At 44.5% G+C, this 144,179-nt stretch overlaps 3 protein-coding genes across 8 annotated transcripts; all 3 read right to left on the bottom strand.

The window, feature by feature from the left end:
• Positions 1-16,816: 16,816 nt before the first annotated feature.
• Positions 16,817-24,797, bottom strand: drd5a (dopamine receptor D5a). 3 transcript variants are annotated; one of them, XM_070864475.1, is made up of 2 exons: positions 24,784-24,797; positions 16,817-18,074 (listed from the first exon to the last, which is right to left on the bottom strand). In XM_070864475.1, the coding sequence occupies exon 2, from the start codon at positions 17,885-17,887 to the stop codon at positions 16,817-16,819; it is 1,071 nt and encodes a 356-aa protein (XP_070720576.1). In that variant the 5' UTR covers positions 17,888-18,074; positions 24,784-24,797. The 3 variants fall into 3 exon arrangements, with proteins under 3 accessions (XP_070720576.1, XP_070720566.1, XP_070720557.1); XM_070864465.1 differs by lacking the exon at positions 24,784-24,797 and adding an exon at positions 24,261-24,295; XM_070864456.1 differs by lacking the exon at positions 24,784-24,797 and having other exon boundaries at positions 16,817-18,109.
• A 53,889-nt stretch (positions 24,798-78,686) lies between these two features.
• On the bottom strand, positions 78,687-112,569 carry otop1 (otopetrin 1). The gene is made up of 6 exons (XM_070862242.1): positions 112,209-112,569; positions 111,501-111,637; positions 111,354-111,412; positions 107,728-107,858; positions 88,263-89,245; positions 78,687-78,857 (listed from the first exon to the last, which is right to left on the bottom strand). The coding sequence occupies exons 1-6, from the start codon at positions 112,567-112,569 to the stop codon at positions 78,687-78,689; spliced, it is 1,842 nt and encodes a 613-aa protein (XP_070718343.1).
• tmem128 (transmembrane protein 128) lies at positions 112,521-142,974 on the bottom strand. 4 transcript variants are annotated; one of them, XM_070871398.1, is made up of 5 exons: positions 142,853-142,974; positions 140,526-140,667; positions 135,974-136,135; positions 122,688-122,797; positions 112,521-112,595 (listed from the first exon to the last, which is right to left on the bottom strand). In XM_070871398.1, the coding sequence occupies exons 1-4, from the start codon at positions 142,950-142,952 to the stop codon at positions 122,698-122,700; spliced, it is 504 nt and encodes a 167-aa protein (XP_070727499.1). In that variant the 5' UTR covers positions 142,953-142,974; the 3' UTR covers positions 112,521-112,595; positions 122,688-122,697. The 4 variants fall into 4 exon arrangements, with proteins under 4 accessions (XP_070727499.1, XP_070727498.1, XP_070727500.1 ...); XM_070871397.1 differs by lacking the exon at positions 112,521-112,595 and adding an exon at positions 119,669-121,153; XM_070871399.1 differs by lacking the exon at positions 112,521-112,595 and adding an exon at positions 121,409-121,491.
• Positions 142,975-144,179: the final 1,205 nt, after the last annotated feature.

The following is a 144,179-nucleotide window of genomic DNA, read 5'->3' as shown; positions in this document are numbered from 1 at the left end:
CAAGGCGTCTCAGCTCGGCGACATAACTCACCACTTCCTGACCTTCAGAGCTTTTGTAGGTGTAGAACCAGCACCTTGCCATCAGAACGCTTTCCTTCGGGTTCAAATGCTCTCGGACCAGTGTGCACAAATTGTCATACGATTTTTCCGTGGGTTTCGCTGGAGTGAGCAGATTCTTCATGAGGCTATATGATGGTGCCGCACAGACGGTGAGGAGGATCGCCCTTCATTTGGCAGCGCTCTCTTTCCCATCTAGCTCGTTGGCCACGAAGTATTGGTCGAGTCGCTCCACAAAAGTTTCCCAATCATCTCCCTCCGAAAATTTCTCCAGGATACCCACTGTTCTCTGCATCTTTGGGTTCACTATCTCTACCTCGTCGCCAGTTGTTGTGTATGGAGAAAGAGTCAGACTGAACACTGTGAGCTCAATGTAAAGTGTGACCTTAGTCTTTTATTGCAGGTTTCCAGAGTGCCTCTCCAACCTGTGAAGCCTCCTTAAATACCTGTGCTCCCAAGAGATTATGGGATCCCTTGGGACTCCGGGGAATGAGTCCTCTGGTGGCTGTACAGAGTAAATATAAGTCCACATATATAACATCTTCCTCTTCCCTCTGCGATCAGATGCTGTAAATCTGAAATGACAGCATAAAATGCTAGAAATACTCAGGTCAGGCAGCATCTTGGCCTGAAACGTGAACTCTGTTTCTCTCTCTGTGGATGTTGCCTGATCTGCTGAGTATTTGCAGCATTTTCTGTCTTCTCAGAGACCTTCCTTTACCATCCTTGCAAATGACCCTGCACACTTAAAAACTTTTAACATGTATTGCACAAAGCCACTACTTCAGTAAAATGTTTTAAAAAGACGAAAAGCTTAAATGCAAACTTACCTGACAGAGGTGTGCGTCCCTTTAAGAGATGTTGACAGCGCCTCTGTGAGGCTGTTTGCACTTTGGGTTTAGCTGGCATGCTTAGGACCCAGCGCTGAACTTACCGACTGGTGTTACCACTCCCTCATTTCAGGGCGATACTTTGTAATGGCATTGCTGCCGGGCGTGGAAAGACAGAGGACACCACGTGACCTGCCAGCAACTGCCAAAAGTGTGGCAGCTACCATCTTTGCGCCATTTTTTGCCAGTAACAAGTGACATTAAGCCCCCGACCATTTAGAAACATAGAAACATAGAAATATAGAAATTTACAGCGCAGAAGAGGCCATTCCGGCCCATCGTGTCCGCGCCGGTCGACAAAGAGCTACATGGCCCTTGGTCAGCAGCCCTAAAGGTTACATACAAACCTATGAACAATGACAGAAAGGCAAAGAGCACCCAGCCCACCCAATCCGCCTCATCACAACTGCAACAACCCTTATACTAAAATATTCTACACTCCATCCCAACCAAAGCCATGTGATCTCCTGGAAGAGGCAAAAACCAGATAAAAACCCAGGCCAATTTAGGGAGAAAAAGATCTGGGAAAATTCCTCTCCGACCTATCCAGGTGATCAAAACTAGTCCAGGAGATCATCCTGGCCGTATTTTATTCCCTGCAGTACTTACCATTATATCAGGTCTAATCCCAATTACCAGCTCTAGGTCCATAACCCTGCAGGTTACTACACTTTAAGTGCCCATCCAACCATCTCTTAAAAGTGGTGAGGGTTTCTGCATCCACCACTCTTCCAGGCAGCGAGTTCCAGATCCCACAACCCTCTGCGTAAAGAAGCCCCCTCTCAAATCCCCTCTAAACCTTCCATCAACCACATTAAAACTATGCCCCCTCGTAATAGACCCCTCCACCAATGGAAATAGACCTTTACTATCCACTATGTCCAGGCCCCTCAATATTTTGTACACCTCAATGAGATCTCCTCTCAACCTCCTCTGTTCCAATGAGAACAAACCCAGCCTATCCAATCTGTCCTCATAACTAAGATTCTCCATTCCAGGCAGCATCCTTGTAAATCTCCTCTGCACCCTCTCTAGTGCAATCACGTCCTTCCTGACCAGAACTGCATACAATAATCCAGCTGTGGCCTAACCAAAGTGTTATACAATTTAAGCATAATCTCCCTGCTCTAATATTCTATGCCTTGGCCAATAAAGGCAAGCATTCTGTAACCTTCTTACCCACCTTATCCACCTGGCCTGCTACTTTCAGGGATCTGTGGACAAGCACTCCAAGGTCCCTTTGTTCATCTACTCTATTAAGTGGCCCACTGCTTAATGTGTATACCCTTTCCTTATTAGCCCTCCCACAGTGCATCGCCTCACACTTCTCTGAATTAAATTCCATTTGCCACTGCTCTGCCCACCTGAGCAGTAGATTGATATCCTCCTGCAGCCCATGACTTTTCTCTTCATTATCAACCAAACAGCCAATTTTAGTGTCATCTGCAAACTTCTTAATCATGCTCCCTATATTCAAATCTAAATCGTTGATATATACCACAAAAAGCAAGGGTCCCAGTAATGAGCCCTGTGGAACCCCATTGGAAACACCCTTCCAGTCACAAAAACATCCATAAACCATTACCCTTTGCTTCCTACCTCCAAGCCAATTTTGGATCCAACTTGCCACTTTGCTCTGTATCCCATGGGCTTTAATCTTCATGACCAGTCTACCATGTGGGACCTTACCTTTCTTTCGTGTGCCTTTCCCTATTCTAGTGTTCCTACAAAGTGCTACTCCAGTGCCTGCAGCGCAGCTGGTGGATGTTTGCTGACTGCAGATGGCCTTGCAGGATGACCTCAACAGCTCTAGGCCTAGAAGACCCGGCTGTAGACTGCACCACTTCGGCATAGGGGACAACAGTCTGGGCCGGTTGGCTGACAGGCAACTGCAATGGCACTGTCAGAGTTGCAGTGGTGGGAGTAGGAATGCTGTCACCATGAGAGAGGACAGCCGGTTCGTTCTCCATGGAGCCACTGCCACTTCCCTGGAGCGGCGTCTCAGCAATCCTCGTAATCTATTGGAGAATAGATTGCTGAACTGCTGTGACACCCTGCAAGCGCCTTACAACACTGGTAAATGCAGCCATGATGGCAGCAGTCTGAGCTTGCATGGCAGCAGGCTGAGCCTGCATGAGAGCAGTCTGAACTAGCATGGCAGCAATCTGAGCTTTCACTACAGCACTGAGATGTGTGTGGCTTTCGCTTGTGCTACAATGGAAGCTACGACATCGCCCATCACACCCAGCATCAGTGGAAGGTCCACAACTGCTCTAATCGAGTTGAAATCATGGGCTCCACCTCTGCGCAAAGCCCCGTTCAAGGTCTGAGTCGGACTCCTCCATGCACCTAAACAGTAACACGAGGTTCTCTGGCAAGCCATGGGGTACTGAAGTGATCATACTGAATGGTTGTGCATGCTCAAAGGGCCAAATGGCCTACTCCTGTACCTATTTTCTGTTTCTAAGCCTGCCATTGCACTAAGAAATTTTGTGTGCATGCCCATCACCATTCTTCTGAAGGCCACCCCATCAGAGTCCTCATCTGAGTCCTCTGCAGAAGAACTGTGTGCATCTTCATCCTCCGGGGCGCTGGCACCTGCGCTACCATTTCCCCCTGCCTTGGCTGCAGCCCACTCGTGCCCGGTGAATCACCACATACAAATCCTGCCTCAATACCTGTTACGTATGTAAACCTGTAATTACCATGTCTAACCACCAGAGGGCTTATCCCCTGGAGTCCCAAGGAATCCCACAATCCCTTGGGAGTACCTGTATATAAGGAGGCCTCACAGGCTGGAGAGGCACACTAAGATCTGCAATAAAGGACTTTGGCCACACTTACTTTGAGCTTGCAGTATCTAGTCTGACTCTTTATCCAAGACTTAACAATACCAACCTCTAAAGTTCATGCAGTGCCATTTTCTTATCTGGTGCATGGGAGTTTCAGATCAAGTGATGGTGCCTCTTCTTCTCTGTCATTCTTCTCCTCTACATCTTCATGCACAGGCTGGGCTGGTTGCAGTTCTTGGGTATCTGAAAGGTGAAAGGCACAAGGGTCGGGTTGTGAAGAGGGGAGGGGAGGAAAGCAAGATGCGCATGCTTACACCATCAGCAGCTTGTAATTGAGAAGAGATTGTGCGATGAGGAGGAAGTGGGATGTGAGAAGAAGGATTAGGTATGAGCATAAGGTTATCATCAATGCTTACAGCCTCGCCGATCACTACAGCCTCACTGATGGGCTCTCCAATTATATCCAGAAACGTCTCCTCCAGTTTGGGTCAGTTTCTGCAGCTGTGTTTGCCCCCATTTGTTAGCTCCTGCTGGTGCTGGTTGTGTGCCATCTTGGTCTGCAAGAGAAAGGGAAGTGTGTGAGTGAGTTTGGTGCAATGTGTTTGGGTGATATACCTGTCATGGTTGAATAACTAGCATTGTGCGCAAGGTGTGAGATGTGGATGTGAGACTTGCAACAATGGTAGGTGTGTGAGGGTGAGGTGAAGTTATAGGTTGTTATTGATAAAAATTGTTGATAGGTGAGCGAAGGGGTTGTGGCGCATGGAGCAGTGTGTGCAGCAATGAGGCTAGTAGTGCAGTTGGCGGGATATAGCATTTAAAGATGCATTCACTGACCTTGACCACTCGTGTGAGGTCATTACATTTCTGGCACTGGACCCAGGTCCTGGGGGAAAAACTTCAGTGGCACTGACCGTTTCAGCGATCTCCTCCAGCTGCCTTCGTATAGTCTGCCTTTAAGGCCTCCTGGCCCCCTGCGGGCAGAGGACCTGTCTCATCCTACCGACCACCTGCACCAAGGCTGCATTCGACAACCGAGGTGTCCTTTCTCTGCCCTGTCATTGCTAACTTCCCCTTTGTTTAGCTCTGCTCAGAATGAGGTGCTTTTTTCACAAATCATTTTCCCTTTAAGAAGTGTGGACACCGTTTCACTCTGCAGGCAACCTTTAAATACAGAGCAGACTTCCCACGATATTGGGTCCCCTGCCGAGCACCGAGCCAACCAACAGCCCATTTAGCGCTGAGCTCTGCATTTCAATCATGTTAATTAGCAGGCAGCACAAATTTTACTTTCAACGGATGTGGGCAGATCACACATCATGATCCCCACACCCGTTTTTGGGCCACATCGAATTTAGCCCCCACAGTGACTGAATATTGTTTTTCGTTCATGGGATGTGGGTGGCGTCACTGGCAAGGCTAGCAGTTATTGCCCATCAACAACTGAGTGGCTTGCTGGGCCATTTCAGAAGGCAATTAAGCGTCAACCACATCTTTCCCTAAAGGTCATTAGTGAACCAGATGGGTTTTTACAACAATTACGACATGGTCACCATTACTGATACTAGCTTTTTTCTTTAATTCCAGATTTATTTAATTATCAGCAGCGGGCGAGGCAGTGAGTTGAGCAGTGCTGTACACCAGGCTGTGCAGTGCTGCTGCGTTGAAAGATTCCTTCCCTCCCTTAAAGAGAAGGTGCCATCGCCGCAGGCTCTGGAAAGAAAACTGATCATGACAACAGCCGCAGTCCCCAAACAAAGTGCTGGGCTCATCGATCGCGGGCAAAGAAGACAGACAAAAAAAACTGCAAGAGAGAAGGTAAAAAAAATATATACTTACCTCGACCACATTGCCTTTAAATACAGCTCCCGAAGCACCCGGCCTTCCGATGGATGCCTCCTGCAGCTGTCGGTGTTTTTGCTTGGCGATGCTGCAGGGGGCAGACCTCAAGTTCGGGTCCGTGGCGCTACCGGGATGATGCATATGGTGATGACATCACGATCTCCAGGCGAAAGAGATCGGGGCACAATGCCGTACCACCACCACAAAACTCTCGCTGAATATGGTGGGAGTCAATGTTATTGCTGTACCTGGTCGCAACCCTGTTAGCGCCCAGTTATCCTCCCTGGAGGTGATAATGGGAGGCACTAATGAGGCCAATTTCTAGATCAAAGGTTTCATGACAGGATGTGGCAAGTGGCATTGGCCAGGGATCTTTACTAGGGCATCAGCTTTTCATCATATATATTAATGATATGAATGAATAAATAGAGGGTTGTATTTGCAAATTTGTAGATGATATTAAGTTAGGAGGCACAGTAAGTTATGTGGATGGGAGCAAGAAGTTATAAAGGAACATAGACAGACTAAGTATGTGGGCAAAACAACGGCAAATAGATTTCAATGTGAGGAAGTGTTAGGTCATAGAAACATAGAAACATAGAAAATAGGTGCAGGAGCAGGCCATTCAGCCCTTCTAGCCTGCACCGCCATTCAATGAGTTCATGGCTGAACATGAAACTTCAGTACCCCCTTCCTGCTTTCACGCCATACCCCTTGATCCCCCGAGTAGTAAGGACTTCATCTAACTCCCTTTTGAATATATTTAGTGAATTGGCCTCAACTACTTTCTGTGGTAGAGAATTCCACAGGTTCACCACTCTCTGGGTGAAGAAGTTTCTCCTCATCTCGGTCCTAAATGGCTTACCCCTTATCCTTAGACTGTGACCCCTGGTTCTGGACTTCCCCAACATTGGGAACATTCTTCCTGCATCCAACCTGTCCAAACCCGTCAGAATTTTAAACGTTTCTATGAGGTCCCCTCTCACTCTTCCGAACTCCAGTGAATACAAGCCCAGTTGATCCAGTCTTTCTTGATAGGTCAGTCCCGCCATCCCGGGAATCAGTCTGGTGAATCTTCGCTGCACTCCCTCAATAGCAAGAATGTCCTTTCTCAAGTTAGGAGACCAAAACTGTACACAATACTCCAGGTGTGGCCTCACCAAGGCCCTGTACAACTGTAGCAACACCTCCCTGCCCCTGTACTCAAATCCCCTCGCTATGAAGGCCAACATGCCATTTGCTTTCTTAACCGCCTGCTGTACCTGCATGCCAACCTTCAATGACTGATGTACCATGACACCCAGGTCTCGTTGCACCTTCCCTTTTCCTAATCTGTCACCATTCAGATAATAGTCTGTCTCTCTGTTTTTACCACCAAAGTGGATAACCTCACATTTATCCACATTATACTTCATCTGCCACGCATTTGCCCACTCACCTAACCTATCCAAGTCACTCTGCAGCCTCATAGCATCCTCCTCGCAGCTCACACTGCCACCCAACTTAGTGTCATCCGCAAATTTGGAGATACTACATTTAATCCCCTCGTCTAAATCATTAATGTACAATGTAAACAGCTGGGGCCCCAGCACAGAACCCTGCGGTACCCCACTAGTCACTGCCTGCCATTCCGAAAAGTACCCATTTACTCCTACTCTTTGCTTCCTGTCTGACAACCAGTTCTCAATCCACGTGAGCACACTACCCCTAATCCCATGTGCTTTAACTTTGCACATTAATCTCCTGTGTGGGACCTTGTCGAAAGCCTTCTGAAAGTCCAAATATACCACATCAACTGGTACTCCTTTGTCCACTTTATTGGAAATATCCTCAAAAAATTCCAGAAGATTTGTCAAGCATGATCTCCCTTTCACAAATCCATGCTGACTTGGACCTATCATGTCACCTCTTTCCAAATGCGCTGCTATGACATCCTTAATAATTGATTCCATCATTTTACCCACTACTGAGGTCAGGCTGACCGGTCTATAATTCCCTGCTTTCTCTCTCCCTCCTTTTTTAAAAAGTGGGGTTACATTGGCTACCCTCCACTCGATAGGAACTGATCCAGAGTCAATGGAATGTTGGAAAATGACTGTCAATGCATCCGCTATTTCCAAGGCCACCTCCTTAAGTACTCTGGGATGCAGTCCATCAGGCCCTGGGGATTTATCGGCCTTCAATCCCATCAATTTTCCCAACACAATTTCCCGACTAATAAAGATTTCCCTCAGTTCCTCCTCCTTACTAGACCCTCTGACCCCTTTTATATCCGGAAGGTTGTTTGTGTCCTCCTTAGTGAATACTGAACCAAAGTACTTGTTCAATTGGTCTGCCATTTCTTTGTTCCCCGTTATGACTTCCCCTGATTCTGACTGCAGGGGACCTACGTTTGTCTTTACTAACCTTTTTCTCTTTACATACCTATAGAAACTTTTGCAATCCGCCTTAATGTTCCCTGTAAGCTTCTTCTCGTACTCCATTTTCCCTGCCCTAATCAAGCCCTTTGTCCTCCTCTGCTGAGTTCTAAATTTCTCCCAGTCCCCAGGTTCGCTGCTATTTCTGGCCAATTTGTATGCCATTTCCTTGGCTTTAATACTATCCCTGATTTCCCTAGATAGCCACGGTTGAGCCACCTTCCCTTTTTTATTTTTACGCCAGACAGGAATGTACAATTGTTGTAATTCATCCATGCGGTCTCTAAATGTCTGCCATTGCCCATCCACAGTCAACCCCTTAAGTATGTGGATCTGTGAAAGAAAAATCGGAATATTTTCTTAGTGGTGACAGACTAGAAGCTGTGGAGGAACAAAGGGATTTAGATGTCCATGTACACAAATCACTAAAAACCAGTGCAAAGAGACAAGTAGTAATCAAAAAGGCTAATGGAATGTTGCCGTTATCTAAAGGTAGTTGGAATTCAAAAGTGAGGAAATAATGTTTCAGTTATATATAACTTTTACAAAGTTAAAAATACAGCGAGAGGAATGATGAATAAAAACAAATTAAATTGCCTGTCCAGCAACGTATACAACATTTGAAACAAAACGGGTGAACTAGAGGCAATAATTCATCGAGAGGCACCTGATATACAGGGGATAACTGATCAAGGCTGCATAAAGAACAGGATTTGAAGTTACATATTGCCGGGTATAGCGTATTTAGAAAGGATTCCCACCTCCCACCCCCCACACACACACACACCCAGAATCATCCACCAGGGACACTGTACATCCAATGGACATAAACCAGCTGAAAAACAAAAAGAATTAAATGGAGGAGCATTTCCTCAACTGATAGGTTTTCAAACTGTGATTCCCAGACATTAGGGAATCCACAAGGAGATTGTGGTGCATCCCAGATGTCAATAAATCTCTCTAGTTTTCAATATTTGTTGACATACTCGCATGTGGCAGAAGGGTAAGTAACCAGAGAACACAGATTTAAGGTGATTGGCAAAATAACCAGAAGCAACATGAGGAAACATATTTTTACGCAGCAATTTGTTGTGACGGATTCCGGAATGCACTGCCTGAAAGGGTGATGGAAGCAGATTCAATAGTAACTTTCAAAAGCGATTTGGATAAATACTTGAAGGGAAAAAATTTACAGGGCTATGGGAAAAGAGCAGGGGAGTAACTGGATGGCTTTTTCAAAGTGCCGGCACAGACACGATGGGCTGAATGGCCTCATAGAATCATAGATGTTTACAGCACAGAAGGAGGCCATTACAGCCTATCATGTCCATGCCGACCAGCAAGAGGCTATCTAGCCAATCCCATTTTCCAGCTCTAGGTCCGTAACCCTGCAGGTTACAGCACTTCAAGTGTACATCCAAATACTTTTTAAATGTGGCCAGGGTTTCTGCCTCTACCACCCTTTCAGGCAGTGAGTTCCAGGCCCCCACAAGCCTCTGCATGAAGAAATTTCCCCTCAAATTCCTTCTAAACCTTCTACCAATTACTTTAAATTTATGCCCCCTGGTTGTTGACCTCTCTGCTAAGGGAAATAAGCCCTTTTTCTCCACTATATCTAGGCCCCTCATCATTTTATACACCTCAATTTGGTCTCCCCTCAGCCTACTCTGTTCCAAGGAAAACAAACCCAGCCTATCCAATCTGTCCTCATAGCTAAGATTTTCCACTCCCGGCAACATCCTCATAAATCTCCAGTGCAATCACATCCTTCCTGTAATGTGGTGACCAGAACTGCACACAGTACTCCAGCTGTGGCCTAACCAGTATTTTATACAGTTCAAGCATAATTCCCCTGCTCTTGTATTATATGCCTCGGTTAATAAAGGCAAGCATTTGTGCTGTATCATTCTATGATCGGAAAGAAAGAAGGGATGATGGGATAGTTGTGCTAATTAGAGTTAACATGATAGCAATCGAAAAAAAGGACATAACTAACTTTGCCATGACACCAAAGTGGGGAGTGTAGTTAGTACAGAGGAGGACTGCGACAAAATACAGGAAGACATTAATAAACTTGAAGAATGGGTGTGTAATTGGCAAATGTATTTCAATATAATGGAATTTGCTGCCTCAGAGAGCTGTGGAAGCTGGGACATTGAATAAATTTAAGACAGAAATATACAGTTTCTTAAACGATAAGGGGTTATGAGGAGTGGGCAGGGGAGTGGACGTGAGTCCACGATCGGATCAACCATGATCGTATTGAATGGCGGAGCAGGCTCAAGGGGCCGTATGGCCTACTCCTGCTCCTATTTCTTATGTTCTTATGTTCTTATAACAGGATTTAAAATGTTTATTGCAGACATTGACAACGAGATTCAAAACCGCCTCCAGTGTGCCAGTGCAGCCTTCGGCCGCCTGAGGAAAAAAGAGTGTTTGAAGATCAGGCCCTCAAAACTGCCACCAAGCTCATGGTCTACAGGGCTGTAGTAATACACGCCCTCCTGTATGGCTCAGAGACATGGACCATGTACAGTAGACACCTCAAGTCGCTGGAGAAATACCACCAATGATGCCTCTGCAAAATCCTACAAATCCCCTGGGAGGACAGACACACCAACATTAGCGTCCTCGACCAGGCCAACATCCCCAACATTGAAGCACTGACCACACTTGAACTACTTGGAACTCCTTCACGGCAAATGAGCCAAAGGTGGGCAGAGGAAACATTACAGGGACACCCCCAAAGCCTGCCTGAAAAAGTGCAACATCCCCACTGACACCTGGGAGTCCCTGGCCAAACATCACTCTAAGTGGAGGAAGTGCATCTGGGAGGGCGCTGAGCACCTCGAGTCTCATCACCGAGAGCATGCAGAAATCAAGCGCAGGCAGCGGAAAGAGCGTGCGGCAAACCTGTCCCACCCACCCTTTCCCTCAAAGACTATCTGCCCCACCTGTGACAGGGACTGTGACTCTCGTATTGGACTGTTCAGCCACCTAAGGACTCATTTTAAGAGTGGAAGCAAGTCTTCCTCGATTCCGAGGGACTGCCTATGATGATGATGAAGTGTTTAAATTATTTTTTTTAATTTATTTTTCTGTACTTTAAAAGTCTCATGCTGATAAAAGCAGGCCTTACGCCTGCTTTTATCAGTCGTAAGAATTTGAAAGACATTCTCCGCTCACGGAGGCCATCTAGTTTCTGACAGATCGCAAGTGCTGGGTTTAGGCGCATGCCGTTTGTATACCTAAACTCGGAACTTGCGGGGACCCCACGGGTGCATGCACACCTCGTATGTGCCCGTGGGGAGCGCGATTTAAGGACCATTACTAGGTTGAGATGGAGGCTTGAGTGGAGGATAAACATGAGCATCGACCTGTTGAGGCGAATGACCTGTTCCTATACTGTAAAATTCTGTGTAATTCCACATAGCCTTGGTCAGACCTCATCTGGAGTACTGTGTTCAGTTTTAGGCACTGAACTCAAAAAAGATATAATGGGCTTAGAGAGGGTGCAGCGCTGATTCACCAGAATTATATTGGGACTAATTTTGAGGGAAGATTGTATAAACATAGCTTGTATTTCCTTAAGTTTAGAGCGTTGAGCGATTAACTAATCGAGATGTTTAAAATGATAAAAAGATTTGATTAGGGTACATACAGAGTAACTAGTTCCTCTGGTGGAGACCAAGAGGGCATGAGCTTAATATTAAAGCTGGACTATTTAGGAGTGAAATCAGGAAACAATTTTTCACACAAAGGGTAGTGGAACTTTGGAACTTGCTCCCCAAAAGACTGTGGATCAAATTGATCAAGACTGAGATCCATAGAATTTTGTTCGGTAAATTTATGAACGCATATGGAACAAAGGCAGGTAAATGGAGTTGAAGTACAGATCAGCCATGATCTCAAGGAGCTGAAATGGTCTACTTCTGTTCCTAAAGTACCGACATTCCTATGTTTTTATGTTCCTAGGATTATGAACTGGAACTAAGTGGCTAATGTGAACTATTTTATTGTATTATGATTTTTATACATTACTGTTATGTATCCATTTGAAATGGGCTTGACACTATTTAAAATATTTTCATTTAAAACTTTTAACTATCTAAGAAAGGATTTAGATGCATGTCCAAACACAGAAATAATAGTGTTCAAAATCCATAGTGCGACAAATCTTTTATTATTCTTTGTACACCGAGAAAATGTAAGTGCTGAATTGTATAAATGGACACATACAATAATGTTGAATGATACTATCAGTTACACCACTATTTTTGCAACTATTTTCATCTTATCATGTTCAAATTGATATTTACAATACCTAGACTATTACACATTAATACCCAGAAATTATGTTAAGTGATATTAGTGTACAAACATTTAACTTGTTTGTATGAAATTACTTTTTCGGTGAGGTGTTAGCCCATTTAAAATAAACGGATTATTGCTTCTGTTGAAATAATAAAGTAATTTTCTATGAATGAATTAAGCATTTTTACACTAATAATGTTCAGTGTATTTTGTAGGCTTAACAGCCATATTTCCCAATTAGGCAAAGGGTAAGGGAGAAATCACAAACTGGTAATGACGGGAGTGGTAAACTTTGCAACTGCCGTTAAAGGTCAATATAGTTTGCTGCACATGAATATGGTAAGCTCTGTTTGAAAAGGTTCCATGTAAGATAGATCTTATTACTTTTGAAATGCTCTTTCTGCTTTGTGGGTATTTGAAAATGTTTGAGAACCTGTTTATTTATTACTGATGTGGAGGACATTTTAGGTGCTTTATTGGTCTGTTTGAGACACTAAAAGTACATCTGAAACATAAATACTTTCATGTGGGTTTAGTGGATGATAATAAAGTATTCAAAAACTATTTTATTCAAGTGCCAAAGTGAAGGGATATGACCCATAGTATGGGATAGCATCACATTTGAAGAGGGTAAAAGAGAATTAGTGATTAGGTGACAACAAGCTTATAGATTGTAAGTGGAAGGGAAGGCTAAAGAAAGTAAGGAGTTCCACAGTTTTGAAATCCTGAGAAAATATTTGTTAGAGTAGGAAACTACAATGAGTTTTGATTTCAACATAATGAGGATACTGGGAGTAGGAAGAGCATGTAGTGTATCTGCAGCTTGGAAGAAACAAGAGGAGAATGTTCAGAAAAACACTGACAATAGTATCAGTAACACAAAGAGACAAGAAAGATTGAAGCGGACAGAAAGAGGTTGGAGACTAGAGATAAGAGAGGGATCACCAATCAGAGGAGAAGCCTTTACTTATATCCTGTCCAAAATGTGAGAAGTGCTTGAAGAGCCTTCCATCCCTGCCCAGTAAGGGAACAGCATTTATGTTTTTTGATGGACTTGGGTGTGTTGGAGAGTTAAGGATTATTGAAGAGGAAAATGTTTGGCACTATAATAGCTGTTCATAAGAAAGAAGTATGATAAGAAGGTAAGACATTTGTGAAGGAATTCAATAGTTCCATAAATATCTGGAATGTCAAAATATTTTTTTAAAGAAAAATAGAACCACTAACTTATATGCACTTCAAATGTTATTTTAAGCACGTTATTTTTTTTAAATTGCTGTCATTTCATTTCACAAGCTAAGAAATGATCATACTCCTTAACATCGATTTCAAAAGAATACTTATAATTTAAAATAAATATTGTGGAGTGTCCTACAATGGTTTTGGTCAATAGGGTCAAAACCTTGACTTCTTCTTTCTCTTCAGAGAAGACTTAAAAGGAAACTCTGTGCCTTTCTAAATAGAATAGCACAATAATTTATTTGAAGAAGTGACTGAGTTGCTAACTAAAATTTATGTTCTCTGTTGTTTTATGTAAATAATATATTTATTGGGGCTGAACTCGAGCACCTATGGGTGTATACAAGGTGCGCACACATCCACTACGCATGCGCTGAAATCCGGAACTTGCAATCTGTCAAAAATCCTCTTGACAGATCGTATGAATCAGAAGGAAATGGACATTCGCTGGCGGAGAGTTGGGCTATTTCATAGAATCAAAGAATCATAGAAATTTACAGCATGGAAGGAGGCCATTTCAGCCCATCGTGTCCGTGCCGGCCAACAAAGAGTTATCCAGCCTAATCCTACTTTCCAGCACTAGTTCCGTAGTCCTGTAGGTTACAGCACTTCAAGTGCACCTCTAAGTACTGTTTAAATGTGGTGAGGGTTTCTGCCTCTACCATCCTTTCAGGCAGTGAGTTCCAGACCCCCCTCAAGCCTCTGGGTGAAGAAATTTCCCCTCAAATCCCCTCTAAACCTCCCACCAATTATTTTAAATCTATGCCCATTAGTTGTTGACCTCTCTGCTAAGGGAAATAGGTCCTTCCTATCCACTCTATCTAGGTCCCTCATAATTTTATACACCTCAATAAGGTCTCTCCTCAGCATCCTCGGTTCCAAAGAAAGAAAATTCAGCCTATTCAATCTTCCCTCATAGCTAAAATTCTCCAGTCCAGGCAACATCCTCGTAAATCTCCGTGACATTCTTACGCCTGATAAAAGGCCTGCTTTTATCAGCGTAAAACTTTTAAAGGAGAGAAATATACATTTCTTCCAATAATTTAAACATTAAAAACCTGTGAAATAAGGCAAGTTCATTTTTAGACCCTGTAAAATATGTAAAAAAATAAACATTTTGTTTTAAATCATTAATTAAATTCCATTTTGATTAATTTTAAATATGTGATTTAAAAAATATATTATTTTAAGTGTAGTGTATTTTGGGGGGGTGGGTATTCCCATTCATATTTATGATGATTCCATACAAACAGAACTCACCACAAGTATGAATGCGAATACCCCTACTTTGATTTGTGGGCCAGCCACGTGATCCCAGGGGTGCTTGCAAAATGCCTGCACTCCTGGGATATGTGGGGCTCTACGCAGACCTACACATAGAGGCCCAGGACCGTAAGTCTCTGACCCTCTCCGGACCAGCAGGTAAGTTCGTAGATTTTTTTTTCAGGTCGGAGGCATCCGACCGCAATTTTTGCACCAGTATATTAGAAAGAATTGTCCTTATATTTTTTTCTTTTGATTAAGAAGTGAGCACCCCATTTATCTTTTACAGGAGATCGATGCATATTGAATGAGATGTCTAGCCCTCTTTGCTGCAATTGTTTTACTAACATATGAGAAAATCTTACTATAATAGGGAAAGAGCAGGGAAGTGGGACTAATTGGATAGCTCTGCCAAAGAGCCAAATGGCCTTCTTCTGTGCTGTATGATACTGTGATTCTATGAACAGAGATTCTTTCTTGATGTGGCACAAAATGGCAGATAGGGGGAAATGTAATGGTATTACTAACCATATTAAAATATTGTTTTAAAAATGAAACAGATATCAATATTATTCCCAGCAAGTATGCAAAGCAGTGTTCTCAACTTTTGAAAATACAGAGTAAAAATACCCACTGTGCTCATTTCTGTCACACAAGGGAACGTATGTCATAGTGTTGTGCACTGCCAGCCCACATATTTCTGTCCATTAATTTTAAAGGGCACAAAATCATGAGCTGGGAATGTATAATTTTGTAATATGCACTCTTGGCATGCAACAGGAGAGGGTGCAGTGTATAATTACAAAATATTAGATATTACCCCCATCGTATGGCTTCCTGGATGGCCCAGTTCATAAAAGTAGCATATAGCTGTGCCTTACAGACTTTAGGCAGTAAGTAACTGTGCTTGTCAGAACAGAAGATATAAGATTCAATTCCTGACCTATGCTGAGTTAGAGTGGCAGAAGAGATGACTCAATTAATCTCAGCACCCTAGACCTATTGCTCCCTCTCCTGATTGATATTTAGTGACTCTTGTTGGAAGGTATGTATGTATGAACATGGGATGAGGATGGGATTAGGCTCAGACCTTGTCCTCCTCCTCCCCATTGAATAGCCTGTACGGGCTCACACATGAGGAATGGTCACTTGGACAAGGTACTTTGAGGGCTACTGGTGCGCATCAAACCATACTGACGGTCAAAGCCTTGAGGAAGAGGAGAAAAAAAATACAAAAAGCCTGTATAGAAGATCATCAATCAAATTACATCCGATTTAGTCTAATGAATAGTTTATTGGAATAAACTTGTGAACTGATAAATATTATTGTTACAAACTGGATCGCCATCTTGCCAGTGTCCAAAGATACCTGTAATCACTAAGACATTAAAAATGAAACCTATTGGACATCATTCCGACCTGTAAATGACTTTGATGTTTAATTAGCAATTGAGTGGCACAAGTGTTAAGTTTTCCTTTATCTTGAGCAGCGGGTTTGGGTAAGGAGAGTGGGTCGGGACGGTTAAGGGCAGTGTGCCGCGAGTACAGGGAGCCCTGGACTGCGGAAAACCTTTGATGCATCAACCTCTGTGTAAAGAAATGGTCATGAGTGAAATGTAGAGGACAACGAAAACACAATAGACAATAAAAACTTGACATCAATTGCCCACGTGTCAGATAAACCAAATTACCTGTATTTGCAAAAGATTTTGTTAATTGGTTGAAACGATTTGTGAAAAGTATTTTTTTCTCCCAGTATTAAAAACGTCTCGCTTGTTTAGGGTTCACGACGGTTTTTATGGTTCCCTGCAAATTACAATCTGTCTGTCACTTGAATCTCGGGAATCTGTTCATTAAACAGTCCACAGTTGAAGTTAACAGAGTGATTTATTTTGTTGTGAGGCTGTTTGTTTTCCAATCCAACCTCTAGATCGCAATTTATTTTGGGAGGGGCGGATGGGCATGGAGTCGCCTACACGGACTCTGTTTCCTCCTGTTATTATTAATGCAAACCATTCGGGGTTAAAGGCGTGATTTTATCTAAAGTCACGTCTGCGTCGCACTCCAGCTCATAAACCGAATCTGTGGCTAGTTCGTTAGTGGCCGAGATCTGGGACATCCTGTCGAAGATCTGGTTGTCGTTGATGCAGTCCACCACGTTGGGAATCATATTGACATAAGCGGTCACGATCTCCTTGTGGAAGACTGTGTCCTGGTTGTAGGACACCAGCTCGTTGCTTATGTTGACGGTCTCCACTTGGTTGCTGGAGCAAAAGTTGCGGCAGCCCAGGAGGCTGGCGAAAGCTTTGCGAAACTCCGCGTTGAAAGCGTAGACGACCGGGTTGAGGGTGGAGTTTGCCCAACCGAACCAGACGAAAATATCGAAGGTGGTCTCGCTGACACAGGGCAATCTGGAGGCGGAGGCCCGGGAGCTCCGGTCGCAGAAAGGGACCATGCAGTTCAGGATGAAGAAGGGCAGCCAGCAGCAAACGAAAACTCCCATGATGATGGACAGGGTCTTGAGCACCTTCGTCTCCTTCGTGAAGGAGCTCTTCAGGGTGCTGTGGTGCTGAAGCTGCTGCTGCTGAGAGTCCCGTTTCCTCCGGTGGCAGCTCTGTGCATGCTCGGCGGCTCTCTCCAGCGAGGCGATCCGCCGGATCTGGATCTGAGCGATCCTGTAGATGCGGGTGTAAGTGACCAGCATGATGGCCACGGGGATGTAGAAACTGACCAGGGAGGACGAGATGGCGTAAGTCCTGTTCAGGCTGGAGTCGCAGCTCTCCGGCGGAGCCGCCGCTTCGGGCTCGGCCGTGTGCCAGTTGAGCTGTACGGGTATGAAGGATATGAGGACGGATAGTGCCCAGGTCACCCCGAGCATCACCAAAGCCAGCCGGCGGGTCATCTTGCGCTCGTAGCGGAAAGGGCTGGAGATGGCCCAGTACCTGTCCACGCTGATCACACACAGGTTGAGGATGGACGCGGTCGAGCACATGATGTCGAAAGCCACCCAAACCTTGCAGAACGCCCCGAAAGGCCAGTAAGCAGCCACCTCCGCCACCGCTTTCCAGGGCATCACCAGGACGGCCACCAAGAGGTCCGAGACCGCCAAGGACACGATGAAAATATTGGTGACTTTGCTTCGGAGGTGGCGGAACCTGACCACGGCTGCACAGACCAGAGCATTCCCGAACAACGTGAAAAGGATTAATAAGCAGAGTAGGGACCCAGTCAGGACGCGAGGCAGCAGCTCCTTCTGGGCACTTGTTGGCTCCTCGCTCAGCGTCCCGTTCGGCATCATTCCTTGCAGGGAAGTGGCGTGGAGTGGACTCCTCCGGCTCTCAGATCCGACCCTCCATGCCTGACTCACGGTCCGAGCACAATTCAAAGAGCATCCTTGAAGGAAAGCCGTTTAAAGCCCAGAGTTTGACAGCGCGCTGCCCATATCCTCTCTCCGTGCTCTTGCTGGCACATCACCGACCGACGCAGCTCACCGGGAATATATGTGTCATTTTCGTAGAGGCCAATAAAACATAAGGACATCACTCATTTTCCAGATCTCAGTCGATGCTTCATTCGATCCTTGTAAACAGGAAAGGGGGAGAGCGGGAAAGCCCCACCGTGTTAGCTTTTGGAACTAATTCACTTGATTTGAAATGTCTCTGAAAATATATTACCAAATACAACTCACGCAGAGTTCAAATCCAAAATCGCCCAGAAATTAATCGGTGTTTAAGTCAAAATAATTCAAATTCCTTCAAGGAAAACACCCCTCCCCCTCTTTCCCGGCCAACTGAAGAAGTGCCAATGTGTCCTTATTAACAAAAAGAAACCGATCACATTCCCAATTCTAGACTTTCCTTGTGCATCCGATGTCTTAACAGTGATTCCTGGTCGTGCTCAGACAGGTTAGGGTCACAGTTCACAGAAGGATCCAGTCAAATCTATCAGAATAAAATAACACACATCTCGTGCCCTTGTCGTTTATGACTGGTGCGGCATTTACCACAAGTTGCTATTATTAACTAAGCTTCTCTGCAGTGCACTTCTCTCGTCAACTACAGAGCGCAGATAACCAAACAGCGGCACTTAGAGTTGTCACACATCCTTTCAGGTTGAATCTATATAGATATAGATATAGATATATGATGCTGTACATGATTCCCTCGCCCCCTCTTATATTTTGTTTTCGGATCCGATAAGGAAGGGAGAGAATGTAGCAGGATTTAGGCAATGCACAGGAAGAGTTAGGGATTACTATTGCAAATCCGAGTCTAACGGCACTGACAGGAATTCTGGAAGCATTCGCTCGCCTTGGTTGTGAGTTGAAAAATGTGTGCAGAGTTTAACGATAGAGCTGAAGAACTAATGAAAGGAAGGGATGGTTTTGCTCTTTAATGGTCTCATAAGTCTCCTTACCTGTATGCACGTTTTTCTCTCCACGTCAGCGGCGGAAAAAAACCCCGAAACGAAAGCTAATTGTAGCGCTGTGCTACCCGAGTCCATCTTTGGCAGGGCGGGTGGGCAGAGCTAACAATGTGCGCCTAAAATGCACGCATGCGCTTAAATAAAAAAAATGTTTAAAAAATTAAGAAAGAAACACTCAGTGCGCATGCGCTGTAAAAATATCAGCACGTGTAGGGTCTGCCTGGATCACCAGTGAGAATCCATTGGTGGCAGAGGTGGATTTGTAGGTAGGAAATACAGCTTCAATCAAAAGATGGATGCAAGGAAAGGGCGCAGAGAAGGCGAAAGGGTCAGAGACGGAGAGCGGAGAAGGGGAAGCTGTAAGGGCCAAGAGATTTCTCGCGGAAGAAATTGAGCCCCTGGTAGACATAATTGAGAGTAGATGGAAGCTCTTGAAAACAAAGGGAGCTTCGGTAAAAAGAAACTTAAACCCTCTGTACTTGCAAACGTTTGGGACCAGCTTTTAGTAGAGTTTAATGCAATGTCCATTACCCCGAGAAGCGGTGCACAGCTCAAAAAGAAGTGACAGGACCTCGGACAAGTAGTGACTGTAAGTAATAATTTAAATTTAAATTTATTTATGTTTTTAAATTATATTTATATTTATGCACTGCAATAACATATGTAAATGTGATTCATGTGTGTATATGTTCAGAAGGACCCTCTCTTAAAAAGTTCAATTTTTATCTTTGCAGAAGATGGTGTCACAGATCAACCAAGAACGGTCACAAACTGGAGGAGGTCCGGCAAGTAGGCCATGGAGGAGAGGATACCTTATATGATTAAATCTTAACAGGAGAAGACCAACCATCAATGCGGAAGCTGGGCCCAGTTTCCTAAGAGAGGGTAAGCCCTGCAAATTGCACAGTCTGGTTTAGCTAAATGTTACATACTGCATGTGTTGGCTACACTTCCCCTTCCTCCCTGCTGCTAACCAAGCATCCATGTTATGATTTGCACATCAGGAGGAGACAGAAAGTGCACCTGAAGTAGAAGAAAAGCATGTTCAGGAGACCGCCATTCCAGATATTCTGTATCAGGAGAATGAAGGGCAGCAGGAAGACTTCAACAACAAGATGATTACACTGGATTTGGAAATGCTGAATCTCTTGAGGATTCCAAGCCTGTTCCTGAACGAATCCACCGACGGGACATTTCTAAGTGTGCCATCTGAGGCTGCAGCTCCCAGTGTGTCGCAGCAAGCCACACCTGCGAGATATCAGAGGAGGGTGGAAGGGAGAACTGAAGCAGAAATACAGGATGCAGAGCACATAGGATATCTCATGCGGATGAGTGGGGAGAACATCCAACAATCGAGATTGCACCTGGAGACCTTCGGTGGGGTGATGGTAGAATTAGCGGGACTGAGAGATGAAGTAGCAACACTGGCTAAAGGAATGGGTGTGGTGAGGGGAGAAATTGTGGGACTGTCATTAGAGGTGGCAAGACTTTTGGGACAGATGACAGAGGTAGTAGCAGCAATAAGGGGGCACACCCAGGCTGTCATTGCTGTCACTAACATTCTAACCCACAGACCAAAGTCAGAGGTTGATCCACAGGCTGAGGATGATTCTGAAGAGGAACCCTGACCTTCCACAATGACACATGCTAGCTCTGTCCCTGTCGTAATCGAACAGCAAGAAACGCGCCATCAGAAAGAAAACAGAAAAAACCTTGGGGTAGGGTGGACGAGGAAGCAGAAGTCTGCAACAATGGACATGCGCAGGGGTAGCGGCATCAACAGGCTCAGGAGTGGCGCACAGTGCGAAGGAAGAGGATAGATTGCTTGTTTGTTTGTTTAGTTCATTTAAAAGTTTGACACCTAATTTATTATAGTTTTTAAAGTTATTAAAGTTAAAAGATAAGTTATGTTAAGCTAAGTACAACTGTGCTGTACAAATGTTTAAAATAGTTATTTTGGACTTTTAACCTGAATCCTGCACATTATTTTTTTAATCCAGCACTATAAAATCTTTTTGGATTATGTCACGGATTCAACACGTCAAATGGCCTCATTCCTTGTAACCTATAAGTTTAAATGAAACGGGCAGGTTCCAGTACTAAGGTGTTCATGGATCCTGACTTGATCTGGGTCACTGATGCATGCAATGCAGGACCATGGTACATGAATCAGTGACCCTGAACAAGTCTAGATCCATGAACATCCTAGTACTGGAACCTGCCCCTGTTTCATTTAAACTTATAGGTTACAAGGAATGAGGCCATTCGACACGTTGACATGTTGAATCTGTGACATGTTGAAATCGGTAAGAACATCTGATTGGGAATCAAGTTGTCATTAGGCAATTCCTATTGTTAAGGAGCATATCATGCAATACTTCTGCCTATTGAGTCACTGGAGAAACAACAGCAACCAGCTTTTATATTACGCCTTTAACATTGAAAAATATCTCCGGGTGCTTCACACAGGTGTAATCAGACCAAAATAGACACCCAGCCATGAAAGGAGCTATTAGGAGGGATGACCAAAATCCTGGTCAAAGAGTTGGGGTTGGGAGGGTCTTAAAGAAGGAGAAAGAGGCAGAGAGGTTCAATGAGTAAATTCCAGAATGTGGGGCCTAGACGGTTGAATGCACAGCTGCCAATGGTGAGGCAAGGGGAGAAAAAATTTAGAGTTCTGGGGGGCATTTTCAGGCTGGAGGAGGTTAGAGTGTTAGGGCGGCAAAGGTCATGAAGGAATTTAAACATAGGGCTGAGAATTTTAAATTGGAGGCATTGGTGGACCAGGAGCCAATGTAGATCAGCGAGTACAGGGGTGATGGGTCAGTGGTGATGTGGGATAGGATATATGCAGCAGAGTTTTGGATGAGCTAAAGTTTAAGGAAGGTGGAGGATGCAAGCCCAGCTAGAAGTACAATAGAATAGTTGAGTCGGGACATGAAAAAGGCACACATTAGGGTTTCAGCAGATGGGCTAAGGCAAAAGTGGAGGTAAACTTCAATACAAGGCACTAAACATACTTATGAGGCAGATCAGACCCTTTGTAGTGGATACAAACATTTTTAAACTATTTAAATATCTCTTCAAATATATTATTGTTTATTCAGGTCCACCTAAGCATTGCAACACTATAATAAAACATTGAAAATTTAAGGGGGACTATTTAAAAACAAAATTCAATGTCCAGTCTTTAAAATAATTCACTGATCCTTTCCAATGTGCCTGGAATGTGTTGCGCTGTCTTACATGGTGGACCTGGGATAGCAGCGGGTCAAGTCGGCTGCATTGAAGAGTTTATCTGCTAAGGAAAAGGTTGGCCTGGGTATTTGCTGAAGAATGTGATGATTTTTCCTACCGTTTGTTAGAAGAAGGCTACTCTGCATTTTTGGTGATGTTCCTTGGTGTATCTTTGGCAATTTGTATCCAGTTGGAATTTCGAGGGAAAAGGCGAGTGGGGAAGATTTGTGTTTAATTTGCCTGCAGTTTTCTCAACCAAGGAGAAGCCTTAAAAGTATTTCTGCTAAATTACTTTTAAACTGCAGTTATTTGCTACAAAAACGCATGGAGGAACTTCGGGAAGGGATAGGAGCGGGCCAGCGCGATTTCTTTAAGTGTAGCTATGTTTTTTTCAAACAGTATTTAATCTGTGCGCAGTTTAAAAAATCGTTGTTGGGGAAAGTGGCCTAAATGGCCAGAAACGGCGCGTAAACAGCTTTTTACCGTACACCAGAATATATGGCGCCAAAAATTCTGGCACTGTTAGTTGGCACTGGCACCCAAACATTGGGTAAACTTTGAAATGTCCATACACGCCAGAAAAATCGCTGGATGCCAAAAAATCGGCGCCCAATCCTGGGGAAAATAGGGGCCCAAAAGCAGTATTTCCAGTAATATGAACGAAGGGCGTAAATTCGTCGTTGAAGTTACTATTTCAATTTTTGCAGCCTCACAAAGTCACGGTAGCTGTGATCAGTGCACCGAGCTCTGGCACGTACAGTACTACTCACTCCCATCTCACCCCAACAGACAGAGAGGGAACCTTGCGGGTCTGTGGTTCCTGCTCACACGCATCTCCTGGCAATGTCCCACATCTCACTCTTGAAAGCATTGGTGACCGATATGCCATGGTGCAATGAGCCTGCTCTTTAGTGGGTTTCATTACAATGAATCCTATTTATTGTCACTTGTAATCTGTCATTATTTGATATAAATGGCGATGAACAGGAAATGAAAATGGGACTTCACTGTGGCTGCACTTTTACAATGAGAATCAGTCAAGATAACCCTCTTTGTAATAAAGGCTGACATTGAGTAAGTTGCTTTATGTAGTGACTGCTCCTGCCAGTTTATGGCAATCTAGATACTGGCGTTTTAGAAGCCTGAAGAAATGAACATTTATGCACATGATAACTGAGCAGCTAACTATATAGAAACTTATATATAAATACGTGCAAAGGAATGGGGAGACCATGATGTTGTATGGAATAGCTGATTGTTGCTTTTCATCGCATTCCCTCATGAACTGTGGAGCTCTCAACACAATCAGTGACATTTGGTCATCTCCAAAATACCGATGGAGGCTATCTTAAAATTATGAGATTTATCTTTTATATTGAATATAATCGGAACATCAGACGTACATTCCATAGTATTTACAGCACAGAAACAGGCCATTCGACCCACAAATCCATGCAGGTGTTTCTGCTCCACACGAGCTTCCTCCTACCCTTCTTCATCTAACCCCACCAACACATCCCTCTATTTCTTTAATCCTCATGTGATTTTCATGCTTCACCTTAAATGCATCAATGCTAGACGCCTCAACTATTAATTCTGGTAATTAGCTCCACATTCAAACCACTCGCTGGGTAAACAAGTTTCTCCTGAATTCCCTATTGGATTTATTAGTGATTATCTTATATTTATGGCCCCTACTTCTGGCGTTCGCCACAAGCAGAAACATCTCAATGTCTACCCTATCAAACCCTTTCATAATCTTAAGGACCTCTATCAGTTCATGCCTCAGACTACTCTTTTCTAGAGTAAAGAGCCTCAGCCTGACATGCGCTTAATCTGGGCAATGAGGAAATAATAAAGGTTTGTGGCTTTGTGGATCGAAGTAACCTTGTCATGTTCTAAATTAAAGGAATCTCTTAGCAAAAATGATGCGGTAGGAGTGATAATGGATGCTAAGATAGTTTTCATAATATGTTGTCTGTAGGCTCTTGCATAAGTAGCTCTGAACTGACCAGTGGGAGATAAGCGAGCGCTCTAGACATGACTTCCACTGAGTTTCCCTTGCACATGTTGGGAATCCCCAAGTCTTTGGTTGCTGCATCCCTGAAATGATGTATTTGAGACCTGAAACTCAGCCTGATGTAATATCATGAGCGCAAACCCACATCAAAATAGTTGTAGTGTTCTGTGTTAATTCTTGAAGTGTCAGTTTGATCAGTTTGAAATGGTGTTGAACTTTACATAGGATATACAGCACAGAAATAAGCAATTCAGCCCAACCAGTCTATGCCAGCATTTATGCTCCACTTGAGTCTCCTCCCGTCTTTCCTCATCTAAATCTATCAGCGTAACCCTCTATTCCCTTCTCCATCATTTGCTTATCTAGCCTCTCCTTAAATACATTTGTATATTCGCTTCAACCACTCCCTGTGGTAGCGAGTTCCACATTCTCACCACTCTCTGGGTAAAGAAGTTTCTTCTGAATTCCCTATTTGATTTCTTGGTGACTATCTTCGCTCTTCCCCTCTCTTCCACTCTCTCTGTGTCTACTCTATCAAAATCTTTCATAATTTTAAAGGTCTCTTATTAGGTCACCCCTCAGCTTTTTTTCAAGAGAAAAGAGACCCAGCCTGTTCATCCTTTCCCGATAGGTATAACTTCACATTTCTAGTATCATCTTTTAAATCTTTTTTGCACCCTCTCCAGTGCCTCTATATCCTTTTTATAATATGTCGACCAGAATTATACACAGTACTCCAACTCTACCCTAGGTTCGATACAAGTCGAGCAAAACTGCTCTACTTTTCAATTCTATCCCTCTAGAAATAAACCCTGATGATTGGTTTGCTTTTTTATGGCCTTGTTATCCTGTGTCGCTATTTTAATGATTTGTGTATTTGTACTCCAAAATCCGTTTGCTCTTCTATCCCATTTAGATTCTTAATTTCTAAGTAATATATGACCTCTTTATTTTTCTTACCAAAATGTAATACCTCACATGTATCTGTGTTGAAATTAATTTGCCAATTATATGCCCATTCTGCAAGTTTATTAATGTCTTCTTGAAATTTGTTGTAGTCCTCCTCAGTATTGGCTATCCCCCCTCCAAAATTGGTGTCATCCGCTAATATAAAAATTGTGTTTTGGATCCCAAAGTCTACATCATTAATATAAATTGTGAACAACAGTGGTCCCAGCACGGATCCTTGTGGAACACAACTTTCCACTTTCTGCCACTCTGAATAGCTACCCTTTACCCCTACTCTCTGCTTTCTGTCTTGAAGCCAGCTAGCTATCCATTCTGCCACTTGTCCCCTGACTCCGTATTCTCTAACCTGTAATTGTGGCTGCACCATCCAGGCAAGTGGTGAATAGTCCAGAACACTCTTGCCCTCAACCTTGTACATTGCAGAGAGGTGTTGATCCAGTCAGGAAGTGAGCTACTCATCATAGAGTACCCAACCTCTACTCTGTTCTTGTAGCTACATTGTTGATATGGCTGATCCAGTTAAAATTCTAGTCAGTGGTGATTTATAGGAAATGGATGATGCGATATTCAGCTTCTTCATTCTCAGAGGAGTTTTAAGTGAAGTTGTATAGAATCAGCTAAAAGCCTTGTTCCTGACATGATGAAGGAAAGGTCCATTGACTTAGTTGAGAATGCTGCCCTCAAAAACTGCTGGAGTAATGTCGTGGGGCTGAAATAATTGGCCTACAACAATCACAACCAGATATGATGCCAGCCATGGAGGATTTTCCTCTTGACTGCCATTGCCCTCAATGTTGCTAGAGCTCCTTGGTCCCATAGTCAGTCGGATGTTACTTAAATGTCAAGAACAATTACTCTCCTTCTTCCCTGTGGCATTCAGCTTCTGTGGATTAAGACTACGACAACATATGGAGATAAGAGTTTCTGGTGGAACCTGAACTGAGCAACAACAAGCAGGCTATTGGTGAATAGGTGTAATTTGATGCCATTATTTTGTTCATGATTGGACAGATGCTGATATGGCTGCAATTGGTCTGATTAGATTTGTCTAGCTTTTGTGGTTAGGACATACCTGGGTTTATTTAATATTGTAAGTCAAATGCCAGTGTCAGAGTTGCACCAGAACAGCTTGTCATGGGGAGCTAGTTTTGCTGTGCAAGTTTTCAGCAATATTGCCAAACACAACCCTCATGTCTTGATCATCGTAAAGATGGGAGACTAACCCTGGTTCAATGGGAAACATAAAAAGGTCATGCCAGGAACAGCATCAAACATACTGTAGATTGAGTTACTTGCATGGGAGTGCAACGACGGTTCACCAGACTGATTCCTGGGATGGGGGGTTGTTCTATGAGGAGAGATTGAGTAGACTAGGCCTCTAGAATTTAGAAGAATGAGAGGTGATCTCATTGAAACATACAAAATTCTTACAGGGCTTGACAGGGTAGATGCAGGGAGGATGTTTCCTCTGACTGAAGAGTCTAGAACAAGGGGTTGCAGTCTCAATAAATGGTCTGCCATTTAGGACTGAGATGAGGTGAAACTTCTTCACTTAGAGGGTGGTGAATCTTTGGAATTCTCTACCCCCAGAGGGCTGTGGGGACATTCAAGTATATTCAAGCAACAGAGAGATAGATAGATTTTTGGATATTAAGGGAATCAAGGGATATGGGGATAGTGCAGGAAAGTGAAGTAGAGGTCAAATATCAGCCATGATCTCATTGAATGGCGGAGCAGGCTCGAGGAGCCGTATGGCTTACTCCTGCTTCTATTTCTTATGTAAGAGCAGGAGTATGAGTATGAGAGAGGATTCATTGGCAATTTTGTTGTGCGAGGCCCCTTGGAGAAGAGCGACCATAACATTGTAGAATTCTTCATTAAGATGGAGAGTGACACAGTTAATTCAGGGACCAGGGTCCTGAACTTAAAGAAAGGTAACTTCGATGGTATGAGACGTGAATTGGCTAGGATAGACTGGCGAATGATACTTAAAGGGTTGATGGTGGATAGGCAATGGCAGACATTTAAAGATCACATGGATGAACTTCAACAATTGTACATCCCTGTCTGACGTAAAAATAAAACGGGGAAGGTGACTCAACCGTGGCTAACAAGGGAAATTAGAGATAGTGTTAAATCAAAGGAAGAGGCATATAAATTGGCCAGAAAAAGCAGCAAACCTGAAGATTGGGAGAAATTTAGAATTCAGCAGAGGAGGACAAACGCTTTAATTAGGAGGGGAAAATAAAGTATGAGAGTAAGCTTGCAGGGAACATAAAAACTGACTGCAAAAGCTTCTATAGATATGTGAAGAGAAAACGATTAGTGAAGACAAATGTAAGTCAGAATCAGGTGAATTTATAAATGGGGAACAAAGAAATGGTAGACCAATTGAACAAATACTTTGGTTCTGTCTTCACTAAGGAAGACACAGATAACCTTCCGGAAATATTAGGGAACTGGGGGTTAGTGAGAAGGAGGAACTGAAGGAAATCCTTAGTCAGGAAATTATGTTAGGGAAATTGATGGGATTGAAGGCAAATAAATCCCCAGGGCCTGATAGTCTGCATCCCAGAGTACTTAAGGAAGTGGCCCAGGAAATAGTGGATGCATTGATGGTCATTTTCCAACATTCTATAGATTCTGAATCAGTTCCTATGGATTGGAGGGTAGCTAATGTAACCCACTTTTTAAGAAAGGAGGGAGAGAGAAAACAGGGAATTATTGACCAGTTAGCCTGAAATCAGTAGTGGGGAAAATGTTGGAATCAATTATTAAAGACGTAATAGCAGCGCATTTGGAAAGCAGTGACAGGATCGGTCCAAGTCAGCATGGATTTATGAAAGGGAAATCATGCTTGACAAATCTTCTACAATTTTTTGAGGATGTAACTAGTAGAGTGGACAAGGGAGAACCAGTGGATGTGGTGTATTTGGACTTTCAAAAGGCTTTTGACAAGGCCCCACACAAGAGATTAGTGTGCAAAATTAAAGCACATGGTATTGGGGGTAATGTATTGACGTGGATAGAGAACTGGTTGGCAGACAGGAAGCAAAGAGTAGGAATAAACGGGTCCTTTTCAGAATGGCGGGCAGTGACTAGTGCGGTACCGCAAAGTTCAGTGCTGGGACCCCAGCTATTTACAATATACATTAATGATTTGGACGGTGGAATTGGATGTAATATCTCCAAGTTTTTAGATGACACTAAGCTGGGTGGCAGTGTGAGCTGTGAGGATGATGCTAAGAGGCTGCAGGGTGACTTGGACAGGTTAGGTGCGTGGGCAAATGCATGGCAGATGCAGAATAATGTGGATAAATGTGAGGTGATCCACTTTGGTGGCAAAAACAGGGAGGCGGAATATTATCTGAATCGTGACAGATTAGGAAAAGGGGAGGTGCAACGAGACCTGGGTGTCATGGTTCATCAGTCATTGAAAGTTGGCATGCAGGTACAGCAGGCAGTGAAGAAGGCAAATAGTATATTGGCCTTCATAGCGAGAGGATTTGTGTATAGGAGCAGGGAGGTCTTACTGCAGTTGTACAGGGACTTAGTGAGGCCACACCTTGAATATTGTGTACAGTTTTGGTCTCCGAATCTGAGGAAGGATGTTCTTGCTATTGAAGGAGTGCAGCGAAGGTTCACCAGACTGATTCCCGGAATGGCAGGACTGACATATGAAGAAAGACTGGATTGACTAGGCTTCTATTCATTGGAATTTAGAAGAATGAGAGGGTATCTTACGGAAACATATAAAATTATGATGGGTTTGGACAGGTTAGATGCAGGAAGAATGTTCCCAATGTTGAGGAAGTCCAGAACAAGGGGTTACAGTCTAAGGATAAGGGGTAAGCCATTTAGGACCGAGATGAGGAGAAACTTTTTCACTCAGAGAATTGTGAACCTGTGGAATTCTCTACCACAGAAAGTTGTTGAGGCCAGTAGTTAGATATATTCAAAAAGGGAGTTAGATATGACCCTTACGGCTAAAGGGATCAAGGGGTATGCAGAGAAAGCAGGACTGGGGTACTGAAGTTGCATGATCAGCCATGGTCATATTGAATGGTGGTGCAGGCTCGAAGGGTTGAGTGGCCTACTTCTGCACCTTATTTCTATGTTTCTATGTTCTTATGTTAAACATCCAACGCAGTTGTCCATGGACCAAGTTAAGCTGTCGCATAACCAATGAATCAGAGTAAAGCTCTGTAGCTCTTCCAAATCTAGTCAAGAATAGTAATGGACAATCAGGAAACTGATGGCAGGAGGAGGCTCCATGACAGTGTCAGAGACTGGGCCAAAGCATTAAAAACCAACCATTGCAGACCTTACTCCAGTCACATGGAGTATTTTGGTACATTTGGGGTAATATATACTCCAGTGCGAAATGCGTGACAAAATAAGCAGCTGCCACAAGTAGCATTCACTGGGAAAGTTATGAGATGGCATCATGCAAAGGCCCGAGAAGCATGAATACGAATCGAGTTGAAGCAGGCTCTGGTGGGTAAAAGACAGTAAATTCCATTAACCCCGATTAAACAACCTTAAAGCAGCGTAGACTTAGGGAGGATCTGATTGAAGTTTATAAGATAATGAAGGGAATAGACAGTGTTCCAGCTGCCATTTTATTTTAATTAAATAGATAAGGCAGGACCAGGGGTCACAAATGTAAGTTGTATAGGGCTAGATCTAGGTTAGACGTGAGGAGGTGGTACTTTCCCAGAGAATAGTAAATCTCTGGAATAAGCTGCCATTTCGTGTGGCGGAAGCAGACTCGCTGAATTCCTTCAAGTGAAAGCTGGATTTGTTTCTGGCTGCGGCAGAGATCACCTCTTACAGAAGGTAGATGCTGCAGGGAATTCAAGGCCCGAGTGATTTCCTGGATCAGTTTCGATCGCCTAGATGGTTGGAGATAAATTACTCAGATTTCTTTTTCACTGTGACTATTTGCATTGTTTTTTCTGCGCCTGTGTCCTCTGGACTCTGCCCCCGACACCTCTCGCGCATGTGCAGACTCCTCGGACCTGAAACCAAAAAAGGAAGTGGGGCCCCGACGAGTCCACATGGAGTCTGCTGCCGCTGGATTTGCTTCCAACCTTTGCATTATTGCGGGCTTCTGTGGGAGAAAAAACATCAGAGGTAGTGGGAGAGAGAGAGAGAGAGGCGGTGGGCAGGGGGGAGCGAGACGGCGGGGGGGAGGGGGGAAAGAATGCATTGGGTGGGCGGGGGGGTGGTGAGAGACGGCAGGCAGGCGTGGGGGGTGGTGGGGAAGAGAGAGAGAGAGACCGAGCGGGTGGGTGGGACGGGGAAGAGAGAGGTGGCAGGTGGGTGGGGGGGGGGAGAGAGAGGCAGGGGGCAGTGGAGAGAGAGAGATGGCGGGGAAGAGAGAAGACGGCGGGCAGGGGCGGGAGAGAGAGAGAGACGGGTGGGTGGAGAGAGAGAGAGAGACTGGGGGGGGGGGGAAGTGCGAGACGGGGAGAGAGAGAGTCAGATGAGGGGGAAGAGAGAGAGAGATGGGGAAGCGGGACGGGGGATTGGATGGGAGAGAGGTAACTCAGGGAACTCACTTTCTTCCAACTCCCTTTATACTCGCACCTGACTTCTTGGAAAGCTCAGTCCGTGTGTTACAAGGGACATCGTTGGAGTGAATGAAATCAGGAAGTCACGACACTGTCACTATTCACTTTATATCCAATAAACTTGTTAACAATCCGTGACCCACGCACAGTGCCCCATCTATGGCAGGGGGGATGGGGTAAGGTCAGGAACTTGGGCTGGGGGGGGGGGAAATGAAACTGAGCTGGGGGTGTCAAGGACTTTGGCTGGGGGAGGCATGCACTTGGGCTGCGGTCAGGGATTTGGGAGGCTTTTGCTGGGTTTGTGGAGCTCTATCCTCTCTGTGACTGTTTGCACGGGAGTTCTGAAGTCAGAATATCTCAAATTACAATTTGTAAAGTCACTCAGAACTTGGGCTGGGCGGTTCCAATTACACACTCCAGAGAAACTTCTGGGTGTGGCTTATCCTCCAAGGGGACCAATCAGCAATCAGATCATGTGATAATGGAGAGCTAATCAGCCAGAAACACAGTGCAAATAAATGGGGGGTTTTTTCCCCCAAATTGGCCTGGGTTTTTAATCTGGTTTTTTGCCTCTCCCAGGAGATCATATGGTTTCGGGTGGGTGGAGTGTATGTGTTGTGATACACAAGGTATCGTAATTGTGTGGGACAGGCTCGATGGACCAGATGGTCTTTACCTGTCTGTCATTGTCCATATGCTCGTACTATAAACCACAAAAACAAAACTAGAACAAAGTCTGAAAACGTTTCTTAATACTGTTAATCTAACTTGGGGAAACTGATAAATTGCGGTAACTCTGATTTGCTAAAATGCAGATAGACAGCCAAGATAGTTATAGACAATTGCAGATAAAGAACTGAGGGTGTGGCCAAAACAAGATCCTATATAAACAGAAACAAAAACAAAACATACTGGAAATACGAAGTGGGTCAGTCAGCATCTGTAGAGAGAAAACAGACAGAACTCTTCTTCAGAACTTCTCCTTTTAGATTTCCAGCACGAGAAGGATTTTTTCCGTTTTATTTGTACGCGATACAAAAAAAGTGGAAATGGGTCACTGGTTGTACATAGTTATGAAATGCTCAAAGGCACATTGTGTATTGGTGACTCCCCATCACCTCCCCCCAACTCCCATTAAGCTCTCATTTTTATTTGGATTTTAATTAATGAGAAAAAAAAATTATTCTTTTCAATTTATATTGCCAACTTTAATTTGACTTTGCTCACCATGCCCATCTCAAGTATTTGGGCAGACATCCATTATACAATATCATTTCCTAACATTAATAAAGTTCTTGGCACTGCGAAAAGAATAAAGTATAATGGGCCAAAAATTGTGGTCGGCAGCGTACCACTAGAGTGCACCGCTGACCTGCAAAAAGAATACGCACCTACCTGATGGCGGTCCTCCTGCGAAAACATACGCTCTGATGCTGCAAGTAGGAGGACCGCATAATAGCCCACAGATCCCATGGACTCAATCTATGCAGAAACATACCGGGGTCATGTGGGCCTAGTCCTCCAATTCAGAAAACAGAATTTAATTTTATATCAGTTCAAAAGGGAATCCCGTAATCAGATTTAATTACAATTTACAGGATTGGAATTTAATTCCTAATTAGCTTCATTCCACCAACTTCATTAAAAATGCAATTTTGCTGATAATTATTATCAACATCATTAAAACTCTAATATTTGCAGAATCAAGAAAAAACTAATTTAATACAGTTAAACTATATGATTTCCGAGATGATAATATTTAAAACATTGCGGAGGTGTCCCCTTATTCTGATGCAAACAGGCCCTGTGTCTGTATGCATCAACTGCAACATTTCCGTACACAATTGCTAGGCAGTTGGTGGGCAAATAGCCTAACTCTGCACCAGCAATTTGTTTTTCTTGGACCATGCGGATGGCCTGTCAACTCGTACGTTGACAGACCTCACGTTCGGGATGGATTTCAATGGAGGTATGATGACATACACTGAGACAATGCCGACAAACCTACCACAAAATCTGGGACAATAATTTTTCTCACCCAGAGGACTTTGACTGAATGATTTGTGCATTGACATTGGATCATTGAGTTCTGCACTGAGCTCATTGCTTAGAGGGTGTTGTTAATGGTGAGGAAATAGCTTCAACCACTTGTGTCGTCAGTCAATCAAAACACTGCATTCTCCACAGGTATTATTGACCCGGAATTTGCAGTCAGCGGTGAAGTAAAGGCTTTTAAAAAATGTTAGAGCAAAACATAGATTGGGACTCTCACATGGAGAAAAGACGAATCTGAAATAAAGATGAACAAATTTGCAAAAAAGAAAGATTATTTTTTTTAAGTTTCTTAAAAATTGTAATTTTTATTAAAATGGATAAATTTGGCACTGTACAGAATTAAAATTAGTTTTTCAGGGCTATAACCTTTGTTTAGCAGCCAATGCAATGTTAAAACCCCAATTCCACCCAATCTCTTTGGGTCTAACATTGGGGAATTTAACAATGTAATTACTGTGGAAGAGCCAAAGTTTTCGTCAATTTCTGTGATTTGAGAGATTGCATAGGTTTCCGGCTCTTTGGGGCGGGGGAAGGAGAGCGCAGCCAGTGTCGGAGCAGTGAATGACAGACCACCACTTTCCGCATGCATCTGCGCCATATCCCAAAGTTGCGGTCAGGTTCAAAGGCGGAATAACGGGGAACGCTGTCAGTTCGTCATCATCAGGACTGCAAATCCCGGGCAATTGAATAGATATTCATGATCTTTTAGCAAAAACTAACAACGGTCAGCATAACTGAACAGCCTAGGAACTGGGCTACTTAGAAATTTCCAGGCTAGTAGAGCAAAGTCTGTTGCCTCAGTTATACTGTGTGGGCTTTTGCAACGTAGCATTAAACATACTGCACAAAATGGCCAATTTTATGGGAAGTGACAATTTGCTATTGATATCAGCAACAGAGTCATCTTAAAAAGACAGATTTGAACTGGTTTCTGCACATTACTACAGCATAATTTTAATATTAAAAAATAGGAATCGTAGGGGTTCCATTGTACCATGTTGTCTCTATCACTGTACATCTCAGTGGCAGTCAGAGGCCAGTAAGCAACAATAACAAGAACTTGTATTTATATAGCGCCTTTAAAGTAGCAACATGTCCCAAGGTACTTCAATGGAGCGAAATCAAACAAAATTTGACACCCAGCCACAAGAGGAGATATTGGAGCAGATAGGTTCGAAGGAGCGTCTTAAAGGAGGAAAAAGAGATAGGAAGGCGGAGAAATTTAGGGAGGGAATCCCAGAGCTTAGGGCCTTGGTAGTTGAAGGCATGGCCGCCAATGGTGAAGCAATTAAAATTGGGGATGCTCAAGAAGCCAGAATTGGAGGAGCGCAGATATCTGAGGGTTGTAGGGCTGGAGGAGATTTCAGAGAGAGGGAGGGGCGAGGCCAGGGAGCAATTTCAAAACAAAGATGAGAATTTTAAAATCGAGGCGTTGCTTAACCAGGAGCCAATATAGGCCAGCGAGCACAGGGGTGATGGGTGAATGGGACTTGATGCGAGTTACGACACGGGCAGCCAACTTCTGGATCACCTCAAGTTTACAAAGGGTAGAATGTTGGAGGCTGGCCAGGAGTGCATTGGAATAGTCAAATTTAAAGGTAACAAAGGCATGGATGAGGGTTTCGGCAGCAGATGAGCTGAGGCAGGGGTGGTGTTGGACTATGTTATGGAGGTTCAAATAAACGATCTCAGTGATGGCGCTGATATGTGTTCAGTAGCTCATATCGTAGCCAAATATGACAATAAGGCTGCGAACAGTCTGGTTCAGCCTCAGACAGTTACCAAGGAAAGGGATGGAGTCGGTGACCAGGGAGCGGAGTTTGTGGTGGGAACTCAAGACAGTGGCTTCGGTCTTTCCAATATTTAGTTGCAGAAAATTTCTGCACATCCAATATTGAATGTTGAACAAACAGTCTAACAATTTAGAGCAGCAGTTAGTATATAAATGTATGCCTGTTTAGGGAGAGTTCTGCCTTACCCCATTCAAAAGTGGGCATTATAGCACAATTGGCTTTTTCACCACTTTAAAAACACATCCAATTTTTGAATATACAGTTTGATGACATGCAGGCAGACAGTAAGTAACCATATGTTATGTTGATTTAGTCAGGAGACAGCCTGCCAAGAAAGACAATCCCTATCACAAATACTTGCCAAGAGGGACAGGGGCCAAAACGGGAAACGAGGCACACTTATCCTATTTCTGTTGATTTTACCGGCATGGTGGATACGGTGGCCTTTTGAGCAAAATTCCGCTCTTTGGCTTTTTTTTCCAGCAGACCGGAAGTCGTTCATAATGGGGGCAGAAGTGGAGCTGTAAGCGGAAGTTCAGAGTCTAGAGGAGCGGAAGTTGGAGGTGGGCGGAGTGGCCGCCACTGTCAGTCATCAGTGTAGCGTCATCATGGCGCCGTGTCACTACGGGTCTCCCCTTCACTTAAAAGGGAGAACCTGTGCGATTTTTAAAGTTTAGTCCACTGGGCCGCTAGAGAGGGTTTCAGCCGGGCCAGCGGCCTGGCAACCAAGAGGGGCCGAATCCAGGGGCATAATTGTCGGCCCGACATAGCAGGCGGCTGACAAAAAAAAACATGGCAGCAGCGGCTGTAGGTCCTCCCCTTTAATGGGAGTCGCACTGCTATTTTACTACATCCTCATTGCATCGGCAAAAAAAAGCAGCTTTTGGCACCGCTCGGCGGAACCAAGATTATTTTGGTGGGGAAGCATCGGCAGTGCGCATGCTCTTATGATGCACTTAGGACGGATCGGCAGCAGCGGAGCGGTAGGGGGGAGCGGATCACTGCCGGGATAGCACAGGAGTGGAATTTTCAAAATGGCAACCCTTACACAAAAAATCGGTGGCCATTCCATTTCGCAGCATGGCCGCCGATTTCTGGCAGTAACAAGCCTTAAGGGAAGGGACAGTTTCTGCCCCACAGTCTTCATCAGAACTACCAAACCTTGTTCATTCAGTCAACCTCATCAAAGATTGCACCATATCTCTGTTAATAGCAATTCGTATTGGCCGGTACCTATTGTGTTTAAATAATTATTAATAAAAATAAAGATTTTGTTACGTTTCCTGCCACAGCGAGATAAATATTAGGCCGGAATTTGCAGTCGGGATGATGCCGATTTTGTAGTGTTCACCATCATTCTGCCTTTGAAACTAACTGCAACCTCGGGATTTGGCACATGCACAGGCGCATGCGGAAATCCTGAAGTTGCGGTCTGTCATTGACAACTCTGAAAGAGGCTGCACTGTGCCGCCCGGGCCACAGAGCCAGCAATCAGCCAAATCAGGGACACTGACGGAAATTTCCGCTCTTCCAGTGAGTACGCTGTTAAATTCCCCATTAAAAGTTAGACCCAAAGGGATTAGGTGTAATTGGGGTTTTAACAGCATTATTACTGATAAAAAAAATGTTAACGTGGCTGGAAAACTAATTTTAATTTTGTGCAGTGTGAAATTTGTCCATTTGAATAAAAATTCACATATTTAAGAAACTTTAAAAAAAATGCAAAAAATTGAAAAGTTGTTCATCTTTATTTCAGGTTTGCTTTTTTCCCATGTTGACATTCACAGCAGTTTGCATAAGGGGACTCCCATTCAGCTCCATTGATTTGAATTGATGGTCAGAAAACCCAAAGTTTTCAGCATAGAGACTGTGAGATCCTTCTGCGAAGCGTACGTCGGGGCCAGCTACAAACGCCTTTGCTTCACCACTGACCGCAAATTCTAGGCAATTGACAGCAGCACAAAGATACAAAGCACTTGGACATCCACTAATTAATATTCCACATTATTGCCTGCTTTACTTATAGGAGTCCTACACTTACATATCACATAATAGAAATAAATCCTGTATGCCTTTTGTTTCGTGTAGTTCATGGATATAAATACATTTTCATGTTAAAATAAAACTTTAAGAAAGCCAATTGATAAGAAGCATGGGCCTGCCATTGGCTCTGAATTCATATCGGCATTGGTCTGTTCTAGAATGGACAGATGGATGGATATTTTGTGGTGGCACACAATTTTAGTTTACCAGTTATGTGGAAATGTATTTTTATCTAAGCTGATACCATACGGTATTTGTGTGCCATTTGATTAAAATGGAGTCCTGGCCCTTCCAGAACTTTCTGCATTTTAGCAGCCAGCTTATTATGAACAGCTAAACCTGCTGTTAGATGGCTGATGGTTATCAGACAGCTAGGAGATAAGTCATGCTGAGACAAGTAACCCCCCATGGTGCTCTCCTATTGTCTACACTACAGGAGTTCCATGTCACCCCACCCTTATCTTCTAGCCATTATCTCTTTCCTTTACCTCATCCATTTGAAGCAAACAGGTAAACTGACCAGGAAATTGGATAATCCTGATACAATACAAGACAGGTGATAGCCCATTACCTATGACTCATGGAGTAATGGCCGTTTGGCTTTCTGATAACCCTGACAAAAGGAAATATCTTGACACCATTTCAGTACCAGGATATAGTAATTAACTCTTTATCTGTATTCACTGACTGTGAGACAGAGCAATACACAGGGAGAGGCCAGAACTTGGGTTTTACTGTATAAATATCTTGTGAAGCTGTACCATTGCGGAGGTTTCATTTGGCCCTTGACTGAGTGAAACTTACCCCTTGCGAGCAAGTAAATTAAAAGGGAAACTTCCATCGGAGCTGTAAGTGTCGGAGTCATTCTTTTCGGAGGTCGAGATTTCGACAGTTATTGGAGGTTCCACCGAGATGCATACTCTCTGTTCTGTGAGTAAAACGGATACAGGCATAGTGCCTCTCCAGTGAAAGGCTTCGGTGGCCAAACAAGGTGAGCCTTTGCTCACAAGAGGTTTCTTCACTGTTGAATCGCAGATGTAATCTGTTGTCCACAGCTGAGGTACTGCATCTACAAGACTCGGCATTTAAAAGTTAAAGGTATTTTTTTTATAACCATTTCTTTCTCAGCTCGCCAGCAGAAGAGAACAGGTTCTGGGAAAAAATCTCGAGACAGCCCGGGGAAGGTTTCAGTAGGTAAGGGAGCGCTAGTCGATCGAAAAGGGTTCCAGGTTCTTATATGATAAGATTTTTATTGTTTTTAATTCGGAAGGGGTTCTTATGTGATAAGACTATTAAAAGAAAAGAAAAAAGAAAGCGCTAATAATCGATCGAAGGTTCTTATGTGATAAGATTTTTATTGTTTTTAATTCGGAAGGGGTTCTTATGTGATAAGACTATTAAAAAAAAAGAGCGCAATCGATCAAAGAGTTTGGGTACGGAACCTTAAGTTTTATCAGCTGTTATTAGGATAAGTTAAGGACTCGGTCTGTAGTGGCGTACAACGCAGACTGAGAATTTGTTTAGAGGTTATGATTTGTGTACTCACGGGAATATTGTTTGTTGTCCTTGTATTACTGTTGGTTGCAATACCTTTGTGAGTCATTGCCATTAGAGAAACGGGAAGAGTCACTAGGGAAAATTGTGATTCGGGAAAAAAAAAACCACAAGGATTGATTAAGAAAAGAAACAGTAACTGATTGATCAACTACGGTTGGTTCGTGCCAACATATCTCACACACCCAGACTGAGCCCGAATTAAGAGCCTTTTCAGGCCACGTAACGGCCAGGAGAAGTGGGCGTAGAGAACTCGGTTGGCCGAAAGGATTGTGAGATCAGAAACTGTGGAAAATCTTAAATCATCCAGAATAGGTGCCGGAGCAAGTTAAAACACCACAAAAGGCACACCAGCCTATGTCATGCTCCAGAATTGTGGTCAGTCTTCAATTGACCAAAGAAACAAAAACCAGTAAAGTGGACTAAGGGTGAAAACAGGCCATTTCCACCCGATGGTTCATTTAATTTAGAGAGAACAACGTGTCTAGAGCAATGTCTTATAAACAGAGATCCAGGTGAAAAAAAAAGGAAAGTAATAGAAAAGGCCTGGGTTCCGATTCTTCAAGCCCATGTAAAATTAATAGAGGAAGTAAATCAAATGTAAAAAAAAAAGAGAACCTGATAGTGACTTATAAAAAAAAAAAAAAAAAAATGAGGCTAGCAAAAGAAAAAGCTTTATTGAATGGAGAGAGACTTGTGAATGTCTTGTCTTTCAATGAAAGTGCGTGAATGTCTTGTCTTTGAATGAGAGTGCTTCTGTCTTTTTTCCTTGTGTCTGGAAGCCTGTTTGGAAAGGTTGTGGAACTGCCTGTTTGTTTTAGCTCCACCCACTTTTTCAAACAAAGTGAAGTTTTTTTTTAACCCTTCATAGTGTTGTCCTGTATGTGGGAAGTTTAAGACATTTTAAGTTAGAAGCGCAGGTGTGGATTTATTCGGATGAGAGGTTACGGAGCTAGGAAATGCACAAAGGATGGGTTTGTTGAGACATGGTGGTTAAAAGTTGTAATGCTTTTTTTTTTAAAAAGCCTTTGTGGGTCTCTCGAGGTGCAGGCTGGGGGAGTACACTCTCATTGTCCTTGGTGTAAAATCTTGGGTTTGGAAGCCTTTTAATAAGATTAGAAAACAAGTACTTTACATTCTGTGATCTGTGAATCACTATAAGCACAAATGAGAAGTCCGTGTAACACACAGATTTGTCCAGTTCAGAAGCCCACACAAATGGAGGTTTGTCCATGACCTACGAGCTGTGAATGAATCTACTATATTCTCACAATGCTTAAAGGATGTGGAATGAAGTATCCCGGAATGCTTTCCAGAACCTTAAGCAGTCCCTCACTTCAGCACCAGCCTTGGGATTACCAGATTACACTAAGCTATTCAACTTATTTGTGCATCACAAGTCGGGTTTTGCACAATCTGTTTTGACTCAGTTACATGGGGACAGGCATTTCAGTACCCAACTAGACCCAGTGGCACGCGGACTATCGGGATGTCTTCCTTCGTTGGCAGCAGCTTATTATGCTATGCAACAGGCTCAGACAATCAAAAATGCAGAACAAGTGGAAAATCTCCTGCGAGCCATTTAATGCCCCTTAAAACTTGCCATTATCAAATGCCAGGCACATACAGGCCAGTCGAATGAGGTGGCACTTGGGAATGCCAGAGCTGATAATGCAGCTAAGTCAGCAGCTCTGTCGAAAGGGGGGATGCAGGTGTCATTGTTCCCACTAAGGAAAAATAATTGCTCAGACCCGCCACCCACTATTAATGACGTGCTGACCTTTCAGACACAGGTCAGTACGGAGGAGGTGGTGACCTGGACGAAGGATCAATGTTATAAAAATCCAGAAGGAATATGGGTTCACCATGACGGCCGCGTGGTGGCCCCTAGATCCTTACTTCCATGGATTGCCCGATGTGTTCATACATTCACACATGCAGGCAAAGGGGGATTGGCAGATTATATTTTGGCAACTTGGTATGCACCAGGTATTTCGGCAATTGCAAAACAAATCTGTGAAAATTGTGTTACCTGTCAGACAATGAATCCGGGTAAGACGGAAAAAGTAGAATCTGCCTCCCACCCAAATCCAGTCGGGCCTTTTGTACATTTACAAATGGATTTTATTGAATTACCTATGTGTATGGGATTCAAGTATGTATTAGTTATTGTAGATGTGTTCTCTAGATGGATTGAAGCCTTTCCATGTAAAAAGGCCGATGCCACTACTGTTGCTAAATGTTTGTTAAAAGAAATTGTACCGCGCTTCGGAATCCCTGCTAAGCTTTCCAGTGATAACGGGTCACATTTCACGGGAACTGTCATAAGAGAAATGTGTAAAGCTTTACAGATTAATCAACGTTTTCATTGCAGTTATCATCCACAATCAGCTGGACTTGTTGAAAGATATAATGGAATGCTTAAAGATAAGCTGGCAAAACTATGCAATGACACTGGACTGAAATGGACAGAACTGCTGCCCTTAGCTTTGATGGTAATGCGATCTGCAACCAACAGAACAACAGGCCTGTCACCGCATGAGATAGTTATGGGACGTCCCCAACGACTACCTTTTACAGCACCATTTACTGCAAAACAGATGGACATCCACAAAATGGAGGAAAATATGTTGAATTATTGTATTGCACTAACCAAATGTATTTCCAGCTTTCATTCACAGGTAAAGGAAGCTCAAGTCAAGCCAGCGGAAGGGAAGTGTCATAACCTGGAGCCAGGGGAATTCGTTTACATCAAGATTTTTAAAAGGAAAAGCAGTCTACAGCCAAGATTCGAAGGACCATACCAGGTCCTGCTGGCGACCAATACTGCAATCAAGGTAAAGGAAAGATCAACATGGATCCACGCATCCCATTGCAAACGGGCACCCGACCAGGAGGAAGGGACGAAGGAATCAGAGGAACAGAAAAAGGAAGACTGAATAAGGAACTGTATGGACTATGGGGACTGATGGTGCTGGGCTTGACAGGGTTTTACTTCACATTATTGATTACACCAGGGGTACAGACCCACCACCGAAGGGAATTGCACGTAAACGTATTTATGGCACTGAGTCATAGGTATGCTCAAGAAAGAAACTTGTCGAGTTGCTGGATATGTTCCCATGTACCTGTCCACTCCAGGGGGGGTATTCCCCTGAGATCTGTCCCCTTTAACGAATCAGAAATGGTAGAATGGTTGACAGTGCAAAACAGGACAAAACTAACTAAGGGGCCAGAAACAAAGGAGCAAACAGAATGGAGGTCGGCAGGGTATAAACTTACAGCCTTCCAGGGATGGTACCAGCCCAATTATGATAATAACCATCAGCCTCCCTTCCTAAGCATTACTCCCAGAATAAGAAATCCTGAGGGTATAATATGCCTAGTGAGTAATGAGACAAAAGGACCAGAAATGGGACGCAGCAAGTGTTCCCAAATGATTAAATGGCAAGCCACAACTAATCCGACTGAGAGAAAGATAGCAACCGTTGGCTGGACAACGGTCCATAACAAAGCCCCAGGTGAAGGGTGGGAAGGTGAGACCACTCGAGTAGGGACAGTGCGAAAGGACCAGGAGCTGACGTCCTATAATTGCACCTACTTTATTTGTGGCCATAAAGCCTACCCATGGTTACCAGCCAACTGGACAGGGTCCTGTTACTTAGGATATGTGGTACCCCTTATCAGATCAGTAAGGACTCTAAGGGAGGCCTATGGAAGCCACAGATTTAAACGGGATTTAACGTGGCTAAACGGAATATTCAAGGTAATGGTGCCATCCTATGGAATAGCATCGACCGAATGGCAGTTACGGGAACTGGCTAACTTAGTAGAATCAGTAGCCAACGCAACTTCCCAAGCCTTTGAAGGGATAAATGACGAAATGGTAGCTATTCGAACAGTGGCTCTCCAAAATCGTATGGCCTTAGATTATCTCCTAGCCAAGGAGGGAGGGACATGCGCATTAATAGGTGAAGAATGCTGTACATATATCCCAGATAAATCAGAAGATATCGGCAGTCTAGCTGAAAACATCAGGAAAAAGGTAATAGAGTATAAACAGACAGTTGGCCAGGACGGTATCACCTTGTGGGGTTGGGCATCAGGATGGTTGGGAGCCCTGTGGAAATCTGTGGTACAGGGTTTGATCATATTCCTGCTGATAGTCTTCGCCCTGTATCTATTATTTGTCGTCATTAAGTGTTGCTGTGCCAGGGTTGGAGAAACTATGTTACCTACCGAGACCACGGCTAGAGTTATGGTAGCAACAACTGCTGAAGGCTCTTGTGTAGAAATGGAAATGGAGAGACTGTACAAGATCAGAATGGATTGAGTTGTCCTTGTGAAGGACAAAATGGGGGAATGTGGAAATGTATTTTTATCTAAGCTGATACCATACGGTATTTGTGTGCCATTTGATTAAAATGGAGTCCTGGCCCTTCCAGAACTTTCTGCATTTTAGCAGCCAGCTTATTATGAACAGCTAAACCTGCTGTTAGATGGCTGATGGTTATCAGACAGCTAGGAGATAAGTCATGCTGAGACAAGTAACCCCCCATGGTGCTCTCCTATTGTCTACACTACAGGAGTTCCATGTCACCCCACCCTTATCTTCTAGCCATTATCTCTTTCCTTTACCTCATCCATTTGAAGCAAACAGGTAAACTGACCAGGAAATTGGATAATCCTGATACAATACAAGACAGGTGATAGCCCATTACCTATGACTCATGGAGTAATGGCCGTTTGGCTTTCTGATAACCCTGACAAAAGGAAATATCTTGACACCATTTCAGTACCAGGATATAGTAATTAACTCTTTATCTGTATTCACTGACTGTGAGACAGAGCAATACACAGGGAGAGGCCAGAACTTGGGTTTTACTGTATAAATATCTTGTGAAGCTGTACCATTGCGGAGGTTTCATTTGGCCCTTGACTGAGTGAAACTTACCCCTTGCGAGCAAGTAAATTAAAAGGGAAACTTCCATCGGAGCTGTAAGTGTCGGAGTCATTCTTTTCGGAGGTCGAGATTTCGACAGTTAACAATATGTAATGCAAACATTTCATCACTGAAGTATTATCCAAATTTGCTGCAGTTGCAAATAATTTGCTAGTTTAGAGTTTTTAAGGGATAGCAATGAACTTCAGAAGATGTCTCAAATTTATTATTAATGACTAGGTTTAAATAAGAACATAAGAACTTAAGAAATAGGAGCAGGAGTAGGCCATTTGGCCCCTCGAGCCTGCTCCGCCATTCAATAAGATCATGGCTGATCTGATCATGGCCTCAACTCCACTTTCCTACCTGTTCCCCATAACCCTTGACTCCGCTACAGTTCAAAAATCTGTCTATCTCAACCTTAAATATATTCAATGACCCAGCCTCCACAGCTCTCTGGGGTAAAGAATTCCAAAGATTCACAACTATTTTCATTGTAACTGTAAATCAAATGTAAATCAAATGCCACCTTATTAAAGGGGCACTAAAACCAACAATTTAAACAAATGAAACTTTAAACGGTCAAATTAAAATTTGGTTGCCCGGGGTGATGATGCACTTCAGTCCCTCTGGCGCCCACCTCTCGCGGAAGGCCACGAGCGTACCGGTAGACACTGTGTGCTCCATCTCCAGGGACACCCTGGCTCGGATGTGTCATGTATCTAGACATGCTACTGCCTGTACTATTACATATGATGTGCACTGCAGTGGGAGACTTGTAGGTTACCTATACAGGTGGGCCAGGCCTAATATAAAAGACAGGCCACCATGTGTGATCCTCACTCTGGAGTTACATGAAATGGACTAAGATCACTGCAGTTCAAGTACAATACATTGCCTCGTGGAGTCATTATCAGAGCATCTAAAGACATAACAGGATATAACCGCAGAAGAGAGGCAGGCAGTCAGGCTGAATGACCACCTCGACCGCCCGCTGCCTGGATCGATTGATGGCCACTTTGGCCATGCCCAGGAGCAGTCCTACGAGGAGGCCTTCCGACCTGCCTGCTCCCCTCTGCACAGGGTATCCAAAGATCAGGAGTGTGGGACTAAAGTGTAACCAGAATTTGAGGAACAGCCCCTTCAAATAATAGAATAAGGGCTGCAACCTCACACATTCAACATATACATGGAACACGGACTCCTCCAGACCGCAGAAATTGCAGGCAGGAGTCCGTGAACCAACTTAAAAACTTATTGCACGTGACTGCTCCGTGCAACACCCTCCAGGCCAAGTCCCCAATAAATAAAGGGAGGACTCCCGCGCAGAGAGAACACCATTGGGGACCCCCGCCTCCTCCAGATGACAAGATGGTGCACCATGACATGTCCGGATGGCAGTAGAGGATGGAGCGTGTGCAAGAGCAGCCCGTACAGGAATCCCCTCCGCGCAGAGCTGAAAGGCGAGGAGGAGATTTCCCGGAGGAGGCTCACGTAGTGAGGCGCCAGCTCCCAAGGGAGGTTTCTGGTCTTGGCGCCGATGAGGAATTCCGTCCGGACGGGGGTCAGTTCGGACGGGATTGCCCCACGTGCTTGAACATCCTCGACACACCTAACGGAGTCAGGGCCCAGTGCTGTTTTTATGTCGATGGCATTGGCCGCGTGCCGGACGTCGGCCCAGGATAGGCGCTGTGCCAGCACGTCTGGTGCCATCTAGCCCGCTCCGCCGCCATCGAGTAGGTCCCTGACACTGGTCACCTTGCCAAACACAGCCCTCTCATCCGCCTGCCACCTAAAACCGTGGTCGTGGAGGTACGGATTCCTGAGCAGCAGCTCCCAAAGGACAGCCGCCACTCCAGACGGGGGAGAACTGCACTTGGTAGCGACTCTGTTCCAGACCCTGATGAGTTCTTGGTAAAAGACAGGCAGCCCTGCATGGCAGTCCGGATGCCTCCCAGGTTCACAAACAGGAGCTGCGTGTCATAATTGAGGCAGTACTGCTGGCAGAAGAAATATGTCACCAGCGCACATCATTGAGGAAGGGGCTCGACGTACAGGTATCTCTGCAGGGTCTGAAGTCGGAAAGTCGCTAGCTGGGTGCTCACGCACACCAACGCCTGACCACCATCCCTAAGCAGGAGACTCAGAACCGCAGCAGAGACCCAATGCTTCCTGTTGTTCCAGAAGAAGTCCACCAGCTTCTTCTGTATCTTGGTGAAAAAGGAAGGGAGAGGGGTCAAAGTGACCAACTGGCACCACAGCATAGCAGCCACCAGCTGGTTTATGACTAGCGCTCAACCCCTGTAGGACACCACTCAGAGCAGTCCTGTCCAGCGCCCTAGGCGAGCGGTGACTTTGGCCTCCAGCTCTTGTCAGTTCGCCAGCAAGGCTTTTTCGTCAGGGCCAAGGTAGACTCCCAGATAGAGGAGATGGTCCTGAACTCCTCCGGCAGGGAGTCCACCCACCACTGACCCACCAGGAGTCCGGAACATTTCGCCCAGTTGATCCTGACAGAGGATGCAGCTGAGTAAATTGTCTGGCACCCACGCATCCTCCGCAGGTCAATGGGATCCTCATCCATGAGGAGCACATCATCGGCGTAAGCTGAGAGGACAACCTCCACAACATGGCCCTTGCAGAACCAGTCCCGTCAACCTCTTCTGCAACAGGCGCAGGAAAGGCTCCGTGCATATGGCTTATAATTGGCTGGACATGGGGCATCCCTGGCGCACCCCTCTCCCAAAGCGAAGGGGCGCCGTCAAAGACCCGTTAACCTTAATCAGACACTCCGCAGCAGCATACAAAAGTCGGATCCAGGCGACAAAATGCGTCCCGAACCCGAAAGCGCAGTGTCCCGAAAAGTTACTCATGCTCCACCCTGTCGAACTCCTTCTCCTGATCTAGGAAAAGGAAAGCGACCGACACACCAGTCTCCTAGGAATGGTGGACCAGGTCCCGGACCAGATGGATGTTATCGTGGATTGTCCGGCCCGGGACCGTGTCGGACTGGTTGGGGTGGATCATGTGATCCAGCACGGTGAGCAGACATAAGCGGGGCAAAAATGTTGTAATCCATGCTGAGGAAGGAGACCGGCCGCCAGTTCTTAAGTAGGCGGAGATCGCCCTTCTTAGACAGCAGGACGATGACCCTCTAGGATGTTCCAGAACGCCCTGTGGAACTCCACGCTCAGCCCATCCAGCCCCGGGGACTTTCCCCTCGAGAGCTGGTCGAGGGCACCGGTCAGATTCGGCAAGCCAAGTGGAGCATCCAGATTTTCGGCGCCCTCCGGGCCGACCTTCGGCAGGTCCTCCCACAAAACTCTGCGCGCTTCCTCGATCCAGAGAGAATAGCCCCGTAATAGTCTCGGGCCCTGTTGCTGATGCCCTCTGAATCAGAAACCAGAGATCCGTCGTTAGCCAGCAGTGTCAAGAGCTGCTTATGGACCCCGTGTCTTTTTTCCAGCAAGTAGAAGAAGGGGGAGCCGCAGTCCAGGTCCCGGATACATGACCTCACGAACGCGCCTCAGGACCTGACGAGCTGCAGGTCCTTCAGCGTGCCCTTCTTCTCTTCGTACACTGTCCGCAGGGCCGGGTCTTTGATGACTTGACCAAGACGGGACTTCAGGTCAAGCACCTCCTTCTCCAGGTGCCTCACCCTGGCCTCCCACCTCTTGATCAAACCCTTTGCGTACTCTTGACAGAAGAGACGGACGTGAGCCTTGCCCATGTCCCACCATAACCTCAAGGAGGGGAAGGCCCCCCTGCTTCTTTTTCCAGTCAGGCCAGAACCGACGGAACAAATCTTGGATCCGCTCGGCCTCCAGCAGCAGGTTGTTAAAATGCCAGTACGTGGACCCCACCCGCGCGCGGAGCAAAGCAAGCTCCGCCAACACCAGGTGATGGTCCGAGCACGGCGCCAGCAACATAGAAGCTGCCGGAACACAGGAGACGTATGCCCAGGATATGTACAGGCGATCGATTCTGGACCTTCCTCTTCCAGGCCTCACCCAAGTGAAGGTGCTGGAGTCGGGATGGAGATTTCGTGATGGACATTTCACTAGACATCCACCAAGTCTAAGGACCCAAGTTGGTGCTTCAACTTTTCCATCGCCTTCATGCTCTGCAAGGCACTGGAGCAGTCCCTCTACTTGAGGGTGCAGTTAAAGTTCCCTCCAAGGACGGTGCAGTCGCCGACATCGATGGAGCCTAGAAGAGTGGATACTTCTTCGAAGAAGTGCCAAAGATTCACAACTCCTGAGAGAAGAAATTCCTCCTTTTCTCAGTTCTAAATGGGCGGCCCCTTATTCTGAAACTATGCGCCCTAGTTCAAGGGGGGAGCGTCAGTGGGGAGCAGCAGCAGCCAAGTTCATGGCACCGTGGGTGGCTTTGCTGCACAGGAGGGCAGGAAAAAGAGTGATATGGGATTCAATTGTAAGGGGAATAGATAGGTGTTTCTGCGGCCGCAACCGAGACTCCAGGATGGTATGTTGCCTCCCTGGTGCAAGGGTCAAGGATGTCTCGAAGCGGGTGCAGGACATTCAAAAAAGGGAGGGTGAATAGCCAGTTGTCGTGGTACATATAGGTACCAACGATATAGGTAAAAAACGGGATGAGGTCCTACAAGACGAATTTAGGGAGCTAGGAGTTAAATTAAAAAGTAGGACCTCAAAAGTAATAATCTCAGGATTGCTACCAGTGCCACATGCTAGTCAGAGTAGGAATCGCAGGATAGCTCAGATGAATACATGGCTTGAGGAGTAATGCAGAAGGGAGGGATTCAAATTCCTGGGGCATTGGAACCGGTTTTTGGGGGAGGTGAGAACAGTACAAACCGGACGGTCTGCACCTGGGCAAGACCGGAACCAATGTCCGAGGGGGAGTGTTTGCTGGTGCTGTTTGGGAGGAGTTAAACTAATATGGCAGGGGGATGGGAACCTATGCAGGGAGACAAAGGGAAATAAAATGGAGACAGAAGCAAAAGATAGAAAGGAGATGAGTAAAAGTGGAGGGCAGAGAAACCCAAGGCAAAAAACAAAAAGGGCCACTTTACAGCAAAATTCTAATGGGTCAAAGTGTGTAAAAAGACAAGCCTGAAGGCTCTGTTCCTCAATGCGAGGAGTATTCGGAATAAGGTGGACGAATATGATGTGATTGGCATCACGGAAACATGGCTCCAGGCTGACCAAGGCTGGGAACTCAACATCCAAGGGTATTCAGCATTTAGGAAGGATACACAGAAAGAAAAAGGAGGTGGGGTGGCGTTGCTGGTTAAAGAGGAAATTATTGCAATTCCTCCTCATCTCAGTTCTAAATGGGCGGCCCCTTATTCTGAAACTATGCACCCTAGCTCAAGCGGGGAGCATCAGGGGGGAGCCCGGGGACTGGGAGAAATTTAGAACTCAGCAGAGGAGGACAAAGGGTTTGATTAGGGTAGGGAAAATGGAGTACGAGAAGAAGCTTGCAAGGAACATTAAGACGGATTGCAAAAGTTTCCATAGATATGTAAAGAGAAAAAGGTTAGTAAAGACAAACGTAGGTCCCCTGCAGTCAGAATCAGGGTAAGTCATAATGGGGAACAAAGAAATGGCTGACCAATTGAACAAGTACTTTGGTTTGGTATTCGCTAAGGAGGACACAAACAACCTTCCGGATATAAAAGGGGTCAGAGGGTCTAGTAAGGAGGAACTGAGGGAAATCCTTATTAGTCGGGAAATTGTGTTGGGGAAATTGATGGGATTGAAGGCCGATAAATCCCCAGGGCCTGATGGACTGCATCCCAGAGTACTTAAGGAGGTGGCCTTGGAAATAGCGGATGCATTGACAGTCATTTTCCAACATTCCATTGACTCTGGATCAGTTCCTATCGAGTGGAGGGTAGCCAATGTAACCCCACTTTTTAAAAAAGGAGGGAGAGAGAAAACACGGAATTATCGACCGGTCAGCTTGACCTCAGTAGTGGGTAAAATGATGGAATCAATTATTAAGGATGTCATAGCAGCGCATTTGGAAAGAGGTGACATGATAGGTCCAAGTCAGCATGGATTTGTGAAAGGGAAATCATGCTTGACAAATCTTCTGGAATTTTTTGAGGATGTTTCCACTAGAGTGGACAAGGGAGAACCAGTTGATGTGGTATATTTGGACTTTCAGAAGGCTTTCGACAAGGTCCCACACAAGAGATTAATGTGCAAAGTTAAAGCACATGGGATTGGGGGTAGTGTGCTGACATGGATTGAGAACTGGTTGTCAGACAGGAAGCAAAGAGTAGGAGTAAATGGGGACTTTTCAGAATGGCAGGCAGTGACTAGTGGGGTCCCGCAAGGTTCTGTGCTGGGGCCCCAGCTGTTTACACTGTACATTAATGATTTAGACGAGGGGATTAAATGTAGTATCTCCAAATTTGCGGATGACACTAAGTTGGGTGGCAATGTGAGCTGCGAGGAGGATGCTATGAGGCTGCAGAGTGACTTGGATAGGTTAGGTGAGTGGGCAAATGCATGGCAGATGAAGTATAATGTGGATAAATGTGAGGTTATCCACTTTGGTGGTAAAAACAGAGAGACAGACTATTATCTGAATGGTGACAGATTAGGAAAAGGGGAGGTGCAACGAGACCTGGGTGTCATGGTACATCAGTCATTGAAGGTTGGTATGCAGGTACAGCAGGCGGTTAAGAAAGCAAATGGCATGTTGGCCTTCATAGCGAGGGAATTTGAGTACAGGGGCAGGGAGGTGTTGCTACAGTTGTACAGGGCCTTGGTGAGGCCACACCTGGAGTATTGTGTACAGTTTTGGTCTCCTAACTTGAGGAAGGACATTCTTGCTATTGAGGGTGTGCAGCGAAGGTTCACCAGACTGATTCCTGGGATGGCGGGACTGACCTATCAAGAAAGACTGGATCAACTGGGCTTGTATTCACTGGAGTTCAGAAGAATGAGAGGGGACCTCATAGAAACGTTTAAAATTCTGATGGGTTCAGACAGGTTCGATGCAGGAAGAATGTTCCCAATGTTGGGGAAGTCCAGAACCAGGGGTCACAGTCTAAGGATAAGGGGTAAACCATTTAGGACCGAGATGAGGAGCGTGGTGAGCCTGTGGAATTCTCTACCACAGAAAGTTGTTGAGGCCAGTTCACTAAATATATTCAAAAAGGAGTTGGATGAAGTCCTTACTACTAGAGGGAATCAAGGGGTATGGCGAGAAAGCAGGAATGGGGTACTGAAGTTGCATGTTCAGCCATGAACTCATTGAATGGCGGTGCAGGCTAGAAGAGCCGAATGGCCTACTCCTACACCTATTTTCTATGTTTCTATGTTTCTATGTAAGGAAGGACATTAGCTTGGATGATGTGGATTCGGTATGGGTGGAGCTATGGAATACCAAAGGGAAGAAACCGCTAGTGGGAGTTGTGTGCAGGCCACCGAATAGTAGTAGTGAGGTTGGGGACAGCATCAAACAAGAAATAAGGGATGTGTGCAATAAAGGTACAGCAGTAATCATGGGCGACTTTAATCTACATATAGATTGGGCTAACCTAACTGGTAGCATTGCGGTGGAGGATGATTTCCTGGAGTGCATTAGGGATGGTTTTCGAGACCAATATGTCGAAGAGAGCTGGCCATCCTAGACTGGGTGATGTGTAATGAGAAGGGACTAATTAGCAATCTTGTTGTACGAGGCTCCTTGGGGAAAAGTGACCATAATGTGGTAGAATTCTTTATTAAAATGGAGAGTGACAAAGTTAATTCAGAAACTAGGGTCCTGAACTTAAGGAAAGGTAACTTTGACGGTATGAGGTGCGAATTGGCTAGATTAGACTGGCAAATGATACTTGAAGGGTTGACGGTGGATAGGCAATGGCAAACCTTTAAAGATCACATGGAAGAACTTCAACAATTGTACATCCCTGTCAGAAGTAAAAATAAAACGGGAAAGGTGGCTCAACCGTGGCTAACAAGGGAAATTAAGGGTAGTGTTAAATCCAAGGAAGATGCATACAAATTAGCCAGAAAAAGCAGCAAACCGGAGGACAAAGGGTTTAATTAAGAAGGGGAAAATAGAGGAAGCGAGAGGAAGCTTGCCGGAAACGTAAAAACTAACTGCAATAGCTTCGATAGATATGTGAAGAGAAAAAGATTAGTGAAGACAAACATAGGTCCCTTGCATTCGGATTCGGGTGAATTTATAATGTGGAACAAAGAAATGGCAGACGAATTGAACAAGTACTTCGGTTCTGTCTTCACAAATGAAGACATAAATAACCTTCCGGATGTACTAGGGGACCGAGGGTCTAGTGAGAAGGAGGAACTGAAGGATATCCATATTAGGCGGGAAATTGTGTTCGGGAAATTGATGGGATTGAAGGCCGATAAATCCCTGGGGCCTGATAGTCTACATCCCAGAGTACTTAAGGAAGTGACCCTAGAAATAGTGGATGCATTGGTGATAATTTTCCGGCAGTCTATCGACTCTGGATCAGTTCCTATGGATTGGAGGGTTGCTAATGTAACACCACTTTTTTAAAAAGGAGGGAGAGAAAAAGGGTAATTATAGCCTGGTTAGCCTGACATCAGTAGTGGGGAAAATGTTGGAATCAATCATTAAGGATGAAATAGCAGCGCATTTGGAAAGCAGTGATAGGATCTGTCCAAGTCAGCATGGATTTATGACAGGGAAATCATGCTTGACAAATCTTCTGGAATTTTTTCAGGATGTAACTAGTAGAGTGGACAAGGGAGAACCAGTGGATGTGGTGTATTTGGACTTTCAAAAGGCTTTTGACAAGGTCCCACACAAGAGATTGGTGTGCAAAATTAAAGCACATGGTATTGGGGGTAATGTACTAACGTGGATAGAGAACTGGTTGGCAGATAGGAAGTAGAGAGTCGGGATAAACGGATGCTTTTCAGAATGGCAGGCAGTGACTCGTGGAGTGGCGCAGGGCTCAGTGCTGGGATCCGAGCTCTTTATTAATGATTTAGATGATGGAATTGAGGGTAATATCTCCAAGTTTGCTGATGACACTAAACTGGGTGGTGGTGTGAGCTGTGAGGAGGATGCTAAGAAGCTACAGGGTGACTTGGACAGGTTAGGTGAGTGGGCAAATGCATGGCAGATGCAGTATAATGTGGATAAATGTGAGGTTTTCCACTTTGGGGGCAAAAACAGGAAGGCAGAATATTATCTGAATGGCGGCAGATTAGGAAAAGAGGAGGTGCAACGAGACCTGGGTGTCATGGTTCATCAATCACTGAAAATGGGCATGCAGGTACAGCAGGCGGTGAAGAAGGCAAATGGTATGTTGGCCTTCATAGCTAGGGGATTTGAATACAGTAGCAGGGAGGTCTTACTGCAGTTGTACAAGGCCTTAATGAGGCCTCACCTGGAATGTTGTGTTCAGTTTTGGTCTCCTAATCTGAGGAAGGATGTTCTTGCTATTGAGGGAGTGCAGTGAAGGTTCACCAGACTGATTCCAGGGATGGCTGGACTGTCATATGAGGAGAGACTGGATCAACTGGGTCTTTATTCACTGGAGTTTAGAAGAATGAGAGGGGATCTCATAGAAACGTTTAAGATTCTGACGGGACTGGACAGGTTAGATGCGGGAAGAATGTTCCTGATGTTGGGGAAGTCCAGAACCAGGGGACATAGTCTTAGGATAAGGGGTAGGCCATCTAGGACTGAGATGAGGAGAAACTTCTTCACTCAGAGAGTTGTTAACCTATGGAATTCCCTGCCGCAGAGAGTTGTTGATGCCAGTTCATTGGATATATTCAAGAGGGAGTTATATATGGCCCTTACGGCTAAGGGGATCAAGGGGTATGGAAAGAAAGCAGGAAAGGGGTACTGAGGGAATGATCAACCATGATCTTATTGAATGGCGGTGCAGGCTCGAAGGGCCGAATGGCCTACTCGTGCACCTATTTTCTATGTTTCTATATTTCTAAGATTCTCTCACGAGGGGAAACATCCTCTCTGCATCAACCTTGTCAAGCCCCCTCAGAATCTTATGTTTCAATAAGATCATCTCTCATTCTTCTAAACTCCAATGAGTATAGGCCCAACCTGCTCAACCTTTCTTCATAAGACAACCCCTTCGTCTCAGGAATCAACTTTGTGAACCTTCTCTGAACAGCCTCCAATGCAAGTATATCCCTCCTTAAATAAGGAGACCAAAACTGTACGCAGTACTCCAGGCCCTGTACAGTTGTGGCAGGACCTCTCTGCTTTTATACTCCATCCCCCTTGCAATAAAGGCCAACATTCCAATTGCCTTCCTAATTACCTGCATGCTAACATTTTGTGTTTCATGTACAATGACTCTCAGATCCCTCTATAACACAACATTTTGTAGTCTCTTCCCATTTAAATAATAATTTGCTTTTTTATTCTTGCTACCAAAGTGGATAACCTCACATTTCCCACATTACACTCCATCTGCCAATGTTTTTCCCACATACTTAGCCTGTCTATATCCCTTTGCAGGTTCTTTGTGTCCTCCTCACAACTTGCTTTCCCACCTATCTTTGTATCATTAGCAAATTTGGCTACAGTGCACTTGGTCCCTTCATCCAAGTCATTAATATAGATTGTAAATAGTTCAGGCTCCAGCATTGATCCCTGTGGCACGCCACTAGTTAAAATTTACCATCCTGAAAATAACCCATTTATCCCGTCTCCCTGTTTTCTGTTAGTTAGCCAATCCTCTATCTATGCTAATATATTACCCCCAACCCCGTGAGCTCTTATCTTGTGCAGTATCCTTTTATGTGGCACTTTATCGAATGCTTTCTGGAAATCGAAATACACCAATCCACTGGTTCCCCCTTATCCTCCCTGCTTGTTACATCCTCAAAGAACTCTAGCAATTTTGTCAAACACGTATTCACTTTCATTATACCATGCTCTCTCTGCTTGATTGTATTATGATTTTCTAAATGTCCTGCCACTACTTCCTTAATAATGGACTCCAGCATTTTCCCAATGACAATGTTAGGCTAACTGGTCTATAGTTTCCTGCTTTCTGTCTCTCTCCTTTCTTGAATAGGGGCGTTATATTTGCAGTTTTCCATTCAGCTGGGACCTCTCCAGAATCCAGGGAATTTTGGTAGATTACAACCAATGCATCCACTATCTCTGCAGCCACTTCTTTTAAGATCCTAGGATGCAGGCCATCAAGTTCAGGGGACTTGTCCACCTTTAGTCCAATTAGTTTGCCTAGTACTTTTTCTCTAGTGATAGTGATTGTTTTAAGTTCCTCCCTCCCGATAGCTCCTTGATTATGTATTACTAGGATGCATTTAGTGTCTTCTGCCGTGAAGACCGCTACAAAATATTTGTTCAAAGTCTCTGCCATTTCCCTATTTCCCATTATTAATCCCCTGCCTCATTCTCGAAAGGACCACCATTACTTTAGCTACTTTCTTTCTTTTTTTATAAGAACATAAGAACATAAGAAATAGGAGCAGGAGTAGGCCATACGGCCCCTCGAGCCTGCTCCACCATTTAATACGATCTTAGCTGATCCGATCATTTATAGGATGCGTCCATTTGTACTGCCCTTGTCTCTGATTGGCTCCACAATTTCACTGCACCTTTTGCTGATTGGTCAACTTTGGAGGATAAGCCACAACCAGAATTTTCTGTGGAATGTGTCTTGGAACCACCCAGCCCAAGTTCTGACTAACTTCGGAAATTGTAACTCAATCCATTTTGACTTCAGAAGCCAGAGGATAGATCTCCCCAAATGCCAGCTGAACACCCTCACACCAGCGCAAGTGATGGGGCATTGTGTGCGGATTGTTAACAGGTTTATTGGGTATGAAGTGAATAGTGACAGTGTCGTGACTTCTGGATTGGGAGAAACTCTCTTCACTCTGATCACCCCCATGTCCCTCTCTCCACCTGGCCGCCTCTCTCCCTACCCCGGCCGCCTCTCCCCACACCGGCCGCCTCTCTCTCCACACCGGCCGCCTCTCTCCCCACACCGGCCGCATCGCTCCCCACCCTGGCCGCCTCTCTCCCCACCCCGGCCGCCTCTCTCCCCACCCCGGCCGCCTCTCTCCCCACCCCGGCCGCCTCTCTCCCCACACCGGCCGCATCGCTCCCCACCCCGGCCGCATCGCTCCCCACCCCGGCCGCATCGCTCCCCACCCCGGCCGCCTCTCTCCCCACATCGGCCGCCTCTCTCCCCACCCCGGCCGCCTCTCTCCCCACACCGGCCGCCTCTCTCCCCACATCGGCCGCCTCTCTCCCCACCCCGGCCGCCTCTCTCCCCACACCGGCCGCCTCTCTCCCCACACCGGCCGCATCGCTCCCCACCCCGGCCGCCTCTCTCCCCACCCAGGCCGCCTCTCTCCCTACCCCGGCCGCCTCTCCCCACCCCGGCCGCCTCTCTCCCCACACCGGCCGCATCGCTCCCCACCCCGGCCGCCTCTCTCCCCACACCGGCCGCCTCTCTCCCCACACCGGCCGCATCGCTCCCCACCCCGGCCGCCTCTCCCCACCCCGGCCGCCTCTCTCCCCACCCCGGCCGCCTCTCTCCCCACACCGGCCGCATCGCTCCCCACCCCGGCCGCCTCTCTCCCCACACCGGCCGCCTCTCTCCCCACACCGGCCGCCTCTCTCCCCACACCGGCCGCCTCTCTCCCCACACCGGCCGCCTCTCTCCCCGCCCCGGCCGCATCGCTCCCCACACCGGCCGCATCGCTCCCCACCCCGGCCGCCTCTCTCCCCACACCGGCCGCCTCTCTCCCCACACCGGCCGCCTCTCTCCCCACACCGGCCGCCTCTCTCCCCACCCCGGCCGCATCGCTCCCCACACCGGCCGCCTCTCTCCCCACCCCGGCCGCATCGCTCCCCACACCGGCCGCCTCTCTCCCTACCCCGGCCGCCTCTCTCCCCACCCCGGCCGCCTCTCTCCCCACACCGGCCGCCTCTCTCCATACCCCGGCCGCATCGCTCCCCACCCCGGCCGCCTCTCTCCCCACCCCGGCCGCCTCTCTCCCCACACCGGCCGCATCTCTCCCCACACCGGCCGCCTCTCTCTCCACACCGGCCGCCTCTCTCCCCACACCGGCCGCATCGCTCCCCACCCTGGCCGCCTCTCTCCCCACCCCGGCCGCCTCTCTCCCCACACCGGCCGCATCGCTCCCCACCCCGGCCGCATCGCTCCCCACCCCGGCCGCATCGCTCCCCACACCGGCCGCCTCTCTCCCCACACCGGCCGCATCGCTCCCCACCCCGGCCGCCTCTCTCCCCACCCCGGCCGCCTCTCTCCCCACACCGGCCGCCTCTCTCCCCACATCGGCCGCCTCTCTCCCCACCCCGGCCGCCTCTCTCCCCACACCGGCCGCCTCTCTCCCCACACCGGCCGCATCGCTCCCCACCCCGGCCGCCTCTCTCCCCACCCAGGCCGCCTCTCTCCCTACCCCGGCCGCCTCTCCCCACCCCGGCCGCCTCTCTCCCCACACCGGCCGCATCGCTCCCCACCCCGGCCGCCTCTCTCCCCACACCGGCCGCCTCTCTCCCCACCCCGGCCGCCTCTCTCCCCACCCCGGCCGCCTCTCTCCCCACACCGGCCGCCTCTCTCCCCACACCGGCCGCATCGCTCCCCACCCCGGCCGCCTCTCCCCACCCCGGCCGCCTCTCTCCCCACCCCGGCCGCCTCTCTCCCCACACCGGCCGCCTCTCTCCCCACACCGGCCGCCTCTCTCCCCACACCGGCCGCCTCTCTCCCCACACCGGCCGCCTCTCTCCCCGCCCCGGCCGCATCGCTCCCCACACCGGCCGCATCGCTGCCCACCCCGGCCGCCTCTCTCCCCACACCGGCCGCCTCTCTCCCCACACCGGCCGCCTCTCTCCCCACACCGGCCGCCTCTCTCCCCACCCCGGCCGCATCGCTCCCCACACCGGCCGCCTCTCTCCCCACCCCGGCCGCATCGCTCCCCACACCGGCCACCTCTCTCCCTACCCCGGCCGCCTCTCTCCCCACCCCGGCCGCCTCTCTCCCCACACCGGCCGCCTCTCTCCCCACCCCGGCCGCATCGCTCCCCACCCCGGCCGCCTCTCTCCCCACCCCGGCCGCCTCTCTCCCCACACCGGCCGCCTCTCTCCCCACATCGGCCGCCTCTCTCCCCACACCGGCCGCCTCTCTCCCCACACCGGCCGCCTCTCTCCCCACACCGGCCGCCTCTCTCCCCACCCCGGCCGCCTCTCTCCCCACCCCGGCCGCCTCTCTCCCACCCCGGCCACCTCTCTCCCACCCCGGCCGCCTCTCTCCCACTCCACCCGCCTCTCTCCCACCCCGGCCGCCTCTCTCCCACCCTGGCTGCCTCTCTCCCCACTCCAGCTGCCTCTCTCCCACTCCGGCTGCCTCTCTCCCCGCCCCGGCCGCCTCTCTCCCCGCCCCGGCCGCCTCTCTCCCCGCCCCGGCCGCCTCTCTCCCCGCCCCGGCCGCCTCTCTCCCCGCCCCGGCCGCCTCTCTCCCCGCCCCGGCCGCCTCTCTCCCCGCCCCGGCCGCCTCTCTCCCCGCCCCGGTCGCCTCTCTCCCCGGCTGGGTTCTCTCCCTGCCCAGCCGCCTCTCTCCCCGCCCAGGTTCTCTCCCTGCCCAGCCGTCTCTCTCCCACTCCGGCCGCCTCTCTCCTCAACCGGGCTCTCTGTCTCTCTCTCTCTCCCCCGGTTACACGGAGGCCTGCGGAGGATCAGAAGGCCCGGTCAGCGGTCGCTCGGAGGATCGTGGAACGTGGTCGGACTGATTGTAGGGTCCCACTTCTGGTTTGGGACCCTACTTCCGTTTCGGGCGGGAGGCATCAGGGGTGGAGTCTCGAGGGGTAAGAGGGGCTGCAGATGCAGAAGGACCAAAAAAGGACAGTACGAATAGTCACATTATTTTTTATACCTGCAGAAGCTCTTACTGTCTGTTTTTATAATTCTTGCTAATTTACTCTCATAATCTAGTTTCCTCTTTATTATTTTTTTAATTGTCCTTTGCTGGTTTCTAATAATTTCACAATCCTCTGGCCTACCACTAATCTTCGCATCATTGCATGACTTTGTTTTCAATTTGATATCATGCTTAACTTCCTTAGTTAGCCATGGATGTTTCATCCTTGTCATAAGTCTTTCTTTATCACTGGAATATATCTTTGGTGAGAGTTATGAAATATCTCCTTAAATGTCTACCACTGCTTATCTACCATCTTACCCTTTAATCTATTTTCCCAGTCCACTTTAGCCAACTCTGTCTTCATACCTTTGTAATTACCTTTATTTAAGTTCAAGAGACTGGATTGAAACCCAACTGTCTCACCCTCAAACTGAATTTGAAATTCTAACATGCTATGATCACTCCTCCCTAGAGGATCCTTTACCAATAGATCATTAATTAATCCTATCTCATTACACATTACCAAATCTGAAATAGCCTGCTCCCTAGTTGGTTCTGTTACATATTATTCTAAGAAAGCATCCCAAATACACTCTATAAATTTGTTCTCAAGGCTACCTTTGCCAATTTGATGTATCCAATCTATATGAAGATTAAAATCACCCATGATTATTGCAATACCTTTCTTACAAGCCCCCATGATTTCTTGATTTATACTCTGTTCTACAGTGTAGCTACTGTTAGGGGGCCTGTAGACCAATCCCACCAGTGACTTTTTTCCCTTATTATTTCTTATCTCCACCCAAACTGATTCTACACCTTGATCTTCTGAGCCAATATCATTTCTCACTATTGCACTGATCTAATTCTTTATTAACAGAGCTATACCACCTCCTTTTTCTTTCTGCCTATCCTTCCGAGATGTCAAATACCCCAGAATATTCAGTTCCCAGCCTTTGTCACCTTGCAACCATGTCTCTGAAATGGCTATCAGATCATACCCATTTATTTCTATTTGTGCTGTCAACTCATCTACCTTGTTACGAATGCTGCGTGCATTCAGATAAAGAGATTTTAAATTTGTCTTTTTACCATTTTTCCCTACTCTGACTGTACTTTCTGGTACATTCTTTTGTTTGTACGCTCTGAGGCCGAAATTGTCCCCACCCGAAATGGGGCGCACGCACCGCATTTGACCGTCCGATATGGATGTGGTGTTAATAAGATAGAAATTGCCCTTATTCGTGCCCGAAACAGAGCGGAGTGTTAATTCGCGATAGTTTGGGCTGCTTTCAGCGGTGTGCCTGCGGAGTGGAGTTTGCACTGTGAAATTCCCCTCCTATCCATTTGATGCAAACTATTGTGTCTGTAAGCACTCCAGTAATGACTCCATGAGGTAAAGTATTGTACTTGAACTGTGGTGACTTTAGTCCATTTATTACAGCTCCTGAGTGAGGGTACAGCATGGTGAGCTCCCTTTTATACCTGGTTACCTGTAGTGTACATGTGAAATCTAATTCTCCACCAGTTGCACTCTCTGGTGGTACAAGCATAGAGTACACAGTGTGAAGGTACATCCTGTAGTCTTATGTAACTGTACATTGAGTGTACAAGGAGTATACATACACAACGCAAATCATCATGCTAATGATGCAGCTGCTCTCTGGGTTTCTTAACGGCCAGGTTTTGCAGCTGTGTCTTGAGCTTGTCTTGACCTTTCTTTGGACAGGATGGTCGCTGCCCTGGAAGCTCAGAATGCTCTCAAGAACTCTGGGCAACAGGGCATGGAACGTCTGACTGCTGTCATCTCTGTTGGCTTCCAGAGTGTGGCTGCTGCCATGCAATCTCAGCTGGAGGCTACGCGACATCTGACTGCTGCCATTACGGCTAGGTCCACCACGGTCCACCGGGGGCCTAACGGTGCCACCCCACCCGCCGATCTGTGCTCCAGCAGCTTGGTAGGGGAGGTGGGGTGCTGCCCTGGGGAGTGGCGCTGGCTCCTCGGACCAGGATACTGATGATGCCTCCCCGGTTCACAGCAGGCCTGAGCCAAGAGCTGCCACTCCGCAATTGCTGCCAACCATGGCTTCACCCCAACTACTTCCAGCTGAAGGCGCACTGGAGGATGCAGCCCAGTCTTCAGCCGGTCCTTCCAGGGCTAGAGCTGGTCGAGGGCATCTGAGAAGGACATCTGTAGCTTCCTCTACACACACAAAGCAGCCTTCCCAAAGCCATGAGGCAGCCACAGGGGAGACACTGCAACGTACTGTAAGGATAGGTCTGCGTAAGAAGTGTAATAAGGAGTTGAACACGGGTGATAATGGATTATGTGAGTGTTTTGGAGACCCATTGTTTGGGTTTTAATAAATATTTAGTGTGAGAGGGCTCACAGGTTGGCCCATGGAAATGGCCAGATGCAGGCTTAAGTGGGCACTGACATGTGAACCGGGCAGCTGTGAGATGCTGTTGTGCTTCCCTTGCAGGGTCACAATGGCAACGCCGCCTCCTGCGTCGCTGCCTACCCACATCCTGCTCCTCCTCCTCCTCACGGGCCTCCTCCTCTTCCTCCTCCTGCACATGTGCCACTGCTGCATCATCCTCCAATGGCTGTGCCCTCAGAATGGCAACGTTGTGGAGCATGCAGCAAACCACCACAAATCTGGAGACACATTCAGGCGAGTACTGCAGCACACCCACTGAGAGGTCCAGGCAACGGAACCTCCATTTCAGAATGCTAATAGTGTGTTCGATGATGGTCTTGGTGGCCATCAGACTCTCATTGTATGTGATCTGCCCATCAGTTCTAGGGTTGCACAGAGGAGTTATGAGCCACGTGCTCAGCGTGTAGCCCTTCTCACCCAGGAGCCAGCCACAATGTTTATTGGATACCGGGTATCCACTTGCAGAATCTTGTGGTTGTGGTCACAAATGTGTTGTACATTGAGGGATAGGAAGCCCTTGTGGTTTCTGAATTGCTCTGCAGCCTGGTGGGGTGCCCTCAGAGCTAAATGGGTGCAGTCAATGATCCCCTGGACCTTGGGGAAGTGCGCAATGCGCATGAATGCAATCTGGCGCTCCAATTGCTTCTCCGTGGTCATGGGGAAGGAGATGTAGTCAGCCCTCCTCCTACACCAGCATCTGAGACGTCCCGTATCACTGTGTGGGCTGTAAACTGCGAAATGTTGCAGGTGACTGCAGTGGCAATTTGGAACGAGCCTGTGGCATAAAAGTTGAGGGCGATAGTGACTTTCAGTGCCAAGCTCAGGGCTGTCCTCACCCGTGTCTGTGGCTCCAATTCCGGCTTCAGGCAATTACAGATCTCAGTGATGACGTCCTTTCGGAATCTCAGTCTGAGCAAGCACTGATTGTTATGCTCATAATAAAGTAATGCAACTGAGTACTGTAGACAATGAGTAAGTGTGATCTTAGCTCCTTAATATAAACTCCAGAGTGCTGGTACAGCATGGGAGGCCTGCTTATATACAGTGCTCCCAAGGGATGCTGGGATCCAACAGGTAGGCCCTCTGGTGGCGGTATGATACAGGTTGCCTAGGGTTACATACATAACATCACTTCCTCCCAAAGTCAATAGTACACTTATTTACAGGGTGAGACGATCTGGGGCCTTTCGCTCCCTTGTCGATTGTCTCGGTACAAATGCAGGTGTGAGTGAGTTGGTTGGTTTTTCGCTGGGCTGCTGGGCAGCTGGCCTTGCCGGGCTGCTGGGGATGGTGAGTTCCACTTCGTGGTCAACCATGATGTCGGTTGTCACTTGTGTGTGTGTTGGAGGGTCAAAGTTGGTGGTGTCCTCTTCGGGTTGCTCGTGGCTGTCTGTGAATCGCAGTTTGGTTTGGTCCAAATGCTTTCTACAATTTAGTCCATTGTCAAGTTTTACCTGAAACACCCTACTCCCTTCTTTGGCTATGACAGTGCCAGCAAGCCATTTGGGACCATGTCCATAATTGAGTACAAATACAGGGTCATTGACTTCAATATCGCATGACAAGTTTGCGCGATCATGGTACATGCTTTGTTGATGCCGCCTGATCTCGACGTGATCATGGATGAACAAGAGAGAGCCTTGTTTTGAGCGCCCTTTTCATGAGCAGCTCGGCTGGGGGAACCCCGGTGAGCGAATGGGGTCTGGTGAGGTAGCTGAGCAGGACTCGGGACAGGCGGGTCTGCATGGAGCTTTCCGACACATGTTTCAAGCTTTGCTTGATGGTGTGGACTGGCCGTTCTGCCTGGCCGTTGGATGCGGTTTGAACGGGGCAGATGTGACTTGCTTGATCCCATTGCGGGTCATGAATTCCTTGAATTCAGCGCTGGTGAAGCACAGTCCATTGTCGCTGACAAGGACATCAGGCAGGCCAGTGCGTGGCAAACATGGCTCGTAGGCTTTCAATGGTGGCAGTGGATGTGCTTATAGACATTACACATTCAATCCATTTTGAATAAGCATCCACAACAACCAAAATCATTTTGCCTAGAAATGGGCCCACAAAGTCAACGTGGATCCTAGACCGGTTTGGAGGGCCAAGACCACAAACTTAGCGGTGCCTCTCTGGGTGCATTGCTCAGTTGAGAGCAAGTGTTGCATTGGCGCACGCATGACTCTAAGTCTGAGTCGATGCCGGGCCACCACACATGGGATCTGAATATAGCTTTCAATCATTACTATGCCTGGGTGGGTACTGTGTAGGTCGCGTATGAATGTTTCCCTGCCTTTCTAAAGCAAAACCACGCGATTGCCCCACAAAAGACAGTCCGCCTGTATGGACATTTTGTCTTTGCCCCACTGGAACGGCTTGATCTCTTCATGCATCTCTGCTGGGACGCTGGACCGGCTCCCATGGGGGACACAGTTTTTTACAAGGGACAGTAAAGGATCCTGGCTGGTCCAGGTCCTGATTTGGCAGGCCGTAATGGGTGACTTTTCGTTTTCAAATGCATCCATCACCAAGAGCAAGTCTGCGGACTGTGCCATTTGCAACCCGGTGGTGGGCAATGGTAGCTGACTGAGAGCATCAGCGCAATTCTCTGGGACTGGTCTGTGTCGGATTACATAGTTGTATGCAGACAGCGTGTGTGCCCATCTTTGGATATGGGCAGAGGCATTGGTGTTAATCCCTTTGCTCTCAGAGAATACCGATATGAGCAGCGTATGGTCAGTTTCTAGCTCAAACTTGAGACCAAACAGATACTGGTGCATTTTTTTCACCCCATAAACGCATGCCAGAGCTTCTTTTTCAATCATGCTGTAAGCCCTTTCAGCCTTGGACAAACTCTTGGACGCATAGGCGACCGGTTGCAATGTTCCCGATTCTTTAGCTTGTTGTAACACACACCGACCCCGTTTGAAGACGCATCGCAAACTAGCACTAATCGTTTACATGGGTTATACAGAACAATCAGGTTGTTGGAACATAACAGACTTCTGGCTTTCTCAAAAGCAGCCTCTTGTGATTTCCCCCATACCCAGTCACCTCCCTTGCGTAGTAGCACATGTAGGGGTTCTAGCAAGGTGCTTAGCCCATGTAGGAAATTACCGAAATAGTTGAGGAGTCTCAGGAACGACCGCAGCTCCGTCATATTCTGTGGTCTCGGCGCGTTCTTGATAGCCTCCGTCTTGGTGTCGGTGGGTCTGATGCCATCTGCTGTGATTTTTCTCCCTAAGAACTCGACCTCTGGCACCAGGAAAACACACTTCGAGCATTTCAACCTGAGTCCCACGCGATCTAGCCGACTTAGAACCTCTTCCAGGTTCTGCAACTGTTTGATGGTGACCCAACCTGTGACCTGGAAAACCACGGTGCGCGGAACTGACTTTAGCAGGCTCTCCATGTTCCTTTGGAAAATTGCCGCGGCCGTTGAATCCCAAACGGGCATCTATTGTAGATGAACAGATCTTTGTGCGTGTTGATGCAGGTGAGACCTTTCGAAGATTCCTCCAGCTCCTGCATTATGTAGGCCAAGGTCAGGTCCAACTTGGTGAACATCTTTCCTCCAGCCAGGGTCGCAAATAGGTCGTCTGCCTTGGGTAGCGGGTACTGGTCCTGTAGCGAAAAACAGTTAATCATTACTTTATAGTCCCCACAAATTTTGACCGTGTCGTCCTCTTTAAGTACCAGGACAATCGGATTGGCCCACTCGTTAAATTCCACCGGCGCGATGATGCCTTCTTGCTGAAGCCTGTCCAGCTCAATTTCCACTTTCTCTCGCATCATATATGGCACCGCCTGTGCTTTGTAGTGGATGTGTCGTATACCGGGAACCAAGTGAATCTGCACCTTCACTCCCGAGAAACTTCCAATGCCTGGCTCAAACAACAACGGGAACTTGCTCAGAACCTGGGCACATGAGGTGTCGTCGACAGATGAGAGCGCTCGGATGTCGTCCCAGTTCCAGCGGATTTTTCCCAGCCAGCTTCTGCCGAACAGTGTGGGGCTATCCCCTGGTACAATCCATAGTGGGAGTTCGTGCACTGCTCCACCATAGGAGACTTTTACTGCTGTACTGCCAATTACAGGGATCAGCTCTTTGGTGTAAGTTCTTAGCTTGGTATGAATGGGACTAAACTTGGGCCTGTGTGCCTTGTTGCACCACAGCCTGTCGAAGGCCTTTTTGCTCATGATAGACTGACTCGCACCCGTGTCCAGTTCCATGGATACTGGAATTCCGTTCAGTTCAACTTTTAACATGATCGGTGGACATTTCGTGGTGAAGGTGTGTACCCCATACACCACTGCCTCCTCGGTTCGAGTCTCTAGTTCAGCCTGATCCACCATGGATCAATTTTCCTCTGCAACGTGGGGGTTTGCAGAGTTTGCAGCTCGTCTGCACATTCGCTGGAGGTGTCCCATTGTTTCACAGCCTTTGCACGCATAGTGTTTGAAGCAGCATTGATGGGCTTGATGATCATCTCTGCAGCGCCAACAAGGTGTTAACTGCCTCGCATTAACGATTGATGGCGGACTCTGGGTCATCTGAGGTCGTGCAGCTGCCGGCGTGTACATTCTGCCATATGCATTCCTGTCTGAAAATGACGTTACTTTGTGTACAGTACTAGCCGAAACCTCTTTCTGCTGCGAAATGTGTTTGGTGTTATCGCTGGTGGACATAAATGCCTGGGCTATCGTTATGGCATTGCTCAGATTCTGTGTTTCAACAGTCAATAGTTTGCGAAGGATAACCTTATGGCCAATGCCAAGCAAAAAAAGTCTCTTAGCATTTACTCAAGGAATCCATCGAATTCGCAATGTCCTTCAAGGCGCCTCAGTTCAGCGATGCAGCTCGGCGCATCCTGGCCTTCAGACCGTTGACACGTATAGAATCGATACCTTGCCATCAAAATGCTTTCCTTCGGATTTAGGTGCTCCCGGACCAGCGTACACAATTCTTCATAGGATTTGGTTGTTGGTTTCACTGGAGCTAGAAGATTCTTCATGAGGTCTCACAGACGGTAAATAAGATCGTCCTTCGTTTGGCAGCGTTCTCACCCTCTTCCAGCTCGTTGGCCATGAAGTATTGGTTGAGTCACACCATGAAGGCCTCCCAATCGTCCCTTTCTGAGAATTTCTCCAGGATGCCAACACTTCTTTGCATTTTCGCGTGGCTATTCGTTATCTCGTCGCCAATTGTTATGCACATAATAAAGTAATGCAACTGAGTACTGTAGACAATGAGTAAGTGTGACCTTAGCTCCTTTACTTAAACTCCAGAGTGCTGGTACAGCATGGGAGGCCTGCTTAAATACAGTGCTCCCAAGGGATGCTGGGATCCCTTGGGACTCCAACAGGTAGGCCCTCTGGTGGCGGTATGATACAGGTTGCCAAGTGTTACATACATAACACTGATCATCACTCAAATCAGTGTATGCGAATTGATGGCAGAAGACCCTTCCATGATATGCCCTCTTGGCCCCACTACTGTATGTTGGGGGGGGGGGGGGGGGGGAGGTCGGCAAACCTGACTCTCCTCCTTGGGGAGGCCCTTGCTGAGGGCCTTTGTGTGGCACCTCTCGTGTTTTCCCCATCACTCACCTTCTTGGGGGAGGCCCCTGCTGAGGGCCTTCATGTGGCACTTCTCGTACTTCCCCCCTCACTCACCTCCTTGGGGGAGGCCCTTGCTGAAGGTCTTCGTGTGGCACCTCTCTTGCTAACCCTCTGTGGCCATTTTCCTGGCCCTCTCCGCTGGTCTGCAATGATGCCTGCGGCCCTTACCCGCTGCCTCTGCAGCCGTTCTCCTTCTGTGCCTCAGCAGCATGCACAATGCACAGGAGGCTTTGACCTGCAAGCACTGCCCCCATCTCAAAGGCCTCCACAAGCGCAGTCTCCTCGAAGTGGCCTCCCTGTTCTGTAGGTGGAAGGTGCCTCCAGCACTCACAAAGCAGTGTACACTGTAGCCTTGCACTGCTAGTCAAAGAACGCAAAAAAGTCACTGACACAAAATCCAATGAAATTACCAACCCTTTAAGGCACTCCGGCGGTGTGCATCAGCAACTGTGCACCAGCCGAAAAAGACCAACTCTTGCCACTGCCGAGCGGTCGGACGACTTTTGAAGGGCAATGGGGCTTCCGGCCTGAGACTTTGGCGCAGTGATGATGCACATGGAGTGCTGGCCAGCACGCCTGCGGAAGTGGGAGGGAAGAGGTGCGGTGCTGCACACCGCCGCTAAACCGCATCAGGGCAATAGCCATCTCGCTGGCCATTTAACGAGAACTCAGCGGCCACTGCACTCCACAGCATGGCCGCCGATTTGAGGTGCTAACAGCCCTTAACAAGAGAGGCAATTTCGGCCCCTCTGTCTCTTCCCATCACACTCTGGTTATCATTACCCTTATCACTACCCTGCACTATTGCCTTCTCCTTTCTCTTTGACCTTTTAAATTTCCCCTCACCTGAAACCTTCCCCCCGCCCCCCCCCCCCGACTCCACCCACCCCACTATTTAGTTTAAAGCCTTATTTACAGCCCTAGTTATTCGATTTGCCAGGACACTGGTCCCAGCACGGTTCAAGTGAAGCCCGTCGCAATGGAACAACTCCCACTTTCCCCAGTACTGATGTCAGTGCTCCGTGAATCGAAACCCATTTCTCCCACACCAATCTTTGAGCCATGCATTCATCTCTCTGATCTTATTGACCTTAAGCCAATTTGCTTGTGGCTCAGGTAGTAATCCAGAGATTATTACCTTTGTGGTTCTGCTTTTTAATTTAGCCCCTAGCTGTTCATGCTCCCTCAGCAGAATCTCTTTCTTTGTCCTACCCATGTCATTGGTACCTACATGGACCCTGACAACTGGATCTTTCCCCTTCCACTACAACTTCCTCTCCAGCCCAGAGAAGATGTCCTTAACCCTGCAATTGGTTGACAGGAATTTAAACACGTATTTGGTTTGAAATGTTTGAAACAACAAAATGTTGCTGTTACCAAGTGAAAATAAACTACAGTGGCCAACCTCCCACCTTGCACCCACCCGTAAACTTGACCTCATTCAAAGCTCTGCTGCCTGTATCCTAACTTTCACCAAGTCCCGTTCATCCATTACCTCTGTGCTCACTGACCTACATTGGCTCCTGGGCTAGCAATGCCTCGACTTTTAAAATTCTCATCCTCCTGCTTCAATCCCTCTCATCCTCCTGTTCGCCCCTCCCTATCTCTGCAACCACCTCCAGCCCTACAACTTTCCAAGATTCCTCCGCTCTTCCAATTCTGGCCACTTGAGCATTTCCGATTTTCATCGCTCCACCGGGTACCTTCAGCTGCCAAGGCCCTAAGCTCTCTAATTCCCTGCCTAAACCTCTGCCTCACCACCTCTCTTCCCTTAAACTATTCGTTAAAATCCATCTATTTGACTAAGCTTTTGGTCACCTGACCTAATATCTCCTTATGTGACTCGGTATCAAATTGTGATGCACTTCGGGACATTTTACTACATTAAAGGCACTCGATAAATGCAAGTTGTTGTTGTTACTGTTTTCACACTCCAATAGAAATATTAAAATTATGCGTTGATAATACTTTGGTAACACAAAAACAGCTTGATAATTTGCACAATTTTGAAACAAAATTCCCTGTAGGCTATAATAATCAAACAAATAAGAGTCTATTTAATTGATTCAAAAGGAAATGTGGAATAAGAGAAACTAATTCAGCCCATCAAGCCCATTACTTTTACAGAGCATATACAGTTAACTTGTTCCTATCATGGGCGCTGGGAAATCCTCCTGAAAAAGACAATCAACTCATAGGCAAAACTCCAGGACTATAAAGCTTTGTGATTTTTTTTTACCGGACATCTACTGTTAATCAAACAGAAATTGTTGTAATCCATTCTTTCGAACCTTACAACTAACATGTACAGCAGGATGCTGATGTCGTGCTGTCAGATGCAGCTCACCTAATGACTGTGGCTGAAATGGATGTTGAAAATGTTTTACCATCCAACTCGACTGAACTAAAGGAATCTGCTAACAAACATTTTCCAACTACAAGAGTTGGTTCCGTGGCAGCTGCCCTTCTCCCACACTCTTACTGACTGAATGAAAACAGTGTGGAAGCAAGCGATCGCCACCTAGCGCACTCTGACTAGGAAACCAGTTAAACCCTGCTTCATTTTATTGGGATGACTGGGCCACACCCGGAGAAATAATTGCTTCGGCTAATAGGTTTAATGTCCAACTTTAAGCAAGGAAGTTCAAACTATTTGACAATCATTTGTTTTCATTAAATCATTTGTACCTATTGTATGTTCTGACATTTAGGTTTCTCAAATAGTATTGCCATTTTTTCTGACTAAATTTGGGAGCACTGTATATGAGCAGGCCGCCCATGCTGTACGTGCACTCTGGAGTTAGAATAAAGGAACTAAGGTCACACTTACTCACGTCTACAGTACTCAGTTACATTACTTTATTATGAACATAACAACTGGCAACGAGATAACGAATTATCACGCGAAAATGCAGAGAACTGTTGGTATCCTGGAGAAATTCTCAGAAGGGGACGATTGGGAGGCCTTCGTGGAGCGACTTGACCAATACTTCATGGCCAACGAGCTGGAAGGGGACGATAACACTGCCAAACGAAGGGCGATCCTCCTCACCGTCTGCGGGGCAACAAGAATCTTCTCGCTCCGGTGAAACCAAGAGCCAAATCATATGAAAAACTGTGTACACTGGTCCGGGAGTACCTAAATCCGAAGGAGAGCGTTCTGATGGCAAGGTATCAATTTTACACATGTCAACGGTCTGAAGGCCAGGAAGTGGCGAGCTATGTCATCGAACTAAGGCGCCTTGCAGGACATTGCAAATTCGATGGATTCCTGGAGCAAATGCTAAGAGACTTTTTCATGCTTGGCATTGGCCATGAGGTTATCCTTCGCAAACTATTGACTGTTGAAACACCGAAACTGAGCAAAGGCATAACGATAGTCCAGGCACGTATGTCCACCAGCGATAACATCAAACAAATTTCATAGCATAAAAAGGTTTCGGCAAGTACTGTACGCAAAGTAACATCGTTTTCAGGGAGAAATGTACATGGCAGAATGTACACGCCTGCAGCTGGATGACCTCAGATGACCCAGAGTCCGCCATCAAGCATTAATGCGAGGCAATTGACACCTTGTTCGCGCTATGGAGGCGATCATCGAGCCCATCAATGCCACTTCAAGGACTATGCGTGCAAAGGCTGTGGAACAATGGGACACCTCCAGCGAGTGTGCAGATGAGCTGCAAACCCTGCAAACCACCACATTGCAGAGGAAGACCGATCCATGGCGGATCAAACTGAACTAGAGACTCAAACCGAGAAGGCAGATGTGTATGGGGTACACACCTTGACCACGAAATGTTCACCGATCATGTTAAAGTCGAACTGAATGGAATTCCAGTATCCATGGAACTGGACATGGGTGCGAGTCAGTCTATCATGAGCAAAATGGCCTTCAACAGGCTGTGGTGCAACAAGGCACACAAGCCCAAGCTGAGCCCTATTCACACCAAGCTGAGAACTTACACTAAAGAGCTGATCCCTGTAATTGGCAGCGCAGAAGTAAAAGTCTCTTATGATGGAGCAATGCACGAACTCCCACTTTGGATTGTAGCAGGAGATGGCCCCACAATGTTCGGCAGAAACTGGCTGGGAAAAATCCGCTGGAATTGGGACGACATCAGAGCGCTCTCGTCCGTCGCGACACCTCCTGTGCCCAGGTTCTTAGCAAGTTTCCGTCGTTATTTGAGCCAGGCATCGGAAGTTTCTCGGGGGCGAAGGTGCAGATCCACTTTATTTCCCAGTACACGACCCATCCACCACAAGGCACGGGCGGTGCCATATATGATGCGGGAGAAAGTGGAGATCGAGCTGGACAGGCTGCAACGAGAAGGCATCATCGCGCCGGTGGAGTTCAATGAGTGGGCCAGTCCGATTGTTCCGGTCCTGAAGGGCGATAGCACGGTCAGAATTTGTGGGGACTATAAAGTAACGATTAACCGTTTTTCGTTGCAGGACCAGTACCCGCTACCCAAGGCAGACGACATATTTGCGACGCTGGCAGGAGGAAAGACGTTCACCAAGTTGGACCTGACCTCTGTCTACATGATGCAGGAGCTGGTGAAATCTTCGAAAGGCTTCACCTGCATCAACACGCACAAAGGTCCGTTCATCTACAATAAATGCCCGTTTGGGATCCGATCGGCCGCGGCTATTTTTCAAAGGAACATGGAGAGCCTGCGAAAGTCAGACCCGCGCACCGTGGTTTTCCAGGATGACATATTGATCACAGATCAGGACACCATTGAACACTTGAAGAACCTGGAAGAGGTTCTAAGTCGGCATGGTCGTGTGGGACTCAGGTTGAAATGCCCGAAGTGTGTTTTCCTGGCGCCAGAGGTAGAGTTCTTCGGGAGAAGAATCGTGGCAGACGGCATCAGACCCACCGACGCCAAGACGGAAGCCATTAAGAACGCGCCTAGACCACAGAACGTGACGGAGCTGTGATCGTTCCTGGGACTCCTCAATTATTTTGGTAATTTCCTACCCAGGTTAAGCACCTTGCTAGAACCTCTACATGTGTTGCTACGTAAGGGAGATGACTGGGAATGGGGGAAATCACAACAGACTGCTTTTGAGAAATCCAGAAATCTGTTATGTTCCAACAAACTTCTTGTTCTGTATAACCCATGTAAACGTTTAGTGCTAGCTTGCGATGAGTCTTCGTATGGGGTCGGATGTGTGTTACAACAAGCAAATGAATTGGGAGCATTGCAACCGGTCGCCTATGCATCCAGAAGTTTGTCCAACGCCGAAAGGTCCTACAGCATGATTGAAAAAGAAGCTCTGGCATGCGTTTACAGAGTAAAAAAAAATGCACCAGTAACCGTTTAGTCTTAAGTTTGAATTAAAAACTGACCATAAGCTGCTCAAATTGCTATTCTCAGAGAGCAAAACGATTATTACCAATGCCTCTGCTCGCATTCAAAGATGGGCGCTCATGCTGTCCGCACATAACTATGTAATCTGTCACAGACCAGGCACAAGAACTGCGCTGATGCTCTCAGTCAGCTACCATTGTCCACCACCGGGGTGGAAATGGCACAGCCTGCAGACTTGCTCTTGGTGATGGATGCATTTGAAAACGAAAAGTCTCCAATTACGGCCCACCAGATCAGGTCCTGGACCAGCCAGGATCCTTTACTGTCCCTGGTAAAAAACTGTGCCCTCCATGGGAGCTGGTCCAGCGTCCCAGCGGAGATGCATGAAGAGATCTAGCCGTTCCAGCGGCGCAAAGACAAAATGTCTATACAGGCGGACTGTCTTTTGTGGGGCAATCACGTGGTTTTGCCTTAGAAAGGCAGGGAAAAGTTCATACGTGACCTACACAGTACCCACCCTGTTATAGTAATGATGAAAGCTATAGCCAGATTCCATGTGTGGTGGCCCGGCATCGACTCAGATTTGGAGTCATGCATGCGCCAATGCAACGCTTGCTCTCAACTGAGCAATGCACCCAGGGAGGCACCGCTAAGTTTGTGGTCATGGCCCTCCAAACCGTGGTCTCGGATCCACGTTGACTTTGCTGGCCCGTTTCTAGGAAAAATGTTTTTGGTTGTTGTGGATACTTATTCAAAATGGATTGAGTGTGTAATAATGTCTGTGAGCACGTCCACTGCCACCATCGAAAGCCTACGAGCCATCTTTGCCACACGCGGCCTGCCTGATGTCCTAGTCAGCGACAATGGGCCGTGCTTCACCAGTGCTGGATTCAAGGAACTCATGACCCGCAATGGGATCAAGCACGTCACATCTGCCCCGTTCAAGCCCGCATCCAACGGCCAGGCAGAACGGGCAGTCCAAACTATCAAGCAAAGCTTGAAATGCGTGTAAGAAGGCTCCCTGCAGACCCGCCTGTCCTGAGCCCTCCTCAGCTACCGCACCAGACCCCACTCGCTCACCGAGGTTTCCCCAGCCGAGCTGCTCATGAAAAGGGCACTCAAAACAAGGCTCTCTCTCATCCACTCTGATCTCCATGATCACGTCGAGGATAGGCGGCATCAACAAAGCATGTACCATGATCGCGCAAATTTGTCACGTGACATTGAAGTCAATGACCCTGTATTTGTACTCAACTATGTATATGATCCCAAATGGCTTGCTGGCACTGTCATAGCCAAAGAAGGGAGTAGGGTGTTTCAGGTCAAACTCGCAAATGGACTAACTTGCAGAAAGCATTGGACCAAATCAAACTGCGATTCACAGACAGCCACGAGCAACCTGAAGAGGTCACCACCAGCTTCGACCCTCCGACACACACACAAGTGGTAACCGATATCACGGTTGACCACGAAGCTGAACTCACCATCCCCAGCAGCCCAGCAAGGCCAGTTGCACAGCAGCCCAGCAAAGAACCAACCAACTCATCTACACCTGCATTTGTACCGAGACAATCGACTAGGGAGCGAAAGGCCCCAGATCGTCTCACCCTATAAATAAGTGTACTATTGACTTTGGGAGGGAGTGATGTAATATATGCAACCCTATATAACCAGTATTATACTGCCACCAGAGGGTGTACCTGCTGGAGTCCCAAGGGATCCCAGCATCCCTTGGGAGCACTGTATATAAGCAGGCCTCCTATGCTGTACATGCACTCTGGAGTTAGAATAAAAGAACTAAGGTCACACTTACTCACATCTACAGTACTCAGTTACATTACTTTATTATGAACATAACACTTTCAGTGCTTTATTTCCATTCATCAGTATTTTCTTAATGTGTTTGGAAAGGACAGATTGAGTATAAAAGCAGAGAAGTCCTGCTACAACTGTACAGGGTATTGGTGAGGCCACACCTGGAGTACTGCGTACAGTTTTGGTCTCAGTATATAAGGAAGCCAATCATAAAGATTTTTTAATTGTAAAAGTAATGCGAGTAAATGTGAATGCATTTTCTAAATGAAATACTGCTGTTATATCATCTCAGGAATTAATGGGAAGATCGCAGAGGTCAATAGTTGGGATCCGTTACAGCACCTTAAGAAGTTTTAAATTTAGACCGACCTGAGGATACCGATGTTGAATTTATATGAAGGCATTGTTTAGGTCAGCAATGAAATACTGCACAGTCCTGAGCATCCCATCATGGGAAGAATATTAAAAGGCATGGGAAGGATAGAGCAGAAACTGACTTGAATGATAGCGGAAATGGAAGGCGATAGTTATGAAGAAAAACTCGAAAAACTGATACATAAGAGGTGAAGGAGGGTCCGACTAGAGATTTGCAAAATTATGAAATTATTTTGAGAGTTGTCAAATTGTTTCTGATGTGTAACGAGGGGTGCAAATTGAGGATTATCCCGAGAATGCCCCCCCTCCCCACACACATACACACAGATTGTCATTAGGACATGTGATGCTTTACATGTGATGGAAAACCACAAATGTAATGCCCCTATTTAAAAATGGAGGCAGACAAAAAACAGGAGACTATAAACCAGTTAGCCTAACATCTGCTGTTGGGAAAATGCTGGAGTCGATTATCAAGGAAGCAGTCGCGGGGCATTTGGAAAAGCATAATTCAATTAAGCAGACTCAGCATGGTTTTACGAAAGGGAAATCATGTTTGACAAATTTGCTGGAGTTCTTTGAGGATGTAACAAGCAGGGTGGATAAGGAGAAACCAGTGGATGTGGTGTATTTGGATTTCCAGAAGGCATTCGATAAGGTGCCACATAAAAGGTTACTGCACAAGATAAAAGTTCACAGGGTTGGGGGGAATATATTAGCATGGATAGAGGATTGGCTAACTAACAGAAAACAGGGTGTCGGGATAAATGAGTCATTTTCCGGTTGGCAAACAGTAACTAGTGGGGTGCTGCAGGGATCGGTGCTGGGGCCTCAACTATTTACAATCTATATTAATGACTTAAATGAAGGGACTGATGTAATGTTGCCAAATTTGCTGATGATACAAAATGGGTGGGAAAGCAAATTGTGAGGAGGACACAAAAAATCTCCAAAGGGATATAGACAGGCTAAGTGAGTGGGCAAAATTTGGCAGATGGAGTATAAAGTGGGAAAATGAGAGGTTATCCACTTTGGCAGAAAAAATAGAAAAGCAAATTATAATTTAAATGGAAAACAATTGGAAAGTGCTGCAGTACAGAGGGACCTGCGGGTCCTTGTGCATGAAACACAAAATGTGAGCATGCAGGTACAGCAAGGAATCAGGAAGGCAAATGGAATATTGGCCTTTATTGCAAGGGGGATAGAGTATAAAAGCAGAGAAGTCCTGCTACAACTGTACAGGGTATTGGTGAGGCCACACCTAGAGTACTGCATACAGTTTTGGTCTCAATATATAAGGAAGGGTATACTTGCATTGGAGGCTGTTCAGAGAAGGTTCACTAGGTTGATTCCGGAGATGAGGGGGTTGACTTATGAAGATAAGTTGAGTTAGGTTGGGCCTATACTTATTAAAGTTCAGAAGAATGAACATTCACCTTGTCGAGCCCCTTATCAAAACATATAAGATAAAGGGCTCGACAAGGTGAATGCAGAGAGGATATTTCCACTCATAGGGGAAACTAAAACTGGGGGACATAGTCTCAGAATTAGGATCCACCCATTTGAAACTGAGATGAGGAGGCATGTCTTCTCTGAGAGTTGTAAATCTATGGAATGCTCTGCCCTAGAGAGCTATGGAGGGTGGGTCAATGAATATATTTAAGGCGGAGGTAGACATATTTTGGGGCGATAAGGGAATAAAGGGTTATGGAGAGAGGGCAGGGAAGTGGAGCCGAGTCCATGATCAGATCAGCCATGATCTTATTGAATGGCGGAGCAGGCTCGAGGGGCCAGGTGGCCTACTCCTGCTCCTATTTCTTATGTTTGCCACAAGTGTCGATTGATGCAGAGACTGTTGGGTACATTTTATAAATGTTCTCTCCTAGTGTCGAGCTTTTCCTGCTAGTACCTCATATCAAGAAATCAAGGATACATTCCCCATCATTTTCCATTCATTAATTTTAATGGATAAAGAAAATCATGTGGAGCATGTTCCAGTTTCCCAACATGAACTCTTAGCAGGCTCGAAGGGCCGAATGGCCTACTCCTGCACCTAATTTCTATGTTTCTAAGAGTATGAATTCATTGCATTTACCCTTCTAACACCATTTTGAAATTACATTTGGTAGGTATTTGGAAAGGAACTATATATAAAGATACAGGGGAAAGAGCAGGAAAATGAGGTGACAGTAAATAGCTCCAGTTGAGGAGCTAGCATCAGCACAGGTGCAATGAGCTCTATGACCTTTTATGCTGTAATTTCCATGATTCTATGTGGTTCTGTGCCTTGTTTATTAAATAGCATTGTGTAACTCTTTTGCATGCCAAGCTCATGGGTCAGAGAATAAAGGGTTTGGTGTCAAAAATCTAAAAGAATGATAGGAGATTAAAATTAAAGACCCTAAATTGCATTTCCTAACCAATGATATGGATCTAAACCTCCAGTAACAGAAGGGAATGAATTTTCCATTGAATTGCCAACAATTTTCAGGTGGTTTTGGAGAGTAAAGCTGAGTAAAATGAGGTGCTAAGGCCTTTCACCTCAAACCACTGCTAAAAAAAGTTGAATTGTTCTTTCTAAAAATTCCCCTTTAAAGCCCACCCAGAGTCTACCCCACCTTACTTAAATGGGGCTAGGAGGACATGGCTATTGTCAACAGTTCCACTCAATTTCCCCTTATTTCCATCCAAACCTACCTAACTTAAAGCCATCACTATGTAAGTAGCAGTCAAAGTAGCACAGCAGTATCTCTGAAGTAGATGTCGCATTGCAGAGGTGATGGTTCTCTGGATGTTCTGTCAGGGCTTTTGTTGCTATTTTTCATCAACTCTGTAAATAGTACAGTTTTAGATTGGGAATATGAAATTCCCATTGGGAATATCTTCATTCCTCTATTTAAAAAAAGTGGAAGCTATGCATGTGAAAGAGTCCAAATTGTAGGTAATTAGGCATTACAGAAAACATTTTTCTACGGCCCAGTTTTTTCTCTTAGCAGCAAAGGACATCCTGTACTGTTGCCTATTGGTGCGATAGATGTATGAAAAATGACTCAGTAAAGATAAAAGGTTGCTCTAATTCCCTTACCATTGTTAACCAAGAATGACTCATTCCTATAATAATCTATCTTTTAAACTATTTCTGTAAAAGATCTCTAGAAAGTGAATAATAAACTTTAGTATAATGGCAAGTAACAATCACGCCACACAAGTGCCAAGCAATGACAATCTCCAACAAGCGAGATTCTAACCACCTCCCCTTCACATTTAATGCCATTGCCATCGCCAAATTCCCCACCAACAACATCCTGGAGCTCACCATTGACCAAAAACTCAATGGACCAACTACATAAATGCTGTGGCTACTGTAGCAGGTCAGAGGTAGGGTATTCTGCAGCCAGTGACTCATCTCCAGACTCCTCAAAGCCTCTTCACCACCTACAAGGCACAAGTCTGGAATATGAGGGAATACTCTCCACTTGCTTGGATGGGTGCAGCTGTAGCAACAATCAAGAAGTTCAACATGGTCCAGAAAAAGCAGACCGATCAGCATCCCATCCATCACCTTAAACATCCAATCCCTCCACTGCAGCTCATTGTGACTACAGTGTGTATTATCTACAGGATGCACTGCAGCAACTCACCAAGGTTTCTTCAGCTGCACCTCCCAAACCTACGACCTCCACCAACCACGACAAGGGCAGCAGGTGCATGGGAATGCCATTGCCTCCAAGTTCCCCTCCAAGTCACATACCATCCTGATTTGGACATGTATCGTCATTCCTTCATTATTGCTGGGTCAAAATACTGGAATTTCCTACCTAACAGCATTTTGGGAGTATCTGCTCCATGTGGACTGCAGCAGTTCAAAAGAACTAAGTATGTGAAATAAATACTGGCCTTGCCAACAGTGTTCATATGAATTTTTAAAAAATGCTGAAGAATTAATGTAGGATTCTTAGTGTTGCAGTATAGCTAAACAGATAAGAATGTCTCATTCTTTTGCTTAAAAGATTCTCTGCAGACAAAGGACAGCTGATTCTCCTTATAACCTATCCATTACACTCTGTAATCAAGTGTAACTTTTCCATTTAAACTGTATCACTCATCTTAGTGTCATGTCTTCATCCCATTCATTTTTATTTACTGAAAGTACATTATATAGAGTAAACTATAATAAAAAGACACAGTGAATGTCATAAATGCTACATTATCATTACATCATATTGGCATCATCTTTCACATATATTCTATATTCAAGACAGATCAATAGATTTTTGGATATTAAAGGAATCAAGCAATATAGGGATAGTGCAGGAAAGTGGAGTTGAGGTTGAAGATCAGTCATGATCTTATTGAATGGTGGAGCAGGCTCGAAGGGCTTAATGGCCTACTCCTGCTCCTATTTCTTATGTCCTTAGGTTCTTATGTATATAAACTAAAATAACTTAAAAACAGCAGCTAACTTTACCCAGAATATATGGAATGAAATACATTTGTGTAAGGTATTTTGAAGCTAGCGTTATCTAAAGTAGTATTTTTTTCTGAGAACAATGTTTTCCAAAGCTGTGAACATGAACAATAACTATGAAGCTTTTTAAAGGGACCAACTGGTATTAGTCACAGCATTTACTAATATTTATCCATTAGTAACATGTCAACTGTGTCAGTTTTCATTTTCAATATGATATGGGGATTTGTATGAACTTTATAAAGACCTAGATATATAATGCAAATCCACTAAAGTAGCTTATCTTACTTATCAGCTCACAAATATGTGCTTTTTATTAAAACTACATAAAACATTAGTTAAGTTGCACAGAACACCTCAAAAAGAGATGCAGATGCATGCATACGATAGAAAATAGCAAAAGGCATTGCAAGATTTACAATTAGAATCCACGTTTCAAAGCCATAAACATTTTCTTCCAAACCATTGTCAAACTGGGGTCGCACTCCAAAAGCTGGAAGTATCCAAAACTTGAAAAAGGAAAAAAAAGAATTTAGAGTCAGGTGGATTACTAATTGCCATTAAAAGCTAGCTATTTACTCTTTAGAGTAATGCAACATACCAACATGATCAACTTTGTTTTTATAGCACAAGTCTTTTTTGACATCCAATGGACTTTGTACTAGTAGTATTGTATTTTACATCTTCTCTACGTAGCTGAATTGTTGATTACCTTATACCAGCTTTATACCTCAGCATTTGGCTCAGGGTGTTTTTGATAACCTCCACTTACGTTACAGAACTACTGGCCATAACATTGGTAAATATTAGCAAAAATATGTTTTGCATTAATTATATACTTAATGGTGGTGGGGAGAAATGACCTCAATGGTGGTGGGAAGTAAGATCAGTAAAACCTACCCTTTACCAATATAACTCAATAAGTTTATTAATGGCTTTGTTATTTCTAAAGATAATTACTGTGACAATTCAAAAGTTTTAATAGCCTATAGTTTACATTTTTACATGGAATGTTTCTGTCTTAAATGATTAATTTTACCCCTCATTGATTTATTTTAAAAAGAACTGCTAAATTACCCATGGTATTTCCCTGTCAGTCGATGAATATGAATTTTTATTTGATATAAAGGATAGTGACAGATTTGGGAAAAATACTTCAGAAACTCACTTCACAAGGTCACCTGGTGGCCAGAGCCTGTAACTACATTGTGACAGTTGACATGGCAATATTGAATGGGAGATGCTGGCATAGCAATTTGCAATAGTAAATTTTGACATAACAGCCTGATCAAGAATCATGACAACAGGAAGAAAGGTTTGTGAACAAGAAGTGCATGCCCTACAATTTTTTAAATAATACATAAATGTATCCATAATCTTTTGAGCCCAGTTAACTTTTAAATTGCTATATTCTTTATGACATAGTGTAAGTGTTCATAATGTTCAAAAGTTGAGAAAATAAAAAAACTTCAGCATAAGGAAAGTCAGGGATAAGAAATGGCCATTCAGCCCATCAAAGAGAGACCTGGGGGTATATGTGCACAAACGGTGAAGGTGACAGGACAGGTTGAGAAAGCGGTTAAAAGTGCATATGGGATCCTGGGCTTCATAAATAGAGGCATAGAGTACAAAAGCAAGGAAGTTATGATGAACTCTATTAAACACTGGTTCGGCCTCAACTGGAGCATTGTGTCCAAATCTGGGCTCCTCACTTTAGGAAGGATGTGAAGGCATTCGAAATGGTGCAGAAAAGATTTACAAGAATGGTTCCAGGGATGAGGGACATCAGTTACATGGATAGACTAGAGAAGCTGGGATTGTTCTCTTTAGAGCAGAGAAGATTGAGAGGAGATTTGATAGCGGAGTTCAAAATCATGAGGGGTTCTAAACAGAGTAGATAGAGAGAAACTGTTCCAATTGGCAGAAGGGTCGCGAACCAGAGGACACAAATTTAAGGTAATTAAAGAAAAGACTTGCATTTATACAGTGTTTTTCATGATCACTGGATGTCTCAAAGCGCTTTACAGCCAATGAAGTCCTTTTGGAGTGTAGTCATTGTTGTAATGTGAGAAACGCGACAGCCAATTTGCACACAGCAAGCTCCTACAAACAGCAATGTGATAATGACCAGATAATCTGTTTCAGTAATATTGGTTGAAGGATAACTATTGGCTAGGACACCGGGGAGAACTCCCCTACTCTTCTTCAAAATATGTCCACCTGAGAGAGTAGATGGGACCTTGGTTTAACATCTCATCCGAAAGACATTGGCAAAAGAACCAAAGGCGACATAGGGGAAAACTTTTTTATGCAGCAAGTGATTATGATGTGGAATGCACTGCCTGAAAGGATGGTGGAGGCAGATTTAATTGTGGCTTTCAAAAGGGAATTGGATATGTACCTGAAGGAAAAACAAATTGCAGGGCTATGGGGAAAGGGCGGGGAGTGGGACTAGCTGAAATGCTCGTGCAGAGAGCTGGCACAGGCTCGACGGTCAAAACTTTCTGTGCTGTAACCATTCTATGATTAGCATTTATCCTTCCAGCATATTATCTCTCCCAATCTGGCAACCAATTGTATGTTAATACCCCAATATATTGCCTCTGTTCCCTTGCTTTTGCGCTAGATTATCCAAAGTATTTATCACCCGAAACAAAGAGGTTTCCTGGTAATTGTTTCAAATTTGTGTTCACAAACTTCAATTATATACCTTAGTCCCAATTTCTTGGTAAACCTATATATGATGATTTGTGTTGACCCTATCTGTATCATTTGATATTTATATACTTCAATAAGATCCCCCTCAACTTCCTCTTTTCTAGGATATAAAGTTTCAGATTCCCTCATTTTTTCTTCTGGCTCAATCTCATTTACACCTGCGATTTGTGTTACTGTTTTTCTGTATTTATTCTAATGTAAGAATATATTTTATGTGACCGAGTGAACAAACCTGAAAACAAATTTCAAAGTGTGGTCCAGTTAGTTCATTGTAAAACCTTAGCATAACTGTAGATTTATATTCTATCCTATAATTTTATTATATATCATAGAAACATAGAAAATAGGTGCAGGAGCAGGCCATTCGGCCCTTCGAGCCTGCACCACCATTCAATATGATCATGGCTGATCATGCAACTTCAGTACCCCACTCCTGTCTTCTCTCCATAACCCCTGATCCCTTTAGCTGTAAGGGCCACTCTAACTCCCTTTTGAATATATCCAACAAACTGGACTCAACAACTTTCTGTGGTAGAGAATTCTATAGGTTCACAATTCTCTGGGTGAAAAAGTTCCTCCTCATCTTGGTCCTATATGGCTTATCTCTTATCCTTAGACTGTGACCCCTGGTTCTGGACTTCCCCAACATCGGGAACATTCTTCCTGCATCTAACCTGTCCAATCCCATCAGAATTTTATATCCTTCTATGAGATCCCCTCTCATTCTTCTAAATTCCAGTGAATATAAGCCTTGTCGATCCAGTCTTTCTTCATATGTCAGTCCTGCCAACCCGGGAATCAGTCTGGTGAACCTTCGCTGCACTTCCTCAATAGCAAGAATGTCCTTCCTCAGATTAGGGGACCAAAACTGCACACAATACTCAAGGTGTGGTCTTACCAAGGCACTGTACAACTGCAGCAAGACCTCCCTGCTCCTATACTCAAATCCTCTCCCTATGAAGGCCAACATGCCATCTGCTTTCTTTACTGCCTGCTGTACCTGTATGCCTACTTTCAATGACTGATGTACCATGACACCCAAGTCTCGTTGCACCTCCCCTTTTACTAATCTGTCACCATTCAGATAATAATCTGCCATCCTGTTTTTGCCACCAAAGTGGATAACCTCACACTTATCTACATTATACTGCATCTGCCATGCATTTGCCCACTCACCTAACCAGTCCAAGTCACCCTGCAGCCTCTTAGTATCCTCCTCACAGCTCACACTGCCACCCAGCTTAGTGTCACCTTAGCATGTTGTCAGTTTTTTTGATACTATTGTTCTATTGTCTGCACATTGAATGTGATGTGTCTACTACTACTCTCGTTCTTTTCTAAATTTCAATCTGCTAATTTAATTCCATTTATTTCATGCTTATGTCCAACTCTTTTTGATCTATATGTAAAACTTTGTATTTAACACAGTTAGATGTTACTGTTTCTCCAATTATATAAACAATCGAGCAGCTTTTGTAAGTCTTTTGTTGCACCATTTGTTTCAACTTGTCTCCTTATTTTTGTGTTCTAAACATATTAAGGAAGAAAGAAAGAAGTTGCAGTTATTTAGCACCTTTCACGACCCCAGGACATCTCAAAGTGCTTTACAGTTAATAATGCACTTTTCAAGTGTAGTCAATTTGCGAGATCTCATGAACAGCAATGAGCTAAGGACTAGATTACCTATTTTTGTGATGTTGGTTGAGGGCTAAATATTGCCCTGGACATTGTGTCTTGGGATCTTTTACATCCACCTGAGAGGGCAGACAAGGCCTCAGTTTAACGTGTCATCTGAAAGACAGCATCTCCAACAGTGCAGCATACCCTGAGGACTGCACTGAAGTGTCAGCCTAGATTTTGTGTTCAAGTCTCTGCATTGGGACTTGAACCCACAACCTTCTGACTCAGAGATGAGAGGGCTCAACTGAGCCAAGGGTGATATTTTGATCATTGATAAGTTTATAGTTGGTTTCCATATCCAGGTCATTCATGAAGATTGGAAACTACGGGCCCAAATTTCCCAGCTGCTTAGAGCAGCGTAGTTAGCCATGGTGAGCCAACTTCGTGGGGGGAAAAAATGCGCCGAAAACTTACCTGAATAATTTGGCCATTCCTGGATCCCTGTGGTCCCCTGGCGTGGCGCAGAGAAACCTGCGGGGATCGGAGCTTGGGCCACGTTTACTCAGCGCAGCTGGTGGAGGGGGGGGGTTGGGCCCAGCGTCTCCTCAAGTGCCAGCAGCAGGATGCATGTCCGTTTCAGCGTGCGTGCATGCGCAATGGAGCAGGAAGATTGGCAATCGGCCAATTAAAGGGAGAGCGTCTTCAGTGCCTCAGCAGCATTGGCAATGGACCATATATAAAGATAAGGTGTGAATAGTGATTTTTGGTGGTTGAGGGAGAGGAAAGGAATGCTGCATTCGTGGAAGAAAGGTGAAAACTGTGATTTTTCAATATTACCTGAATGTAAGTCCAATACACCAATGACGCAAGAGCGTGCAACAAGAACAAAGAATTTCCTCCATGAAGAAGTGGAGAAACTAGTCACTGTCATTGAAGACAAATGGCTGGAGCTGGATATCAGTAAGAGTGGTCTCACAAAAGTTCCACCCAAAGAAATGAGGAGACGCTGGAACCTAGTTGCAGAAGAATACTCCGCAGGGGTGAATACCGCAAGATCTGGAAGCCAGTGCAAAAAGAAATGGCAGGACATTGGTCAAGTACTGAGTGTAAATAATATCTTCATCTTTAAATGGAATTGCAATTGTAAATGTGACCATCTGCATATGTCCCACCCATCAGAAGCGCATCATGTGTGAAAAGTTATATTTTCATCTTTGCAGAAGAAATTGACCCACAACAAAAGGGAAAGACTTAGAACAGGAGGAGGGCCGCCAAATCTGCACCAACTATCACCACTGGAACAGAGGGTTGCTGCCTCACTGAGTCGCATCTGCAGAAAAAGAATCAGCTCTGCACAAGCTGGACCCACATGCGAGAGTGAGAGTGAGTCATTAAAATGCATCATCGCCCTTCAAATCAACCTGCTGACTGGCCTGCTACGCGTTAGACTACTCATGCCACCCATCCTGCCCCCTCCTGTGCTGCTAACCATTTGACTGTTCTGTTGTATTTTGCAGAAGAAGAAGATAATCCTGAACATCCTGAAGATCCACCAGAAGATCCAGGTGCGTGCGCTCCAGACCAAGGTGGGTGGGGGGTGGAGGAGCCCATGGAAATGTGTTCATGGGAGAATGCTGATCCATAGTACAGGGCATCACACTGCCAGAAACCTCCATGAGCTCCGCGGCGACATTCCATGGTTTCACACCTTCCGAGGTTGCGGGTCCCAGTGGTGTTGGTGAAATGCATGTTGGAACACCCAGTGCCCCACCATCCCAGCCTGCACCTCGCACTGGAGGGGTGCCACTAGGCAGACCCACGGCGAGGGGAAGGAGAAGCCGACTAGTCTCTCCTGAGATGCAGCCTTCATTAGATGTTAATCAGATTATATCATATGTGAGGAGACCAATGCCCTTACAAGATCACTCGTGGCAACCGTCAGTGGGGTGCGTGATGAGGTGGCGACACTGTCGGGAGAAATATCAGCACTGAGACGGGAACTGAGGGCGGGGATTTCAGAGGGTGTGCAAACGATGGCAAATACCATGAGGGAGCAAGCTGCTGCAATAAGGGCACGAAGGTCGGATATTTAAATGCCACTCCCACTTCAATCCATGCACCAGCCACCGGTGAGACCCAAGCCGGGCCCCCAACCTCCCCCACCCACCACCATCACCAACCCTATGAGGAAGTGCACTTTCCCCGAGATGTGGGTGAGGGATGTGTGCAGCCTTTCTTTGCTGTTGTTGCTGAAGTGCATTGTAAAATATCCAATAAAAGGTTTTTTGCATTAAAACTGAATCATGTTCCATTAGGACCACATAACATTTAGGAACAACTGTAAAAAGTAAAAATCCCTCACCCCTACAGTCATGCGTGTCTGCCGTCCCTAGCCCTGGCGGGAGAGATAGCCAGTGCATTCTGCAGTCGGCAAGGTAGGACTGCTCTATTTTCAGTAGCTGATTTATCTTTCATTTATTTTTGATGATGTTGTGCAGCTGTTATGCTGAAGGTGTTGTGCTGATGTTGTGAAGGTGTTTAATGCTTTAGAATCCTCTAACTCATCGTCCCCCCTCCTCTCTCCCCGCACCCCCCCCCCCACCCCATCCCCCTATCTCTGGCTACCTGCGCTGATTTCTTAAATGTAGGTAAGGTTTTTCTGTGTCTACAAAAGTGGCCATATACACTAAACTAAGTTAGTGTGGAGTAACTTTTAGCTGGCCAAATTTGCTTCATTGGCAAAAGAGGCGTAAGTGGCTGGACACGCCCCCTTTTGGCGAGAAAAAACAAAACTAGAAAAAAAAACTGACTTAAATTGGAGCAAGTTAAATGGGGAAATTTGCGATTTTTACGTTACTCCAAAAAAAGCTACTTACTCCAAAAAAAACGGGGCAACTCCTGGGGAAATTTAAGCCCTCCAAGGGTCCAGACCCAAACCCTTGTGGGATTCCACTGAACACCACAGCATGCCTGACACTTTACCTCTCACCAATACTGTTTCCTTTTTTTTAATCCAACTACTTATCCATTCACATTAATTATATTAGATTAATGCTACTTTTGATTCAATTAGACACCTTTCATGTGACATGTTGTTAAAGATTTGGTTACAGTAAAAACTGTGTGGGAGTTTTTTTTAAATTTAATTTATCTGTAACATCCTCAAAAGAGTGAAGGAGATTTGTTCGACAGGATCTTCCACTTGCAGACCGACATTGGTTGTTTTTTATTAAGAGAGGAATGAAGCGAGGGAGAGGGGGAAGGAGGAATTTGAAAGAGGTAAGAGAATCAGGGAAACCTTAATGGTGGTGAGGAGTAACAAAAGAACCTCAGTGGGGTGGGGAGAGGGGCGTTGGAAAATACCTCAGTAAGGTGATCTGAAATGTACCTCCTCAGGGGATTGGGGGGAACTACCTCAGTGGGATGATTGGCAAAGTACCTCAGTGGGGGTGTCGCCAATTTTTCAATGAATGAGGAGGTCCTAATTTTTCTAACATTGAACAGACCCTTATATTTCAAAGCCTACATATCTCCCAGTTTTATTTTTAATAATTAAAAAATATTTGGCACATTTTTTGAAACAGTGCAGAGGTTTTAATATTTAAAGTTTGACGAGCCCCTATTTTTTGAACAGAGCTGGCTATCTATATTAGCAAGATTTCTTCATTTCTGAACAGGCACTGATTTCTCCTGGTTTGTTCCGGTTATAAATAATAAAGTTATCAAAGCAGAAAGAGGTTAGGGGATCATGATGAATGACCTGAATATGGAAACTCACTATAAGCATAGTAATTACCTGTATCAAGATGTCATCGTATAAATTTTTACATTGAAACCCGTTTCACAGTGCCACCTACAGGCATAATAGATATTGCCTTTGTTTTTCTCTCCACAGATGCTGCCTGACCCGTTGAGATTTCTAGCATTCTCTGTTTTTATTTCAGATGCCAGCATCTGCAGTATTTTAATTAACTTTGGGCCTGAGTTTGGTCGGCTTACCGCCGACTAACTCGGCGGTCTTGATGTATTCTGGGCATTATCCCCTCCGAACAAGTTTAGTCAGGTCTTCACGCCGGCGGGAAGAGAAGAACGCTGGGGAGGGTCCGCTGGCGTGCGCCGGCGTACAATGCTGACAAAAGTCCTCCCGCCCGCTGAGTCCCCAGATTGGTCCGGACAGTCCTCCACTCCAGCAGCAGAAGAGACCACCGCGTGGAGGCAGGTTTTACCTGAACGGTAAGTATGAAGACCTGCAAGAAAGGGTTAGTGCACTTTTCTTTATTTCTTTTGCAGGAATTTTTGGTCAATGGGGTTCTCTGAAGGATTTCTGGTAGTTTTTTTTTATTGTTTTGAAAACATTTTATTTTTGCCGTTCCCCCCTCCTCAGCGTTACTTTCCCGAGGATTGCATTTGCCGCCCAGAATGCGACCTGCCACCCGCTGCCACCCAGAATTGGCGTGCAAGGCCTATTTTTTTCCACCAGGTGGTTTTTTCCACATTTTTACACCCAACTTCCACCCAAAGTACCATCAGGATCTTAGCAGTCCTTTCAATGGTACTTGGGCGGGACTTAAGTTGCACCAAACTCGGGCCCTTTGTTTTTCTCTCCACAGATCCTGCCTGACCTGCTGAGATTTCCAGCATTCTCTGTTTTTATTTCCGATATTGCAGGTGAATGTGAACACTTTTATATTGGGATTATCCAGAGGGCCAGGTTTGAATAGAAGTTTTCAGTGTTTTTTGATGGAATGGTAATACCCACCTACCATTTAATATTTCAACTATTATATTTCTTTAATTTCACTACCATTTTATTTCTGACAGTTCTTCTAACCTGCTCCTCTGATGGCTTCCTTATTATTACGGTACTTGAAGAATGTTTTAATATTATCCTTAACATCTTCAGCTACATTCATCTCAAATTATTCTTTTTGCACTTCTATTTCCCTTACATGTTTGGTAGTTTCTTACTTTCCTTCTTTTCCCCCTAAAGGTCTTGTGTAAAAAAAAGTCCCATTAATTCCTATTCCATTGATCTAATGGTCTACTTGGATGATCAACTTCCACTTATTCCTCTTGATTATGTCGTAACCATGAATATTTATTTTAAAAGCCTCCGACTCTTTTCCTCAACTGAGATATCGTTTGACAATACAGGTTGAACCTCCCTTAACCACCCCTTGACCAGAACCATTCCTGGCCACCGGGTAGCGCATGCACAGAACTCCGACATGAATAAATTGAAGTCCTTCCTCGCTGCCAACTCCCGCAATCGCTGGCCTGACGCCTCGATCCACTGCCCCCTCCCATGATCTCTCTGCCGCACTCACAGCCCCAAGCTAACCAGCCCCGATACCCCGTTGTTCAGTACCTGTACCATCCAATTTAACGTGACCACCCCTCGCCCAGAAAAATCCCTTATCCAGAACAGGCCAGGTCCCGAGGGTTCTGGATAAGGGAGGTTCAACCTGTATTTCGTAGTGAATGCTGCTTTAAAAAATGAATACTTTATTTTATGAATGAAAGCTGAAAGATTTTTTTTAACTGGTTCTTAAAATATATTTCTAAATCTCTCTTACCGAAATATTACACAGGAACAGAAACGCAGCAACATTCTTCAGTATTAGTCTATTTTTGTCGAGTTTGTCCCTTTCCCTGAACCTCGACAGGGGGAAGGAAGCAGCTTGTTGGGACAGAGTAGGCTGGCCGCTCCCACTGCACCCACTGCACTCGCTGCATCTGCTGCTACTGCACCCACTGCTACTGCACCCGCTGTGTCCCGGAGCGCGAGCGATGCGGCGGTCAGCTGTGCCACACATCTCTGGATCCAGATTCTTCAAGGACTTGTTCACAACGCCACAACACGAGGCTGTCATAGGGATGTCGTTGCATCCCGAAACGGCAAAGATCCCCCGGGTCCTTCCTAAATCCTCTTCGCCGTTATCGCGTTTGCGGTGAAGGGATTCGATTATGAAGATGTTTTGGATGTATTTCTCAATGATGACCAATGCGGAAAATGGTAAGCTCAGCCATGTGTAATATGGACGGGCTTCTGCAGAAATCGCCGCAACCATCGAGCACCAGCACAGGAGCCAGGAAGCACACGCCGTGCTGACCAGAAGGTAGCCATCCAGCTTTCTAGTGGGATTTTTGGAATAATCCACTGATCTTTTGTCCATTCGATAAACAACCAGGCCGGTTGTAGCTGCTGCAGACATTAAACTCAGTACTGCAATGCTGTACAAGTAAAACATAGCCACAGCGGACTTTCGATGGTCTTTTGAATGCCCCACCTGTATGCTGTACACAATAAGAATTCCTATTGTGGTTGCAAATACAGCAGCTCCCAGAACTGGACCTGGCAATATGCTGTAGTGTGCCTTAAACATGAGTTTGTGTGGTCTGTGGTCTTCCAGCTTGCGTCCGACATTCTTCCACATGATATAAAGCATGGCAGAAGCAAATACATGGTATTCAATGTTGAAAGGGTACATGTAATAGAAACCTTTGTAGAAAACAGCGCATGCATTTGTAGTACAATTGCAATTTGGTCCAGTCTTTTCTGCAAAGAAATTGAGTAAAGCATAACACAGATTATCTTTAAATAATATTTGCAAAATATCTTGGCTGCTAATGCATACCCGTTGTGTGTCATAGTCTGTTAGGATACACCTGATTTTAGACTTCACAATTACCAAATCTGGGCCTCCCAATAACCTAATACACCTGAAATTTCCTCCAGTCTAATATGCGATATCGCAGTAAGGGAATATTGAACAGTTAACTAAACATTGCATCGTAAAAACTATTTTATAGGAAAATTCACATTAACGTAGTATAATATATCATTTCATTCACTTTAATCTTTAAAACAACAGCAAATCCTGTGTTTTCAAGTAATCTATTGTTTACGTATTGGGCCAGAAACTGCTGGAAAAGAAACATCACATGGTGAACGCTGATGGCGCTCAGCTCCACCTCACTAGCACTTCTCTCGACCCTTCCACTGTCTCTAAATTGTTAGACTGCTTGTCCGACATCCATTACTAGATGAGCAGAAATTTCCTCCAACAGGGTGGATAAAGGGGAACCAGTGGATGTGGTGTATTTGGACATCCAGAAGGCATTTGACAAGGTGCCACATAAAAGGTTACTGCACAAGATAAAAGTTCACGGGGTTGGGGGTAATATATTAGCATGGATAGAGGATTGGCTAACTAACAGAAAACAGAGAGTCGGGATAAATGGTTCATTCATGGGTTGGCAACCAGTAACTAGTAGGATGCTGCAGGGAGCAGTGCTGGGACCCCAACTATTTACAATCTATATTAACAACTTGCAAGAAGGGACTGAGTGTAACGTAGCCAAGTTTGCTGATGATACAAAGATGGGAGGAAAAGCAATGTGTGAGGAGGACACAAAAAATCTGCAAAAGGACATAGACAGGCTAAGTGAGTGGACAAAAATTTGTCAGATGGAGTATAAAGTAGGAAAGTGTGAGGGCATGCACTTTGGCAGAAAAAATCAAAAGGCAAGTTATTATTTAAATGGAGAAAGATTGCAAAGTGCTGCAGTACAGCGGGACCTGGGAGTACCTGTGCATGAAACACAAAAGGATAGTATGCAGGTACAGCAAGTGATCAGGAAGGCCAATGGTCTCTTGGCCTTTATTGCAAAGGGGATGGAGTATAAAAGCAGGTTAGTCTTGCTACAGTGATATAAGGTATTGGTGAGGCCACACCTGGAATACTGAGTGCAGTTTTGGTTTCCATATTTACGAAAGGATATACTTGTTTTGGAGGCAGTTCAGAGAAGGTTCACTAGGTTGATTCCGGGGATGAGGGGGTTGACTTATGAGGAAAGGTTGAGTAGGTTGGGCCTCTACTCATTGGAATTCAGAAGAATGAGAGGTGATCTTATCGAAATGTATAAGATTATGAGGGGGCTTGACAAGGTGGATGCAGAGAGGATGTTTCCACTGAAGGGGGAGACTCGAACTAGAGGGCATGATCTTAGAATAAGGGGCCACCCATTTAAAACTGAGATGAGGAGAAATTTATTTTCTAAGAGGGTTGTAAATCTGTAGAATTTGCTGCCTCAGAGAGCTGTGGAAGCTGGGACATTGAATAAATTTAAGATAGAAATAGACAGTTTCTTAAACGATAAGGGGTTATGGGGAACAGGCGGAAAAGTGGAGCTGAGTCCATGATCAGATCAGCCATGATCGTATTGAATGGCGGAGCAGGCTTGAGGGGCCATATGGCCTACTCCTTGTTGTGTATCTGTAAAGCATGCACTCCCATGTTCTGCCACCAGGGAGCGCATCTCCTGAAGTCCCAAGGGATCCCAGCATCCCTTGGGAGCACTGTATATAAGCCGGCCCCTAAGGCCTGTTCCTCACTCTGGAGTGTCTTTTAAAGACTGAGGTCACTGTTACTTTAACCTCCCTGTGTGCAGCCTCATCTGTGTTAGGAGCACAATAACTGGCGACGAGAATACGAATCCAACGCAAAGATGCAGCAAACTGTGGGCATCCTGGAGAAGTTCTCGGAGGGTGAGGACTGGGATGCCTATGTCAAACGGCTAGACCAGTACTTTGTAGCCAACGAGCTGGACGGAGAAGGAAGCGCTGCAAAAAGGAGAACTGTCCTCCTCACAGTCTGCGGGGCACTGACTTACAGCCTCATGAAGAATCTTCTGGCTCCAGTGAAACCCACAGATAAGTCATATGAGGAGCTGTGCGCACTGGTTCGTGAGCATCTTCACCCGAGGGAGAGCGGCTGATGGCGAGGTATCAGTTCTACACTTGCCAGCGATCTGAAGGTCAGGAAGTGGCGAGCTACATCGCCGAGCTAAGGCGACTTGCAGGACAATGTGAGTTTGATGGCTACCTGGAGCAAATGCTCAGAGACTTTTTTGTACTGGGCATTGGCCATGGGACCATCCTACGAAAACTTTTGACTGTAGAGACACTGACCCTCAGTAAGGCCATTGCGATAGCACAGGCGTTTATGTCCACCAGTGATAACACCAAACAAATCTCTCAGCACACAAGTGCAAGCAATATTCATAAATTAACTGGAACTGTGTTTGCAAGCAGAAATGTACAAGGCAGAACCCACGTGTCTGCAACTGCCAGCAGGCCTTAGGTGACCCAGATGACTCCGAGTCCCCAACAAAGGATGAATGCAAGGCAATTCACACTTGTTGATGTTGTGGAGGCTTCCATTCAGCCTATTCATGCCGCTTCAAAAGGTATGTTTGCAAGAGCTGTGGAACAATGGGGCACCTCGAAAACCTGCTAACCACCACGTGGCAGAGGAAGATCGGTCCATGGTGGATCAAAGCAGTTTCGAGTCTTAGAGAGAGGAGGCAGATGCTGAAGTACACAGGGTGCACACATTTTCGACAAAATGTCCACCTATAATGCTAAATGTAAAATTGAATGGCTGCCCGTAGCCATGGAACTGGACACTGGCGCTAGCCAATCCATCATGAGTAAAAAGATGTTTGAGAGACTGTGGTGCAACAAGGCACTCAGACCAGCCATGAGCCCCATCCACACGAAACTGAGAACGTACACCAAAGAGCTTATCACCATGGTCAAGGTCACCTACGAGGGCACGGTGCACAAACTGCCACTCTGGATTGTCCCGGGCAATGGCCCCACACTGTTTGGAAGGAGCTGGCTGGGCAAAATCCGCTGGAACTGGGATGACATCCGAGCGCTATCACATGTCGATGAGGCCTCCGGTACCCAGGTTCTTAACAAATTTCCTTCCCTTTTTGAGCCAGGCATTGGAAACTTTTCCGGAGTGAAGGTGCGGATCCACTTGGTCCCAGAGGCGCGAGCGGTACCTCACATGATGAGGGAGAGAGTGGAAATCGAGCTGGACAGGCTGCAACGCGAGGGCATCATCTCCCCAGTGGAATTCAGTGAGTGGGCCAGCCCGATTGTTCCAGTACTCAAAAGTGATAGCACGGTCAGGATTTGCGGCAATTATAAAGTAACTATTAATCGTTTCTCGCTACAGGACCAATACCCACTACCTAAGGCAGACGACCTATTTGCGACGCTGGCAGGAGGAAAGACGTTCATCAAGCTCGACCTGACTTCGGCCTACATGACGCAGGAGCTGGAGGAGTCTTCGAAGGGCCTCACCTGCATCAACACGCACAAGGGACTGTTCATCTACAACAGATGCCCGTTTGGAATTTGGTCGGCTGCAGCGATCTTCCAGAGAAACATGGAGAGACGACTCAAGTCGGTACCACACACGGTGGTCTTTCAGGACGACATATTGGTCACAGGTCGGGACACCGCCGAGCACCTACAAAACCTGGAGGAGGCCCTCCAGCGATAGGATCGCGTAGGGCTGCGGCTGAAGAGGTCGAAATGCGTCTTCGTGGCAACAGAAGTGGAGATTTTGGGGAGAAAGATCGCAGCGGACAGCATTCGGCCCACAGATGCCAAGACAGAGGCTATCAGGAACACAGCCGGAACGCGGCCAGGCCACAGAACATCATGGAGCGGCGGTCGTTCCTGAGACTCCTCAACTATTTTGGTAACTTCCTACCAGGGTTAAGCACCCTTTTAGAGCCCCTATATGTGTTATTGCGCAAAGGTGAGAACTGGGTATGGGGAAAAAAAACAAATAATTGCTTTTGAGAAAGCCAGAAACATTTTATGCTCCAACAAGCTGCTTGTATTGTATAACCCGTGTAAAAGACTTGTGCTAGCATGTGACACGTCGTCGTACGGAGTCGGGTGTGTATTACAACAAGCTAATGTTGCGGGGAAGTTGCAACCTGTCGCCTATGCCTCCAGGAGCTTGTCTAAGGCCAAGAGGGCCTACAGCATGATTAAGAAAGAGGCATTAGCGTGTGTGTTCGGGGTAAAGAAAATGCATCAGTACCTGTTTGACCTCAAATTTGAGCTGAAAACCGATCACAAGCCCCTCACATCCTTGTTCGCTGAAAACAAGGCGATAAATACTAATGCCTCAGCCCGCATACAAAGGTGGGCACTTGCACTATCAGCGTATAACTATACCATCCGCCACAGGCCAGGCACCGAGAACTGTGCAGATGCTCTCAGTCGGCTACCATTGCCCACCACAGGGGTGGAAATGGCGCAGCCTGCAAACTTGTTGATGGTGGCGCAGCTCACAGACTTATTGATTGTCATGGAAGCATTTGAAAATGATAAATCACCTGTCACGGCCCGCCAGATTAGGACTTGGACCAGCCAAGATCCTCTACTGTCCCAAGTAAAAAACTGTGTACTGCATAAAAGCTGGGCCAGCATCCCCGTTGAAATGCAAGAGCCAATCAAGCCGTTCCAGCGGCAAAAGGACGAGCTGTCCATTCAGGCAGACTGCCTGTTGTGGGGTAACTGCGTAGTGCTACCCAAAAAGAGCAGGGAGACGTTCATCTCGGATCTCCACAGCATACACTCGGGTATAGCAATGATGAAAGCGATAGCCAGATCCCACGTGTGGTGGCCAGGTATCGACTCTGACTTAGAGTCCTCTGTACGGCAATGCAGCGTATGTGCTCAGTTGAGCAACGCGTCCAGAGAGGCACCACTAAGTTTGTGGTCCTGGCCCTCCAGACCATGGTCGAGGAGCCATGTCGACTATGTGGGCCCGTTTCTCGGTAAAATGTTCCTGGTGGTGGTGGATGCTTTTTCAAAATGGATTGAATGTGAAATAATGTCGGGAAGTACCGCCACTGCCACCATTGAAAGCCTGAGGGCCATGTTTGCCACCCACAGCCTGCCTGACATACTGGTCAGTGACAATGGGTCATGTTTCACCAGTGCCGAATTTAAAGAATTCATGACCCGCAATGGGATCAAACATGTCACCTCAGCCCCATTTAAACCAGCCTCCAATGGGCAGGCAGAGTAGGCAATACAAACCATCAAACAGAGCCTTAAACGAGTCACAGAAGGCTCACTCCAAACCACCTATCCCGAGTACTGCGCAGCTACCGCACGAGCAGTCCGGGGAGCGTCGAGAGAGGCGGGAGTCGAGAGAGGCAGCGGCCTATAAAAGGTTCAGCAGTCCGGGGAGCGTCGAGAGAGGCGGGAGTTGAGAGAGGCAGCGGCCTATAAAAGGCTCAGCAGTCCGGGGAGTCGAGAGAGGCAGCGGCCTATAAAAGGCTCAGCAGTCCGGGGAGTCGAGAGAGGCGGGAGTCGAGAGAGGCAGCGGCCTATAAAAGGCTCAGCAGTCCGGGGAGCGTCGAGAGAGGCGGGAGTCGAGAGAGGCAGCGGCCTATAAAAGGCTCAGCAGTCCGGGGAGTCGAGAGAGGCGGGAGTCGAGAGAGGCGGGAGTCGAGAGAGGCAGCGGCCTATAAAAGGCTCAGCAGTCCGGGGAGTCGAGAGAGGCGGGAGTCGAGAGAGGCAGCGGCCTATAAAAGGCTCAGCAGTCCGGGGAGCGTCGAGAGAGGCGGGAGTCGAGAGAGGCAGCGGCCTATAAAAGGCTCAGCAGTCCGGGGAGTCGAGAGAGGCAGGAGTCGAGAGAGGCAGCGGCCTATAAAAGGCTCAGCAGTCCGGGGAGCGTCGAGAGAGGCGGGAGTCGAGAGAGGCGTGACTTGTGCAGCTCCAGCTGAGAGAAGTCAAAAAAGAAGTAGAAAGAAATCAAAAGGTGACGTCACAGCCAACGTGGTAAGTGATTGGCTGCTGATTGGTGAGTAGTTTTTCTTTTTCTTTATTAGTCAGTAACTTTTAACATTGTTGTCGGCAATTTAAGTGTATCTAAGGGTTAAGTCATGGCAGGACAGCTCGGTCACGTGATATGCTCCTCCTGTACCATGTGGGAACACGGGGACAACACCAGTGTCCCTGACGACTACATGTGCGGGAAGTGTGTCCACCTCCGGCTACTGACGGTCCGCGTTGCGGAGTTGGAGCTGAAGGTGGATTCACTCTGGAGCATCCACGATGCTGAGAATGACGTGAGTATCACGTGTAGCGAGTTGGTCTTACCGCAGGAGAAGGGTCCACAGCCAGTGAGGGAATGGAAGACCAGCAGGAAGAGTAGTGCAAGGAAGGTAGTGCAGGTGTCCCCTGTGGTCATCCCACTGCAAAACAGATACACTGCTTTGAGTGCTGTTGAGGGGGATGACTCATCAGGAGCGGGCAGCAGCAGCCAAGTTCATGGCACCGTGGCTGGCTCTGTTGCACAGGAGGGCAGGAAAAAGAGTGGGCGAGCGATAGTGATAGGGGATTCAATTGTAAGGGGAATAGATAGGCGTTTCTGCGGCCGCAACCGAGACTCCAGGATGGTATGTTGCCTCCCTGGTGCAAGGGTCAAGGATGTCTCGGAGCGGGTGCAGGACATTCTAAAAAGGGAGGGAGAACAGCCAGTTGTCGTGGTGCACGTTGGTACCAATGACATAGGTAAAAAAAGGGATGAGTTCCTACGAAATGAATTTAAGGAGCTAGGAGCTAAATTAAAAAGTAGGACCTCAAAAGTAGTAATCTCGGGATTGCTACCAGTGCCACGTGCTAGTCAGAGTAGGAATCGCAGGATAGCTCAGATGAATACGTGGCTTGAGCAATGGTGCAGCAGGGAGGGATTCAAATTCCTGGGGCATTGGAACCGGTTCTGGGGGAGGTGGGACCAGTACAATCCGGACGGTCTGCACCTGGGCAGAATCGGAACCAATGTCCTCGGGGGAGTGTTTGCTAGTGCTGTTGGGGAGGAGTTAAACTAATATGGCAGGGGGATGGGAACCAATGCAGGGAGATAGAGGGAAACAAAAAGGAGGCAAAAACAAAAGACAGAAAGGAGATGAGGAAAAGTGGAGGGCAGAGAAACCCAAGGCAAAGAACAAAAAGGGCCATTGTACAGCAAAATTCTAAAAGGACAGAGGGTGTTAAAAAAACAAGCCTGAAGGCTTTGTGTCTTAATGCAAGGAGTATCCGCAATAAGGTGGATGAATTAACTGTGCAAATAGATGTTAACAAATATGATGTGATTGGGATTATGGAGACGTGGCTCCAGGATGATCAGGGCTGGGAACTCAACATCCAGGGGTATTCAACATTCAGGAAGGATAGAATAAAAGGAAAAGGAGGTGGGGTAGCATTGCTGGTTAAGGAGGAGATTAAGGCAATAGTTAGGAAGGACATTAGCTTGGATGATGTGGAATCTATATGGGTAGAGCTGCAGAACACCAAAGGGCAAAAAACGTTAGTGGGAATTGTGTACAGACCTCCAAACAGTAGTAGTGATGTTGGGGAGGGCATCAAACAGGAAATTAGGGGTGCGTGCAATAAAGGTGCAGCAGTTATAATGGGTGACTTTAATATGCACATAGATTGGGCTAACCAAACTGGAAGCAATACGGTGGAGGAGGATTTTCTGGAGTGCATAAGGGATGGTTTTTTAGACCAATATGTCGAGGAACCAACTAGGGGGGAGGCCATCTTAGACTGGGTGTTATGTAATGAGAGAGGATTAATTAGCAATCTCGTTGTGCGAGGCCCCTTGGGGAAGAGTGACGATAATATGGTGGAATTCTGCATTGGGATGGAGAATGAAACAGTTAATTCAGAGACCATGGTCCAGAACTTAAAGAAGGCTAACTTTGAAGGTATGAGGTGTGAATTGGCTGGGATGGATTGGCGAATGATACTTAAGGGGTTGACTGTGGATGGGCAATGGCAGACATTTAGAGGCCGCATGGATGAACTACAACAATTGTACATTCCTGTCTGGCATAAAAATAAAAAAGGGAAGGTGGCTCAACCGTGGCTATCAAGGGAAATCAGGGATAGCATTAAAGCCAAGGAAGTGGCATACAAATTGGCCAGAAATAGCAGCGAACCTGGGGACTGGGAGAAATTTAGAACTCAGCAGAGGAGGACAAAGGGTTTGATTAGGGCAGGGAAAATGGAGTATGAGAAGAAGCTTGCAGGAAACATTAAGACGGATTGCAAAAGTTTCTATAGATATGTAAAGAGAAAAAGGTTAGTAAAGACAAACGTAGGTCCGCTGCAGTCAGAATCAGGGGAAGTCATAACGGGGAACAAAGAAATGGCGGACCAATTGAACAAGTACTTTGGTTCGGTATTCACGAAGGAGGACACGAACAACCTTCCGGTTATAAAAGGGGTCGGGGGGTCTAGTAAGGAGGAGGAACTGAGGGAAATCCTTATTAGCCGGGAAATTGTGTTGGGGAAATTGATGGGATTGAAGGCCGATAAATCCCCAGGGCCTGATGGACTGCATCCCAGAGTACTTAAGGAGGTGGCCTTGGAAATAGTGGATGCGTTGACAGTCATTTTCCAACATTCCATTGACTCTGGATCAGTTCCTATGGAGTGGAGGGTAGCCAATGTAACCCCACTTTTTAAAAAAGGAGGGAGAGAGAAAACAGGGAATTATAGACCGGTCAGCCTGACATCGGTAGTGGGTAAAATGATGGAATCAATTATTAAGGATGTCATAGCAGTGCATTTGGAAAGAGGTGACATGATAGGTCCAAGTCAGCATGGATTTGTGAAAGGGAAATCATGCTTGACAAATCTTCTGGAATTTTTTGAGGATGTTTCCAGTAGAGTGGATAAGGGAGAACCAGTTGATGTGGTATATTTGGACTTTCAGAAGGCGTTCGACAAGGTCCCACACAAGAGATTGATGTGCAAAGTTAAAGCACATGGGATTGGGGGTAGTGTGCTGACATGGATTGAGAACTGGTTGTCAGACAGGAAGCAAAGAGTAGGAGTAAATGGGTACTTTTCAGAATGGCAGGCAGTGACTAGTGGGGTACCGCAAGGTTCTGTGCTGGGGCCCCAGCTGTTTACACTGTACATTAATGATTTAGATGAGGGGATTAAATGTAGTATCTCCAAATTTGCGGATGACACTAAGTTGGGTGGCAGTGTGAGCTGCGAGGAGGATGCTGTGAGGCTGCAGAGCGACTTGGATAGGTTAGGTGAGTGGGCAAATGCATGGCAGATGAAGTATAATGTGGATAAATGTGAGGTTATCCACTTTGGTGGTAAAAACAGAGAGACAGACTATTATCTGAATGGTGACAGATTAGGAAAAGGGGAGGTGCAAAGAGACCTGGGTGTCATGGTACATCAGTCATTGAAGGTTGGCATGCAGGTGCAGCAGGCGGTTAAGAAAGCAAATGGCATGTTGGCCTTCATAGCAAGGGGATTTGAGTACAGGGGCAGGGAGGTGTTGCTACAGTTGTACAGGGCATTGGTGAGGCCACACCTGGAGTATTGTGTACAGTTTTGGTCTCCTAACCTGAGGAAGGACATTCTTGCTATTGAGGGAGTGCAGCGAAGGTTCACCAGACTGATTCCCGGGATGGCGGGACTGACCTATCAAGAAAGATTGGATCAACTGGGCTTGTATTCACTGGAGTTCAGAAGAATGAGAGGGGACCTCATAGAAACATTTAAAATTCTGATGGGTTTAGAGAGGTTAGATGCAGGAAGAATGTTCCCAATGTTGGGGAAGTCCAGAACCAGAGGTCACAGTCTAAGGATAAGGGGTAAGCCATTTAGGACCGAGATGCGGAGGAACTTCTTCACCCAGAGAGTGGTGAACCTGTGGAATTCTCTACCACAGAAAGTTGTTGAGGCCAATTCACTAAATATATTCAAAAAGGAGTTAGATGAGGTCCTTACTACTAGGGGGATCAAGGGGTATGGCGAGAAAGCAGGAATGGGGTACTGAAGTTGAATGTTCAGCCATGAACTCATTGAATGGCGGTGCAGGCTAGAAGGGCCGAATGGCCTACTCCTGCACCTATTTTCTATGTTTCTATGAGACTCCACTCGCTCACAGGGGTGCCCCCGGCTGAGCTACTCATGAAAAGGATACTTAAAACCAGACTCTCGCTGGTTCACCCCAACCTGCATGATCAGGTAGAGAGCAGGCGACAGCAACAAAATGTAAACGATGGTCGCCCCACTGTGTCACGGGAAATTGATCTGAATGACCCTGTGTATGTGCTAAACTATGGACATGGTCCCAAGTGGATTGCTGGCACGGTGATAGCTAAAGAAGGGAGTAGTGTGTTTTTAGTCAAACTAGACAATGGACAAATTTGCAGAAAGCACCTGGACTAAATGAGGCTGTGGTTCACAGACTGCCCTGAATCCCCCACAGCTGACACCACCTTTTTCGAGCCCACAACACACACCCAAAAGATCAACAATACCACACCAGACCAGGAAATCGAACCCATCATGCCCAACAGCCCAGCAAGGCCAGGCTCATCCAGCAGCCCTGCAGGACCAACATCATGCCAGCCCAGCGAGGGCACAGGCAACACACCAGAACCGACATTTGTACCGAGGCGGTCCACCAGGGAAAGAAAGGCTCCCGACCGCCTCACCTTGTAAATAGTTTTCACTTTGACTTGGGGGGGAGTGATGTTGTGTATCTGTAAAGCATGCACTCCCAGGTCCCGCCACCAGGGAGCACATCCCCTGAAGTCCCAAGGGATCCCAGCATCCCTTGGAGCATTGTATATAAGCCGGCCCCTAAGGCCTGATCCTCACTCTGGAGTGTCTTATTAAAGACTGAGGTCACTGTTACTTTAACCTCCCTGTGTGCAGCCTTTTCTGTGTTAGGAACACAATACTCCTGTTCTTATTTCTTATGTTCTTATGTAAACGTTGGGAAGACCAAAGCCATTTTCTTCGGTCCCCACCACAAACTCCGTTCTCTAGCCATCAACTTTATCCCTCTCCCTAGAATCTGTCTAAGGCTGAACCAGACTGTTCACAAACTTAGCGTCATATTTGACCCTGAAATGAGCATCCGACCACATTTCCGCAACATAAGACCGCCTATTTTCACCTTCGTAACATCTCCCAACTCCGCCCCTGCCTCAGCTCATCTGCTGCTGAAACCCTTTGTTACCTCCAGACTTGACTATTCCAATACACTCTTGGCTGACCTCCCACATTCTACTCTCTGTAAACTTGAGGTCATCTAAAATTTGTCTGCCCATGTTCTAACTTGCACCAATTCCCATTCACCCATCACCCCTGTGCTCACTGACCTACATTGGCTCCTAGTTAAGCAAAGCCTTGATTTTAAAATTCTCATCCTTGTTTACAAATCCCTCCATGGCCTCGCCCCTTCCTATTTCTGTAATCTCCTCCAGCTCCACATCCCCTGAGATATCTGCACTCCCCCTCTAATTCAATCGCCTATTTCAATCACTCCACCATTTGTGGCCGTGTTTTCAGCTGCAAAGTCGCTAAGTTCTGAAATTCCTTCCCTAAACCTCTCTGCCTCTCTTTCCTCCTTTAAGACGCTCCTTAAAATCTACCAAACTTTTAGTCATCTGCCCTAATTTCTCCTTATGTGGCTCAGTGTAAAATTTTGTTTTATAACGGTCCTGTGAAGCGCCTTGGGACATTTTACTATGTTAAAGGCACTATAACAAGTTGTTCTTGTTGATGTTGATTGGAACTTTTACCTCATTGTTCACATCGCACTATATATATATTCACACCTAAATCGCTGGAATGTTGAAACAATGATGGCTGAGCAATGTCAATTTAGCATCTGGGACCTCGTGACTGTTGTGCCCAATGGTCTATCTCCTTAAATAATGAAAGAAAGGATAGAGAAAGAAACAGCGAACGACGGAAAAGGAAATAAGGTATAATAGACTCACATTAGCAACAGAAAGAAAAATAAATAGAGAGGGAAAGAGAGTGGATTGAGAGAGAGAAAAAAGAAACAGAAAGGAAAAATAAGAAACAAATTAAAAAGAACAAGCCGAAATAGAGGACATTGTAACCCAGTGAGTTTGGAAATTGGTAATGAGTGAATGGCAGTGTAGGTGTGCAAAATGTACAAATATTATTGACCCATGAACTATAGAATCAGTGGCTCCATCCATCACGATGAGAAACAATAACCACCCAGTGGCTATGTCATTACATTGCTTCAGTAGGAACATAGGAATGTCTAGACAAAGAAAAAGACCAACATCCATCTAGTTGGCCTTCCAACATCCAGGTAGTTGCATGGTACACGATAATGGAGTTGTTAACTAATCATAATAATCAATCACTGTCAAATTAGTTTACAACAGACCCAGAAATGAAATAAGGAAAACCCCAGTGGTGGAAAACTGAGAAGCATTTTCCTTCCAAGAATGCTACACTTACCACATCATGTCTCAAATTACTCAGATACTATAACCCTAAATGTTATTTTCTGAAAGAAATGTATCTAATTGTGACTAAACAGCTTTGTATCCTGAAAATTATTGCCTTCCGACACTAATCGGACTGTGAATGGCAAGACTGGCACAAAAATATTGCCAAGGCAGATAAAACGATTTTAAAAATCTCTAGTTCAATTCACTACCTGCTGGAGTGAGACTTCACAACTTCAACGTTCCCTTTCTGGGCCTCTAAGTTTGAGTGTCATGTCAGGACCTTAAAAGACATCATTAGCAGGGTCCGTATGCATTACCAGCTCTAAATGGATGCAGTGAGATTAATTCACGTTAATGTAAATCCAGCAATTTTATAACACACAATGAATTTCATTGGGAAGGCTCACAGCTAGAAGGTAACTTTTTTGGTTTTGTCAAGACTAACGGCAGAGCGGCACAAATCGTCCAGCAATTTGTGGAGAATCGTAACTCATAGCGTATCTATTCTTCACCATAAATTGCTGGATTGTTTACATACTGATAATGGTGAGTGCCATTAATGCACCATTATTTTTTCAGCAATTTCTGGTTCAGTGTTTGTTGCCAATTTGTGGATAGTTCATAAGAACATAAGAAATAGGAGCAGGAGTAGGCCATTCGGCCCCTCGAGCCTGCTCCGCCATTTAATACGATCATGGCTGATCCAATCATGGACTCAGGTCCACTTCCCTGCCCGTTCCCCATAACCCCTTATTCCCTTATCGTTTAAGAAACTGTCTATTTCTGTCTTAAATTTACTCAATGTCCCAGCTTCCACAGCTCTCTGAGGCAGTGAGTTCCGCAGATCCACAACCCTCTGAGTGAAGAAATTTCTCCTCATCTCAGTTTTAAATGGGCGGCCCCTTATTCTAAGATTTTGCCCTCTAGTTCTAGTCTCCCCTATCAGTGGAAACATCCTCTCTGCATCCACTTTGTCAAGCCCTCTCATAATCTTATACGTTTTGATAAGATCACCTCTCATTCTTCTGAATTCCAATGAGTAGAGGCCCAACCTACTCAACCTTTCCTCATAAGACAATCCCCTCATCTCCGGAATCAACCTAGTGAACCTTCTCTGAACTGCCTCCAAAGCAAGTATATCCTTTTGTAAATATGGAAACCAAAACTGCACTCAGTATTCCAGGTGTGGCCTCACCAATACCCTGTACAACTGTAGCAAGGCTTCTCTGCTTTTATACTCCAGCCCCTTTGCGATAAAGGCCAAGATTCCATTGGCCTTCCTGATCACTTGCTGTACCTGCATACTGATCTTTTGTGTTTCATGCACAAGTACCCCCAGGTCCTGCTGTACTGCAGCATTTTGCAATCTCTCTCCATTTAAATAATAACCTGCTCTTTGATTTTTTTCTGCCAAAGTGCATGACCTCACACTTTCCAACATTATACTCCATCTGCCAATTTTCTTTCCCACTCACTTAGCCTGTCTATGTCCTTTTGCAGATTTTTTGTGTTCTCCTCACACATTGCTTTTCCTCCCATCTTTGTATCATCAGCAAACTTGGCTACGTTACACTCGGTCCCTTCTTCCAAGTCATTAATATAGATTGTAAATAGTTGGGGTCCCAGCACTGATCCCTGCAGCACATTACTAGTTACTGATTGTGAACTCGAGAATGAACCATTTATCTCAACTCTCTGTTTTCTGTTTGTTAGCCAATCCTTTATCCATGCTAATATATTACCCCCAACCCCGTGAACTTTTATCTTGTGCAGTAACCTTATATGTGGCACCTTGTCAAATGCCTTGTCACCTTCTGGACATGCATCCACTGGAAGCTAGGTTCAGACTGCCCCATATTTATTACACCAGCACCCTTACAACTGCAGAGAGAGAAGACTTTAATTGCATCACACTGGGTTAGATTCCCATAGTGAAAGTCTAGTATGCTTTCCTTCCATCTCTGCAGCCCTACACTATCCCCTCAAGGTGCATCACTTAAAGATGTCCCAAAAAGCATTAGCAGTAAGAGTGACCATAGCACTGACATCTGCGGCATACAATAAGATTGTTCTGGTTGTTTGGTTGCAACAAAATTCACTGTGGGTCAATCCATTTATTTTGTCATGTATCATTTGGAGCACTTTAGGTAACACTATGCAATTAAAAATGACGAGGGGCTTTCAGTTAAATTCAATTTTAATTGTCAAATTGACTCATTCGTAGCACACTTGCTTGAGTCAGAAGGTTGTAGGTTTAAGCATCCAAGACTTGAGGACATAATCGAGGCTGACACTTCAATGCTACGCTGAGCAAGAGCTGCGTTTTCAGAGGTGCCATCATTCAGATGAAACTTTAAGCAGAGCTCTTTTAAAAATCTCAGAGCCTTTCATAGATAAATAATTTTAAAATGAATACTAAGCCAAAGAAGCAGATATTAGAAGGGGTGTCTACATTTTTTGTCAAAAAGTTGGGTTTTAAAGGGGTCTTGATAGAGAAGAGTGGTATGGAGAAGCAAAACAGTATAGAAAGGAAATTCCAGTGTGTGGAGCCAAGCCAGCTGAAGGCAGTGCTGGGTGAAGGGAGCAAGAATGCACAGGAGGATGGGTTCAGAGGAATGGAGAGTTTGGGTGGATTGTGGCACTAGCAGAGGTTATAGACATAAGAAGAGATGAGGCCATGCAGAGGTTTGAACACGAGGATGAGAATTTTAAATTTGAGGTGTTGGAATCAATTTAGGTTAGTGAGGACAGGGGTGAGGGGAGAGGGAACTTGCTGCAGAATAGCATATGGGCAGTAGAGTTTTGAATGAGCTGAAATTTATGAAGGATGAAGGATGGGAGGCTGGCCAGGTCTGGAGGTGGCAAAAGTATGGTCTGAAGGTTTCAGTGGCAGATGGGCTGAGGTTGGGCAGAGACAGGCAATGTTACAGCAGGTGGTCTTTGTAACAGAGAGAATATGGGGTCAGAAGCACAGCTTAAGGTCAACACCATCAAGAACAGATTAAATGGTCACTTACCCCATTGCTACTTATAGGACCTTGTGTGCCATTTGGCTGCTATATTTGACTTTACTTCAAAAATTAATTCATTGGCAGGGAAATGCTTTGGGACATTTCTTAGGGTGTGTTAAGCATTATATAACCAAAATCTGTTTTCATGGCATATTTACTACCATTAGATTGGAACAGACAAAATCAAAAAAGCTGCATTACCGAAATGTGGGAAATCCTTGATAAAGCAGCTTAGAGTTACTAAATAACCAGCTGTAACTACTGTTAAGGTTCATTGCACTGTATAATGAGAGTTGCTAATCTGGTATTCACTGTAATATCTTTGGGTTGGATGTTTGCCTTCACCATCTGAGGCGACAATTTGGCAGAGTAGATTGCTGCCTTTTAGAGAATCGGCCCAGCTAGCCCAGAGTTTTCTCAAAAATGTAATTCTATCAATTTAAAGCTTAGTGAGTGCATTGTGTCTCATGCTGATTTATATGAATTTGAAGTATACTAACTGGTCAGCACACTGCAACATTCTCTTTCTCCTTTTACTCTCATAATCTGACTTTTGTTTCCGACACTGAATGTACAATTTCATTACCTGACTGATGGAATTATTTTCTATTTCAGCGATTTTCTAATGATTCTGGATTCCATAATCCGTCAAATGCAAACATAGGGGTAGAATTTTGTTTTCACTGTCTGGGTGGTAATCTGACTGTGTGGATAACCTACCCATTATTGAACCCACCTGATTGTATGTTCAAGCCTAATTGATAAGAACATAAGAACATAAGAAATAGGAGCAGGAGTAGGTCATTTGGCCCCTCAAGCTTGCTCCACCATTCAATAAGATCATGGCTGATGGATCATGGACTCAGCTCCACTTCCCTGCCCGCCCCCCATCACCCTTTACTCCCTTATCATTCAAAAATCTGTCTATCTCCGCCTTAAATATATTCAATGACCCAGCCTCCACAGCTCTCTGGGGCAGAGAATTCCATAGATTTACAGCCCTCTGAGAGAAGAAATTTCTCCTCATCTCAGTTTTAAATGGGTGGCCCTTTATTCTAAGACTACGTCCCCTAGTTATAGTTTCCCCTATGAGTGGAAATATCTTCTCCACCTTGTCGAGCCCCCTCATTATCTTATAAGTTTTGATAAGATCACCTCTCATTCTTCTGAACTCCAATGTGTATAGCCCCAACTTACTCAACCTATCCTCATAAGTCAATCCCCTCATCTCCGGAATCAACCTGGTGAACCTCTCTGAACAGCCTCCAATGCAAGTATATCCTTCCTTAAATATGGAGACCAAAATTGTATGCAGTATTCCAGGTGTGACCTCACCAATACCCTGTACAGTTGTAGCAGGACTTCTCTGCCTTTATACTCTATCCCCCTTGCAATAAAGGCCAACATTCCATTTGCCTTCCTGATTCCTTGCTGTACCTGCATGCTCACGTTTTGTGTTTCATGCACAAGGACCCCCAGGTCTCTCTGAACTGTAGCACTTTGCAATTTTTCTCCATTTAAATTATAATTTGCTTTTCTATTATTTCTGCCAAAGTGGATAACCTCACATTTTCCCACATTAAACTCCATCTGCCAAATTTTGACCACTCACTTAGCCTGTCTATATCCCTTTGCAGATTTTTTGTGTCCTCCTCACAATTTGCTTTCCCACCCATCTTTGTATCATCAGCAAACTTGACTACATTACACTCGGTCCCTTCATGCAAGTCATTAATATAGATTGTAAATAGTTGAGGCCCCAACACTGATCCCTGCGGTACCCCACTAGTCACTGTTTGCCAACCGGAAAATGACCCATTTATCCCGACTCTCTGTTTTCTGTTAGTTAGCCAATCCTCTATCATGCTAATATATTACCCCCAACCCCATGAGCTTTTATCTTGTGCAGTAACCTCTTATGTGGCACCTTATCAATGCCTTCTGTAAATCCAAATACACAACCATTCACTGGTTCCCCTTTATCCACCCTGCTCGTTACATCCTCAAAGAACTCCAGCAAATGTGTCAAACATGATTTATCTTTTATAAAACCATGCTGACTCTGCTTGATTGAATCATGCTTTTCCAAATGTCCCGCTACTGCTTCCTTAATAATGGACTCCAGCATTTTCCCAATGACAGATGTTCGGCTAACTGGTCTATAGTTTGCTGCTTTTTGTCTGCCTCCTTTTTTAAATAGGGGCATTACATTTGCGGTTTTCCAATCCGCAGAATCCAGGGAATTTTGGTAGTTTACAACCAATGCATCCACTATCTCTGCTGCCACTTCTCATAAGTCCCTAGTATATAAGCCATGAGGTCCAGGGGACTTGTTTGCCTTTAGTCCCATTATTTTACCTGATACTACTTCATTAGTGATAGTGATAGTATTAAGTTCCTCACTCCCTATAGCCCCTTGATTATCCACTATTGGGATGTTTTTAGTGTCTTCTACTGTGAAGACCGATACAAAATATTTGTTCAAGTCTCTGCCATTTCCCTGTTCTCCATTATTAATTCCCCAGTCTCATCCTCCAGGGGACCAACATTTACTTTAGCCATTCTTGATGTAATTTGCAGTTAATTTAGAATACTACGTGTTATCTTGCTGGTTACAGAATTCAGATAATACCATCAACATTTTAGGATTGGTAGAATTTAGGTATCTGAGAGAATTGTCCATCATCAGATTTTTAAATATGTCAAATGGGGCTTTAGTGCCGATATACTGAAATAATCAGTTTAGATCATATACTTCACTCTAGATTATGTATTCATTAAATTGAAATACAAGCCGCTTTATAACTGGTCAAGAAATATCCTCTAATTTTCTATTTCTCCTGTACAAGTTTTTGAATTTGCTAAAATTTCTTACCCACAGTTATGTTGGCAAAGCCGAATGCTGCCAGTCGTTTTTTGTGGTCACTCAACTGATGCGTTGACTCTGCAATTACACCGTTCACCCACAAAAGAAGGTTTGTAAAGACAGCATGAATTATTCCAAATCTAAAAAGCAATAATATTGTAATGCAGACAAAAATGTACCAAATAAATTCAGACATCAAAACACATTATGAATTTTACCATGGAAAACAGTCTCCTAGAAACCACGAGTTTAAAACTTGCAAAATTTAAATAAAATAACTTATTTATACAATTAATACTATACGAAAAAGCCAAAAAGCTCCAAAAACCACAAAAAACTCAGAAAAAGCGGAAAACCCTCAAAAACCCTTAAAGACCCGAGAAACTCCAAAAAACACCGAAAAAGCCAAAAAAACTACGAAACACCCCAAAAGATCCCGAAAAACTCAGAAAAAGCCGAAAAGCTCCAAAAACCACGAAAACCTCAGAAAAAGCAGAAATCACCAACTCTGCCAAATTAGTTTCAGGAGACAATGATCTCTCTTTACAAAGATAGTTTATTTTTATATAACAGTTTATACACATGCAACATGGTTTATTGTTTAAAAAAGCAACATTGTTAAAATAAACCAGATATAATGGCTAATAAGACAGAACATGCAAGTTATTAGTTATGACTCCATCACCACTGCACCAAAATCTCTGTTAATATTTTTATGGCTAACTCCAAAATCCAATGGCAATTTCCCACAAGAGACTGCAATGATGGTCTTATATATCAGGAGATGACTTTCACCACAGACAAAATAAATTACAAAATAAGATTCTGACATCGAATGCCAAATTATGTGGAACGATATGTTACTTCTAGAAATGTTTAATTTGGGATGCCACATATAAGAAGATGGAGAATGTGGCGGAAATTCCAGATCGTTGTGTATAAAATAAAAGAACTTTGGTGTAGGAGATTATTCTAACAGACTGAGCAGGATTGGGTGGAATGTTAGTTTCACACCAAAACTATCCATTGACATTATGAAGTATTGAAAAGCCATGCAACTGTAATTTGGCTTTTTTTTTGGCAGTGATGGAGCCATTTGGTATCGAAGTAAAAGTGGCAGCATAGTGGCACTGAAAGAGTGAAATCAGTTCAGCAACATCAGTTACACGATGCAAAGTGACAAACCAGTTTGCATTGATAAAAAAACAAATCAAATATAACTGGGCTATTATACCCTCATATTGCCCTGTAATACTGGATTCACAAAGTGGAGCACATTTGCAGCCAAATTACAGGAAGACGTAAGAACCACAGAGTAGCGATAATGGGGACTTCAATTATCCTAATATAGACTGGGATAGTAATAATGTAAAGAGCAAAGAGGGGGGAAGAATTCCTGAAATGTGTACAAGAAAACTTCCTCGATCAGTGGGTTTCTAGCCCAACAAGGAAGGAAGCAGTGCTGAATCTAGTCCTAAGGAATGGGGCAAGTGAAGCATGTTTCAATGGGAGACCATTTGGGGAACAGTGATCATAATATCATCAACTTTAGAATAGTTATGGAAAAGGACAAGGTACATTCAAACATAAAAATACTAAACTAGAGGAGGCTAACTTCAGTGAGTTTAAAAGGGATCTAGTCCAGATGGATTGGAGTCAAAAATTGATAGGCAAAACAGCAATTGAACAATGGGAGGTCTTCAAAGAGGAGATGGTTGAGGTACAGATTGACATATTTCCATAAAGGAGAAAAGAAAAGCATAAAAAGCTAGAGCTCCCTGGATGACTAAAGATATAGGGTTAAAATGAGACATAAAAAGGATTCTTATGACAATTGTATGGTTCATAATACAGTAGAGAACAAGCTGAATATAGAAAGTATGGAGGATATCTAAAAAAGGGAATAAAAGGGGCAAAGAAAGAATATGAGAATAGATTAGTGGCTACCATAAGAGGGAATGTGAAAGTCTTTTATAAACAAATAAATAGTAAAGAGGTAGTCAGAGGAAGGGTAGGGCCGATTCGCGATGAAAAAGGAGATCTTGTGGAGGCAGAGAGCATGGCTGAGGTACTAACTAAATACTTTGCATCTGTCATCACTAGAGAAGAGGATGCTGCCAATGTAGCGATAGATGAGAAAGTAGCAATATAGGGTAGGATAAAAATAGATAAAGGTAATGTACTTAGAAGATTGGCAGTCCTCAAAGCAAAATTATCCAGTCCGGATGGAATGAGGGAAGTAAGTGTGGGAATTGCGGAGACTTTGACCACAATCTTCCAATCATCCCTCGATATGGCGGTGGTACCAGAGGGCTATGGGATTTCAAATGTTACACCCCTGTTTAAAAAAGGGGAGTGGGATAAATCCTGCAATGCTAGGCCAGTCAGCCTAACCTTGGTGGTTGGGAAACTTTCAGAGACAATAATCTGGGACAAAATTAATTGGCATTTGGAAATGTATGGGCTAATAAATGAAAGCCAGCACAGATTTGGTAAAGGCAAATCATTTTTGACTAACTTGATTAGAGTTCTTTGATGAAGTAATGGAGAGGGTTGATGAGAGTAATGCAGTTGATGTGTATAAATTGGTGTTCCCCAGAAGTCAGTATTAGGGCCACTGCTCTTTTTGATATATATTAATGACCCGGGCAGAAATTCAAAGTTTGCAGATTACATGAAATTCGGGAACATAGTAAACAATGAGGAGGATTGTAATAGACTTCAGGGGGACATAGACAGACTGGTAAAATGGGCAGATGAAATTTAACACAGAGAAGTGTGAAGTGATAAATTTTGGTCAGAAGAATGAAGAGAGGCAACACAAACAAAACTATACAATTTTAAAGGGGGTGCAGTAATAGGAGAGACTTGGGGATGTACACAAAGCTTTGAAGGTGGCAGGACAAGTTGATAAAGCTGTTAAAAAAGCATACAGGATCCTTGGTTTTATTAGTAGAATAGAGTAATAAAGCAAGGAAGTTAAGCTAAACCTTTATAAAACACTGGTTAGGCCTCAGCTGGATTAATGTTTCAATACTGGGCACCAAACTTTAGGAAGGATGTCAAGGCCTTATAGTGTGTGCAAAAGAGATTTACTGGAATGATACCAGGGATGAGGGAATCAGTTATGTGGAGAGATTGGAAAAGCTAGGGCTGTAGATAGAGGTGTTCAAAATCATGAATGCTTTTGATAGAGTAAATAAGGAGAAACTTTCCAGTGGCAGAAAGGTCAGTAACCAGAAGACACAGAATTTAGGTGATTGGCAAAAGAACCAGAAGCCACATGAGGAAACATTATTTTACACAGTGAGTTGTTGTGATCGGGAATGCACTGCCTGAAAGGGTGGTCAATGCTGATTCAATCGTAACTTTCAAAAGGGAATTGGATAAATACTTGAAGGGGGGAAATTACAGGGCTATGGGGAAAGAGCAGGGAAGTGGGATTAATTGGATTGCTCTACCAAGGAGCCAGCAAAGGTACCATGGGCCGAATAGCCTTCTTCTGTGCTGCATCATTCTATAATTCTAAGTCTCGAGTTTTCTGAAAGGAGGTATTTAAATATGTACACAATCGTTTAATACACAATCCAGCTGAAGAAATGTAATTCAAATTTAGAATTTGGTGCAAGTTTTACCTTTCAATAATTTGAAAAGTTTGAATGACATCCTTTGCATGAAACCAAAGGAAATATACCTGAAAATAAATTATATTTTGATAAAACACATAAAATGTACTGGCATCACTAATAATAACAAATCAAACGTCTGATACGTATACATGCCTGGGAGAGTGTGTGCACTGCATGGACCGCAGGAAAGACACCTTTGGCGGCGGTGAGGCAACTTGAATATCCAATGTAGTATCCAATTTTAAACATATCCAGAACTAAACTCAAGATGGCAAACAAGGTTAAACCACCTAGTAATGAAATGCACCAAACTTTAAGCTCGAGGGAAACACAAACTGATCTTAAAGTACCAACTACATTCATCTCACGTGACTTTAATTGCCAAATTGGCATTTTAAGGATGTCTTTATCTTCATATTGTGAGCGCTGGAAATGTGTCCCCGTTGTTTAAGTTCATATCTGACATGCTGTAAATCATTACTTTCACAAAGGTTGCGTTAACATATGCGCCGATCCCTCCTCCCTGCCCCCGACATATAATGCTAAAGTCCAATTCTTATTCGTGTGAAGATACGAATAAACACTCAGTGGCGACATTAAAACCATATATGCTGCAGTCGGATTTATCACAGACTGTAATCCTGCACATTGTTCGAGATATTAGAAAAATTCAATTTGATTCAAATTGCATCATATTAAATACAGCCACACAGGACAACTACACTGTCATTATCAAGGTATGTGTTACTGAGAATCACAAACCTTATAAACATAAGCAGTAAAAATCGTAATATGGCGCCTTCAATAAAGCATCGCAATTTCAGTCCACGTGTTCTGGGATCGCATACTTGTATACTGTACCTCTCAGCCACCTTGGTCCGGCGTGGTCATCTTTATCCATGACCAGCTCCCTCTTTCCGTGCCTTCTTAAGAAGTACCAGAGCATCCATGCCAGCTGCATCACCATGAGGGTGCTGAGGTAAGCTAAGATGTGCTCCTCTGCCACTCCGGCTCTCTGAAATGCCGCTGCCACCGTCAGCACCAGACCCAGCACAAACACGTTGATGCCGTACTGAGCGCTCAGGGTGACGGCATTTTTCAGAGAATAGGTGTCTGGTAAGGAGCAAGTGAACCTCCCGAAGCTGTGATCTTCCCCTGCCAGACACTTGCTGGAGCGCCGCTTGCTGTGACACAGAACTTCTAATCTGCATCCTTCATCCATCACCAGCTATCGATGATATGCAGAGCCTGATTTGAAAAAGAAAACAATTGTTAAACGAAACTTAATTTACAATCCCCTCCAGTTATACATTTCAGACGGATAACAATAGTCGACTTTCATTATTAATTATATATTCAATTAACATAGACATACACATTATCATCATAGGCAGTCCCTCGGAATCGAGGAAGACTTGCTTCCACTCCTGAAGTGAGTTCTTAGGTGCTGAACAGTCCAATACTAGAACCACGGTCTCTGTCACAGGTGGGACAGACAGTCATTGAGGGTAAGGGAGGGTGGGACTGGTTTGCTGCACGCTCTTTCCGCTGCCTGCGCTTGATTTCTGCTTGCACTCGGCGATGAGACTGAGGTGCTCAGCGCCATCCCGGCTACACACATAGGTAGATACAGATCGACAATGTATTTTGCTAAATACTGAAAATTCATTACATTCACAAACTTCCATATCGTTATATTTAATTCTACTTGACACTGTTCTGCGTTAGACATTTCACACAAATGCATTACTTTCCTGGCGCTAATTTGCAATGTATAAGTGAAGCTTCGATGCTGACTACAGCAGGCAATATTTGCACATTGTGTTTATAGTGTCACGGTGTTCTGCATAACCAAAAACTTTACCTAAAATCGCACACTGTAGATTCCGAAAAGCTGGAAAGTATCAAGGAGCAAGGTTCCACTATTCTGTCTGCAAACGATTTATTGACCCAATCCGAGCCTTTATATGTGTGTGTGTGTGTGTGTGAAGGCGTCATTGAGAGTCTGCAATGTGTGCAGGAGTCGGACTGACGTCCAATCCCGTTCTATTTCACGTTACCAGTCCTGTTTCGTGGGAACTAACCCAATTGACCCATCCTTCCACTTCGCTTTGTTCCTTTTAGTAGATAACCATTCATGAAGTTACGTGCCCACCCTCGCGAGGTTTATGCCCAGTTTATCTATTTATCAATTTGTTATTAAAACGACCAATAGAAATTTGGGGAGAGAGAGAGTAGTAAGAGAAAACCACAAATAAAGGAAGAGCAACAAAGACACAAGGAGAGAACAAATAAAAAAAGTAATGAGACACAGGAGGGGTTACTGAAATTTCCCGTCTCGTACTTTTTTTCCTAATATGCATGGTTTTTTTGGGCTCACATTTTTAGAAACATAAATTTCAGCTCCGAGGAACGAGAAAGAGTAACAGTGGCACAGGAAGAGAGTATGATCAGAGAAACATAAGCTTGATGTAATGTTCCATTCGGACCTCTGTAAGATCAGCAAGTGAGTTAAGTGGCGCTTTTTGATTACAATTTTGATTACCTTGGCCGCTGTTTCAGGAACAAAAACAAATCATGAATAGACTTGGGAAATTCCTACTTTACGTGCAAATTTGTGTTTGTTCCCGGATATGCACGCCTAGAAACGCTAGAATGAAAACTCACTCATTTATGGATGGGGAAGAGGAAGGTAACCCCAAATGTCTTGGAATGATATAGGATGCAGTTACACTGCCACTGTCATCGCGGCACAAAAGTAATTGTGTAACATGGGAACCAGGCCCGATCTGATTCACAAGTACACTGCAGCAAAGTGATGTGAGACCCTGCGAGGAGAATGTCTCACAGCAGTTTGAGTTTGCAGTGATTATAGGTAACTCCAACCGCAAAGCCATATTTTAGAATGCATTGGATCAGCTATCACTTACTTGAACTCCAACAAGGCACCATCAGTTTTCTGGTAGCTCACCCATATTAATTATAGTATCGGTTTGGGCATTGCACATCAGGTTAACAAGAGGGTCATCACAGCCAAGCCTGATCCCATTCCTACCCTATGTATTTCCACGCAGGCATCCACCAGCTAAGTAGATAAGATCAGCTCAAACAGCATGATTTCACGCCCGCCACCCAAGCACAGGGACATCAATGACAATTGCAGAGTTCCCACTAATATGGTAGACCATAATATGGTAGAATTCTTTATTAAAATGGAGAGTTAAGTTCAGGACCCTAGTCTCTGAATTAAGGAAAGGTAACTTCGATGGTATGAGACGTGAATTGGCTAGAATCGGCTGGCGAATCGTACTTAAAGGGTTGATGGTGTATAGGCAATGGCAAACATTTAAAGATCGCATGGATGAACTTCAACAATTGTACATCCCTGTCTGGAGTAAAAATAAAACAGGGAAGGTGGCTCAACCGTGGCTAACAAAGGAAATTAGGGATAGTGTTAAATCCAAGGAAGAGATATATAAATTGGCCAGAAAAAGCAGCAAACCTGAGGACTGGGAGAAATTTAGAATTCAGCAGAGGAGGATAAAGAGTTTAATTAGATGGGGGAAAATAGAGTATGAAAGGAAACTTGCTGGGAACATAAAATCTGACTGCAAAAGCTTCTATAGATATGTGAAGAGAAAAAGATTAGTGAAGTCAAATGTAGGTCCCTTGCAGTCAGAATCAGATGAATGTATAATGGGGAACAAAGAAATGGCAGACCAATTGAACAAATACTTTGGTTCTGTCTTCACGAAGGAAGACACAAATAACCTTCCAGAAATACTAGGGGACTGAGGGTCTAGCAAGAAGGAGGAACTGAAGGAAATCCTTATTAGTCAGGAAATTGTGTTAGGGAAATTGATGGGATTGAAGACCGATAAATCCACAGGGACTGATAGTCTGCTTCCCAGAGTACTTAAGGAAGTGGCCCTAGAAATAGTGGATGCATTGGTGATCATTTTCCAACAGTCTATCGACTCTGGATCAGTTCCTATGGACTGGAGGGTAGCTAATGTAACACCACTTTTTAAAAAAAGGAGGGAGAAAATGGGGAATTATTGACCGGTTAGCCTGACATCAGTAGTGGGAAAATGTTGGAATCAATTATTAAAGATGAAATAGCAGTGCATTTGGAAAGTAGTGAAAGTCCAAGTCATATGGATTTATGAAAGGGAAATCATGCTTGACAAATCTTCTAGAATTTTTTTTGAGGATGTAACTAGTAGGGCCCAAGTTTCCACATGATTTGCGCCTGATTTTTAGGAGCAACTGGTGGAGAACGGACTATCTTAGAAATCGCAATTCTCCACATTTTTTTTCTGCAGTTCTAGTCAGGTAGAACAGTTCTACTTTGGAACAGAATTTTTTCTTCAAAAGGGGGCGTGTCCTGCCACTGACGCCTGATTTCAAAGTTTCCACAGTGAAAACGTACTCCAAACTAAAGTAGAATGGAGCAAGTGAAGATTTTTGTAGAACTGAAAAAACCTGTTCTACACATTAAAAAATCAGATGCAGGTTACAAATTAGGCGTCCAGAACGAGGTGGGGGGGAGGGAAGGGAAGTCATTAAATTCTACAATAAATCCTTATTTATACTTATACAAATAATTCCAACCTGAATAAACATTTATAAGCAAAGAAAAGATTAAAAGATTAAACCATCTTCCTACCTGTGTGAAAGTGCTTCAGGCAGGCCTTTCGGGACCGAAGGCTGAACGGGCTGGCCCGAGAAGGCCCGTCCCCAGCACCAGATTTACAGGTAGGTGGCGTTGGGTTGGGTCGGGTCGGGTCGGTTAGGTTCGGTTTGGGAGTGAGAGAGAGAGAGGGGGGGAGGGACAGGGGGAGAGAGAGAGAGAGAGAGAGAGAGGGAGGGAGGGAGGGAGGGAGGGGAGGAGGTCAGGTCGGATCCAGTCCGGGAGCAGGAGTCGGGTCGGGTCCAGCGGGGGGCGGGAGCACGGGTCGGGTCGGGTCGGGTCCAGTCGGGGGGGGGCGGGGAGTGGGAACAGGAGCGCGGGTCGGGTCGGGTTAGTCGGGGGGGGGGGGCGCGCGGGTGTCGGGTCTGGTCCAGAGACGGGGGGGGCGGGGAGCGGGTGTCGGGTCTGGTCCAGAGGCGGGGGGGGCGGGGAGCGGGTGTCGGGTCTGATCCGGAGGCGGGGGGATCGAGTGTCGGGTCTGGTCGGGGGGAGGGGGTAGCAGGAGCTGGCCGTGGGAGGAGCCTTATTCACGCAGCCCAAGTGAGGCCATTCAGCCAGGGCTAGGGGCTGCGTGCTTCGGGTCCCTCCCACACAGTTCGGCGTCTGGAGCTACTGCACTTGCGTGCCCACTGTAGCGCGCATGTGCAGAGGTCCCGGCACTGTTTTCAGCGCAGGGACCTGGCTCCGCGCCCCCCCCCCCACAGCTCGTGCTGGCTGCGCCGAGGGCCAGAGGACCTGCAAGTAGATGGAGAATACCGAGGATTTTTTTAGGCGCACTTTGTGGCGCAAAAAACGGGCATCCAGGTCGGGACTGCGCCGTTCTAGGCGCGTGTGGAAACTTGGGCCCGTAGAGTGGACAAGGGAGAACCAGTGGATGTGGTGTATTTGGACTTTCAAAAGGCTTTTGACAAGGTCCCACACGAGAGATTGGGGTGCAAAATTAAAGCACATGGTATTGGGGATAATGTATTGACGTGGATAGAGAACTGGTTGGCAGACAGGAAGCAGAGAGTCGGGATAAACGGGTCCTTTTCAGAATGGTAGGCAGTGACTAGTGGGGTGCTGCAGGGCTCAGTGCTGGGACCCCAGCTATTTACAATATACATCAATGATTTAGATGAAGGAACTGAGTGTAATATCTCCAAGTTTGCAGATGACACTAAGCTGGGTGGCGGTGTGAGCTGTGAGGAGGATGCTGGGAGGCTGCAGGGTGACTTGGACAGGTTAAGCGAGTGGGCAAATGCATGGCAGATGCAGTATAATGTAGATAAATGTCAGGTCATCCACTTTGGTGGCAAAAACATGAAGGCAGAATATTATCTGAATGGCAGCAGATTAGGAAAAGGGGAGGTGCAATGAGACCTCGGTATCATGGTTCATCTGTCATTGACAGTTGGCATGCAGGTACAGCAGACGGTGAGGAAGGCAAATGGCATGTTAGCCTTCATAGGTAGGGGATTTGAGTATAGGAGCAGGGAGGTCTTACTGCAGTTGTACAGGGCCTTGGTGAGGCCTCACCTGGAATATTGTGTTCAGTTTTGGTCTCCTAATCTGCGGAAGGATGTTCTTGCTATTGAGGGAGTGCAGCGAAGGTTCACCAGACTGATTCCCAGGATGGCAGGACTGACATATGAGCAGAGACTGGATCGACTGGGCCTGTATTCACTGGAGTTTAGAAGAATGAGAGGGGATCTCATAGAAACATATAAAATTCTGACGGGACTGGACAGGTTAGATTCAGGAAGAATGTTCCCGATGTTGGGGAAGTCCAGAACCAGGGGTCACAGTCTAAGAATAAGGGGTAAGCCATTTAGGACCGAGTTAAGGAGAAACTTCTTCGCTCAGAGAGTTGTTAACCTGTGGAATTCTCTACCACAGAGAGTTGTTGATGCCAGTTCATTGGATATATTCAATAGGGAGTTAGATATGGCCCTTATGGCTAAAGGGATCAAGGGGTATGGAGAGAAAGCAGGAAAAGGGTGCTGAGGTGAATGATCAGCCATGATCTTATTGAATGGTGGTGCAGGCTCAAAGGGCTGAATGGCCTACTCCTGCACCTATTTTCTGTGTTTCTATGTTTACTGTTCCAGCTGGCATACTTGAGGTTTTTAAAAACATATAGCTGGTAATACCACACTTACATTTGCAATGTTGCAAGTTAGATGAATAATAATTTACACGGATGTTGATAATTGGGAAGATGCAACTACTTGGTGGGGGGGGGGGCAGAGCAGTGAAGAGGAGACATGATAGATGTCATTAAAATTAAGATGTTCAATAGGGTGGATTTGGAGAAATAGTTTCCACTTGTTGGTGAGCCCAGAAAGGACCTAAATGTAACATAGCTACTAATAGATCAAACAAACTTAGGAGGAATTTCTTTATACAGATTAATGAGAACGTGGAACTCACTACGGAATGGAGCAGTTGAATCAAATAGCACTGATGTATTTAAGGGGAGGCTCAATGCATACACGAGCAAGAAGAGAATGTAGGGATATGTGGGCAAGATGGGAAGAGGTAATGTGGAGTTTATCGTGGAGCTTAGACTAATTGGGCTAAATGCCCTATTTCTGTGCTGTAGATTCTGTATGTAATTAAAGGAGTCTTTAAAATAGAAATATCAGACAGTACAGGGCAGAGCACATAGTTGGCATTCAAATGCCATTTGGAAAGATTCTCATATCCATACCTACAAGTGATGTATACAACCACTTCAAAAGGATGCATCGTCTTAATCTCAAAGTTTAACTACGCATGTACGAATGCCAGAGGTTGCTGTTAGTTCTACCCTGTAATAATAACAGCGAACGCTGACAGCCTGATCGTTACTAGTACAGCAAAATCCAGGCCATTATTTAAGCATCCACAATTTAGGCTTGGTTGCTGTTTATGTCATACATCACAAATGATTATAGGCCGTGTATACGAAATGCTCACATGTTTTTGCAATACTTTAAAGATCAATGTTTATGTGCATTGCTTTCTTTCAACATATACATTAACGTTCGTTCTTAATTATTTTCTGCAATTTCCCCACCATTAACTTATCACAATATTTTCCCCACCATAAACATATGAAAGCTCTCAGCCATGATTATTACATGGGATGCTGAGTAAAACCAATTAGTAACTAAGGGGTTAATCTCATGAATAGAAGTCAGAACCTGAAAACTGAAGCATGTGTCTGAATAACAGAAATGACACTGCAATCATATTATTCTTCGTCAAATTAACTATTTTAGGATTTCATAAGCTAAGCATTATATATGAATTAATTCAGCCATTTAAAAAAAATGGTACCCAATCCTTTCAGAGCAGTAAAAATGCTTACATTTGTGGAACTTCAATGTCCTAAGTTACCCAGCAATTGTCAGAATTTAAAATGTACATGTTCTTAGCTTGGAAATTAAATCACCTTGCATGCAAATTAACAAATTGTCCATAGTACATTTTATACTACAAAATACTCTTATTTGGTAGTTAGCTACTGCCAGCACAAGAAGTTTATTTCATTAATGATGTTGCAAAATAAAATGCCTCAAAATAGCACTGATCTCATCTGGCATGTTTTGAAACATAACATTGCTGAGACAGAGACTATTGCAAGCACAAGGGGTCAGGATACAATTGTGGATAAGCACTTTTATTTCACTTCAAGAACATCAGCTGCTGGATAAATGGGGCCCATCTCCCCGAGTGGAGCAACAGAATTCATATACTCAGATGCTGATTCATGATTTTAGCAATGAGCGCGTACAGCATTAATTTTATTTATTACATCAGTACATTTATTTTTTTCATATTTAATCAGAAGACCATACAAAAACAAAACAATCAAATGAACATTATTATATTGCAAGTAGCTAGTTGAGGCAGACATTTTGGCCTTCAGGTTTTTGTTTTTATTCAAACTTGAGGAATATACTAACAACATACTAATTTTAAACAAGCGACAAAAGCACAATTTCTTTTAGTTTGTACGCAAATGTTCTAGTGGTTTTAATATATTGTAGAAATGTTATGTAAATTTAAAGGCATATTACAACTGGATTACAAAAGTACTTGTCAAACATATGCATGCTGTATGCTTAAGAGTCCGCATTCTATTTTCAAGGAGTTAGACCAGAAGAAACAGCATCTCTTTATCCATTTAAAGCACATTCAAATTTTTAGCATATCCTGTTCTGTTAAATTAGATACCACACACACACACACACACACACACACACAAAATTCAAGCATTTCTTCAATCCCTCCAAGATTTTGTTTTGTAGGTATTTCCGTAATCTCTGGAAGAGAAAATAAGCAGACTACTTGCTTGCAATCCTCTGCCATTCTATAATAGCCACTGGGTGCTGTGCAAGAGCTGCCTCCTTCCAAGTTGGCACTGCATTTCTAAAGGGACCACTTTTCTAACCTGCTATTTATTTTAAAATTAATCTACAGGGAAGAGTCATGGGGGCTCACTAAAACAAAGTGCTCATCGGGTGCTATCCCACAGGAAAGGAGAGAAAAAACAAAATTACCAACTGATGGTTCAGAAGGGCACTTGCAGAGGGCTGGGATCAGGTTACCTTACTGCAGGTTTTGGATCGCTATCATAGGAGTGGAAGAAATGGAGAACAAATAGAAGATAAGCACTCATTTGGATTCTCTGTTTTATACCAGCCAATAGCTTATAAAGTTGTATATAAAAGAGGCAATTTTCCTTGGCTGTGTATGCCATCAGGGAGCCTCACCCACTGGAAATCCCTGCTCTAATTTCAGGCAATTCTAAAGTTGTGTTCGAAGGTCACTTTTATCTTTGTTCATGACTTTACAAATATATTTTATTGAATTCTTTAATTACACTGTTGTGTAGTCTTATGTTTCTATGTTTCTATTCACAGAATCACATAATTGTGATTTTCTTTACTTTGTATAAAAGCAATCTAGTGCTGCAAACCTAATTATAGATCATGGATAAATTATGCTCGTTCTTATTTTAAAAAAAATACCATGAAATTGACTGAACTAAAGCTTTCCATTTCATTTACTTGAATATTTTGTGTGATAATTGCAGGCTGTTGAAAGACAAGTTCTTTATTTACAGAAACCATCAAGCTGAGCTCTGAAATGAGAGAAAAATAAAAAAGAATTCCTTAATAAAATAATTCTGATCTACAATGTACTTATACACATTTCAAATACTGACCTACATGTTCACTGACACAAGTGGACAACTCTAGCAACTATGCTATAATTGAGTTTGTTTTATCTACTCCTATCTAAATTGAGGCAATGAGAAAATGTTTACTGAAGAATTATTTTTGAATACCAATTTTGTGAAAAGTTACTAATGGTGATGTACATATAACTCCAATCAAACCCAGAGCTGGTGGACCCTGAAGTGATATACTGCGGACTGGTAAAATGTTTTGTTCTCACGATCAATTCTTCATGCTTCCACTTCCCAATGCCATGATGAGAAAGGCAGTGTGAGTGAAGGTCAGGGAGGAAAGGCAGAAATTTATAAACATAACCCACAGAAAGAGACAGGTGGCCTGCTCTTGTGTACCTTCAAGCAGCTGATTATATAAAAATCACTGACAATAAGAGCAGCTGGTCTGCCTGCCTGCTCTTTACGCTAGGTTACAATAATTGACCCAGGGACATAACTAAGGGAGAGGTGGAGGGGAAAAAACATAAGGCAAATACATTTTTTTATTTTAAATAATTGCAAATTAAGCTTAAAATATGCACATGGCACTGTGAAATTGAGACTTTTATCCTTTGAATTTGATTTGACCACCAAGTAAATGGCAGCAGAAATGCACTTAAGCTCTGGTCACTTTTCAAAACCAAAATGTTTAGTTACAAGTTTTTTTGACATAGATTAAATATTTGTATGCTTTGTATTCCTTTAGGTTACCTAATTTAACAAAGTTCTACTACAAACTAGAAGAGTAAGATAAAGTCACCAATGGCAGAAGAACATATGGATACTCAATTTACTTTCAGCTAGAGATCAGGATCAGGATCAAAATTTAGATAAATGTTTGTAAAAGATTTAAGCTAAATAAGCAAATACTTTACTGCTACATATAAAAAATAATCAATAGAGCAGTAACTAAATTAAGAAAATGTCATTTTCCACTGGTCTAAGTTTACAACGTTTTATTTTGCATTCCAAAACTATGCTTCAACTGGTCCAAACTGACAATTCTTTTTTTACCCATTTTTTCTGCTCCTCTCCTATCCAGGCATTGATTCTTGCTAGGATGTGGCTCTATGGGTGCTTTGAAGTAACCATTCACCATGTGACTGGTCAGTAAGTGTAACGCAAACTATTCAATTATATAGGGCCTCACAATTGAGTCCAATCCTCTCCACTCCCAACATCCACATATATACTTTCCAGCAGTGATTACTGGACAGCAATTGGGAACAAGAAGCCTGGATCTACCAAGAACAGGAGTGCTGAGTACAACTGTAGCACCAAACTGCGATCAATTAAATGCACAAATTGGGGATTGGACTTGGCAGCTATTTGTCAATATTGCTTACCACTAACTGCAGTAATTCCCATATTAATATAAGAAAAAAATAAAATATATATTTAGCTAAAGATAAAGTAGTTAGAACTAGTAATATTAGAAACTTACCTACAGATCATCATCCCAGCAGTGATACAAACATTACGACACCCATAAATTGGGTGAAAAGGACAAAAGGAGTAAAGAAAGACCATACAGGCCACAGTGCAATGTTAAAGCTGTAAAAAGAAAGAGTTTAAATTCAGTAGATTACAGACATACTGGGTGCTCCACTATTTCAAATGTGAAAACACCAGTCTTGTTTCAGTCCTTGCAATATATGTACAGTATACACACACTTTGGTACATACTGACAGGTAGCCTTAATTACAATGTTGCAAAACAGAACTAAGTCAAATTCAATGACAGATCCTATAGCCATATAACATTCCATGTATTTCTAGAATGGAGATAGGGATCAATTTCCATATATGTAAAAAGTGATCATAACTAAAACTTGCAATGAGTGAACTACAAAAGCTGTTGCACAATAAGGAGTGCTAATGATATTTGGTTACTTTATGGCATCTTTAGAATTTTTCGACTGTTACTGCTATAACTCAATTGTTGATTTATGTAATTATTGTATATGCATCAAACAGAATTATTCAATGACAATACCAGCTAAGTCTTTCCATTTAGGTTTAAATCGTATGTGTGAGAAAGACACATAAAACCTGCAAAAGGACATAGGTTAAGTGAGTGGGCAAAAATTTGGCAGATGGAGTATAATGTTGGAAAGTGTGAGGTTATGCACTTTGGAAGAAAATAAATCGAACAGCAAGTTATTATTTAAATGGAGAAAAATTGCAAAGTGCTGCAGTATAGACCTGGGGGTCCTGGTGTATGAAACACAAAAGGTTAGTATGCAGGTACAGCAAGTGATCAGGAAGACCACTGGAATCTTGGCCTTTATTGCAAAGGGGATAGAGTATAAAAGCAGGGATGTCTTGCTACAGCTATACAAGGTATTGGTGAGGCCACTCCCGGAATACTGCGTACAATTTTGGTTTCCATATTTAAGAAAGGATATACTTGCTTTGGAGGCAGTTCACAGAAGGTTCACTAGGTTGATTCTGGAGATGAGGGGGTTGACATGAGAAAAGGTTGAGTAGATTGGGCCCTTTACTCATTGGAATTCAGAAGAATGAGAGATAATCTTATCGAAATGTTATAAGATTATGAGGGGGCTTGACAAGGTGGATGCAGACAGGATGTTTCCACTGATAGGGGAGACTAGAACTAGGGGGCATAATAGAATAAGGGGCCGCCCATTTAAAACTGAGATGAGGAGGAATTTATTCTCTCAGAGGATTGTAAATCTGTGGAATTTGCTGCCTCAGAGAGCTATGGAAGCTGGGTCATTGAATACATGAGACAGACAGTTTCTTAACCGATAAGGGAATAAGGGGTTATGGGGAGTGGGCAGGGAGGTGGACCTGAGTCCATGATCGGATCAGCCATGATCTTATCGAATGGCGGAGTAGGCTCGAGGGGCTGTATGGCCTACTCATGCTCCTATTTCTTATGTTCTTATGTTAGAAAAGCCAATGCAACAAGTGCGCCCAGAAAAACAAGTAAGTGAAGAGTGTTTCAGAGAAACTTGCTGTGATCCATTACAAGGACCATCACCAAATAATACAAAATAAAACTAATTAAAACTGGACTAATGATCCAGAGACACGAGTTGAAATCCCACCACAGCAGTTGGGGAATTTAAATTTAATTTAATAAATCTGGAATAACAAAAAAAACTTGCATCAGTAAAAGTGACCATGAAACTACCGAATTGTCATAAAACCCGGTTCACTAATGTCCTTTAGGGAAGGAAATCTGCCATCCTTATCCAGTCTAGTCTATACGTGACTCCAGATGCACAGCAGTGTGGTTGGCTCTTAACGATCCTCTGAAATGCTACCTATTCAAGTCGACGGCTCACCACCACCTTCTCGAGGGAAATTAATTAGGGATGGGCAATAAATGCTGGCCTTGCTGGCAACGTCCAGATCCCGTGTATGAATAAAAAAAAGTTGAAAAATTCATTTTAAATATTTGAATAGCTTTCACTTCACCCTTGGCTAAAAGCATATTGTCAATGATGCAAACCTCTAACATAGTACGGCTCTTTTTGGGGAAGTAGGAACCCATATGCTTGGGATCCAAGGTAGAGGACTGGCAAACATTATAACCATAACCAGTTAACAAAAGTATAGAGACTGTTCTGCATGGTTTCCTTGCAAATGCTTTTTAATGCATAATGGAAAAAAAATTGCTAACATAGAATGAACTTAATTCTTGCCAAGGATATGTACCCACCAGCTAGTAGCAGTGCAGTCAATGAGCCACTTGGTTTGATGCAATAATTAGGAAAGTTTTATTGCCTCAGTGCACACACACACACATTTGAATGAATTTTCTGACTCGGCCGACACAGTAAGGGAGAATTTTCTTTACTATCACAACATACAACTTTGGTTTTAGACTTACCAACCAGGTAAGTAAGTCTACACTTTGGGATGTGATTTTTTTTTAAGACAGGAGGGAGCTATACAGTGGTGTTTCCCCAGGGTTCAGTACTAGGACCACTGCTGTTTTTGATAACATTAATGACTTGGGGGGGTACGGGCACAATTTCGAAATTTGCATATGACACGAAACTTGGAAACTGTGAGGAAGATAGTAATAGACTTCAAGAGGCTGATGGAATTGGCAGACACATGACAGATGAAATTCAACACAGAAAAGTGTGAAATGATACATTTTGGTGGAAACAATGATAGCTAAATTGTATAATTCTAAAGGGGGTGCAAGAACAGAGTGTCAGCTGTGGCTCAGTGCTTGCCTGAGTCAGAAGGCTGTGGGTTCACCTGCAACTCCAGGGACTTGAGCACATAAATTTAGGCTGACACTACAGTGCAGTACTGTCGGTGGATGAAACGTTAAACCGAGGCTCCCCGTCTGCTCTCTCAAGTGGATGTAAAAGATCCCATGGCACTATTTCGAAGAAGAGCGGGGGAGTTATCCCCGATGTCTTGGCCAATATTTATCCCTCAATCAACATCGCTAAAACAGATTATCTGGTCATTGTCACATTGCTGTTTGTGGGAGATTGCTTGTGCGCAGATTGGCTGCCACGTTTCCTACAACAGTGACTACACTCCAAAAAGTACTTAATTGGCTGCAAAGGTGGTTGTGAAATGTGCTATATAAATCCAAGTCTTTCTTTTCTTTCTTTAAATGGCCGACCCCTTATTCTGAGGCGGTGAACCCTGGTTCTAGACTCCCAAGCCAGGGGAAATATCCTCCCTGCATCTACCCTGTCAAGCCCTGTAAGAATTTTGTATGTTTCAATGAGATCACCTCTCATTCTTCTAAACTCTACAGAATATATGCCTAGTCTACTCAATCTCTCCTCATAGGACAATCCCCCCATCACTGGAATCAGTCTGGTGAACCTTCGTTGCACTCCTGCCATGGCAAGTATATCCTTCCTTAGGTAAGGAGACCAAAACTGTACACCATACTCCAGGTGCGGTCTCACCAGAGCCCTATATAATTGCAGTAAGACATCTTTACTCTTATACTCAAATCCTCTTGTAATAAAGGCCAACATACCATTTGCTTTCTTAATTACTTGCTGTACCTGCATGATAACTTTCAGTGATTCATGTACAAGGATACCCAATGTCCCTCTGAACACCAACATTTCCCAATCTCTCACCATTTAAAAAATACTCTGTTTTTCTATTTTCTCTACCAAAGTGGATAACTTTCATTTCTCCACATGATACTCCATTTGCCATGTTCTTGCCCACTCACTGAGCCTGTCTATATCCCTTGACATTTTTGCATCATCTTCACAACTTACATTCCCACCTAGCTTTGTATCATCAGCAAAATTGGATATATTACATTTGGTCTCCTCATCCAAATCATTGATATAGATTGTGAATAGCCAAGGCCCAAACACTGATCCTTGCGGCACCCCACGAGTTACAGTCTGCCAACCCGAAAATGACTCGTTTATTCCTACTCTCTGTTTTCTGTCCATTAACCAATCCTCAATCCATGCTAATATATTACCCCCAATCCCATGAGCTCTAATTTTGTTTAATAACCTCTTGTTGAGTGCCTTCCGAAAATCCAAACACACCATGGCTCCCCCTTATCTATTCTGCTAGTTTCAACCTCATAAAGGTCCAACAGATTCGTCAAACATGATTTCCCTTTCATAAGTCCGTGTTGACTCTACCCAATCCTATTATTATTTTCTAAGTGCCCTGTTGCCATGTGGATGAGAGATTACAGTTACATGGATAGATTGGAGAAGCTGGGTTGCTCTCCTTAGAGCAGAGAAGGCTAAGAGAAGATTTGATAGACATGTTTAAAACCATTAAGGGTTTAGATACAGTAAATAATGAGAAACTGTTTCCAAGGGTCGATAACCAGAGGGCACAGATTTAAGGTGATTGGCAAAAGAACCAGAGGAAACATGAGGAAAAAGTTTTTTACACTATGACTGGTTAGAATTTGGAATGTAGTGCCTGACAAGATAGTGGAAACAGATTCAATATTAGCTTTCAAAAGAGAACTGGATAAATACCTAAAAGGAGAAAAAATTGCAGGATTATGGGGAAAGAGCAGGGGAGTGGGACTAACTAGAAACATAGAAAATAGGAGCAGTAGTAGGCCATTCGGCCCTTTGAGCCTGCACTGCCATTCAATTTCATTGCTGATCCTCTATTTCAACACCATATTCCTGCTTTTTCCCCATACCCATTAATGGCTTTTGTGTCTAGAAATCTATCTATCTCCTTCTTAAATATATTCAGTGTCTTGGCCTCCACAGCCTTCTGTGGTAGAGAATTCCACACGTTCACCACCCTCTGAGTGGAAAAATTTCTCCTCATCTCGGTCCTAAATTTCTTACCCCATATCCTGAGACTGTGACCCCTTGTTCTAGATTTCCCAGCCAGGGGAAAACATCCTCCCCGCATCCAGTCTGTCCAAGCCCGTCAGAATTTTGTACATTTCAATGAGATGCCCTCTCATTCTTCTAAACTCTAGTGAATACAGGCCCAATCTACCTAATCTCTCCTCATACGACAGTCCTGCTATCCCAGGCATCAATCTGGTGAACCTTTGCTGCACTCCCTCTATGGCAAGTATATCCTTTCTTAGGTAAGGAAAGCAAAACTGCACACAATACTCCAGGTGAGGTCTCACCAAGGCCCTGTATAACTGTAGTAAGATATCCTAGTTCCTGTACTCAAATCCTCTTGAAGGTCAACATACTATTTGCCTTCTTAACTGCTTGCTGTACCGGCATGATCTCTAACCAGCGTACTAAGCTTAAATAAAAGGAGACTGTGAAGGTATGAGGGCACAGTTGGGTAAAGTGGACTGGGAAAATAGATTAAAGTGTAGGACGGTTGATGAACAGTGGTGTACATTTAAGGAAAAATATGTTCCAGTGAGGAGGAAAGGGTGCAAGAGAAAAGATAGCCATCCATGGCTAACTAAAGAAATAAAGGACTGTATCCAATTAAAGAAATAAAGGATGGCATCCAATTAAAAACAAGGGCATACAAAGTGGCCAAAACTAGTGCGAAGACAGAAGACTGGGATGCTTTTAAAAGCCAGCAAAGAACGACTAAAAAAATTAAGAAAGGGAAGATAGACTATAAAAGTAAACTAGCGCAAAATATAAAAACAGATAGCAAGAGTTTCTATAGGTATATAAAAAGGAAAAGAGTGGCTAAAGTAAATGTTGGTCCCTTAGAGGATGAGACCGGGGAATTAGTAATGGGGAACATGGAGATGGCAGAAACTCTGAACAAATATTTTGTATCAGTGTTTATGGTGAGGACACTAACAATATTCTGACAGCGGATAGTCTAGGAGCTATGGGGGGGGGGGGGGGGGGGGGGAGGAACTTAACACAATCACAATCACTAAGGAGGTGGTACTCAATAAGATAATGGGACTAAAGCAGATAAATCCCCTGGACCCGAGGGCTTGCATCCTAGGATCTTAAGAGAAGTAGCAGCAGGGATTGTGGATGCATTGGTTGTAATTTACCAAAATTCCTTGGATTCTGGGGAGGTCCCAGCAGATTGGAAAACTGCAAATGTAACGCCCCTATTTAAAAAAAAAGAGGCAGACAAAAAGCAGGAAACAATAGACCAGTTAGCCTAACATCTGTAGTTGGGAAAATGATGGAGTCTATTATTAAAAAAGTAGTAGGACATTTGGAAAAGCAAAATTCGGTCAGGCAGAGTCAGCATGGATTTATGAAGGGAAAGTCATGTTTGACAAATTTGTTGGAGTTCTTTGAGGATGTAACAAACAGGATGAATAAAGGGCAACCATTCGATGTGGTGTATTTGGACTTCCAGAAGGCACGTGACAAGGTGCCACATAAAAGGTTACTGCACAAGATAAAAGTTGACGGGGTTACGGGTAATATATTATCATGGATAGAGGATTGGCTAACTAACAGAACAGAGAGTCAGGATAAATGGTTCATTCTCTGGTTGGCAACCAGTAATTAGTGGGATGCCGCAGGGATTAGTGCTGGGACCCCAACTATTTACAATCTATATTAACGACTTGGAAGAAGGGACCGAGTGTAATGTAGCCAAGTTTGCTGACGATACAAAGATGGGAGGAAAAGCAATGTGTGAGGAGAACACAAAAAATCTGCATAAGGACATAGACAGGCTAAGTGAGTGGGCAAACATTTGGCAGATGGAGTATAATGTTGGAAAGTGTGAGATCATGCACTTCGGCAGAAAAAAAAAATCGAAGAGCAAGTTATTATTTAAATGGAGAAAGATTGCAAAGTGCCGCAGTGCAGAGGGACCTGGGGGTACTTGTGCATGAAACACAAAAGGATAGTATACAGGTACAGCAAGTGATCAGGAAGGCCAATAGTATCTTGGCCTTTATTGCAAAGGGGATGGAGTATAAAAGCAGGGAAGTCTTACTACAGCTATAGAAGGTATTGGTGAGGCCACACCTGGAATACTGCGTGCAGTTTTGGTTTCCATATTTATGAAAGGATATACTTGCTTTGGAGGCAGTTCAGAGAAGGGTTGATTCCGGGGATGAGGGGGTTGACTTATGAGGAAAGGCTGAGTAAGTTGGGCCTCTGCTCATTGGAATTCAGAAGAATGAGAGATGATCTTATCGAAACGTACAAGATTATGAGGGAGCTTGACAAGGTGGATGCAGAGATAATATTTCCATTGATGGGGGAGATTAGAACTAGAGGGCATGATCTTAGAATAAAGGGCCGCCCATTTAAAAACAGAGATGACGAGAAATTTCTTCTCTTTGAGGGTTGTAAATCTGTGGAATTAGCTGCCTCAGAGAGCTGTGGAAGTTGGGACATTGAATAAATTTAAGATAGAAATAGACAGTTTCTTAAACGATAAGGGGATAAGGGATTCTGGAGAGCGGGCGGGGAAGTGGAGTGGAGTCCATGATCAGATCAGCCATGATCTTATTGAATGGCGGAGCAGGCTCAAAGGGCCGTATGGTCTACTCCTGTTCCTATTTCTTATGTTCTTATGATTGCCATCAATGACTGGTGAACAAGGACACCAAGTTCCCTTTGTACATCGACATTTCCCAAGCTATCACCATTTAAATAATATTATGTCTTTATGTTTTTCCCACCAAAGTGGATAACTTCACATTTATCCACATTATACTGCATCTGCCATTTGTTTGCCCACTCACTCAACCTATCTAAATCACCTTGCAGCATGTTTGCATCCTCCTCACAACTCACAATCCCACCTAGTTTTGTGTCATCACTGAACTTGGAAATATTACATTTGCATTTGGTTCCCTCATCCAAATCATTTATATGTTAGTTAGCTGTAGTAAAAGCTTCCCTTCGCCCAGTAAAATGCTATGGTGAGCAGTTAACTATCATGTTAAAATTTTTATGTGCAATGGGTTTCTATGCTGTTTTAAAAAAAGTTAAAGTATATTGGGCTGGATTTTGCTGTAAAAATAACAGTAAGGCTCACAACGCTGTTATACATTTGCAAATCAGACAGCAACTTCCAGCGAGCGCACATGCATAATGGCAAAAATCTGGAGGTTGCTGTCCGACATGATAGATTGAGTCGACTGGGTCTTTACTCGTTGGAGTTCAGAAGGATGAGGGGTGAACTTATAGAAACATTTAAAATAATGAAAGGGATAGACAGGATAGAGGCAGAGAGGTTGTTTCCACTGGTCGGGGAGACTAGAACTAGGGGGCACAGTCTCAAAATACGGAGGAGCCAATTTAAAACCGAGTTGAGAAGGAATTTCTTCTCCCAGAAGGTTGTGCATCTGTGGAATTCTCTGCCCAAGGAAGCAGTTGAGGCTAGCTCGTTGAATATATTCAAATCACAGATAGATAGATTTTTAACCAATAAGGGAATTAAGGGTTATGGGGAGCTGGCGGGTAAATGAAGCTGAGTCCACGGCCAGATCAGCCATGATCTTGTTGAATGGCGGAGCAGGCTCGAGGGGCTAGAGGCCTACTCCTGTTCCTAATTCTTCTGTTCTTCTGTTCTTCTGTTCTTATTAATGTTGGGGAAGTCCAGAACCAGGGGTCACAGTCTAAGGATAAGGGGTAAGCCATTTAGGATCGAGATGAGGAGAGACTTCGTCACCCAGAGAGTGGTGAACCTGTGGAATTCTCTGTCACAGAAAGTTGTTGAGGCCAATTCACTAAATATATTCAAAAAGGAGTTAGATGTAGTCATTACTACTCGGGGGATTCTTACTACGCGAGAAAGCAGGAATGGGGTACTGAAGTTGCATGTTCAGCCATGAACTCATTATATGGCGGTACAGGCTCGAAGGGCCGAATGGCCTTCTCCTGCACCTATTTTCTATGCTTCTATATATTGTGAATAGCTGAGGCCCAAGCACTGATCCCTGTGATACCCCACGAGTCACTGCCCGCCATCCCAAAAAAGACCCGTTTATTCCTACTCTCTGTTTCCTGTCAGTTAACCAATTTTCAATCCATGCCAGTACATTACCGCCAATCCTATGTGCTTTAATTTTGCACACTAACATCTTATGTGGGACTTTATCAAAGGCCTTCTGAAAATCCAAATACACTACATCCACTGGTTCTCCCTTATCTATTCTATCAGTTACATCCTCAAAAAACTCCAGTTCGTTTGTCAAACATGATTTTCCTTTCATAAATCCATGTTGACTTTGTCTAATCCCGTTAATATTATTTAAGTGTGCCATTAGCACATCCTTTATAATAGACTCTAGCATTTTCCCTACTACTGATGTTAGGCTAACCGTTCTGTAGTTCCCCGTTTTCTCTCTCCCTCCTTTTTTAAATAGTGGGGTTACATTTGCCACCCTCCAATCTGCAGGAACTGTTCCATAATCTATAGAATTTTGGAAGATGACAACCAATGCGTCCACTATTTCCATGGCTACCTCTTTTAGTACTCTAGGATGCAGATCCTCAGGCCCTGGGGATTTATTGACCTTCAGTCCCATTACTTTCTCCAGCACTATTTTCTTACTAATAATAATTTCCTTTAATTCCTCTTGCTCACTAGGGTCTTGGTTCCCTAGCATTTCTGGAACTATATTTGTGTCCTCTTCCGTGAAGGCAGAACTGAAGTATTTAATTAACTGTTCTGCCATTTCCTTGTTCCACATTATAAATTCTCCTAGATTGCTCTTCAAAAGAGCTCACACAGACTCGATGGGCCGAATGGCCTCTTTCCATTCTGTATTATTCTATAAAAACTGTACTCTGTTGCGCTACTCCAACTGTGGGTAGGTCCAAGTACTAGATGACCCCAGCTGTAAATCAAGAAAGCTGAGATCTGACTCATCAGAACACATGCTCTATCGTTTAGGCACTTTGCAGCTTTCTGGACTCAACATCGAGTTCAACAATTTCAGAGTTTAACCTCTGGCCATCTTTGGCTCCCTTTCTTCCAACCCTCCCCCCTCCCTCCACCCCCATCTTATTTTTTTTGTCTTTCTTCTCTTTTTTTCTTGTCTTTCTTCTCTTTTTTTTGTCTTTGTCTACAATGGCAGCTGGTCATTACTACGCCATTCACACCCTATCCAGATGAACCTTTTTCTAACCTCGATCATTACCATTTCAATTCGGCCCATCATCCCTGTTGTCTCTCTAACCTCTCTAATCACCCCATCACAGACCTTCCCTTTTGTTCTTTCTTCCCCTCCCCCTTTCTGTGCTTAAGAATGTGCCCTTTTCAAACATTCGGCAGTTCTGACGAAGGGTCATCGATCCGAAACGTTAACTCTGTTTTTCTCTCCACAGATGCTGCCTGACCCGCTGAGATTTCCAGCATTCTCTGTTTTTATTTCAGATTCCAGCATCCGTAGTATTTTGCTTTTGTACATGTTCTATCTCATCTGTATAACTGTTGTATAATTATAATGTAGCCTCATGTTTTGAATGGTCATTCTGCAAGCAAATTAACAAGTTTTATGCCTAAGACGATAAAAATGTTTAACTTGGGAATTTTTGCATTCATGTTAAGAAATATATTTTACTTTTAGGGTTCTATACTGGGAAAAGTCATGGCAGTTGTATACCGTACTGGAGAATGTTTTAGTAGAATGTGATTCGCTTGTTTTTGGGTGGAATGTGCTTGGGTATAAACTGTAACTGGTGAGATAGATTTTGCACAACAGAATTGCTGAGTAACAAGTGAAAAAAATAACTAACTAGGAAAAAAGTAAACACAAGAGACTTAACTATTCAAGATGCAGCAAATTAACAAAAGGACACATGTATCTGACAAAGACAAGAAATGTTATTGTAAAGGTCGATTTATAACTGATTAATTCAAATTGAAACAGCAGAAAAATAGCTCCTGTGCTGTTTAATTTAAATTGTATATTTTTTTGGAGCAAACCACTGAATTAACAGGATTACTGTATTAAATATCAGCAGTATCTCAATACCATTGTCCTTTTAGAAATAACATTACAAAAAACAAATTAATTTTACCACTCTTTCATGTAGATGCTGATTTATACACATGATTATAAAATGCCTATTCACTGATTTACAATATACTAGCTGCAATTAAGATGTGTTTGAGCCAAGGCCATCTGCATTCTTTTGGAAGTTTTAACCAATAAAATTCAACAACAAATATCTATTATGGAAATGTACTGAATTATAGTCAGACTGAATAAGAAATTGTTTAGTATTTTAAAGTTCTATGTTACCAAGTGAATTAAAGACAATAAGCAATCTAAACTGTATAGGTAAAATATATATGAAACAAATAAAGCATATGCCAACTTTCATAAATATCCACAGTGCATCCAGGTAGCAAAATCTATATATATTCAAGAAATATAATTTCATATAAATTATATGTAGAACTGAGCATTAGATTATTTTATATAACTTAAACTGGTTACATTAATGATGTTCTCTAAAATGCAGGTTGCATGAGAGCATCACAATTCAACTTCTGTCTGTACAATAACTTTATTATATAAACGTTTGATCCTTTGGAAGGTCAAAAAGTTGCTAGTCTTCAGACCCCATTCAGCGACACAAAATCTTCAGATTATTGATACTGATGTAGCGAGTACACTGATTATTAGATAACAAAATAAGAATCAGATATGGAAAATCTCTTGGGATACATAGTCGAGCTATAATTAATCTGGTGGGATCACAAGAGAGATAAGGAACATACAATCTACAATGGCAGACAAGGAAACCATTTAAAATATTGGTATGATGATTAGATCTACAAAGAAAAAAGAAACACATGACCGTCAACCCCATTCTTTCTCTCCTCCCTTTGTCAAAGAAGTTTAAGCACTTTGATGAATATAGGTTTAAAAATCTACTTGATAGAAAAAATGGAGAAAAAAACTAGGAATATCTAACAGGGATAATGGTTCAGGTCTCTGAAAACTCTTTGCAAGCAGCTTCAAGAGCATCAGCAAAAAGCTCCATTGGGAATCCCAATGGGACAGTGTTTAAGTGTACTGCTCACATTGAATCTTCCCAGCTCAGTTGCCTCTGAATTAGCATCCAGCATTAAAAAAGATGCTGATCTGCCAGATTATCTCAGGAACTACTCCTTGATATTCCCATAGCAGACCCTGGAAGAGTAGTTCCCTTAAAAGAGCCAAAGATCCAAAAACCAGTATAAAAGATAAAAATATTTTTTTCCAACATTGCATAGATTGTTGGGACTGGAATGTTTTATATTAAAAGTATTCAACTACCCTTCCTACCACCTTTAATAATTGAAGTAAACTGGATAAAAACATTAAAGACAAAAATGTTGTCCAATAAAATGCTGCATATTATCACAATTTTTTCAGGAAATAGTACAAGTTAAAAAGATTCTAAACTTATGCACAGTTTGCTTATTCTATTCAGTTAATATTCTACTTTAGAAACTGCAGAATTATATTTCCTTTCTCATACTAACTCCAAGAATAAAAAGGTAACAATGAACCCTGAAGCACAAGGGTAATATGGTGTTGAGAAATATAGCTTTAAAAGCAAAGCAAACATTGTATTAAAATTGATATTTAGAAAATATTTATGGTAGCTTCAAAGATCAATGGCCAATTTAACATTCTAGTTTGAAGATTCTGCACTTTCACTCTATAACATAATTGAATTAGAGCTTTTTGTATTGTGATCAATTTAAAGCAGTGGCCCACAACCAATAAATTACTTTTTAAGTGCATTCACCATTATCGAGGCAGATACAAGAATGTGTGGACAGCAAGATCCCACAAACAGCAAATTAGATGAATGGCCAATTAATCTGTCACTGCTGGAGTGGGGAATATTAGGCAGAACAATGGGAGAACTCACTGTTCTTCATCAAATTCTGGCATAGGATCTTTTACTTCTACCCGAAGGAGCCTCAGTTTAATATTGCGTCTGAATGACATCAGCAACACAGCGCTACTTCAGTACTGCACTGGAGTGGATGTCTGCCGAGGTAACGTGTTTGTGTTCTGCAGTGGGGTTTCAACTTGACTCGAAGGCAAGTCCTACCACTGAGCCAAGATGATACTTTTGTGACAGAGAATATTAATCAAACAGTACAGATAAGGTTATTACTTTAATCAGCAATAATTCATCCAATCATCCCAGGCCACTAATTAAGATTAAAACACTGAAATCTAATTGCATTAATTCCCCATATAAACCAGAACCAAACAGCATGTTTAAGATTTGCATTTAGTGCCAGCAGTTACACAGAAGTTTATTTATTGCAAGTAGAAGCTAAATTCAAAAGCAGCAGACTGATCTTGGGATATTGACTGTAAAAACTTACCATACTGCTGCAGCAATGAAAGCAGCTGTAGCTGAAGGAACCAGGGTAGGGTTATACTGTTCATATTCTCTGATCCCTTTGTACCATTCCAGGTAGAATATGCAGTAGATGGCAATCAGCAAGCTAATTATCAGTAGTGAGGTGCCTAAAAGGAACCACCGACTGATTTAGAGAGAGAAAAAAGGATTACTGACAAGAAACAGTTGTGAGTAGAATAAATGCAATTTCAATATTGTTGGGCAGATACATCACATATACTCTTTCATTTCATTGTCCTCCACAGCCATTCACCAACTGATAAAATGACTAGTGGAACAATGATTTCTAATAATCAATAGAAAAGATCTAAACACGATAATTATTAATATAATTCTGTATGTGGGGCATACCTTTGGAAAAAAACTCCTAAGTACCTGCAGTACATGTTACTCCTGTAAGATGGTGCTGATAGAAACATAGAAAATAGGTGCAGGAGTAGGCCATTCGGCCCTTCAAGCCTGTATCACCATTCAATAATGATCATGGCTGATCAATATGATGATGTTTTCATTCATAAAGATGTCAAACAATTGCTCCAATTTTATAGCTAGAGTAATACTATTGAGGTTGCAAACAAAAATCACAATGCTTTCTGAAATTTATTCAGCTGCCATTTTTTCCTAAGTAACTGAAATTTCCAAGATAAAGATTTAAACAACATTTGAAAAATACATTACGCAGTAACAGTTACATTTATTCTCTGCGTTTTTAATGCCTTCAAAGTTTTTACTTGAAGCCCCTCCCTTAAAAGCCTGGGCTTCAACTGAATATTGTTACCCCACAACAGAGTTTCCAATCACATCTCTGCATTCTGAACAAGTGCACTTTATAGAATTTCCCAGACCACAATCTGTGCATCAAGTTGTTGAAAGATGAGAGTTTGCGTTTTCTAAAAGGCATTGAAAAACACTTGAATTCTCAAAGCTTTTATTTCACACAATTGATAAATTTATATAAAGATATTACAATTGTGAAGTGGGAACACATGGGTGGTGAAGGCCTGATGGTATGGAAGAGGCCCACAGTAGCCTGGGATCCCATACCCACAAAGGTATTCGTCCCTGCTCAAACCAATATTGCCTGATTGTAGCAACGTCTAATGTTTAAATCCCCTCAGTGTCAAACCTTAAGAACACCCTCATCAATGCCGCTGGGTTCAAGGATCTTTCTCCCAACAATTCTAAAAACAGCCCTAATCTTCCCAGAACCTCCATTCAAATTTTCCCAGATACAGGGAACTCACCTCAAAGTACTGCAAGACCCCATTTCAGGACCGCCAGACCCAAAGGCCACTGCAAATGCTAAAACATTAATGTTCCTGGTAACATTACCTTGTAAAAGTTCTTATAAAAGTTTTGACTTTTTGTGAACAACATCACAGGAGTTCCACTAACATATATTCTTGTCATGATTTTTGATCATGTTTTTCTGTCACCAACATATCCCAGTCCACAGTTCCTATTCAATTTTTCTGTGTCAACTGTCAGCTGTAGTTAGCTGCAGTGTCCTGGCCAATATCTATCCCTCTACCAACACCATTACAACAGATTATCTGGTCATTACCATATTGCTGTTGTGGGAACTTGCTGTGCACAAATTGGCTGTAGCTTTCCTACATTACAACGGTGACTACATTTCAAAAGTACTTCATTAGTTGTAAAAATATACATGCAAGTCTCTTTTTTTCCTTTTAATTGTATTATGCCTTTGAACACTGGCTATATTAACTCTGCTCTCTCTTAGACTGATCATTGCACACATCTGAGTCATTACACATCAACCACACTTGACAGTAACTATTTCCCCCTTTAACCTAACGTTTCGAAGGGCTGTGCACGCTCTGGGTAAGGGAGGAAAAAACACACCAGCCAGGGACTTCCTGCTCCTGATCACTACCAGATGACTCCTGCTGGAAAGTGGAATATGATGAGGCGATAACTGAGACCTGGCTGAAAAAAGGGCAGGGTTAGGTACTAAATATTCCTGGATACAAGGTGTTCAGGAAAGATAGGGAAGGAAAGAAAGAAATAAAGGAGGTGGGGTAGCAGTATTGATTAAGGAGAATATTAGTGCTGGAGAGAGAGAGGATGTCCTGGAGGGGTCAAAGACAGAATCTATTTGGTTAGAGTTGAGAAAAAAAAGAGATGTCATTAGACAACTAGGTGTATTCTATAGGTCACCAACTAGTGGGAAGGATATAGAGGAGCAAATTTGCAAGGGAAATACAGAGAAGTGCAAGAACTAGAGAGTAGTGATAATGGGGGATTTCATTACCACTGGGATAGTAATAGAATTTCTGAAGTGTGTTCAGGAGAACTTTCCTGATCAGTGCGTTTACAGCCCAATGAGGAAGGAGGCATTACTGGATCTGGTTCTGGGGAATGTGGTGGATCAAGTAGAGCAAGTGTCAGTCGGGAAATATTTAGGGAACAGTGATCACAGTATCATAAGGCTTAGGCTAGCAATGGAAAATGACAGGGGCAATCTAGAATAAAAATAATTAATTGGAGGAAAGCCAATTTCAGTGGGTTGAGAATGGATCTGACCCGGGTAAATTGGAACTAAAGATTGGCAGGCAAAACTGTAATCGAACAATGGGCTGCCTTTAAAGAGGAGATGGTTCGGGTACAGTTGAGGTGCATTCCCATGAGGGACAAAGATAAGGCAACCAAAGCCAGAGTTCCCTGGATGATGAAAAAGATAGAGAGTAACATGAAGTAGAAAAAAAAGGTGTATGACAGATGTCAGGTTGAGAATACAAGTGAAAACCAGGTTGAGTATAGAAAGTTCAGAGGGTGAAGTGAAAAAGGAAATAAGAGGAGCAAAGAAAGAATGAGAATAAATTGGCAGCTAACATAAAAGGGAATCCAAAAGTCTTCTATAGGCATATAAATAAAAAGCGGGTAGTAAGAGGAGGGGTGGGGCTGATTCATGACGAAAATGAAGACCTGCGCATGGAGGCAGAGAGCATGGCTGAGGTACTAAATGAGTACTTTACCAAGAAGAAATCATAGTGAAAGAGAAGGTAGTTGAGATACTGGATGGGATAATAATTGATAAGGAGGTACTAGAAAGGCTGGCTGTAATTAAAGTAGAGAAGTCACCAGGATCATATGGGATGCATCCTAGGATGTTGAGGGAATTAAAGGTGGAAATTGCAGAGGTATTGGCCATAATCTTCCAATCCTCCTTGGATATGGGGCTGGCGCCAGAGGACTGGAGAATTGCAAATGTTACACTGGTGTTCAAAAAAGGGTGCAAGGATAAACCCAGCAACTACAGAGCAGTCAGTTTAACCTAGGTAGTAGGGAAGCTTTTAGAAACGATAATCCAGGACAAAATTATGAGTGTGGATTAATTAAGTAAAGCCAGCACAGATTTGTTAAAGGCAAATCGTGTTTAACTAACTTGAGTTTTTTGATGAGGCAACAGAGAGATGTGATGAGGGCAATGCAGTTGATGTGGTGTATATGAATTTCCAAAAGGCGTTTGATAAAGTGCCACATAATAGGCTTGCCAGCAAAGTTGAAGCCCATGGAATAAAAGGAACAGTGGCAGAATACATACAAAATTGGCTAAGTGACAGGAAACAGAGAGTATTGGTGAACGATTGTTTTTTGGACTGGAGGAATGTATACAGTGGTATTCCCCAGGGATCGGTATTAGGACCACTCCTTTTCTTGATATATATTGACTTAGACTTGGGTGTACAGGGCACAATTAAAATTTGCAGATGACACAAAACTTGGAAGTATAGTGAACAGTGAGGAGGATAGTGAGGGTGCAGAAAAGATTTACAAGAATGGTTCCAGGGAGGAGGGACTTCAGTTACGTGGATAGACTGGAGAAGCTGGGATGTTCGCCTTAGAGCAGAGAAGGTTAAGAGGAGATTTGATAAAGGTGTTCAAAATCATGAGGGGTCTAGACAGGAGTAGATAGAGAGAAACTGTTCCCATTGGCGGAAGAGTCGAGAACCAGAGGACACAGATTTAAGGTGATTGGCAGAAGAACCAAAGGGGACATGAGGAAAAACTTTCTTACGCAGTGAATAGTTAGGATCTGGAATGCACTGCCTGAGAGAGTGGTGGAGGCAGATTCAATTGTGGCTTTCAAAAGGGAATTGGATAAGTACCTGAAGGAAAAAAATTTGCAAGGCGAAAGGGCGTGATTAACTGAAGTGCTCTTGCAGAGAGCCAGCACGGACTTGACGGGCTGAATAGCTTCCTTTTGTGCTGTAACCATTCTATGATTTGTGGACATCAGATAAAGACAGAATTGAACTCAGCTGTTAAGACACTGCTAACTCTCTTGTCTAGGCTCACTTGTGAAGATTAGCTACTTCATATAAGAACCAGTGGGATATTGACATCCATGTAATTACACCACAGTAACAGTCAGCAGTTTCAGGCCAGGATAGGAGGAAAGATTGAAAGAACAAAACAACCCAACAATTTGAAACTTAAAAATATAACAGAGCAAAATACCAAAAGTAAAACATATTTAGATTATTTACCCTTCTATTCGGTAATCTGTTTTAATTGTGGAAAAAAATTCAACATAATACGTCACTGCAATAGAAGATAAAATCCAGAATACAGAGTGCATATTAAATCGAGGAAGTGGTTTTTCCTTCTTCTTTTCCTCATCTTCCAAATCTGCATTTAAACAAAGGATACTGTTAAAACTGTCCAATACTGGTAGAGCAGGATTCACTTTCATATTGTCCAGAAGATATGCGAGCAACGGGGGCGAGGAGGAGGAGGAGGAGGCAAGAGGCAAGAGGCAAGAGGAGGAGGAGTGTAGTGTAACAAAATTTGCAGATGACACAAGGATTAGTGGGAAAGCGGGTTGTGTAGAGGACACAGAGAAATTTAGATAGGTTAAGCGAATGGGCTAAGGTTTGGCAGATGGAATACAATGTCGCAAAATGTGAGGTCATCCACCTTGGAAAAAAACACAGTAAAAGGGAATATTATTTGAATGGGGAGAAATTACAACATGCTGCAGTGCAGAGGGACCTGGGGGTCCTTGTGCATGAAACTCTTTTAGAGTCTACCTGCGAAAACATAAACATTAAACTGTGCCACCCGACCTGGGTGACACTCCAGACATTTACAAGGCCCATTTTTTTTTTTTTTCCCCCTTTTTTGTGTTTTTTTTTTTGGGCACTAAAATCACAATTTTTCCCCAGTGCCCCCTATAAAAGGGAAGGGGACACTAAAAGCACCGGCAATTAAAACAAATTAACTTTAAAACGTAAAATCAAATTAAAATTTGGTTGCCGGGCGTGATGATGCACTCCAGTCCCTCCGGTGCCCACCTCTCGCGGAAGGCCGCGAGCGTACCGGTGGACACCGCGTGCTCCATCTCCAAGGACACCCTGGACCGGATGTAAGAGCGGAAGAGAGGCAGGCAGTCAGGTTGAACGACCCCCTCGACCGCCCGCTGCCTGGACCGGCTGATGGCACCCTTGGCCGTGCCCAGGAGCAGTCCTACGAGGAGGCCTTCGGACCTACCCGCTCCCCTCCGCACAGGGTGCCCAAAGATCAGGAGAGTGGGACTGAAGTGCAGCCAGAATTTCAGGAGCAGCCCCTTCAAATAATGGAACAGGGGCTGCAACCTTGTGCACTCTATAAAAACATGGAACACGGACTCCTCCAGACCGCAGAAATTGCAGGCGGCCTGGGAGTCCGTGAACCGGCTTAAAAATTTGTTGCACGGCACTGCTCCGTGCACCACCCTCCAGGCCAAGTCCCCGATGAATAGTGGGAGGACCCCTGCGTAGAGTGCCCTCCATCGGGGACCCCCGCCTCCTCCGGACGGCAAGATGGTGCGCCATGGCGTGTCCGGACGGCCGGCGAGGATGGCAAAGTTGAGGGTGTGCAGGAGCAGCCCGTACAGGAAACCCCTCCGCGCGGAACTGAAAGGCACGGAGGGGATTTCCCCGAGGCGGCTCAAGTTGTGAGGCGCCGGCTCCTTGTGCATGAATCCCAAAAAGTTAGTTTGCAGATGCAGCAGGTAATCAGGAAGGCAAATGGAATGTTAGCCTTCATTGCAAGAGAGATGGAGTACAAAAGCAGGGAGGTTCTGCTGCAACTGTACAGGGTATTGGTGAGGCCGCACCTGGAGTACTGCATGCAGTTTTGGTCACCTAACACAAGGAAGGATATACTAGCTTTGGAGGGTATACAGAGACGATTCATTAGGCTGATTCCGGAGATGAGGGGGTTACCTTCTGATGATAGATTGAGTAGACTGGGTCTTTACTCGTTGGAGTTCAGAAGGATGAGGGGTGATATTATAGATACATTTAAAATAATGAAAGGAATAGACAGGATAGAGGCAGAGAGGTTGTTTCCACTGGTCAGGGAGACTAGAACTGGGGGCACAGCCTCAAAATACGGGGGAGCCAATTTAAAACCGAGTTGAGAAGGAATTTCTTCTCCCAGAGGGTTGTGAATCTGTGGAATTCTCTGCCCAGGGAAGCAGTTGAGGCTAGCTCATTGAATGTATTCAAATCACAGATAGATAGATTTTTAAACATTAAGGGTTATGGGGAGCGGGCGGGTAAGTGGAGCTGAGTCCACGGCCAGATCAGCCATGATCTTGTTGAATGGCGGAGCAGACTCCTAATTCTTATGTTCATGTATAGGGGGGAGGGGGGGGGGAGGAGGGGAGAGATGGATGGGGGGATGGGATCATGGGAGGGGAGAGGAGAGGGTGGTACCTGTCGTCCTCAGAAGTCACGCCCCCTCCGGGTTTGAGCCCCCGCCCACTGACAGCCCTGGGGCCCACGCTCATAAAAAGACATCGATTTGCTCCCCGCCGCCCGCCACTCACCTCCTGCCGTGGGTCGCACGGGCTCCAATAGGTCCGTGGCCTGCGCTTCTTGCCGGAAGCGGCTCCTCATCCGCAGCAGCTGCTCCGCGTTTTCCGCCATCTTGCTGTAGAGCCAACGACATAATCGCGCAACCACGCGTTGACGTCACCGAAGGCGGAGCCTCCGCGTGGAATCAGCAGCAAGTGCCACGCGCAGTGCTGCTGCAGCTTTGGCTGCGCCGGGAGTAAATTACTGCAGTCAGTGCCAACAGTGATAGATGCACAAGGAGCGGCTATCACTGCAGCCATATTTGCACCCTGTGCAACTATCACTGCACCAATGTCCACTATATCCACAGTCACTGCTGTAAGTACTACCACATGCATAGTATTGGTGCAACCGAATACTGGCCTATGGACATTGGTTTTATTAACAGTGTCCAATGTCCAACGTATACAGAATGCTGCTAAAACAATATTTTTTGTTGTATGCTGTATGTATTACTTTATCTGCAGAATGCACTGTAGCAATGCACCAAGTTTATTCGTAACCCCAGGACCACTAACATCAAGTCGGATAAGAGTAGCAACTTCATGGGAAGATTTACCACTTCCAAGTCATACACCATCCTGACTTGTGTATATAAACTGTTGTTCCTTCATTATATCTGGCACAAAATCCTGGAAATCCTTATCTAATACCACTGTGGAAACACCATCAGGACAAAGATTGCAATATTTCAAGGGGAAGGCCCATCGACATCTCAAGGAAACTAGGGATGGGCAGTAAATGTTGCCATGCTGGCATTATTCAACCCAAGAACAATTATTTTTTTAACCATATGTAAACTATTACTGCAGCCAGTATCAACTGTGGGTACTTAAGGAAAATAGATCCTAAAGGTATATATAAAACCATTATCGGGAAGAAATTGTGCCGAAAATTCTGGTCTCACTGGGTCTGTACCTCACAAATGCCGGTTTTCGGGGCACGAGGCGCATGCGCCAAAAAACGTTTTTTCCGATCTGTCAAGATTTTGATGGAATTGAAGGCCGATAAATCCCCGGGGCCAGATAGTCTGCATACCAGAGTACGTGAGGAAGTGGGCATAGAAATAGTGGATGCATTGGTGATATTTTCCAACAGTCTATCGACTGTGGATCAGTTCCTATGGACTGGAGGGTAGCTAATGTAACACCACTGTTTAAAAAAGGATGGAGGGAGAAAACAGGTAATTATAGACCGGTTAGCCTGACATCAGTACTGGGGAAAATGTTGGAATCAATTATTAAAGATGAAATAGCCACGCATATGGAAAGCTGTGACAGGATCGGTCCAAGTCAGCAT

The sequence above is a fragment of the Pristiophorus japonicus genome, chromosome 2, assembly GCF_044704955.1.
Source record: "Pristiophorus japonicus isolate sPriJap1 chromosome 2, sPriJap1.hap1, whole genome shotgun sequence".
NCBI classification, from domain to species: Eukaryota; Metazoa; Chordata; class Chondrichthyes; family Pristiophoridae; genus Pristiophorus; species Pristiophorus japonicus.
Note: the sequence above shows the minus strand (reverse complement) of the source record. Positions and strands in the feature narration are given on the sequence as shown.

Excerpts from the sequence above, each read along its gene's own strand:
- drd5a (XM_070864456.1), bottom strand. The coding sequence starts at position 18,109 with ATGCCGAACGGGACGCTGAGCGAGGAGCCAACAAGTGCCCAGAAGGAG.
- tmem128 (XM_070871398.1), bottom strand. The coding sequence starts at position 142,952 with ATGGCGGAAAACGCGGAGCAGCTGCTGCGGATGAGGAGCCGCTTCCGG. Across the intron at positions 140,668-142,852 it reads CGTGCGACCCACGGCAGGAG|ATTTGGAAGATGAGGAAAAG; the intron begins GTGAGTGGCGGG and ends GTTTAAATGCAG. Across the intron at positions 122,798-135,973 it reads TTCATTGCTGCAGCAGTATG|CTTTAACATTGCACTGTGGC; the intron begins GTAAGTTTTTAC and ends TTCTTTTTACAG.
- otop1 (XM_070862242.1), bottom strand. The coding sequence starts at position 112,569 with ATGGATGAAGGATGCAGATTAGAAGTTCTGTGTCACAGCAAGCGGCGC. Across the intron at positions 111,413-111,500 it reads CAGTGCACACACTCTCCCAG|GTATATTTCCTTTGGTTTCA; the intron begins GCATGTATACGT and ends ATTTATTTTCAG. Across the intron at positions 89,246-107,727 it reads CTTTGCCAACATAACTGTGG|AAAAGACTGGACCAAATTGC; the intron begins GTAAGAAATTTT and ends ATTTCTTTGCAG.